The 144,179-nt window shown below is 38.6% G+C and overlaps 2 protein-coding genes across 3 annotated transcripts in view; one reads left to right on the top strand and one right to left on the bottom strand.

Annotated features, from left to right (window-relative positions):
- Ca3 (carbonic anhydrase 3) overlaps positions 1–6,142 on the bottom strand; it is an 8,255-nt gene extending 2,113 nt beyond the window's left edge. Inside the window, exons 1-5 of the mRNA XM_038347944.2 lie at positions 5,406–6,142; positions 4,521–4,718; positions 2,175–2,293; positions 1,349–1,441; positions 485–547 (exon numbers count right to left, since the gene is read on the bottom strand). Of these exons, the coding sequence (XP_038203872.1) occupies positions 485–547; positions 1,349–1,441; positions 2,175–2,293; positions 4,521–4,718; positions 5,406–5,439 (507 nt within the window). The 5' untranslated portion in view covers positions 5,440–6,142. The remainder of the gene's footprint in view (positions 1–484; positions 548–1,348; positions 1,442–2,174; positions 2,294–4,520; positions 4,719–5,405) is intronic.
- Positions 6,143–37,201: 31,059 nt separating this feature from the next.
- Positions 37,202–115,445, top strand: Ca1 (carbonic anhydrase 1). 2 transcript variants are annotated; one of them, XM_038347850.1, is made up of 8 exons: positions 37,202–37,441; positions 106,510–106,569; positions 106,999–107,196; positions 108,615–108,733; positions 111,409–111,504; positions 112,056–112,118; positions 114,012–114,167; positions 115,008–115,445. In XM_038347850.1, the coding sequence occupies exons 2-8, from the start codon at positions 106,533–106,535 to the stop codon at positions 115,122–115,124; spliced, it is 786 nt and encodes a 261-aa protein (XP_038203778.1). In that variant the 5' UTR covers positions 37,202–37,441; positions 106,510–106,532; the 3' UTR covers positions 115,125–115,445. The 2 variants fall into 2 exon arrangements, with proteins under 2 accessions (XP_038203778.1, XP_038203779.1); XM_038347851.1 differs by lacking the exon at positions 37,202–37,441 and adding an exon at positions 102,953–103,164.
- Positions 115,446–144,179: the final 28,734 nt, after the last annotated feature.

A 144,179-nucleotide genomic window follows, 5' to 3' on the forward strand; every position in this document is an offset into this window, starting at 1 on the left:
TTGAAGACTTTCACTTCAGTACATTTCATGCTCAGAATATCTACTTCTTCTAGTGTCCACACTTAAAAGCCGCTACTTGGAATAATCTCAAAAACAGCTAAATGAGTCTGTTAGTTAGAAGAGTCTACTGTTAATATTAAGCTTATATAGGAGCTACCAGAAAACTACAATACTAAGATTAAAGAATGACAGTGGGTGGCATAGGGAACCTCAATGATCCTGTGCCCATCATGGAGGGGGGAAGGAGACCCCGGAACGTCTCACTCACCTCCCTGTGGAAAGTCCTTATCTCATAGGCTGACCAACAAATGAAATAACAGATGTGAAAGTGCTGTAAGGACTCAACGCTAAAGAAATATGAGGATATTTACTTTTGTATGCAAACATATGGCATCCATCAGACAGTGGCAGGTTTTCCCAGAAATTCAAAGACAATTGATATGTACTGACTCAAGTTTACCATCCGTAAATGAATTTCTCTTACCTTGGTCTTAATTTTGTCCAGGGCATCAAGGAGAATCTGGAACTCTCCTTTCTCCCTTCCTATCTGTAAGAAAATAGACATCCAATAAGATATTTTTTTCCTTCTTCATAATTGGAAATCATCATAAAAGCTGATTTGACCCATCCACTTGCTATTGGTGTTTTATAAGTTTTCCATGGTCTCTGGTTAAGCCAGATGTAAGTTTATTCATCCTAAAAGATGGTAGAATGTATGTTTTCTAATCTAAATTTGGATTTCAGTTCTCTGAAGTTCAAAACCACAAAATTACATGTTGGTTTCAACTCTATTTCCTTGGCCCTCTCTCAAAGAGATTTCATTTTTTAAAAGAGGCAGAGCAAAAGTAGATAATGTTTCCACAACTGAATTTACTGTCTCTCCCCTCACAGTCCTCTCCATGGATTCAGAACATAGAACAAACTAGGTCATTCACTGGCTTAAAACTCAGATTGGGTTACCACGAGGTTCATGTGTTAATGTCACTAAGTCTTCTTTAAACCAAGGTTGGCTGAACAACACACACATTCTTTGCGCCATTCTAGCCTGAGATCCTGTGGGAGGGGGGCCCCCTTAAGCTGAGGGTAGGTCCAAGCAGTCACTTGGCATCAAAGAAGTTTCCAGCACTGACTTTCCTGTCTCCAGTGTGATGGCAAAGAGCAGTGTGAAAAGAATATAAACACATGTCAGACTCACACACCCTCGTCCTTGTCTTTCCCTTCATAAGCCCTGAGCCTCTATTTTCATACATGTTTCAAATATAAGGAAAAGGTGGAATGCATGGTCTCTAAACATTAGTAATGGGTTACATTCTGAATGAGAAAAAATTACCATCAATGTCTACCTTACCTTCAGAAAAATTCCAACAACAGCAATTCCATCGGGTTGCTTTAAAGCTTCTCCAAAGGTATTGTATTTTGGGTTCCAGTGAACCAGGTGAAGCTGCAACCACCAAACACAGGTTGTGAGAAAAATCCTTGGATACAGAAATAAGCAGTATTGTCCACAAGAGACTCAGATGCGTGCAACCTTCAGGTTGTTGCTGAACACTCTCATGGAAGTTGACGAAATTCTAATTATTAATAAGCAAAGCTTCAGTGAAATTTTAATAGTTCAAATAAAAAGTGTTTGAAATCATCTGCCTCCTCATTGATAGAACTCTAGTGTCTGGCAGCAAGCTTATCTTAATTTACATAGCCTATGTAATCCAGTTGTCCATATTGAGTTACTTAAAATGGCAAGATAATAGTTTATAGTTGTTAGAAGTTTTTATTCAATTTCAAAAATGTGAGATAACCCATGTACAAACATCACACTCAAAGCCTTTTTCACATTTGGAAAAAAATTAGCCTGAGATTTCTCCAGTGGTGAAGGAAATGTCCATTCAGGAAGACAGTCCTAATAATTTATTGGTTTCTACCTCGTTGGCTGTATAGAAATGGCTGTGGCACCCTAAATGTGTTATAGCTCATCTAATTTGGAAGCCAACCAGGTAATGTAGTATTTGGAGTTTCATCAAGTTTTATTTAACCAACAGTTAAGTACTCTGTCCTAGTTCATTTGGGGGCTTCACTTTGTGAGTGAGCAGCTTGAAGCAGAATGGGTTCTGCAGTTGTTTCTAAGTTTCCAGTTTTGACCATTTGAGACCTAGAGTGGACTGGGTGGTTCCCCCTACCTCAGCAGCATACTTCACTCCATCCACTGTGTGCTCAGAGCCGTGGTCATCCGAGGAGCCCCAGTGAAGATGGAACTGGCGAAGTCGGTAGGGTCCAGAGAGAGGACCACCCCTCAGCACTGTGAGTAAGATAATAAGGTGACTGATTAATCCCCCTCCCCTCTGCAGAGCCTTATCTGAAACCAGCACTCTACAGAAGACTCCATGGGTAAAACATGTCACCTCCTGGAAATATGGAACCATCTACAAGTGTTTGTAACTTAAAGTCCAAATATATCAAAGGAAGAATTTTCCTTTCTCTCTTAATTTTGTTTGTGTTTCTTGTTGTTTTAACACTTTAGGAAACAAATTAAAGTAGCAGATGTACTATAGGACCCTGAGGATAGGTTAGTAGTCCAGGGAAGAGCTAGATATTTGACGGGATTTAGATACCATTTCCGAGTCCACACACATCATTGTGTGATCTCAGGCAAGATGCTCAACTTCCCGGAACTGGTCTTTGAATCTCTAAGAAGGTGTTAATAATCCCACACTTTGCGAGCTGCTGTGAGGATTAACTGAGATCAAGCACTTAAATGGTGCTCATCTCACAGTTCCCTGTGAGGAAGGGATCACTGAGCAGGTGGGGACTCCTCCATAGTGTCCCAATTTCAGTTGTGTTTACTTTAGCGGACAAATGAGACCTCTCATACACATCTACTTTACACTATGACTGCTGGAGTTGGAGGAAACAAAATTTCAGCAGTTTCCCAGGAAGCTAGTCAGGGTGGGCTGATATATATATGAAATATGATACATGACTGATATATATGAAATATGATATATAATATATATGAAATATATGATAATTCTTGGGCATTAGTATGGGCTTACACAACATTTACCTGAATCTCTCATGCAATTTGATCTCTAGTCATGCTGTCTGGAGAATAATTTAAAAGTTCAAATATCTTCTAAAAGATACTGAAAACTGTACAGAAACCTTAAAGTCAAGATCTACCAATGTTAAGTTAGATGCAAATAGCATTGTAACAGCAGCTATTTTAAAAAGGCTTGGTTTCTTGCAGTGAGACAGGAAACCCACAGTGCAGACCTAGAGCAATAATTCTAGGCTTGAATCAGCTTGATCAAATGAAAAGCAGGTACTTTGGTTTGTTTCTAGTCCAATCACTGAGAATAACTATGATCAGGATATGAGTATAACTTATTGGACTAAACTATATTAAATCTCTAATACTCAATGTTTTGTTTTTTAAAATGGTCTTTTATGTGATTCTGTTTGTAGTTTTTAATTTTGTTGTTGTTTTTTCCTCCAAATGGAACTTCAGCTTTTAAGGCAAAGGAAAAATGGGAAAGAGCAGCCTGAAATAATTGCTCAAGAAATGGTAAGCTTCTGTCATCTCCCTTACCTGGAAGGTAGGAATGGCCACTCTACCATTCTTTCTTATGACATCACCAGGATGTTCATTCATTTTAGCTCATGAAGAACATGGTTCTAGGAAATTGCATTCTTGATAACTAAAGAATAATTCTTACTTAGACTTGTTTGCAAGGAAATAAAGCTTGCTTAATTGAAGCAAATTTTTACTCTTTAGCTCTGTATGGCCCCGAACTTATTACAAAGACCAGGTTAGCCTCATATTTGTGGCAGTCCTCTTGTCTCTGTCTCTTGGGTGTTGGATTTATAGGTAAGAGCCACGAAGCCTGTCTGAAATAAAGTCAAATTAGTCTTATTTATTTCACAGATTGGATACTAGTGTAGAGTTTTAAAAAAAGATATTATTTTTCCAGTTTCACACTAACATTGACCCAAGAAAAAGTGGTCATATACATCAGAAACATTCAACACAAAGATTCTTTGGTTGAACCCCAGTGAGGTACTGAACCCAGGTCACCTGAACTCACACAATATCCCCACCTTTCCCCATTGATTGGCCTTTTTCCAGTCACCCAGGAAAGAGAAGAACCACTTGATTTCTTTCTGTTTGAGGGAGCCTGTTCTCCATACCATCAGGAAACATAAGAACTTCAACTTTCAATAGTCAGAAGAAAGTCCACATGGACTCCCTGCCCAACCATAATCTGTCTCAGGAGTGTGTTATGAACATTTAACTTCGGTATATGGCCATCTTTCAACAACAGAGTAACTGAAATTAGTTGGAGGGTGTGATATTTTCATCATTCCATAAGTATAATTCTTTAAAACTAGAGCCAAGTTGAATATCATCTCCATTTCTGGGATGAATTTCTCCCTCTTCCCAGTAATTCTGTCACTGTGTCACAAACTGCATTTTGACAATAGATATCCAAAACACCCACATGACCCTTCCTAAGTGCTGTACTTACAGGACCTGTCGTAAGTATCATCAAACACAACTCTGCAGGTCTTTCCATTATTCAGGATGGTCTTTGCAGAGCCGGGATCATAAGATGCTGACCAGGGTTGCAGAGAGGGGTCATGCCTGATGTCTTTTGTATGCAGCTCAATGGGTGACTGGTTGTCCCCTTTGGCAATTGGATAAAGTTCATGCCAGTGCTCAGGACCTAGTAAATAAAAAGAAGAGAGTATATTTATTTAGTACAACCCAAGGCCTCTTCCCAGTGGACTAAGCCAGAAAAATATGCATAGGCCAGAGAGTAGTCTTGGCTTCATATTGAGAGGTCTTAGGTTCAGATTAAGCAACATAGCACTTTGCGTTCCAAACTTATTTAGAACCTTGCTTATCTATCTATGCTCGATGCAGTCCCTCAGTCTATGCAGTCCCTCCCCTGGCTTGGGAATCATGAAGCCTGAAAGCTTATCTTTGAAATGAATCACATATTGATCACAGTTTTGCATTACTTTGGAGCTTTCAAGGGACACTTTTCTTCTCTTGCCTATGCCTGAGAGATGACTCAAAATCAGAACATTGCTTGTTACTGGGGCCCCAAGCTCAAAGAAACGAAGTGCTCACTGCTCAGTTTCACAGAGTAAGGTTCAATAGGACCTGACTTGGGGTTGAGTGACTTCTCAGATTCATCACTGAACTTTAGACTAGTTACAGTGTGTCTCTGAGCTTCAGATTTTTCTGTGGAAAGGAAAACAGTGAATCGTGTTCAAAGGACTAGAGGCATGGGACACCTGAAAGTTCTCAGTAAATGCTATCACTTCCTAACTACCCCTACACCCACGTTTTCCAGCACTCCTGTGAAATGCCAAGGGCAACCCTGTAATGCCCTGGCCCCACTCACCATTGTGACTGGCATAGCCCCACTCCTTAGCCATGGTCACTCTCTTGGTTCCTCAAGCTGGACAGCTCTTTCCTTTTCTTGCTCCAGGTGTCCTGCAAAGTCCCCACGAGTCCCGACTTTTAAATAGGTCTCTTGCAGTGTGCATGGCCTTATTAGGTCAGCGGGGTAAGGCAGGGGACTAAACTGGTTTGGGGTGGTATTTTGAAGGCGGGGCGGGGAAAGCCAATGAATTACAAGAGCTGGACAGCTGTCCGGGAGAGAGGGTGACAGGAGGAGGCAGGAGGGGAACGGAAGCCCCCTCCTTGGCTCTCACACGAGCCATGGCTCCTTCCCTCTCTTTGCAGGTTTCCAAGCAGCAGGGCTTTCTAAGAGCTTCGTTTTCGGTCCTGCTGGTTCCCTCTTGGGTGTCTGGGCAGGCTCCGGGCACTGGCTGCAGTCCTGTTCTGCTTAGTCAGCAACTAAAAGCTGCTCTAGCAGCCTCACTCAGAAGACTTTGCTTTTCTTTCGGACTGAAGTACCACAGGCTCCGGGCTTCTGAACGCTGAAGTTCCTTTTCCTGAAAGAATCCCCCGACGGTGGCAGGGAAAGAACTCCTCTGATCCTTTGACTCAATCATGATTCCCTTGTGAAAACATGTAAAATCCTGGGAACACAAATGAGGAGGAACCCGGGACTACACGCTGCCCAGTCCCGTTATCCTTCAAGGGATGCGTTTCTGAGGCAGATGGTGCCAGGCTTCACGTTCAGCCTAGCGGGTACGTTTGTCCAGTAGGACTCGGAGCACAACACCGGATCCTGGGCGGAGCAAGAACTCTGCTCGCCAGCCTCACCCAGCTGCAGCCAGGGACTGAGTCACACCGGGAGCTGGGCTCCATTGGTCTCAGGACGCCAAGGATACCATAAAATGAATATGTTACCTAAAAAATTCACTCTCCAAAGCATGATTACAGACTAGGCCAAAACGAGGAAAGGGTCTACGGAGTTGGTTTGGGGGGAGGGGTCGTTTCTTTCCTCTCAGTTCTAATGTGTTTCGTAATACAATACCCACATAAAAGAAGAGTAAAACTGGAGTATCCCATGTGTGCTTGTCAAAGGTATAATTAGAAATATCCTGTTACGTCTCACACTAAATTAGTATGGCAGATGTTCGCAATTCTATGCATACATTATAAAATTTCTTGTTGGACAAGAATATCTTTTTAAAAGACCAGAAAGAAATTAATTGAATGAGATTTCTGTATGCATTTTCTTATACCTTCTACTTTTTAAAATGGCTTTTTCCATTTTACTTTTCCTTGGGGGGTTACAAAACCTGAGAAGGAAGTCTCTCATCATGGCAAAGACAGCTCATCGACTAGGCATGTGGAATGCCTGACCACACTCAGAACCTGGACGCCAGGGTAGTCAGTCTCCAGGGTATTTTTGTGACCAGGGATCACTTGATCCACACAATAGCACTGTGGAATCAGGAACCCTCAGTTAGTTTGGAAAATCCAAGCAAACACAGCTCTAAGCTAAGGGGCCACGCGTGTCTGGGTCTCTAGCTTATTGTGATAGTTCTGCTGAGTTTGCAGTTACCACAGGCGATTTAAAGTTACCAGTACGTGGTTATGGGTGAATAAGCCAGAATCTCACTCCAGGCCATCAACTCTGACCTGGGTGATCAGGAGATTGATAACTAAATCTCATAATTACCAATAGCTATTTATTACTGATTATTGAGTTAAGACAAACAAGAAATTCATTGTGCTACCACTGTTCGTACCAGAGATACTTTTTAACTGCTTCATTTACAATTTAATAATGCACACAGTGGGGAATATAAAAAACACTAAGTAGAAAAATGAAATATCTAACAGATTTACATACAATAATTTTGAAAGCAGTACTTGGAATTTTTACTTTCTTGTAAAAAATTAGTGAAAAGTATAATTTAGCATAATGTATAATGAATTGTGTAATTCTAAGCCGGAAGTGTGGCTTACATCTCAAAAGAAAGTCCCTATGTTTCCAACTACAGTATATAGAAAGAAATGGAATACACCTTTCACTTCTAACAATGCTGCCTGTAGATCCTGTAGAATTCTTAAGTTACTTCTTCATCACCCTGTTTGTCTGCATGCCACCAGGTTTCCTGCCATGGTGACAATGGACTAAACCTCTGAGACTGTATGTAAATCCCAAATAAATGTTTTCCTTTATAAGAGTTGTCATGGTCATACTATCTCTTTACAATTAACATAACATTTAAAATATAATGCATGTACATACTTGGAATTTAATAGATATCCAATAATTACTAGGTAAGAAAAATAGAAACATAAAGTAGATACAATTGCATTCTGGTTAACCAACTCCTAATTAAATGAAAGCTACATGGAGATAAATCCAGGCCTGGTTTTGTTTAGAACCACATACTCCATATTTTGTTTGATGTCAGATAATTATGTAGCATACAGTATGGCAAGGAAGGAGTGCAGGAAGGCAAGGGTGGAGTGGGAGCCCAAGCCTCAAGCACAGATGAATGGCCTGAGGAGCTGGCTTGGTCTCTCAAACAACAACAACAAAAAAAAGGAGCTGCTCAGTCATAGACTTTGATGAAAGACTTAAATATGCTTAAAATCTCTGGAGAGTATACAGTAGCATCTCCAAAATTCCTCATGTATGGGTGAAGCACCTATAACATCAATTGCATGTATAAAGTCAACCCTAGTGTCTAAATGCAACCTCCAGTGATCTTCCTATTGCTGACATCATAGCACAAGTCGAGTTATGCAGGTTATTGCAATATACTCAGTGTGGCTGTAATGTCTCTCTGTGGCAGGGTCTTTGCGCTTTCTTAACTCATATAGAATGCTTTTCCTCCAAAGCTCTCTGTGATCAGGTTCTTCTTCAAGACATAGCTTCAGCTTAAAAGTAACGAGCTCAGAATGGCCTTCCTAATTTTCCCATCTAGATAGATGTCCCTGTATGATATTTATGATTTATCTTCTACTTCTTATTGTAACTGTTCATATTTATAGCATGCAGTGTGATATTTTAATATGCGAATATAGCATAAAACCAACTTGGTGTACTTAAAGCTTTCATCTATTTCAATGTCTCAATTTTCACTAGCATGTAATAATTGTGCATATTTGTGAGTATAGTAATACATATTAATACATTCTTATAATATGCACTGCTAAATCATGGTAGGCACTTCCTTGTTCCCATCATTATATTGTAATTAAAGCCATAGAGCCTGTTTGCTCTAGTCAATCATAAATATGTAGTATGTTGTTGTGAACTACAGCCAACAACACATTGTGCTTTATCACAGTACAACTTATTCTGTGTAACTGTGTTGTTAGTCAATATCCCTATTTCTATATTTCTCCCCATATCTCCCACCTTCTAGTTGTAGGGCCCGGGTCTGCCCTTGTTTCTGGGGCTCATCTTGAGGACAGTTTCTGGTCAGATGACTAAGCATCATGTTTGTTCCTGTGCTCCCTCTGCCCCGCCTGGTGATTTGCTGTAGGGCATTGTTGACTCTATTGTTGGTATGGTAATTTCCCACCTGCCTAGGTGGAAGTCCTTTTGCAGCAGTTAGATAAGGTAATTTCCCACCTGCCTGGGTGGAATTCCTTGGGCAGGAGTGGGGTATATAAGATTTTCCCCAAGGCTAAAAAAACAGCATTCGGCTGATCTCCTTTCGAATGACCCAGGTCTCTTTGTGAGTTCTTTCAATCTCCAGGCCCTTGTCCGACCCGCGTAGGGTACAGTGGAGCACGAACTGTACCGAGTGGGTAACACAGAATCAGGTGTTACATCTAGTAATACTGGACATTCAGATGGAGTTGTTAGAAAAAAATTCACATATGTAGATTATGCAGAATCTATTTCCACCTGTGACAGAAAACTATTCTTTCTATAGTTAAAGAAATTTCATTTGCACATACCACATATTTGCTATCTATTCACTTGCTGGTGGACTTTTTGGTTTATTATGTTGTCAGGTATTGTGGTGACTGAGGCAAGACATATGGAAGAGATGCAGTTGGCTCTGCTATGAATATACTATTTCTTTTTGATATGGAACCAGAGATAGGATAGCTGAATGATATGTAGACCTACCTCTTATTTCTTAAGAGTCTCATATGAATTCTCTTTCTTCCAGTTCTTAATATCTAGAGTTACTGCATTTGTCCACTTCCAAGAATGAATGAATAAATGAATTTATTTCTATTTTCATAGTTCTAAAGTTCTTCTGCTAAAAATAAGGTCTAATAACCTTTCATGAAAAAAAAGTCCCTGAAAAAAATAAGACTAGAGGAAGCATCCTTCAAAATTTTAAAGTCTATATGTGAGAAACCTATACCAATGTTTTACTAAAAGGGGGGATTTCATAGTATTTCAGGTATAAGAGAAGAGAGCCCACACTTCTTACACTTACTCATTATAGTGATTTAAGTTGACAATTGAACTGTAAGACCAGAGGAGAAAAATAAAACGAATAGAAATAAAAAATAAGTCAAAGATTCTTTTTTTTTCTCATTTTTTTATTAAAGATTTCCATCTCCTCTCCTCCTCCTCCCCCTTCCCTCCCTTCCCTTCCACCCATACCCCACTCCACCCCTCTCCAAAGACAAAGAGCCATCAGGGTTCCCTTCACTATGTTAAGTCCAAGGTCCTCCCAGCTCCCCCTAAGTCCAGGAAGGTGAGCAACCAAACTGAACCTGGAAACAACCTAGATGCCCTTCAATGGAAGAATGGATGAAGAAAGTGTGGAATATATACATATTAGAATACTACTCGGCGGTAAAAAACAATGACATCTTGAATTTTGCATGCAAATGGATGGAAATAGAAAACACCATCCTGAGTGAGGTAACCTAGGCCCAAAAAGATGAACATGGGATGTACTCACTCATAATTGGTTTCTATCCATAAATAAAGTCAAAGATTCTTATTTGCAGATGTTATGCTCTATAGAGACTCCTTAATGACTCCATCCAAAAGCTATAAGAAGTGATAAACTCTTTCTGTAAAGTGGCAGTATGCAAAATATCACCCAAAAGTCAGTAGCTTTCCTACCTACCAGGAACAAACACACTAAGGAAAAACTTAAAAAATTAATGCTATTGACAGTAACTTAAAAATACCTTAGAACATATTTTATTAAGGCAGAGGAAGACCTCTCCATACTGAAAATTGTAGTGTAAAGAACACACTAGAAGATGAAAATACAGCTGATACTTATGGACCAGATATAATCACTACTGTGAAAATGGAAATAGTAATCAAAACAATATACAGGCTCAATGCAAGCCCCATCAAAATTCCAATAACGTTCTTCATAGAAACAAAAACCAAAATCCTGAAATTCAAATCACAATACACCCCACATAGCCAAAGCAATCATGAGTAAAAAAAAAACAATGCTACATCAAAAACCAGGTGTTCATAGGTGTATGAATTAATATCCGGGTCTTTGATTTGATTCCATTTTCAACTTTTCTGTTTTTATGCCAGTATCAAGCTGTTTTCATTACTGTAGCTCTATAATAGAGCTTGATGTCAGGTATTATGTTGCCTCTGGAAGTTCCTTTACTGTACAGGATTGTTTGGGCTATCCTGGGTTTATTATTTTTCTATATGAAGTTGATTATTGTTCTTTCGAGGTCTGTGAAGAATTGTGTTGGGATTTTGATGGGAATTGCATTGAATCTACAGATTGCTTTTGGTAGGATTGCCATTTTTTGCTATGTTGATCCTACCTATCCAAGTGCATGGGAAATCTTTCCATTTTCTGGTAACTTCTTCAATTTCTTTCCTCAAAGACTTAAAGTTCTTGGCTTTTTGAGAACCTATTCTCTTTGGATGGATGGATACATTGCTCAGTCTAGTTATAATAGAGAGGGCCTTGGACTTTTCACAAAGCAATGTGCCTTATCCTCTCTGAGGATTGGATGGAGGTGGGGTGGGAGAGTGTGTGGAGGGAATGGGAGAAGGGGAGGAAGTGGGAACTTGGATTGGTATTTTTTAACTATTTATTTATTTATTATGTATACAATATTCTGTCTGCGTGTATACCTGAAGGCCAGAAGAGGGCACCAGACCTAAATATAGATGGTTGTGAGCCACCATGTGGTTGCTGGGAATTGAACTCAGGACCTTTGGAAGAGCAGGTAATGTTCTTAACCGTTGAGCCATCTCTCCAGCCCCTGGATTGGTATCTTTAAAAAAATCTAATAAATTATTTTAGAAAGAAAAAAACAATGTCAAAATAAAAAATCAATGCTACAGGTATCACCATACTTAATTTCAAATTATCCTGGAGAGTAATAGTAACAAAACCTGCAGAATCCTTACACAGAAGCAGAAACATAGGTCAGTGAAACATAGTAGAACATTCATAATTCACCATACACAGCTATAGTTGCCTGATTTTTTTTTTACAAAATGCCAAAAACATACATGAAGAAAAGACAGATTGTCCAATGAGTGGTAATGAGAAACAGTATATTTACATGTAGAAGAGTATATAAGATTTCCACATCTAACCCTGAATAGAAAATAATTCCAAATGAAGTAAAGACTCTAATACAAGACCTGGAACTCTGAAACTAATAGAGAAAAAAAGGAGATTAAAAATTTCAAGTTATAGGATTTGGCAAGGACTTTCTGTACAGGGTTTTGATTGCTCAAGAAACAATGCAGAACTTTACAAGTGAGACTGAATGAAATAAGAAAACTATACAGCAAGGAGGACAATCCAATAAAGAGGCAATCTGCAGGATTGGAGAAAATCTTTAGAGGCTGTACATCTGACTGAAGACTAAAATCTGAAATATAGAAAGAACTCAAAAAGCTTAATGTCAAGAATTCAAACAATTCAACCACCAAGTGGACCAATAAAATGAACAGATAGTTATCAAAATAAGGCCAATAAGAATGAAAAATCTTTAACATCACTGGTAATAGGGAAATGTAAATTAAAACTATTCTGAGGTTTATCTCACCAAAATAATAATGACACTCAATAATAAAAACAAATAATAAATGCTAATGAGGATGTGGAGAAAAAAGAAAACCTTATGGTGTTGATGGGAATGTAAATTTCTAGTTGCTATAAAAATCAGTATGGAGATTACTGAAAAAGCTTACAAAAAATTTACTATATTACCTAGCTATTACTCATGGGTTTGTACCTGAAGTACTATATGTGAACATCACAGAGATATTTGCACATAGTATTTATTGAAACACTATTCACAATAAGATAAGTTATAAAGTCAACTTAACTGCCTCTCAACAGAAAAATTCATAGAGAAAGCATGTATATCTACAATAAAATATCTTGCATCCATTAAGAATGATATTATGTCACTTGGAGGAAAATTGAGATTACCTGAAATTATCAGATAATTATTGAAATTATCAGATCAAGTGAAGTTAGAATAAGCAAATATAGCATGTTCTCTCACACTTGTGGATTTTTTTATTTTATATGGTTATACAAAGTCCTGTATATATGTATGACAGGAATGTAGACACAAAACTACCTAGAAAAGGGAAAGGAATTGTCAGGAGGAGGATGTGGGAGAAAGGGGAGAGAAGGGAGTATAGGAAAGAAATATGGTAAAAGTACATTATATATTGTATGAAAATATTCTTATGAAACCCAGTGAACGTACACCAATTAAGAAGAAAGGAATTTACAAAGTGATATGCTGCTATTTTTCTCTTCTAAGAATGACTTACACTTTGTGTTTGAGCCTAGATATTTAAACTAAACACATATTTCAAGTCTACCAGGAAACATGGGTCAGTTGCTCAACTGCTATGAACAGGAAAATAAAACCACACATTGCAGAAATTAGTCATCTGACATTGGAGTAAATACGGTAATTTTCATCCTTTCTTCATTCCATTCTCTTCTAGGCTTCTAATAGCAAGGCATTCATATTGAAATCCCAATTCATGAATGAAAATTTGAAACCAAGATATCTGCTTTTGTGTACTCTGGCACTCTCTTTCTTTTTTTTAAATTATTTATTTATTATACATACAATATTCTGTCCGTGTGTATCCCTGAAGGCCAGAAGAGGACACCAGACCTCATTACAAATGGTTGTGAGCCACCATGTGGTTGCTGGGAATTGAACTCAAGACCTTTGGAAGAGCAGGCAATGCTCTTAACTGCTGAGCCATCTCTCCAGCCCTGGCACTGTCTTTCTTAAAATGATCCAAGAATGAGTTATGAGCTAAGCTGCCTGTTTTTGTAAACGCTGAACTGGAGAATGCTAAAATTCTGTTGAAAGGTCCCTTCTTTCCACAGCTTTCTAGTTGACCTTGAATTATTTAGATGTCCACCTGCATCATGTCTTCATTTGTATTCATTCTAAGCATATAGAATTCAAATTAATTTTTCTCCCTATAAGCTTGCATGCGACAACATAGGCCCTCTTCACGTGTGTAACAGTCTTGTAGCTTGGTCTCTTAGTAAGGCTTCTAACAGTGAGAGCAGGACCCCTCCCTGAATCTTAGTTGGCCTTTGGTAACCTGCTGCCTATGCTGGATTACCTGGTCCCATCTTGTCATCAGAGTGAATCAGGAGGGAGTTGATGGGAAGGGGAGGGGATGGGAGAAGAAGAGAGGGGGGGGGGGGAACTGGTTGGTATGTAAAATAAAAGAAAATAATGTTATTTAAATATTTTTTCTTCTTATGGTCAATCCATTAAATACACTAGACGGCATGAAGACTGAGAGTTTTAAAAGAGAACTTGTTTATGTACAGTCAGAATTCCACAGCCTACATTTGTGCCATAGGTCTTGAGAAAAGTTCAGCCTAAGGCCTCAATTTTCTCATTCATAAATGGGAGCTGAAACCCTCTTAGGATGCTAACAGCAGCAATATTCATAGCATGAAAACTACTTATTGTTTATGCTTTTTAAAAATTCATGAAGATCTTTTAGATCTTTAAAACCAATCCTCAAGGAAGCTCAGGACTGCCAGGTAAATAACTTCAAATGGTCGTCCTGATTCTTCTTCTGTAGTTGTGTCCTTGTCCCACCTGCCATGCTGCATACTGAATGATAATTCTGTATCACTGCCTCACAGGTCCTGGTTCCCTCAAACTAAATGAAATTAGAATAAATCATTAACGCTAAAATACCCCTTCTGGTTTTCATTCCCAATCCCAGCTCCGATTATTTGGTACATGCTCCACTCTTCCAAGTTAAGTTACCCTGCTCTTCATAGGACACTTCCACTCTACTGGCTCCTCTTTCTGAACTTACTCCCATTTGCTGATGCTCCTCTTACAAATGACAGCCTGCACAGCCAAACTCTGCAGAATCTGACAGCAGCAGAGAACAGAAATGTACTTGCATTCTTTTTCCTAGATGCTGTACTTCTCTTAATACAGGATAAGAGTACATTAGCTCTTTTGGCTCGTACCTTTGGATCACATTGAGTTGCCTATCAATTAAAATATCCAAGTCTTTTTCATGTGAATTCCTGTTAATTCAGTTCTCCTTGAGCCTTGTATGAATTTCAACCCATAGTTCCAATCTGATGAATCTCTGTGTATCCTTACTCTTTTCTGCGAATTTATTAACTGTCTCTTCTAGCTTTGTGTATATAGAAAATGTTGTTGAGTCTTCATTTATATTGCTGATAAGAATATTGACAAAAACCCAACCAGGGTCAAAACTCTATGAAGATACTGGAGACAGAGATCAGTATAAGCTCAGGTTTCAGGCATATAGTGATTTAACACCATAACTCTCGTTACTCACACCATGACTCTTTTTTAGACATAAGCATACTGCATTTGGAAGCAAGAAATACTGAAACAGCCTGGGCTTTATTGTCACATATAATAGCTAAAAATTTTTGCTTTGTCACTTATTGGCTTATTTAACCTCTGGGAAATTTTATTTCTCAATTAAAAATGCATTTTTTTTTAGTTAGTACACTAATATTATGGAGTCCTGTCTTACTCTGACCTCTGTATCTCCAATACCCAGTACAAAGCAGGCACTTTTAATGAAGTAGCAGCACATAATTGTTGTAACACAGTTTAACAATGTAGTTGTGCAAAAAGAATTCTGAGCACTTGTGAGAAAACTCCAAAAAAAAAAAAAAAAATAAGACACGAGTGTTATGATCTCAATTTCTTCAAAAACACAGAATTGTTCTTGGAAAGTGTTTTCATGCTCCTTCGAGGTATGAATTCGAGGTAGCAATTAGGAGTGAGCTTACTTCAACATTTGTTATTCATATGCCTTTATGGAAAAAAATGTTTTCACCACATGTGGCTTGTTCTTGTGTTGTACACTTTATTTAGGTGACTCTTCTTAACTCTCAGAGTATTAATTGTCTGATGCTCTGAATAAAGTTAGCTATTACATGAGATAGTAATCTGACTCATTTTTAGGCCTCATTCTCCCAGGTTCATGCTGACACCAAAATCATTAAACAGATACTTTTTTATCTCAACAAACAAGCAAATACAACAATGAATGGATCAAGAAATATTGTTCATGTCTATTTCTGTATCTGTTTAATCCAGTTATGAAAAACCATCAGACATGGTGTTATTGAACTATCATTTATTCTTCATGATTCCTTGTTGGGCTTATCAATGAGTACATCTATTTTTTATTGAAATTTACCTTTTATCCTATAAAATTTACCCTTTTCAGCTTTGTAATTTTCCTTTGATTATCCTCACAAAATTGTAAAAATGTTATCAATAATTTAAAATCAGAACATTTTCTGAAACTGATCATTTGCACTTTTTTCTGTATTTCATCCTAAGAAAGACATTCATATGCTTTTTCTTTCTTTGAATTTAGCTATTTTGGTCATGTTTATGACTATATTCTTTCAGTTAGTGTCAATCTTTCAAGGTTTACTGAGGACACAAAATTTATCAGCACTTCATTTAATTTTAGGGTCAAGTAATATTTCATTGTTAGGAAACACCTTGCTTTATCCATTCTTTATGTGACAAATATTTGAGTTGTTTCCTAACTTTGGTTGTTATGAATAATGGCAACATAAACATTTTCATAAAGGTTTCTATTTTTCACTATGGTGGTTGTAGTAAAATTGGTGGGCCCTATGGTTTGACCTTCTGTGTGTCTGAAGTAGTAGCACCATCCTGTACTATCTTCAATGTAAGCGGACTCACATTCCTCCACATTCTAGACACTTATTATGGTTTGACTTTTTTGACTGTGGTGATATTAGTGAGTGTGTGGCAGTGTCTCATTGAGGATCTGAGGTGCATTTACATGAAGACTAACACTGACGAAAATCTTTCTACTATTCTCCCAATTATTTATTCTGGGGAGAGGGAGGAAAGTTTCTATTCAAAGTATTTGACCATTTTTCAGTTGTGTTGTGATGTGATGTGGAATCCCCCTCTGTATGCTATGAGTATGTTTTATTATCATTGGTTAATAAAGAAGCTACTTTGACCTATGGAAGGGCAGAATATAGCAAGGCAGGAAACTTAAGCAAAGATAGGGGAGGAAGGAAGGCAGAGTCAGGGAGGCGTCATGTAGCTGCCGAAGGAGATGGATAGCAGAACCTTACCAGAGACCACACCCTTGTGGTGATTCATAGGTTAATAGAAATGTGTTAATGTAAGATGCAAAAGCTAGCTAGAAATATGCCTAAGCCATCAGCCAAACATCAACGTGATTAATATAGTTTATGTATGATTATTCGGGTCTGGGTGGCAGGGAAACGAAATGTGGTCTCTGCTTACAGTGTTGTCTTTCTTGCGGAATTGCAAGAGGGTTTTTTATGTTCTGAATACTAATACCTTACCAAGTGTAGGATTTATAAGTGCTTTTCAATGATTTGTCAATGCATTCCCAATGGCATCGCTTACAGTGCTACAATATTTACATTTTGTGAATTCTAGTTTATTAATTATTGTTGTTTCTTAAAAGGTGACATCATACTTAAATCACTGCTTGGTCCAAGGCTACCCAGACTTATATTTATATTTTCTTTCAAAAGTATAGTTTTTGCTTCTAGATTCGAGTTTTTTTCAGTCTTTTTCAATTATCATTGATTATATGATAACTGTTCATTTGTTAGGAATATAAAACTATGGTACCAGTTTTATTAGATTCTTATTTGTTTTTAAATTTAATTTCCACATGATTTTTGTATATTACTTTAGGGAATTGTCCTCATAGCCCTGATTTTCTATAAGAATTGTAGGTAGTTTAATTGAGATAAAATTCATTGCTTTGACTCTTTTAAAATATACTCCCCTGCCAATGTGTTTTAGTACATTCCAAATATGTAAAATCATTACCATTACCTATTTCCAGAGAATTCTCATAACTCCAAAAATAAACCCAAATTCATTAGGTAGTCACTTTCTGATTTCTCTCTGACCACTCCCAGCACTAATGACTTTTGTTGTCCTCTCCACACACAGAACAATTCTCAATCTTTAAAATAAGATGGATTATATAAACATGACATTTTCTGCCTAGCTTCTACTTGGTTCATCCATGGTCATTATGTATAAGTACTTTATGAATTGTTTTGGTTTTGCTGAGATAATACTCATTGTTTACTATACCATCAGTTCATGAACATTTGGCTTATTTCCATATTTTTAAACTTTTATTGATTCTTTGTGGATTTTACATCATTCATTCTGATCTCACTTAATTTCCTGTCCCTTCTCATCTACTTTCTACTATTACAACATTTCACCCAAATCAAAACCAAATTTAAAAGGAAAACCAAAAACCAAACCAAAACTGAACAAAAACAACCAAAGAATAAGAATCTTGTCATGGAAGCTGTAGTGTGGCCCTTTAGCCCATTCATCTTTATTTGCAAGTGTTCATTTTCTTGGGTCATTGTGTGGCTCTAGACTTCTGGGTTCTGCTATACCAGGAATCCACTGGGCTCTCACTGGATTCCTCTTGGATATCCTCTTATTGTCCTGTGTCTTGGAGATCCTGATGTTTTGGATCTATAGGTTCATCGCCTTCATTTGCTCCAGCAATTCATAGATTTCACCCAATGCATTCTGAAGCAAGCAAGTGGGTATTCATCATCATCATCATCATCATCATCATCATCATCATCATCATCGTTACCAATACTTCATTGAATGCTGATGTCTGTTTATATCCCTCTTCACTATTATTGTCCTGGTTACACCCAAGAGGAAGTCTGCTGAATCATTGGGAACTCTATATTGACATTTTAGGGTAAAGAACTATACAGGTTTGCTTAATTTTTGTTTTGGCTTTTTGTTGTTGTTGTCTTCTCTATGTTTTTTGTAGCTCTCCTATCCAATGAGAAATTGTATGCCATTATGGTTTTGGTTTTCATATATATTTATGATGTCACTGTTTTCTATTATCTGCTTTTCTGAATTTGATATCATGATATAAGTGGCCCTGTAAGAGTTTTAAATGAGAGATATTGGTTGCTCTTTAACTGCTTTGTACAATTTATCAGCTAAAAAGTAATCCTTTTACTTAATTGTCTATTTAACTTGTTGACATAAAATTGACCATTGCACTTCCTTATAATTCTTTCCTTTTCTTCAGTTTTCACAGTCTAAAAACTTCTCTCCTTGACAGTAAGTGGGAGCTGGATGCTTTCCTTTCACCCACTTCAAACTTTCACATCTGCTCCAAGAAGCAGTTAAAGTCTTTCAAAATATTAGATGAGTAAAAGTCATAAGTAAATTGCTTTCCACAGTTATATTTCATACAAGTTGGAACTAATATTGTCCTTGACATTTATAAAATTATTGGGTTAATCTGAATGTTAGGATTCTTACATAATTCTTATTTCTACACACTCCTACTCAATCCCTGTATCTATGTGTCTTTGCACATTTAGGGTTTTCTTTAAGCAATGATCTAGGCTTTTTTCTTTAACTAGATTTAATAAGATGTTTGCGATAAAGGTTTGAAAATTTTTCCTAAGTTCCCTTTTATTGTTCTGTCCTTTCAGAGAGAAGAGGATGTGGCCCAGATGGGAAATGCCTTCCAGAATACAATGAACCCTCAATTCTGCTTGTTTCCTTTTTGTTCCAAATGCTTGTTCTTCCCTTTAGGACTCCCTCTCAGGGACTAAACTTATACAGTGAAACAGGCTGTTTTCATTTTTGTTTTGCCAAATGGAAATTGATATGCTATAACATTAATGTTTACAGTAAGGTAGAAGCAAAACAAACAAACAAACAAAAAACCAAACAAAACAAAACAGGACAGCCAAATGGTCCAAAAAGCAATTTAAAGCATTCCTGGCAAGGATATCTTTCTAGACTATATTGAGTATTGAGATTGTATCACTCAGCTTTTGGAGTTCTCCATTTATTTCACAGTTATGTACATGAACTGATAACTCCATTTGTAAAACTGAATGAGCATGTATTATTCCCTGCTTCCTAAGGAGAATCACATTTTTGCAACCTCAAAGAGCTGACACATGTGAGCATTCAATTCATTCTAGGAAAAAAAAAATGTCATGGATGTAAAAGTGACCAAAAAAAAGCATCCTGACTTCAGGAAGCTTATAGTCTAGTGAGAGTATATAAATATAATTAAAATTTGATAAATTATAAAGCAAAATAAATGTGATTAGTACTTTGGAGAATAAAGAAAAAGTAATAAAGTAGGCAGAAGTGAGGGCACTACTTTTCAATGTGAGAATTGTTTCCCAGTAAGAGTTATTTGCACAAACAACTAGATGTATTTTCCTGATGTAGCTCACCCATGGAAATCATACCATCATAGGTTTCTACTTCAAAGTCTTCTGTGATACACAGGATCTGCTCTTCTGCTGGGTCAAATGGCCTGCTGTCTCGTACCATTCTTCCATGTCTAACACCTCTACACATTCTTGCCCCCTTTCCAGTCCTCATCAAATATCTTTCCATGTGCTTACTGTGGAAGATGTGCTTTCCTACCAAAGAACATGACATTTTGAAAAGGCATTTGGCTTCCATCATGTGTATATTATAATAGATATATATCCTCTGGAGAATTTCCCCATTTCAACAGGTCCTCCTTACTGTAGCGCAACTCATTCTGGAAGAAGGTACTGGTTTCTGTTATTATCATGATTTAATACTACCAGAGTGAATTGTTTTTTCAGTTTTTAAGAAAACTCTCACTAGCTTTAAAAAGACTGTATTTAATTGGCAGTTGTTAAATTCAATACTTTTATGTACAAATAAAAATATCATCATTGTTTTAGTTCCCTTAGAGAATGTTTTTATTATAATTAAAAAGAATATCTTCAAAATCTGAAGATTAGAGAACCACTCATGTCATTCTTTACGAACTTATATTATCAGAAGTTATCTGTGGACAAAGATTATTTTCATCACGGATAAATTTTTTTTCCATTCAAAAAATTTACACTTCCTCCCCTCCTCCCAATCCCCTCCCGTTCCCCAACTCACCCTCTTCCCTCCCTCTCCCTCCTTAAGAGAGGGCAGGGAACCCTACCCTGTGGGAAGTCCAAGCCCCCCCTTACACACACACACATCCAGTCCTAGGAAGCTTTGCATCCAAATAGACAAATACACCAGGGTCTCAGAAAGCCAGGACATGCAGTAGAAACAAGTCTCAGTGCCTTTATCAATGGCTTCTCAGTCAGCCCCCATTTTCAGCCACATTCAGAGAGTCCGGTTTGATCGCATGCTCATTCAGTTCCAGTCCAGCTAGATTTGGTGAGCTCCCATTAGAACAGGAACACTGTCAGTGGGTGGACCAACCCCTCACAGTCCAGACTTCCTTGTTCATCTTTCCCCTCCTTCTGCTCTTTAACTGGACCTTGGGGGCTCAGTCCGTTGCTCTGATGAGGGACTTGATCTCTATCTCCATCTATCCCCAGACAAAGACTCTATGGTGATATTCGAGATAATCATCAGTGTGATAGTGGGGCAAGGCCAGTTCAGGCACCCTCTTCTCTGCTGCCCAAGGACCTAGCTGGGGACATCCCCATGGACACCTGGGATCCCCTCTAGAGCCAAGTCTCTTGACAACCCTAAAATGGCTCTCTTAATGTAGATATCTTCTTCCCTGCTCCTATATCTGCCCTTCCTCCATTTCCACCCGCCACCTCCCTCAAGCACTCTCCAGTCTTTCCCTTTTCCCTTCTCTCTTCCCCTTCCCTTTCCCCCAACCCTACTCCCACCACCACCCCCATGCTCCCAACTTTTGCCTGGCAATCTTGTTTGCTTCCAATTTCCAGGAGGTTCTATATATATGTTTTTCTTTGGGTTGACCTTGTTATTTGGCTTCTCTAGGCTTGTGAACTATAGGCTTGATGTCCTTTGTTTATGGCTAGAATCCACTAATGAGTGAGTACATTCCATATTCATCTTTTTGGGTCTGGGTTTTCTATTTCCACCCATTTGCATGGATAATTTTATGAAGCTGAAAATAAGATCCCTTCAATTTTCGAAATATCCCTTAAAGTGCAGAAAGGTTGGGAGTGGCATTTTTTCCAGAGAGATGCTGAAAGAAAGACATGGACATTTGGTCAGCATCTCGAGCCTGGTTGTGATCCTCACAATAGCAAATCCTCAGAACCCTCAGCAACTGATGTAATTGAGAGTGAGAAAGTAAGCTGTCCCAAATCACAAACCTATTGACTGGAAAACTTGGCATCAACCCTGGCCTATGTGGGTCTAATGCCCAATAGTTTATATCATAATGGAACTCAAACTAAGCTCATTCTAAATATTAGTTATTATAGAAATACAAACTACGAAATCTTGCTAACCAAAGAGCACTGAGTTATATGTGATTTTTAAGTAACTGAGTCCACTTAGGTGCAAAACAAAGTCTCTTCCAGGACAAAAGACAGAAAATCTTTCTCCATATTATCTTATGAAATAATTTTAAAGTTTTTTTCTCAGCATTTTTTAGGGAACACAGCAAAGTGCCTTCAGCATATTTTGAAATCATGACAAGTACACCAAGTGCTGAGATTAACACAGCAGTGAAAATCTAAGACTGGAATGTAAGTCTCATTTGTAGTCCAAAGTTTTCCAAGAAGTGGCTCTCCTACCAAGTTACAAATAAGAAGCTGATGTGAAAGCCAGCTTCGTTATTATGAATGTCAGACCCTGATGGGTCCCCAGGATTATGATCTCTACACAGAGTATTCAGTTTTGTTCTGAGAACTGTTTCTCAACCACACACACCAGCCCTATCATAGAGCAGACATCTTGAAAAATCACACCCATGATCAAGGAAAACAGAGGCCAGATTTTGGATAACGTGTAATTCACAGAAAAAAAAAAATCACAACAGGTGAAACACTAACTTATGGCTGTTGTGAGATATCTGTCATTTGTATTAATGCCGTGGCTGTATAATGTGTCTTCGGTTCCAGAGCTATTGGAGGATATGGTGTTAAAAAGTCCTCTGAGATGTTGAGCATATGATACAACAGAGCAGCAGCAAGTGGAGGCTTGTATAGCTTACTTTGGCATCGTCTTTGTAAATGAGAAAACATCTAAACGATGTATATGTCCCATGCAGTAATGAAACCCAGGATCATATTGAATGCAGACTACCCTTACGGTACACCTGAAGTGATACCTGTCGTGCAGGTAACAGAAATCCATGGTTAAGTGCGCCTCAAGAAACGGTGTTAGAGAGAACACGGTTCTGAGACAAGGGGTAGGAGCCAAGAAAGTAAGGCTGTTGCTGTTTACCGTAGCCACTAAACTTCGTTTGTAGTTATATACCAGCTGTGGCGTTTATGTAGGAACAACTCCCAAGGATACATTGTTCCTCTCTGTAGCCTTTGCGCTTAGCGCAGACCTACCATGCTCAAATTTGGTAACCTGTGGAAGACTACAGCGAAGGATCAAGAGTCCTAACCTCAAGTTGACTACAATTGACTTAAAGATGAATTTCATCTTGGTTAAAAGATAACAATAAATAAGTAATTAAATATATAGGCCTCGCTAATATTGAGGGAGATAGTCCCATGCAAAAGTCAGAAGTCTCCCAACCTTCCTTTTTTTACTTTGTTATCATCGGCAGGCGAAAGAGAGAAAGCAAACAATGCCTGTCCAAGTTTGCTTTACTTTAACACTAAGTGGGAAGCAGCCTTGCCTGCCAGGCCCTGTCCTGTCTCTAAGGGCCTTTCTGGCTATCTATGCTTTGCTCTGCAGACAGATGAACAATTTTAGCAGCCTGTTTCGGTGCCTGCAAAGCACAAGTCATTGCAACCTTTTTAAAGGCAGTCGGAATGGTGAATATTCTTTTTGAACTCGCCCTGCCTTTCTTTCCCTTCAGCCACAATGGAATCAGAGTTCTAAATAAAGTGCTTACATGTGTTTTTAAACAGCCAAATTCACCTTTGTTTACTTTGCCTCCAGGAATATTTCTGGCTGGGAGCTCTGGAGCTTCATTTATGGGTAGCTCAGTTAAGGCAGGCCATGACACGCTTCCAAGATGACCTTTGGGCAGAATTCAAAAGAGCTGCTTCGAATTCTTTCTAGCAGCAAAGAGGGAATAAATAAATACAATTTTGAAAGTAAGTGTGGGTGAGATGTAAGAGTCATATCTCCTCTGGAATGGGAAGGGATATAAATACATAGGTAACTATGCAGATCTCCATCTCAGGTATTTGTTTACAAGGAAAGGCTTGGATGCCTCAAGTTCACATACTTTATTGCTAGCAGGGTTATTTTTCTGAAGTCAGATGCCAACGTATAGCTTTTCTGTTTCCATCTTCTGTGCCTCCCATTTATCTATCAGTGTACTGATTCATTCCCATTTATAAGACTTGGGGTCCTGTGTAATTTTGCAAACCACCTCTAATCCCTCTGATGCATACTCTTTTATTACCACATAGAAATTGGATTCATAGCTGGCATGTCTCTGCTTCTGCCCTGTCTATACCCTACCATGTACTATGTCTTTTTCCTGCTCTGTAAATCTGCCCAGGTTAAAAATTAAATAAATAAATAAATAAATAAATAAATATTTTAAAAAGAATGTGGTATGATGGTGATTGCAGGTGGATCTTCTGGAGATTTTATGTAGTGTTCCTTTCTCTCAGAATTTGCTGTCATGACAGCAATCTTAGGCTAGCTTGGTGAAGGATGGTATCCAAATGGAGGACAGATAGCCATCCCAGAATATACTTCCTTAGATACACAATCTACCAGTTCCAGGCTGCTAATTAAAGACACATCTTTGACGGTCTAAGTAGAATGATTTCACAGAGAATATTCAATCATTTTAAAAAACACTACAATAGCTTCTGCCTTGTAAACATGATAGGCTGGCAAACTGGTCTCATCTCTTCTAAGAAGACCAAGAAGACTGAAATCTTATGAAATGTCCTGAAAAGGTTGAACAAAGAGCTGCCTCAAAGTTCTAGCAATTATGATTTAAAGTCCCAGGTGCATAATTTTTGTGGTGACATAAGTTTTCAGATCATTTTGTTAAATACCAAAGACAGTTTCTGAATCATATGATCACAATATCTGTAGTGTTCAAAGATATGGCCAAAATATTTTCTAGTTGGTTGGCCTCAAATTTTTGTATTTCATAAATTCCCTGCTTTTTCTATAAGACTTCATTCTTATTAGTCTATGGAAAATCCTCTACTAATGCCTTTCTTACCTTTTTTCCCCGTTTGTCACAATCTTTTTCTTTCTTACCCCCATCTGTTGTCCCTGAGAAAACAGGGTGGTAGGATTGAACCATTTCTATTGTCTGACACCTCTTTTTTTCTTTTCTGTGTCTTCTTTGGTTCTGAATAAAGAGAGAAAAATGTTTAACAAACCAAAATCTACAGATTTCCTTTAATATTATTAACAATTCCACTTCACCTATTTCTTCTCAGCAGGTAAACAAAGAAGCAAAGAAAAAGACAACACAAAAATCATCCAGTTATACCATCCTAACTCTCTTTGTCTTCTGCCTTCTCTCTTTTTTCTCTCTTAATATTTTTATTTGTTTCTTAACTATCCATTCCCATTTGAAGTAAAGGGTGTTTTAATAGCTTTTTTCATACACACTTTTTTTTGGTTTAGTCTTCTCCCTCCTCTGCTCACTCTTTCTGCTTCCCTCAGTTGCTACCATTTAGCTCTCATGTCATATGTATTCTTCTGTTCTTTACCCCAACCCTTTCTTTGAAATCAATTTTTTGCACTTTTGTGATCCCCTTTCTAGTTTCATGCCCTATACATATGTCACCATATACATACATATACATAAACATATCTAGGATTCACATATGAGTTAAAGCAGGTTGTACTTGTATTTCTGAGTGGACATCTAGGCTTATTGCTTCATAGTTTTTGTTAAGAAGGTAGCAATGAATATGGATGTGCAAATATATCCATGGCAGGACTTAGAGGTCTTTGGGTATATTCCCAGGAATGTTACTTCTGTGGGTCAGATGATACTTCTATTTTTAATTGTTTTTGAGTAATCTTCATTCTGATTTCTATCATGGTGCCTCACATCTCTCACCAACAATGAATAATGATTCACTCATAATTCTCCACCAGTTCATCAAATCATAGAACATTCCAATCAATAAATGGGCTAAAAAACTGAAGAGTCAGGTCTCAAAATGAACAAAAAAAGTCAATAAGTACTTTTTAGAGTGCTCAGCCACCCTAGCAACCAGAAAGATGCAAATTGAAACTATGAGATTTCACCTTTCTCTGTAACTTCTCCCCCAGAAACAAGGGGTCAGCCCCACTAACTCAAGTTGCTCCCCTTTGGTTCACTCTTCTACACACTGACTCTTGCAGTCCTCCTCCTCTGCTTCTGTGTTCTCAAAGGTCAGCAGTTATCTATCAGTTGCAAAACCCAGCTAGTGCTTGCCAGCCTTGCTCTGGCTGACCTCCAGCTGCTTTCTGTATGATACTGACTTCTATCCCACTTTCTTTGTCACTCAGACCCTTTGATTTCATCTACTGACTTTCTCTCCTGGGTCACTCAGTCTTCATTAACATTTTTATTCAAAGCCTCAAGGAAGCTACTTAGACCTATCTTTGACCTTTTAGATTACACATCCTGAACCACCCCTTAGCTTGTATAACATCTGAACTCTTGATTGTCTGACTTCAACTCCATCTTCATTGCATAGGCTCACAAATTTCTATATCTAGCTCTCCAAAGCACCACAAAAGTACAGCTGGATTATTTTGTCTCTCTTCATCCTCTCCTTTCTGCTCTTTCTTCAATATTACCTTTCTGGATAAATGAATTTATGGAAATTTAAACCATATTTGTTTTGCTTCGGTAAGCTGAGCATTACTGCAACAGTCTTCCACCCTTTTCATTAAACTTAACCTATGCTTTACAATTCATCACATACACTACCAACACTGCATTCTAACAGACAACTTGAAAGTTACCTCCTATTCAGAAAGTTTCAGCATCCCTCTTGATTTCTGTGGAATACACACTATGTAGAAACCATGAGTCCCTCAGCAGAACCTCACCAGACCCTGGCTTCATTTCTCTCAAGTTAGCTCACCCTCATATTCATGACCCAGAAACTTCAATATATTTAGAGTTTTAGATGCTATGTCATTTAGGAGTCAAACAAATGAAACAAAACAAGAGTCATACTAGCTTCATGACTGAGAATATTTAGTGTAAGGAGAAGAACTCATGACTGGAATTGACTCTGTTCCTGAGAGGATAAACAACCATTCCTAGGGTATCAGTAACTGGAGGAGGCACAAAAAAGGAACAGGTCCCTTCTTTCTCTCCTGACTTCCAATCTCCCTTTAGAGACTCCTAAATATCTATCAAAAAAAACTCCATGTTTTACCAATAAGGAGTCCTGTCTCTCACTGTGAAAGGTATGGGGGGTGTTATTTCTTTTCTAGGCTCTTGAACAAGAAGCTTCTGTCAAAACCAATGGTTCTCAACCTGTGGCTCACAGCTCCTGACATCTGTCCCCCAAAATATTTACATTATGGTTCATAAAAGTGGCAAGATTACAGTTATGTAATAGCAACAAAAATAATATTGTGGCTGTGGTTCACCACAACATGAGGAGCTGCACTAAAGTGTTGTGGAATTAGGAGGGTTGAGAACCACTTAGCTAAACCATCATCATTTCCCAGGATTTTATTTATTGAGCAAGTGAGGCAAAAGGAAAAGGATAGTGCAAAATCCATTTCAAATATGACTGATAGCAGTGGATTGCAGTGGTAAGGGGCAATATTTCCAGGAGGTGGTAATGGTGGCTAGCCCCAAGGCTACCAGTGGCAGGTCTGCCACGGAAGGTGTCTAGTCGCAAGAGACAGCACCAAGACACATTCCCTCCTTGTTTTCTGTTCTTTTCTGAACTTGGGTCTTCAACTTCTTTAGGATTCTGAGAGTCACAATAACTTTTTTAAAAAAATATTTATTTATTTATTTATTTATTATGTATACAGCATTCCTTCCATGTATGGCTACAAGCCAGAAGAGAGCACCAGATCCCATTACAGATAATTGTGAGCCACCATGTGGTTGCTGGGAATTGAACTCAGGACCTTTGGAAGAGCAGGCAATGCTCTTAACCTCTGAGCCATCTCTCCAGCCCCCAACAATAACTTTTAAAGACATTCCAAGTCAATTGGCAGTGAGATCTACTGCTTCCACACAAGCTATCATGTTTACTGTAGCCAGATACTTTTTAATATCTCCTGTCTTTGTAGCTTTTCCCTTACTCATGAAATTCCTTCTTTTCATGTGCTTACTTATTCACAGTTCAGAAATACCTCTTTTGCTCCTAGGCCCATTGTAGTGATGTTTCATTTGTATTTTAATAAATAAACCTTGCCTGAAGTCCAGAGAGTAAAACAGCTGCTCTGATCAACCTTATAGATCAGGCAGTAGTGAAACACACCTTTAATCCCAGTAGCCACACTAGTTTGCCACAGAAACCTGGCTATAGTGGTACATGTCTTTAATCCCAGCTCTAGAGAGAAATATAAGATGGGAGGAGACATCTCTCAGACACAGTCTCAATTTGAGAATTCCTGGAAGCAGGATCACCATTTTGAATTGAGGTAGAGGTGAGAGCCAGTGGCTGGCTGTTTTGCTTTCCTGACCTTCAGGTTGAACCCCAATTTCTGTCTCTGGGTTTTTATTACTTGTTCTACAGCCCATGAATCCACTGTTGTTAAAAAATATATTGTCATGTTAGCAAACTTATTGCACTCTCATCATAGATTAGCATGCTTCCTCTAGTAAGATTTTTTCCCCACGTCCGGGTAGTACGTATATAGTCTCAAGTCTGGAGTGTCACTGGAGCTCTAAAAATTGGTTGAATAAGTAAACAAATGATTTTAAATTGATTTTCATTACTCATGTCTAGTTGGTGATGCCTAGGTATTTTATTTCACTGGATAAATCATTATAAGTAGTAAAATATCACTCTCCTTTGAGGCCAAAGCACCCATTAATCTCAATGTATAACTTTTAGAAATACTTCAAAATTACCTGTTGGATCATATTCATGTTCAAAAAACTTCTAGTATACAAATTTGGTTAATATATCCAAATATTACATATAAGTTACATTTACTAACTAAAATATAAAATCAAACCATCATCATGCAGAAAACAACTTCTTTGCACAATATTTTATGCAGTATAATTTATGTTACTATGATGCTCATACAGAGCATCTATCTTAATGCTCTTTCTAATAACAGACGGCAAACTCCTATATTCACAATTTAAGTACTTATATCTTACTTATTCTGGTAGTGTCCAAATAGAGAGAGAAAAGGGAGGAAGGTATGAAAATAAAGAGGGAGGGAGGAAGAGAAGGAAAGAGAAACCCAAGAGGTGTTTTATTTTTCCAAAATGTCAAGGCAAAATGAGAAAAAGCTATCCTGCTGTAACAATGCTGTGCACGATGTGCATGTCTGTGATCCCAGCACTTGGGAGTTCAAGGTCTCCTTTAGTTAAGTTTGAGTCTAATCTGGACTACACGAGAACATGTCAAGACAGACAAACAAATTTATATAATTGTGAATTCCAGAACACAATCCGAAGAGCTGACTCCTAGGCTAAACATATTACATTGTTAGTAACAGGCTTTCATGTATGCCCAACTCTGGAATCCACACTGATCTTTTTAAATCTAAAAAGTGGGACTCATTGTTTCAATGGCATCTCATTTAAGAAAAGTAAATAGGCCATGTCTTAAGTGTCTTCCAAAGCTCCATATATTAAAGGCTTGGTTCCCCATTAGGATATGGTAATGCCTTTAGAATCAGGGCCTGATTGGTAGTTTCTCTTCACTGGGCGTGCTCTTGAGAGGCAGATGGGTTCTCGCCCCCCCCCCCCCCCCCCCCCCGTTCTCTTATGTCTTGGCCACAAATTGAGAAGTTTTATTTTACCAGCAGACCCCATCACACTGAACTCCCTCAAAACACACTCCAAGAAATGAGGCCAAGATCCTGGACTTCAGCCTCTGAAACTGTAATCCCAAATAAACCTTTGTTCTTAAGAAAGTCTCTACAATTTGCTATAATGGCAAAAAGCTAGGCAAAAAAAAAAACTAGTACATTTTATCTTCAGTAGCTCATCAACAAAACACTCACTAGAAACTGAGTATTCTGGAAACGAAGGAGAAAAATACAGAAGCCCTGTTAGCTACTACCAAAATGAACACAATGAAGTTAAGTTCTAAAAGAGTTGGTTCTTTACAAATATAACATGGTGTCAAGTTGAGAGGTTTTTTTTTTTTTAATTATACATTTTCTACCTGGGATTTATCTCAATATCCCTCAAGGAACTGAGGAATTGAGGACTTCAGCCAACTGAAACATATAACTTTTCAGGAGCAGGTACAAGGGAGCAACTTCCGAGAGAGCAGGCCTGAGCCAGGGGCCTCCATCAGGTCAGGCCTGAGCCAGGGATCTTCACTGGAGCAGTTACAAGGGAACAACCACTGAGGGAGCAGGCCTGAGCTAGAAACCTCTGCCAGAGCAGGTCTAAGACAGCGATCTTAGCAGGAGCAGCCCCAAGCAAGCAATCACCATGAGAGCAGGCCCGAAGGAATAATCTCCATGATTGCAAAGCTATCCCCCACCCAACACCAATAAACCTCCAGGGACAGCCTCCAGGAATGTTGTAGGAGGCTGCAAGTTCATTTTCCTACCTGCCTTCCACTTGTTCATTTCCCTGTCACCCAGACTCCCAAAATAATCATACAGAAACTGTATTAATTAAATCACAGCTTGCCCAATTACTTAAAGGTATTGCTAACTAGCTCTTACATCTAGAATTAACCCATCTCCATTATTATATATTTTAACACGAGGTTACCGGTTTCAGTGTGCCTGTCTCTGGTGTTGGAAACATGGCTTCTATCTGATTCCGCCCCTTTCTTCCAGCATTCAATTTAGTTTTCCCTGCCTAGCTCTGTTCTGCCCTGCTCTGCTTAACCAATTATATTCACAGCATACAAAGAATAATCCCACATCATGGGAACATTGAGTGACCTCCAGGGTGACAAGAACCATGGCTTTGATTGCACCTCAAATAGCAACCATCTGTGCCTTGGATTCACTGGCACCTGGAAGACTGATTACCAGAGACACAGCCAAAACCACACCAATCAGAGGAAAAGATGGGAAGACAAAGTAATAACACACTCAACACCATAAAGAATACACGACACCAACAAAAAAGTGGTTCCACAACAGCAAGACTTGAACACCCAAATATAGATGAAGCAGAAGAAAACCTCCTAAAAATAACTTTAGGAGAATGTTTGAGGACCTTAAAGAGGAAATGAAAAGTTTCCTCAAAGAAATGGAAGAAATCACAAACAAAAAAATTAAAAGAAATTAACAGATTCCTTGAACAAAATGAAGAAAAAGCAATCAAATAGATCAAAGAAACTATTGAAGACTTGAAAACTGAAATAAGAAACAGTAAAGAAAACATAAACCAAGGGAATTATAGAAATGGAAAAGAAAAGAAAATGATCAGGAACTACAAACACAAACATAAAGAGTAGAATACAAGAGATGGAAGAGAGAATCTTAAGTGCTTAAGATACAATAGAGGAAATAGACTCATTGGTCAAGGAAAACATTAAGTCTAACTAAAGTTTAACACAAAATATCCAGGAAATATGGGACACCATGAAAAGGCAAAACCTAAAGATAATAGGGATAGAAGAAAGAGAAGACGTCCATCTCAAAGCAGAGAAAATATATTCCACAAAATCATAGAAGAAAACTTTCAAACCTAAAGAAAGATATGCATGTGAAGATATAAGAAGCTTACAAAACATCAAATAGACTGAATCAAAAAAGTCCAATTGCCACATAATAATCAAAACACTAAACATAGGGAATAAAGAAAAATATTAAGAGCTGCAAAGGAAAAAGGTCAAGTAGCATATAAAGACAGACATATCAGAATCACACGTAACTTTTCGTAGGAAACAATCAAAGCCAGAAGGTCCTGGTCAAGCATTATGCTACATTAAGAGACCACAGATGCCAGCCCAGACTACTATATCCAGCAAAATTTTCAATCACCGTAGAAGGACAAAACAAGACATTCGATGACAGATTTAACCAATACCTCGCTACAAACCCAGCCCTACACAAAGCACTAGATGGAAAATTCCAACCCAAGGAAGTTAGCTACATCCACAAAAACACAGACAATAGATGATCTCACAGCAGCAAATCCCAAAGTGTAACATGGTGGGCTTGCTTGTTGGGGTTTCTGTCCTGCCTGTTTCCCGCATTTGTTAAGTCTCAAGGAAAATCACACAGAGGTCTCCCTAAGTTACAAACTGATTGGCCCATTAGCTCAGGCTTTATATTAGCTCTTATAACTTATATTATCCTTTATAACTTATATTATCTATGTTAGCCACATGGCTAGGTACCGTTTTCAGCAGGGCAGGTCACATCCTGCTTCTTAGGTGGTTGAGACAGGACTGCAAGAGAGCTTTCTTCTACCCAGAATACTCCTGTTCTCATTGCCCCACCTTTACTTCCTGTCTGGTTTTCCCGCCTATACTTCCTGCCTCACTACTGACCAATCAGTGTTTATTTAAAACATAATTGACAAAATACAGAATTGTTCCACACCAACAAAGAAGGGAAAACACACACAATAACATAACCAACAACAAAACTAAAATAAGAGGAACTAGCAATCAATGGTCATTAAAATCTCTTAATATAAATAGACTCAACTTAGCCTATAGGAAGAAACAAGCTAACAGATTTGATAGAAAAACAGAATCCATTCTCCTGCTACATACAAGAAACACACCTCAACCTCAAAGACAATCTTCACCTCAGAGAAAAGGGTTGGGAAAATTTTTTTTCCAATCAAATGGATCAAAGAAACAAGCTAGTGTAAATATACTAATATCTAACAAAATAGACTTTAATCTACTATCAATCAAAATAGACAAAGGACAATTCATATTAGTTACAGGAAAAATCCAAAAGAGAAAAATCTCTGTATTGAACGTCTGTGCCCCAAATACAAGTGCCTCTTATGTAAAAGAAGCACTATTAAAGTTTAAATCACACATTAAACCTCACATACTAATAGTGGGAGACTTCAATACCCCACTCTCACCACTGAACACATCTGTCAGATGAAAAATTAACAGAGAAAAAGGGAATTAACAGATGTTATTATGCAAATGGACTTAACAGACATTGGGAGAACATTCCATCCAAACTTAAAAGAATATACCTTTTTCTCAGCACCACATGGAACCTTTTTGAAAATTGGCCAAATACTAGGTAACAAAGCAAACCTCAATAGACAGAAAAAAATTGAAATCACCCCATGTATTTTATCAGATCACCATGGCTTAAAACTAAAATTCAACAGCAACAGTAATTCCACAAATCCCACAAACACATGGAAATTAAACAATGCTCACCTAAATCATCAAGGAGTCAAGGAAGAAATAAAGGAAGAAATTAAAGACTTCCTAAAATTCAATGAAATAGACCACACATTATACCCAAATTTATGGGACACAATGAAAACAGTGTTAAGAGGAAAGTTCATAGCACTAAATGCTTACATAAAGAAGCTTGAAAAGTCACAGAAGAGTGAGTTAAGAGAACATTTGAAAACTCTAGAACAAAAAGAAGCAAACTCACCCAGGAAAACTAAATAGCAGGAAATAATAAAATTGAGAGTTAAAATCAACAAAATAGAAACAAAGAAAACAATACAAAGAATTAATTAGACATAAAGTTGGTTCTTTGGGAAAATCAAAATAGACAAACCTTTATCCAAACGTACCAAAAGGCAGAGAAAGAATATCTATGAATTCAATGCAATCTCCATCAAAATCCCAACAAAATTATTCACAGATCTTGAGAGAACAATAATCAACTTTATATGGAAAAAAAACAGGATAGCCCAAACAATCCTATACAATAAAGGAACTTCCAGAGGCATTATTATCCCTGACTTCAAACTCTATTACAGAGCTACAGTAATTAAAACAGCTTGGTACTGGCATAAAAACAGAGATGTCAACCAATGGAATCGAATAGAAGACTTGATATTAACCCACAAACCTATGAGCACCTGATTTTCAACAAAGGAGCTAAAAGTATACAATGGAAGAAAGAAAGCATCTTCAACAAATCATGCTGGCATAACTGGATGTTAACCTGTAGAAGAATGAAAACAGATCCATATCTATCATCATGCACAAAACTCAAGTCCAAATGAATTAAAGACCTCAATATAAATCTGACCACGATGAACCTGATAGAAGAGAAAGTGGGAAGTAGACTGCAACACATGAGCACAAGAGACCACATCCTACCTATAACCCCAGTAGCACAGACAACAAGAGCAACAGTGAATAAATGGGACCTCCTGAAAGTGAGAAGCTCTGTAAAGCAAAGGACACTGTCATTAAAGACAAAAAGGCATCCTACTGAATGGGAGAAGATCTTCACCAACCCCGCATCAGACAAAGGTCTGATCTTCAAAATATATAAAGAACTCAAGAAACTAGACTATAAAATGCTAATTAATCCAATTAAAAAATGGGGTACTCAACTGAACAGAGAATTCTCAACAGAAGAAGTTCAAATGGCCATAAGACATTTAATGTCATGTTCAATTTCCTTAGCGATCAGGGACATGCAAATCAAAACAACTTTGAGATACCATCTTACACCTGTCAGAATGGCTAAAATCAAAAACACCAATGATAGCCTATGCTGGAGAGGGTGTAGAGTAAGGGGAACAGTCATCCATTGCTGGTGGGAATGCAAACTTGTGCAACCTTTTTGGAAATCAATGTGACGGTTTCTCAGGAAATTGGGAATAAACCTACCTCAGGATCCAGCAATACCACTCTTGGGAATCTACCCAAGAGATGCCCAATCATACTACAAAAGCATTTGTTCAACTATGTTTATAGCAGCATTATTTGTAATAGCCAGAACCTGGAAACAACCTAGATGCCCCTCAATGGAAGAATGGATAAAAAAAAGTGTGGAATATATACACAGTAGAGTACTACTCAACGGAAAACAAAAAAACAAAAAACAAAACAAAAAAATGACACTTTGAATTTTGCATGCAAATGGATGGAAATAGAAAACACTATCCTGCGTGAGATAACTCAGACCCAAAATGATGAATATGGTATGTACTCACTCATTAGTGGACTCTAACCATAAACAAAGGACATTGAGCCTATCATTCACAAACCTAGAGAAGCCAAATAACAAGGTGAACCCAAAGAAAAATATATATAGAACCTCCTGAAAATTGGAAACAAATAAGATCGCTGGGCAAAAGTTGGGAGCACGGGGGTGGGGTGGGAATGGGGGAAGGAGAGAGAGAGAGAGAGAGAGAGAGAGAGAGAGAGAGAGAGAGAGAGAGAGAGAGAGAGAGAGAGAGAGAGAGAGAGAGAGGAAAGAGAAGGGAAAGCTTGGGGAGAGCTTGGGGGGGTGGGAGGGTGGAGATGTAGGAAAGGCAGATATAGGAGCAGGGAAGAAGATATCTACATTAAGGGGAGTCATTTTAGGGTTAGCAAGAGACTTGGCTCTAGAGGGGTCCACGAGGATGTCCCCAGCTAGGTCTTTGGGCAGCAGAAGAGAGGGTGCCTGAACTGGCCTTGCCCCACTATCACACTGATGATTATCTCAAATATCACTATAGAATCTTCATCCGGCGACAGATGGAGATAGAGACAGAGACCTTCATCAGAGCAAGGAACTGAGCTCCCAAGGTCCAGCTGAAGAGCAGAAAGAGGGAGAAGAAGAACAAGGAAGTCAGGACCACGAAGGGTTGGTCCACACACTGAGACAGTGTGCCTGTTCTAATGGGAGCTCACCAAATCCAACTGGACAGGGATTGAAAGAGATGAAACTGGACTCTCTGAATGTGTCTGCCAATGGAGGCGGACTGAGAAGCCATTGATAATAGCACTGGGACCTGTTTCTACTGCATGTGCTTGATCTTTGTGACCCTAGTCCATTTGAATGCACACCTTCCTAGGCCTGGATGGAGGCGGGAGGGCCTTAGACTTCCCACAGGGCAGGTTTCCCTGCCCTCTCTTAAGGAGTGAGGGGGAGGGAGGAGGGTAAGTGGGGGAGTGGGAGAGCGAGAGGGAAATGGGAGGAGGGGAGGAAGTGTAAATTTTTAAATGGAAAAATAGAAAAAAAAAGAATGAGATGTTAGGACCTCCCTTCTTAGAAAAGTCAGTCTATGTAGAGTCACTGCAACGTCATATGACCAGAATCAGGACCTCGAGGGGTGCGCCCACCCACTGACGGTGGGGCTGATCTAATGGGAACTCACCAAGGCCAGCTGGACTGGGACTCATGGAGCATGTGATCAAACCGGACTCTCTGAACAGTGGCTTACATGGAGGGCTGACTGAGAAGCCAAGGATAATGGCACTAGGTTTTGATCTTACTGCATATACTGGCTTGGTGGGAGCCTAGTCTGTTTAGATGTGCACCTTTCTAGACCTAGATGGAGTGGGGAGGACCTTGGACTTTCCACAGGGCAGGAAACCCTAACTGCTCTTTGGACTGGAGAGGGAGAGGGAGAGGAAATAGAGGGAGGGGGAGGGAAGTGGGAAGAGGGGAGGAGGGGAGGAGGTGAAAATTTGTAGTAGTATTAGTATTATTATTATTATTAGTAGTAGTAATAATAATAATAATAATAATAATCGAAAGAATTCCAGGATTAGACATAAAAACAAATTCTATAAAGATAGAAAATATAAATATTGTATTATGCCAGAATTTGAATAATAACTGCAACAGCTTTGGCCTGAGAATCTGGTATGGTTATTGTAATAATTAAGAGTTAATTGTACACTGCTAGGGACATGGCAGTCTGCCAGGGCTGGCTTGGAAATTTCGTTTTGGGCTAGTGTCTCTGTAGCCATAAAAGCTACTGGCCTCAGAACAGGCTGTCATATGCCTCTAGAGTCTTAAAAATTTGGTTATGGGGTTAATGAGTAATAATGATTATAAATGATTTATCAATGTTTATCAATGTTGATCAAACTCGAGGGGTAAAGACTGTAAAAGATAACTCTTCTGCCTTGTTTTATCAATGATGACTAAAAGATACGCAAGAGGAAATGAAACACATGTCTAAAGCCAAAAATAGTATGATGTGTTTTGGAACAACATGACTCTATCCCTGCTTACTAAATTCTGTATAAGTAAACACTCTGGCTGCTGGTCAGTTGGGCTGTAAGAGTCTCCCTGTCACTGTGCCTCACGTCTTCCTGACACTTTACGACATTTTACGTCCTCTCGGGATCTGTCAGTTGCAGGGGTTGGCTCCCAGTAGAGCCTAGTCCTCGTGTCCCTTCTCTTGCTGTGATAAAACATCCAAACAGCTACTTAAAGGAGAAAGGGCTTCTTCGGCTCACAACACCAGGCGACGGTTCATCCTTTATGGAAGTCAGGCAGGAATGGGACATCTCCAGCTGAGAGCATAACTATTCTGCAGTGTTTGATTGGAACATTCTGTAGATGTCTGTAAGTCCATATGATGTTTCTCTGTTTAGTGTTCATTGGGATGACCTCCCAATGGTGAAAGTGTGATGCCGAGAAAGTCCTCTGCTATTGTTTTCCTGGAACGATTAGTCTGTGTCTTTACATGCAGTAGTGTTTGCGCCCTTAAGCTAGGTGTGCTGATATTCCCTTAATCCCATGAAATGATCTTTTTCAACTAATTTTAGCTTAAGGTTTATTTTGTTGGTATTTGCTTGGAATGCCTTTTGTTTTGTTTTGTTTTTGTTTCTTCAGACAGAGTCTTTGTATATTATGTAGCTCAGTGTGCTGGGTAATTTTATATCAGCTTGATACAAGCTAAAGTCTTCTGAGATGAGGGACTATCAAATAAAAAAAAGTTTCCATAAGGTCTTGCTGTAAGATATTTTCTTAATTGGTGATAAATGAGGAGGACCACATCATTGTGGGTGGGGCCATCCCTGAGCTGGTGCTCCTGGGTTCTATAAGAAAACAGGTTGAGCAAATCACAGGGGAAGTAAGCCAGTAAGCAGCCCTTCCATGGCCTCTGCATCAGCTCTTACCTCCAGGTTCCTGCCCTGTTTGAGTTCCTGTCCTGACTTCCTTCTGTGATGAACAAAGCTGTGGAAGTGTAAACCAAATGAATCCTTTCCTCTCTAAGTTTCTTTTGTCATGGTCTTTCATCAGAATAGAAACCCTAAAAAAGACAGTCTCAAAAACTAAAACAAAGAGTCCCCACAAAGTATCGAAGAGTTATGAAAGTGGAAAAGATGATAGGCGAAGCAGAGATGGCAGAGCAGTTAGGAGGTGCACAGAATAATCATAATGCATATTCTACTTATATGAAATTATCAAAGAAAAAGCTCAGTAATTTTTTTAATCCACAGGCTAGTCCATTAAGATTTAACTTGAAATATAACTTGGTTACAATTTCTCCCTTCAAATCCAAATCCAGTCAGAACCCAGTGAAGGGCCAACAGAAAGTCAACACCTTTTGTCAGATCTTCAGGCTTTGGAAGAAGGACACCCATGCAGTGACTTGACTTAGAAATGTCCCCAGTAGGCTCATGTGTTTGAACATATGGTCCTCAGTGGGAAGCACTCTTTGGAGAGATGATGGAACATTTTAGATATGGAGGAAGTACACAACAGGAGGTGAACTTTGAGAGATGATAGTCCTTTCCCACTTCCCACTCTTTCTCTCTCTACTTCATATTTTTGGTTGAGGAAGGGATCTCTCAGGTTCCTTCTCTGGCTGCCTATTATTGTGTCTTTCTCTCCACTACTGACTCACCCTCTGGAACCATAGCCCAAGTAACTTTCCTCTATAAGTTTCTCTTGGTCACAGTGTTCTATCACAGCAACAGAAAAGGAACCAGTAAATCCTGCCTGAACTATTCACCTCTAAGAGTCTCATCTGGTTTTGAGTCAGGGTCTCACTTAGTAGCCCAGGCCATCATCAAACTCGAATTAATCCTGCTGTGTCCTGACATTATGCTCAAGAACTTCCACCTTGATTTTACATAACTTTTAAACAATTCTTTTACTATCAAATGTGGGAGATTGTATTCAGGTTTGGTTTTGATATTTAATATTATTGTACTGGCTATTATACAGATAATATATAAAAATGTTTAGTACAGCGTTTGTCATATGATGCTCTATCTATTAATATAGAGAATATACATAAGTTCTATATGTGACTTTAGTGTTTAAGTAATAATAAATATTATTCAGTGTTAATAAAATAATGCAGAAAAGTACATTGAAAGTAAGCATTACCCCCACTCCCCCCATAAATTACTATACACAAATACATGACAAAATGTATAACATGTGAATATACCATAAATGTCACATATGTTATACACAATATGTATTTACCTTAATAATATACTATAGAACCCTTTCTTTGTTAAAATATTTTCCATTATCTATTTTGCTTTTGAATCATTTTCTCATCTTGTAGACTTGGCTGGTCTTGAACTTACTATGTAGACCAAGGTAGTTTCAAACTTTCAGAAATCAATCTATCTACCTCTGTCCCCTAACTGCCCACATGCTTGGCCTCATTATCTGTTTTAATGACTACATAGTGTTCCATTTTGTATATAGTTAACTAATTTCTCATTCACATACTTATTTTTTAAATTTTATAAAATTAAACATACAGTTCTTTTTGCTTCTATTCTTTAAAAACTTTATTATCCTTCTTCTATTGTAGTAGGAACAATTAATCCTAAGTCTCCTCTTGAAAAGACTAAAAGCGTACAATATATTACAGTTGGTGTTTTTGATTTTAGCCATTCTGACAGGTATAAGATGGTATCTCAAAGTTGTTTTGATTTGCATTTCCCTGATCGCTAAGGAGGTTGAGCATGCCCTTAAGTGTCTTTTGGCCATTTGAACTTCTTCTGTTGAGAATTCTCTGTTCAGTTGAGTACCCCATTTTTTAATTGGATTAATTAGCATTTTATAGTCTAGTTTCTTGAGTTCTTTATATATTTTGAAGATCAGACCTTTGTCTGATGCGGGGTTGGTGAAGATCTTCTCCCATTCAGTAGAATGCCTTTTTGTCTTAATGATAGTGTCCTTTGCTTTACAGAGCTTCTCAATTTCTCTTCTATCAGGTTCAGTGTGGTTGGATTTACATTGAAGTCTTTAATCCATTTGGACTTGAGTTTTGTGCTTGGTGATAGATATGGATCTATTTTCATTCTTCTACAGGTTGACATCCAGTTATGCCAGCATGATTTGTTGAAGATGCTTTCTTTCTTCCATTGTATACTTTTAGCTCCTTTGTTGAAAATCAGGTGCTCATAGGTTTGTGGGTTAATATCCAGGTCTTTTATTTGATTCCATTGGACGACGTCTCTGTTTTTATGCCAATACCAAGCTGTTTTCATTACTGTAGCTCTGTAATAGAGTTTGAAGTTTGTAGATGGAGCAGTGGGGCTGTGTCCTGCCACCTGGCTAGCTTTACACCCAAAATAATTACATGGAAACTGTATTCATTTAAACACTGCCTGGCCCATTAGTTTCAGCCTCTTATTGGTTAATTCTCACATCTTCCTTTAACCCATATTTAGTAATCTGTGTAGCACCATGAGGTAGTCGCTTACCAGGAGAGATCTTAACCTGCATCTGTCTTGGAAAGGAGAAGCATGGTGACTGACTAACTTCCCACCATTCTGTTCTGTCTACTCCACCCACCTAAGGGCCAGTCTATCAAATGGGCCAAGGCAGTTTCTTTATTAACCAATGAAATCAACAGATAGATAGAAGACACACCTACATCATTTCCCCTTTTTCTGTTTAAACAAAAAAGAAAGGCTTTCACTTTAACATAGTAAAATTACATATAACAAAAGTTATCAAGCAAGAATTACAGTTACAGTATTTAGATATATTTTATCTTTTATCATAACTAAGGAAAGCTATAACTATCTATTTATTCTTCAACTCCATCAAAGACTCCAGAAGGATATAGTACTACCTAAGTAAACAAGAAATATGCAACTTTCAAACTCTAGAAATGACAGATACAACTCGCTGCCTGGACAGTCACCCAAAGTTCCTCTGTACTGTTGGGGCATCCATCTTCATTCTTCAGGCCCATAGTATCCAGCAGATATTTCCATGAAGCAGGAAATTCCAAAGGCAGTTCAGTCAGTATCTGTTGTGTCCTGCAGAATGTCTCGCAAACTCTTTTATGAATCAGGAACCTGGAAAGACCATCTCACCTTTAGGCAAGTTCAGCAGTCCTCTCTCTGTGGGTTCTTTGTGTCCAGTTTATGCCAACAGTCCAGGCAAGAGCAGTTTCTTGCCCAAATGGCTAATCAAATCCATCAGGAGCCTCTTCGATGCCCATCTTCCTCTCGAAGTAGATTGATGCTTCAATGCAAATTATTCATATCTATATCATATCCCCCTTTAAATGTAAAACAACATTTATAAACAATATTTGGGAATATGGGCGCAGTTTTTTCTCTCCAAATTGCTTCCTGCTGAACGGGGGTGCTGTTAATCAGATCTTTTATGGTGTAACCGGTGTGCCAGGTTCATCTCAGTCAGCAGTTGAGTGAAGTAACTTTTTGAGGGTGTTCACAGCAACCTTTCAGGAGGGCGTGGTCTATCATACCATATTGGGATAGAAGCAATCCACAGGGTGTCATCCTCTGTGAAAACAAAGAAGACCCTCTTTTCCAAAGCATCATGTTCTTAGATCCAAATTCTGAAGTCATACCCTTATGATATCCATTCTGGTCAAGCCTGGCAGCCCATGTAATGAAATGTCTCTCTGTACTTAGCTCCTTTACAGTCAAAAATTTCAAAGAAAACACAATAAAATACATAAAATACATAATTCAGACTCTCTGTGAATTTTCCATTTTTACATGGCTTATTTTTACTCTATCACTTTACTTTATTCTGTCTCTTTAAAGACTTTACCCTTTTTTAAGGCATTAACTTTATTTTCTATATTTTTCCTCTCTCTCAAGCCTATGTACATTCATCCAACATTGTGACTCATTTCAAAGTCTTTTATGTCTGAATCTGTCCTATTGTGAATCTGTGATTTTTTTTTTTACTATCCAGGAGCACTTCTTAAATGTTAAGCACTATGTAGAGGTAATACAGTAACGCCTGTGTCCTGCCCAGTCTAAACCTTAACTGCGCTGTTATTATGGTAATTACAATAGATCCTGCCTGAGATCAGCACAGTTCAGCATGGCGGAACAGAGCCAGAGGCACTCCTGCCTCAGTCATTTGGTGCCCCTGAGCCGCACACAATTCCAGGCACACAGCAGTCCACATTGGAGCCGCACTCAGCAGTTTAATTCTGAGACTGAGCGTGCAGCACAGAAACTCTTTTCATCCAAGTTACAGCCAAATCTGACAGGCAGAGCACTGTGCAGCCTGGAAACATCTTTCTGTATGGCAGCAGAAATCCGCCATGCTCTCCCGCCTGACCAAGTCTAATTCCAGGCAGGAAGAGCTGAGCCAAGGGCATGGTCTCAGCTACTTTCCTCCCAATCCAATCACAACATCCCAATCCAACACAAACATCCAGTCCTATAAAAGCCATTGAAATACTTTAAAGCCAGAGTTTGCACTGGCAGCACAGCACCAGGAAGCCACGTTTTAAAATGACTCAGCTTTTTCTCTGAAGCTATTGCCGAAACAGTAAATCTCTCTAAGGCACATCCAGGAGAGATCTTAACCTGCGTCCATCTGAGAGAGGAGAGGCATGGCGACTGCTTATGGCGACTGCCTGAAGCGTCTGCCTCACTGCCTTCTACCCAGCATTCTGTTCTGTTTACTCTGCCTACCTAATTTTCTGTCCTATTAAAGGGCTGAGGCAGTTTCTTTTTTAACCAATGAAATTAACACATAGACACTCCTCCATCAGAAGTCAAAGATGCCTCTGGAAGTTCCTTTATTGTATAGGATTGTTTTGGCGATCCTGAATTTTTTGTTTTTCCATATAAAGTTATTATTGTTCTCTCAAGGTCTGTGAAGAATTTTGTTGGGATTTTAATGGGGACTGCGTTGAATTTATAGATTGCCTTTGGTAGAATTGCCATTTTTACTATGTTGATCCTACCCATCCAAAAGCATGGGAGATCCTTCCATTTTCTGGTGTCCTCTTCAATTTTTTTCTTCAAAGCCTTAAAGTTCTTGTCAAATAGATCTTTCACTTCCTTCATTAGTGTTACCCCAAGATACTTTATGCTATTTGTGGGTATCGTGAAAGGTGAAGTTTCTCTGATTTCCCCCTCTGTTTCTCTATCCTTTGTGTATAGGAGGGCTATTGATTTTTTTTGAGTTGATCTTGTATCCTGCCACATCACTGAAGGTATTTATTAGCTGTAGGAGTTCTTTGGTATAGTTTTTGGGGTCGCTTATGCACATTATCATATTATATATGCAAATAACAAAAGTTTGACTTTTTCCTTTCTGATTCGAATCCCCTTGATCTCCTTATGTTCTCTTATTGCTATTGCTAGAACTTCAAGCACTATGTTGAAGAGATACAGTGAGAGTGGACAGCCTTGTCTTGTTCCTGGTTTTAGTGGAATGGCTTTGAGTTTTTCTCCATTTAATTTGATATTAGCTGTTGATTTGCTGTATATTGCTTTTATTATATATAGATATGATCCTTGTATCCCTAACCACTCCAAGACCTTTATCATAAAGGGGTGTTGAATTTTGTCAAATGCTTTTTCCGCATCTAATGAAATGATCATATAGTTTTCTTCTTTCAGTTTATTTATATTATGCATTACATTGATAGATTTTCATATGTTGAACCAGCCCTGCATCTCTGGGATGAATCCTACTTGTTCATAATGGATAATTTTTTGATGTATTCTTGGATTTAGTTTGCCAGTATTTTATTGAGAATTTTTGCATCGATGTTCATGAGCATGATTAGTCTGTAATTCTCTTTCTTGGTTGAATCTTTGTGTGGGTTTGGTATCAAGGTAATTGTAGCTTCATAAAAAGAGTTTAGCAATGACTCTTCTGTTTCTATTATGTGAAACACATTAAGGAGTATAGGTATCAGCTCTTCTTGGAAGTTCTTGTAAAATTCTGCACTAAAACCATCAGGTCCTGGGCTTTTTTTGGTTGGGAGGTTTTTAATGACAGCTTCTAATTCCTCATGACTTACAGGTCCATTTAAATTGTTCACCTAGTCTTGATTCAATTTTGGTATATGGTATTTATCTAAAAGCAAGTCCATTTCTTTTACATTTTCCAACTTTGTGGCATATAGGATTTTGTAGTAAGACCTAATGATTCTCTGAATTTCTTCAGTGACTATTGCTATGTCCCCCTTTTCATTTCTGATCTTATTAATTATCATGTTCTCTCTCTGTCTTTTGATAGGTTTGGATAGGGGTTTGTCAATCTTGATTTTCTCAAAGAACCAGCTCTTTGTTTCATTGATTCTTTGGATTGTTTTCTGTGTTTCTATTTTGTTGATTTCAGCTCTTAGTTTGATTATTTCCAGTCTTCTACTCCTCCTTGGTGAGTCTGCTTCATGTTCTTTCTCTGTCTTTTGATAGATTTGGATAGGGGTTTGTCAATCTTGATTTTCTCAAAGAACCAGCTCTTTGTTTCATTGATTCTTTGGATTGTTTTCTGTGTTTCTATTTTGTTGATTTCAGCTCTTAGTTTGATTATTTCCAGTCTTCTACTCCTCCTTGGTGAGTCTGCTTCTTTTTTTCTAAAGCTTTTAGCTGTGCTGTTAAGTCTCTAATGTGAGTTTTATCCATTTTTTTTTAATGTGGGCACTTAGTGCTATGAACTTTCCTTTTAGCACTGCTTTCATAGTGTCCCATAGGTTTGGGTATGTTGTGTCTTTATTTTTGTTGAATTCAAGGAAGACTTTAATTTCTTTCTTTATTTCTTCTCTGACCCAGGGGTGGTTCAGTACTTGACTGTTCAGTTTCCATGAGTTTGTAGGCTTTCTGAGGGTAGAATTGTTGTTAAATTCTTTATTCCATGGTGATCCAATAAGACACAGGTGGTTACTAAAATTTTTTTGTATTTGTGGAAGTTTGCTTTGTTACCAAGTATGTGATCAGTTTTTGAGAAGGTTCCATTAGATGCTGCGAACAGGTATATTCTTTCCTATTTGAGTCAAATGTTCTATAGATGTCTGTTAAGTCCATTTGGTTCATTACCTCCAGTAAGTCTCTTATTTCTCTTTTAGGTTTCTGTCTGATTGACCTGTCCATTGGTGAGAGAGGAGTGTTGAAGTCTCCTACTATTAGTGTGTGGGGTTTGATGTGTGCTTTGAGTTCTAGTAATGTTTCTTTTACATAAGTGGGTGCTTTTATTTTATATTCAGGATTGAGACTTCATCCTGATGAATTGTTCCCATTATGAGTATAAAGTGTCTATCTCCATCTTTTCTGATTGATTTTAGTTTGAAGTCAATTTTGTTAGATATTAGTATAGCCACACTTTTTTTTAGGTCTGTTTGATTGAAAAACCTTTTCCCAACCCTTTACTCTGAGTAAATTTCTGTCTTTGTGGTTGAGGTATGTTTCTTGTAAACAGCAGAATATTGGATCTTGTTTTCATATCCATCCTCTTAACCTGTGCCATTTTATAAGTGAATTGAGCCCATTGATATTAAGTGATACTAATGACCAGTGGTTGTTAACTCTGGTTATTTTTGTTTTGGTGGTAGATTTTGTGTGTTTTTCTTCTTTGGGTTGTGCTTGTGGAGAGTTATTAGATGTCTGAGTTATTGTTGGCATTGTTGGACTCCTTGGTTTGTGATTTTCCTTCTATTACTTTCTGTAAGGCTGGGTTTGTGGCTACATATTGTTTAAATTTGTTTTTATCCTGGAATATCTTGTTTTCTCCATTGGTGGAAAGAAAGCTTGGCTGGTTATAGTAGTCTGGGCTGGCATCCATGGTCTCTGCAGCACATCTATCCAAGACCTTCTGGCTTTCATGGTTTCCATAGACAAGTCAGGTATAATTCTTATAGGTTTACCTTTATATGTTACTTGACCTTTTTCCTTTGCAGCTCTTAATATTCTTTCTTTATTCTGTATGTTTTGTGTTTTGATTATTATATGGTGAGGGGATGTTCTTTTTTGATCCAGTCTATTCAGTGCTCTGTATGCTTCTTTTTTCGGTTTTGTTTTGTTTTTCAAGACAGGGTTTCTCTGCAGCTTTAGAGCCTGTCCTGAAGCTAGCTCTTGTAGACCAGGTTGGTCTCGAACTCACAGAGATCCACCTGCCTCTGCCTCCCAAGTGCTGGGATTAAAGGCATGCGCCACCACCGCCTGGCATCTGTACGCTTCTTGTACCTTCATAGGAATATCCTTCTTTAGGTTGGAAAGTTTTCTTCTATATTTTTGTTGAATATATTTTCTGTGCCATTGAGCTATAATTCTTCTTTTTCTACCATTATTATTCTTAGTTTTGGTCTTTTCATGGTGTCTCCAATTTCCTGAATCTTTTGCGTTAAGAATTTGTTGGATTTGCTGTTTTCTTTGATCAGTGTGTTTATTTCCTCTATAGTATCTTCAGCATCTGAGATTCTTTCTTCTGTCTCTTGTATTCTGTTGGTTATACTTGTCTCTGTAGTTTCTTTTCATTTACCCAGATTTTCCATATCCTGCCATCTCTTGGTTTGTGTTTTTTTCATTGCCTCCATTCAGTTTTCAAGTTTGAACTGTTTCTATTACCTGTTTGATTGCTTTTTCCTGGTTTTCTTGGGTATCTTTGAGGGATTTATTGATTTCTTCTAACTTATTGTTAGTCTTTTGATCCATTTCTTTAAAGATGTTTTTCACATCCTGTTTAATGGTCTCTAACACTTTCATAATGTTACATTTAAAGTCTATTTCTTCAACTTCTTCTGGATTAGGGTGTTCAAGTCTTCCTGTTGTATGTTCACTGGATTCTGGTGTTATCGTGTTGCTTTTCACATTGTTGGAGGAATTATTGCATTGATGCCTGCCCATCTCTTCCTTCAAATGCTGTTAGGAGAGTCTTGGAGACTTGGTCCAATCGTTGCTGAGGCTACCTGTGTACTTGGGTTTTTTTTTCTTGGTCTGCCTTCTCTTAGGTCCCCTCGGCACTGGAGTTGTCTCTCAGATCCTCTTCACCTTGAAGTAGGCTGTGTTGGTGGATCTGAGGACCCTGAAGATGGAAAGAAGTGCTTGGGGGGGCAAGCTGGGATGGGATAAATAGAGAAAGGCAGGGAGAAGCTCTGCTGATGTGGCCAGAAAGTTTAGGGGATTGGGTGGGTGCTTGTGCTCCATTCTGCGGGTGTCTAGCTGGCTGGTCGGGCACTCACTTACCCCTCAGAATGGAACTTCTGGTACAGGAACAGGGCCACTTGTTGGCCAGGGACCTTGCAGACAAAAGGGCGGGCTTGCTGGATGTAGGCTCAGTGGAACAAAGAAATTCCTGCAGTAGTTGTACTCACCACTTTGTCTCCAGACCCTCAGCCCTGAATCAAACCGAGTTGGGGGATCCTATGACCCTGGAGATGGAAAGGGGTGCCTGGGGGGAAGCTGGGATAGGATAAGAAGAGAAAGGCAGCAGCCGGGGAGAAGCCCCCGCTGAATGGCCAGAAAGTTTAGGGGATTGGAGGATGCCTGTGCTCCCTTAGACACACACTCACCGCTCAGGACAGATTTTCTGGTACTGGGTTGGTATCTTAAAGGCTATTGGCTGAAGGGGCAGAAGGAGCACCTTCCCCTTTTGTTTAAATAAGAGAGTTCCAAACCTAATACAAAACAACATACAGGAGGAACAGATATCAAGTATAAGATTAGAATTACAACCAGCATAAACAATATTAAGCAAGTAACATATGCTAAATGTTTTAATAAACATTCTATCCTAAGGAGTCTAAGTCTTGTATAGGAAATGGCTTGGCTAGATCATAAGTGTACAGTAACTACAACTGTCTAATCTTCAACCCCATCAAATGCCTGAGAAGGGAGATAATATTACTTGAGCAGACAGGAAGTATAATCAATAGCTTCCAAAGCGAGCAATATATGACTTTGATGGAGACAATTAGCTACCTGAGCAATCACCCAAAGTCTCATTTTGCAACATTGAAACCACCAATTTTGGCTAAGGCCTAGAGTAACTGACAGACTATTTTCAGAGGTAGGAAAATGTTTCAGAACCGTCTTCCCCTGTCTTGGTAAAATTTAACAGTCTTTTTTCTTGTGTCCTGCTTATTCATTTCGGATGCCATATACTTTGTCAGTGGTTGAGGTATGGGCAGTTCCTTGCCCGAAGGCCAATTGTGCCAAGAAAAAAACATCAAATAATGCTGAATCTATACAGGACACTATAAGTGGAATTTAAATTAGGACAGTTATAATAAATAATAGGTGCCTCAAAACACCTTTTAATTACATTATGATCTAGCAATTCCATTTTAAAATATATATGTAAAATATATATATATATATATAAATACATATATGTAAATATATATGTAAAAGAATTGAAATTGATCTGTTCCCTTATCTTCATTTTAGACTACTCAAAATAGCAAAGTTACAGGACCAAATACAATATTGATGAATTAATGAATTTTAAAATTTAGTATGGGACACTATACAATGGGATAGTATGTGACTCTTTAAGAAGGAAATGCTGTCATTCACATCAATGTGAATGGAGGTGCATGATATAATGCTAAGTGAAACAACACAACTACAGAAATATAAATAATATATGACCTTATTATAAATTCTAGAAACATTAATTGCATAGAAACAGAACATCAAAATGGAGCTATCAGTTTTCTGAGACAGGGTGCCATGGAGCTAGGACAGATGTCACTTAAAGAGCACACAGACTCTAGCAGACTGGAGAAATAAATTTTTGTGATCCAATTGGGAAGCATTGGCACTAATAGGTAGCTATAATATATGGTACTTTAAATTTTCTCTTAAGAATATATGTTTAGTTTTCTTAATGCAAAAAAATTACACAAGCTGGCTATATGATAGCTATGTTATCTAGATTAATTATACAATGTACACATTGATCAAATATCATTTTATACTTCCTAACTATATACAGTTATTTTTAAAATAAAGAAGTTAAACATAACATACAAACAATTATGTGGATTCAGTTGCCTGTAGTCCCAGCATTTAGTAGGTTAAAACCGAAGTACCACCAGAAGTACAAAGACAATCAGTATAACATAGTGGATTTTAAGCTAGCTTTGACTGTATAAGACCTTATTTCAAACAAAAAAGGAATTGAAAGAAGCTGGTGAGAAAGCGCAGCAGGTAAAGGTTCTTTGTGTGTAAGTCAGGTGGCCTGCATTTCATCCCCAAGACACAGGTAAAAGGGAAGAAAAAAATGCATTCCACAAAGATGGTCTATGACTTCCATATGCACAGTGTGGCATGCAAGCACCCCCACCACACACACACACACACACACACACACAAGTACACAACACAAAAATAATAAAAATTTTAGGTATTTTTAAAAACAAAAGAGTTATGAAAGTTTTAAATGTGAGTGAATACAGTACAGTGTTATTTGCATACATTAGAGTTATGGTTAAAATTACAATTCATACAGTTAAATTAAAAGTACACGATATCTTGTTATATTGGAGTTCAGAATATTTTTGTAGAAAATGAGTAAAGAATTGTGTGAAAACAACTAAACAACAATCAAAATTGAAATTAATAGTTCTTTAATTTTTCATGAACTCTGACATCAAAACAGTAATTATTTGTGGAAAAATACCATTTCTAAGAAAATGTTTTAGACAAAATAAAAACTTTATAACAAAAATTATATCTATAAACATGCCAACTATTTAAAGCTAGAAACTGAAGTGTAGCTGTAGTTGACTGAGAAACTTTCAGATCCCAGCCTGGTGTTAATTATGTCAATTCTTTGCCTTACTTAAACCTCAGAAGCAACTCTGGGCAGTTACTTTTTATAACCTCTACTTTACAGATAAGGAAACTAAATCTGAGATCTTTGTCAATGGGCCACAGACAGACACAGCTGACTCGTGTGGAGTCTGTCACTCCATCAGATGATTGGCCTTCAAGTAATAATTGCCAACACATTATCAATGAACAGTTGATGACTTAGGTAATAAATGTAGTTATATACACAAATGGGGCCCTTTCCTACATTGTTTACTTGAGATTATTTTTATTTGTCATTCCTCTGCTGATATATCTGATTCACTTTCACCTGTTTCTCTTTTGTCACCAGCGAATACGATCTTATATAAGAACACACTCCATCCCCAAAGGCAAAGTTTTCAGAGAATGCCAGTGATGGTGACATGATACCGGATATTTAGTAGTACCACATTAGACTTCAGTTGCAGGTGGAATCACTCATCTGTGGCATCATTGCTAATAAGGAAATTTAGACCACAGCATCATTGATTCTGACTAAGAGTTCCAAATGGTTGGTTAAAATCTAAGATCAGAGCTTCATCTGGATGCTGTAGCAGGAGGACTGATGCCAAGAGCATGATTGATTGTACATTGACAGACACGGCAGCCTTCTCAATTATGGTTTAGGGTAATCAACATCTACATCTCCTTTTATTCTAGATATAGGGAGAATATTTTTATCTTTAAATGCTTGTTTTTACTTATTCTGGGATCAGCTTAGCTTTGATGATACCCAAATTTCAGGCTAATTTAAGGATACCACATCAAAGAGTATCTAGCCTAGAACTTATTCATAATACATGCCTACAACATTATGATCTTAATGAAGGATAAATTACCTCCAAAGATTTTAATAATTTCTGAATTGAACTAATATGTGAACACAGAGTTTACACACAGGTAGTCTCTGCATTTGATCTTCTATGAGTCTGCATGGCTTCTGGTCAGTAGTTAAAAGCTGTACAGAGAATGAATACACCATTTCAATGTGGGGCTCAGTCACCTTCCCCATCTGTCGCCAGCTGGAGGTTCCCTCACGGTCCTGACTTTCTTTCTCATGTTCTCTCTCCTTCTGCTCCTCATCAGGACCTTGGGAGCTCAGTCCGGTGCTCCAATGTGGGGCTCTGTCATTTTCTTCATCTATCGTCAGGTGGAGGTTCTATGGTGATATGCAAGAAATTTATCAGTATGGCTATAGGAACTGGCCTTTTCAGGCTCCCTCTCCTCAGCTGCCCAAGGAACTAACTGGGGGCGTCTCCCTGGAAACCTGGGAACCCCTCTAGGGTCAAGTCTCTTGACAACCCTCAGGTAGCTCCTTAAATTAAGATATATGCTTCCCTGCTCCCATATCCACCCTTCCTATATCCCAAGCACCCCATTCCTCCGAGCTCCCCCCGTTCTCCCCTTCACACTTTTCTCTCCCCATCTTCCCTTGGCCCAGTCTTGCCCAACCCTCAAGTTCCCAATTTTGCCTGGCGATCGTGTCTACTTCCAATATCCAGGAGGATTACTATATCTTTTTTTGGGGAGTTCACCTTCTTATTATCTTCTCAAGGATCCCAAATTTATAGGCTCGATGTCCTTTAATTATGGCTAGAAACCGATTATGAGTGAGTACATCCCATGTTCATCTTTTTGGGTCTGGGTTACCTCACTCAGAATAGTGTTTTCTATTTCCATCCATTTGCCTGCAAAATTCAAGATGTCATTGTTTTTTACCGCTGAGTAGTATTCTAGCATGTATATATTCCACAGTTTCTTCATCCATTCTTCCACCACATTGGAGCACTGGACTGAGCTCCCAAGGTCCTGATGAGGAGCAGAAGGAGCGAGAACATGAGGGAGAAAGTCAGGAACGAGAGGGGTGCGTTCACTCATGGAGACGGTGGGACAGAACTAATGGGAGATCACCAACTCCAGTTGGAATGGGACTGATGGATCATGCAACCAAACCCGTCTCTCTGAATGTGGCCAACAGCGGGGGCTGACTGAGAAGCAAAGGTCAATGGCTCTGGGCTCTGATTCTTCTGCATGGACGGGCTCTGTGGGAGCCTTCTCAGCTTGGTCGATCACCTTCCTGGACCTGGGGGGAGTTGGGAGGACCTTGGTCTTAGCATAGAGTGGGGAACCCTGAGGGCTCCTTGGCCTTGAGAGGGAGGGAGGGGAGGTATGGGTGGAGGGGAGGGGAGGGAAGGGGGAGAAGGAGGGGAGGGAAGGGGAAGGAGGAGGGGAGGGAGGGGGGAGGAGGAGGGAAGGAGATGGAAATTTTTAAATATATATATATATATATATATATAAATAAACCATGAGAAAAAAAATACACCATTTCACTGAATTTTTAAAAGAGAAAACTTGGAAATACTAAGATTGCATTCCAGTTAATGAATTAAAAACTTTATCCCTAGTTCTTGTAAGTCCCTGGAAATGTTTGGAGAAACTTCTTTAAATAGTATCCTAAATTTATGTTTTATCATATAAGTTTATATAAAAATGAATTTTAGTGGCCATATTTTTTTCTCTGAAGATATCAATGTGTAAATAACTAAGAATGAAGAAAATCATAGGAGTAAGTCAGAATCTTCTTCACATTTGATGATTGAAGGAAAATCTAATTCATTTTTAAAAATAAAAACCCAGAGTTGGATATTAGGGGGTGAAAGCTGAAAGATCAGAGAAGCAGAGCAGCCACCCACTAGAGAGTTTTTACCTCTGCGAAATCTCAGACCAAATTGGGGACATTGGGGATTAAGGGGCAGTCTGTCTCTACAAATTCTCAGACTGAAGGGGAGTGAGATCCTATCTCCACCTGTCTCATATTCCTGTCTCAACATCCCTAGTGCTGAGATTAAAGGCATGAGCCTCCCACATGCTGGGAATAAAGGTGTGAGCCACACCTCCTGGCGGTTTCTCTTTTAGGCTGGTTTAATTTTATATAGCCAACGGTGGCCTTGAACTTCTGATCTTCCTACTCCATTTTCCTAAATGCTGGGATTAAAGGTCTGTGCCCCCTCTGTAATTATGGCCTCTATGTTTAACTCTGTCTTCTGGTCTCCAGGCAAGTTTTATTTGTCAGAATAAAAGCAAAATATCATACATCAAATGATAAAATGATGTAATCAAGCTTCTCACACAGGAGACTTTGATCTTCATATAATTTACAACAGTTTGGAACCATATGTTCACTCCTGGTGTCTGGAATTGGACCTTTCTGCTCCTGTACAGTCTATTCAGTGCTCAACCTATGCTTACTCACTACTACTGATGAGAACACATGGTCCTGGTACTTAGACATTGCTCAGGTCAAGCACTCTCAATCCTGATCATGTCTTTTCCAGTGACCTTCAGCCAGCTGGGCCCTGGAATTTGCACGAATGGGCCTTTAAAACATTCCCTGTGCATGTTTAAAGCTGATACTCAATACTCAGCTATTTCAGAAACTTATTAGAGCCACTGCTCTGTCTTTAAAGTGTTCTGTGGACAGGTGTCACAGCTGAACCAGCCAAAGAGTATCAGAGCCCATCAAAGCATTGTGTGCAAGCTCAAAGTACTCCGGTGATGTCATTTGGGGAACACAATCTCCAAGCCTGTAAGTCTAGCTCTCTCTCTATCTTAAGAGACAGTAGCACTCAGGGAAGGAGAAAAGAAAGGGAAAGAGCAGGGTCTTAGTGAAGTCTACAATTGAAGACTATATCCAACCCACTCTCATTCTGTGATCTCAGGCAAAACACAAATGCCCTGCAATTCAGTTTGCACTTTTAAGTACTGGCTTCAGAGCAGGTACCTGGTAAGTAACTGAATGAATAAGCACATGGGTAACAGGTAACAGCATCTCTCTTTTTTTTTTGAAGATTTAATTTTTATTTATTTATTTGTTTTGTATATATTTTTTAAAAGAACTATCTTTTCTCATTTTACATGCCAAATCCACTTCCCACTCCCTCCCCTTCTCCAGCTCCCTCCACCTTCCTTCTTTCCAACTTCATTCCACACTCCATTCACTCCTCAGAAAGCATAAGGCTTCCCATGCAGGAGTCAACAAATTCAATCACACTATATCGAGGATAAGCAAGGTATCTCTTCATAGTGAATGTGTTCTAAAAAGCTAGAATAAGCAGTAGCAATAAATTCTGTTCTCACTGCCAGTGGTCCCAGAGTCTGCCCTAGCCATACAACTGTCACCCGCATTCAGATGACCTAGTTTGGTCCTATGCTGGTACCCTTGCTATCAGGCCAGAGTTGGAAGACTTTCATTAGGTCAGGTAAGCTATTTCAGTAAGTATACCCATCAAGTTCTTGACCTCTTCGCTCATATTATCACTCCTCCCTCTTTACGACTGACTTTGGGACCTCAGCCTAAGGCTCTGCTGTGGTCCCTGGCATTTGCTTCTATCAGTTGCTGGATGAACACTCTTTGGTGGCATTTAAAATAGTCATCAATCTGACTACAGGGCAAAGTCAGTTCAAGTACCCTCTCCACTATTAAGCAATAGGGTCTTAGCTGGGGTCATCCTTGTGAATTCCTGGGAATTTCTCTAGTGTTAGGTTTCTTGCTAGTCCCATAAAGACTCCCTCAATCAAGATATCTCTTTCCTTGTTCTTTATCTCTCCCCTACCCCTGGTCATCCCATTCTCTCTAGTTCTCCTCCCTCCCCCTTTCTCCTCTTCTCCTTACCTTTCACATTCCCTTCTCCTCCCATGCCAAATGATCCCAATTTTCTCAGGGGATCTTGTCTATTTCCCATTCCCAGGGGGATCTTTATATGTTTCTAATAGGTTCTCCTTGTTACTTAACTTCTCTGGGGCCATGTACTATAGGCTCTTTATGCTTTGCTTTACACCTAATATTCACCTATGAGTGGTTACACACCATGCTCATCTTTCTGGGTCTGGGTTACCTCACTCAGGTTGATTTTTTCTAGTTCCATCCATTTGCATGCAAATTTCGAGATATCATTGGTTTTTACCACTGAGTAGTATTCCATTGTGTAAATGTACCACATTTTCTTTATCCAATCTTCAGTTCAGGGGCATCTAGGTGGTTTCCAGGTTCAGGCTATTATGAATGATGCTGCTATGCACATAGTTGAACAAATGTCCTTATAGTATGATTGAGTATCCTTTGGTGGGTATTATTTGATGGGTCCCGAGGTAGGTTGATTCCAAATTTTCTGAAAACCACCATACTGATTTACAGAGTGGGTGTATAAGTTTGCATTCCCAAAAGCAATAGATGAGTGTTCCCTTTACTCCACATCCTTTCCAGCATAAGCTATCATTGGTGTTTTTTTATCTTAGCCATTCCAACAGCTGTAAGATGGTATCTCAGAGTTGTTTTTACTTACATTTCCCTGATGCCTAAGGATGTTGAACATTACCTTAAGGGTCTTTCAGCCATTTGAAACTCTTCTGCTGAGAATTCTCTATTTATATCTGTACCCCAATTTTTAACTGTATTATTTGATATTTTGATGTCTAATTTCTTGGGTTCTTTATATATTTTGGAGATCAGTCTTCATCTCTGCATCTCTAGGATGAAGCCGACTTGATCATGGTGGATGATTTTTATAATGTGTTCTTGGATTCAGTTTGTCAGTATTTTATTGAGTATTTTTGTATCTATGTTCATGAGTGAGATTTGTCTGCAATTCTCTTTCTTCACTGAGTCTTTGTGTGGTTTTGGTATCAGAGTAGCTGTAGCTTCATAAAAAGAGTTTGGCTGTGTTCCTTCAGTTTCTGTTATGTGAAACACTTTGAGGAGTATAGGTATTAGCTATTCTTTGAACTTCTGATTGAATTCTGTACTGAAACCATCTGACCCTGAACTTTTTTTTTTTTGGTTGGGAGACTTTTGATGACAGTTTCTACTGCCTTGCAGGTTATAGGTTTATTTAAATTATACACCTGGTCTTGATTTAATTTTAGTATGTGGTATCTATCCAGAAAATTGTCCATTTCTTATAAATTTTCCAACTTTGTAGAGTATAAGTTTCTAAAGTATAACCTAATGATTCTCTGGATTTCCTCAGTGTCTGTTGTTATGTCCCCTTTTCATTTCTTATTTTGTTAATGGATATTCTCTCTCTGCCTTTTGATTAGTTTGGATAAGGGTTTGTCTATCTTGTTGATTTTTCTCAAAGAACCAGCTCTTAGCTCTTTGTCTTATTGATTTTTTGTATTATTTTCTTTGTTTCTGTTTTGTTGCTCTCAACCCTCAATTTGTTTGTTTCCTGTAATCTACTCCTCCTGGGTGAGTCTGCTTCTTTTTATTCTAGTTTTCAGGTTTGCTGTTAAGTCACTAGTGTGAGTTTTCTCCACTTTATTTATGTAGGCACTTAGTGTTATGAACTTTCTCTTAGCACTGCTTTCATAGGATTGAGTACATTGTGCCTTCATTTTCACTGACTTCTATGAAACCATTGACTTCTTTCTTCATTTCATACTTGACCCAGTGGTGGTTTAATAGAGCACTGTTTAATTTCCATGTGTTTGTGAGTTTTCTGAAATTAGTGTTGCTGTTGAATTTTAATTTTAAACCATAGTGATCTGATAAGATACAAGACGTTATTCCATTTTTTTTGGTGTGTGTATGTGTGTGTGTGTGTTTGAGGTTTGCTTTGTTACTGAATATGTGTTCAATTTTAGAGAAGGTTCCATGAGGTGCTGAGAAGAACATATATTCTTTTGTGTTTGGATGAAATGTTCTGTAGATGTCTGTAGAGTCATGATATCTGTTAATTCTCTTATTTCTCTGTTATGTTTCTGATTGGTTGTCCTGTCCATTTGAGAGTGTGGACTGTTGAAGTCTCCTATGACTAGTGTGTGGGTTTTGATGTGTGATTTAAGATTTTACAATGTTTCTTTTATATATGTGGGTGCTCTTTTATTTGGTATATAGAGGTTCAGGATTGAGACTTCATCTTGATGGACTGTTCCTGTTATAAAGTGTCCTTCTCTGTCTCTTTTTATTGATTTTAGTTTGAAGTCTCTTTTTGTTAAAAATTAGGATAGCTATACCTGCTTGTTTCTTAGGCCCATTAGATTGGAAAATATTTCCCCAACCTTTTTCTCTGAGGTAATGTCTGTCTTTGAGGTTGAGGTGTGTTTCTTGTATGCAGCAGAAAGCTGGATCCAAATTTCATATCCATTCTCTTATCCTGTGTCTTTTTATACATGTTAGTGTATGTGCTTCCCTTCTTTACGTTTTATTAATGTGAGGTTATCTGTTTCCAGTGTTCTGTAGCTGCAGTTAGCTCTCTTGGGTTGGGATTTTTCTTCTAGTACTTTCTGTATGGCTGGATTTGTGAACAGGTTCTGTTTAAATCTGGTTTTGCCATGGAATATCTTTTTTTCCGTTGATGGGGATAGAAAGCTTTGCTTGGTATAGTAGTTGGGCTTGTAGCCATGGTCTTTTACTGTCTGCAGCAATCTGCCCAGGACCTTCTGTGTAGTATGAGAACACTTGTTTGTTCCCCAGTCATCAAGCAGCTCAGACCCAAAATAGCGACACAGAAACTGTATTAATTAAATCACTGCTTGGCCTACTAGCTCTAGCTTCTTAATAGCTACCTCTTATATATTAATTTATTCCATATTCATTAATCTGTGCATTACCACGAGGTCATGGCTTACCAGTAAAATTCGGGCATCTGTCTCCAGTGGAGCTACATGGCTTCTCTCTGACTGTGCCTTCTTCTCCCAGCATTTGGTATAGTTTTCCCCACCTAGTTCTACTCTGCCCTGTCAACAGAGCAAGGCAGTGTCTTTATTCATTAACCAATAAAGGCAACATATATACAAAAGGACCATTTTCCCTTTTCTTTTTGAATAAAAAGGAAGGTTTTAACTGTAATATAGCAAAATTACATATAACAGTTATCAAGAAAGAGTTAGTTACAATATTTATATCTATTTTATCTTTTATCATAAATAAACTATAACTATAGCTATCTATTCTTCAAATCCATCAAAGACTCCAGAATGATATAATATTACCTAAGTAAACAGGAAATACATTGTAGCAACTTCCAAAATTCTAGAATTGACAGACATTTCACTGCCTGCACAGTCACCCAAAGTTCTTCTGTATCATTGGGACAATCATCTTTGGCCTATAGGCCCATAGTATCCAGCAGACTTTCCCATGAAGTAGGAAATTTCAAAGACTGTTTTGCCTATATTGGCAGTTTGTCAGTCACTTTCTTCTGTCTGGCATACTCTTACATGAAGCAGGAACCCCAAAGGACCATCTCACCTTTAGGCAAGTACAACCGTCATTTCTCTGTGGATCCTGCATGTCCAGTCACAGAGCATACCATCAAGCAGTCCAGGAAAGAGCAGTTTCTTGCCCAAATAACTAACAAACTCCATGAGGAGCTTTTTGGTGCCCATTTTTTCTCTTGAAACTATTGGTGCTGCCAGGAACAGATGTGTCTCATTGTCATGAAAAGTCCTAAGTTTTTAAAACATCTCAAATGCCATATTCTGAAGGTCTCTTAAAGATTTGAAGAACACCTATTTAACTGAAATTATATATATATATATAATATATATATATATAAAACCTAACAAACATGACTACAAGCTTGACTATTATAGATGACTTTCTATCAACCTATATTTCTTAATTATACATTACATTTTAAAATGAGCTGCACAAAAACAATACCTTAATCAAGAGCAGAAATATACATATAACAAAATTGACCTTAAATTTGTATCGATAAACCAGGATCAATACCTATGCAAATCTCTATAGGATATCCCACTTTCAATGCAAACAAATATTTATAAACAATATTTGAGAATATGGGCATAGTTCTCTCTAAACTGCTTCCTGCTGTTTGTTGGGCAAAGTAATCTTTTGAGGGATGTTCAAAGCAACCTTTCAGGGGTTCTTGGTCCATCAAGCTACATCAGTCTGGAAGGATTCCACAGGTTCTCATTCTCTGTGAAAACAAAAACAGAACCTCTTTTCCAAAGCAAAATATCCTTAGATCTATATTTTGAATTTAAGATACCTTTAAACTATATATGTTGGCTTAGCTTAGCAGTCTCCAAAATTAAATATCTCTCTGCAATCAAAAAATTCAAAGAAAACACAATAGTGTACATAATCCAGACTCCTATATATATTTCATCTTTATGTGGCTTATCATTTTACTCCTTTTAATAAATGATTGTTTGTACTCTCTCTTTAAAGACTTTACATTTTTCTTAAAACATCTACTTCTTTTTATAACTGTCTATAATCTTTTTCTTCTCTCTCCCAAGCCTACATACATTTATCCAGCACTGTAAACAATTTAGAAGTCTGCCTAAGTCTTCTTTTATTGTGTATCTGTAATTATTTTATGTCCAAGAGTACTTCTTAAAATGTTAAGTGCTTACGAACCTAAGTGGCGGCATTGCTAGGTGCCTTCTTGCTCTGCCTAGTTCAGCATGGTGGAGCTGTTGTTGCCTCTGAGAGCCATGTATATTGCCCCATTTTCAGGCACACAGTAGGTCTATGTTGCCATTAAGCAAGTTGTAGCAGTCTGCTCACAAATCCCATTTAAATGCTCTGTCTCCTGAAAGAGCCAGAGATTGTGCTGGCAGCACAGCCCAGGCCCAGGAAACTAGCATTCCCAAACTGTGCCTATTTTTCTGCTACCACTGAATCAGAAAAACCCCTCTTAAAGGAGCCAAAGAAAGCTGCTAGCAAGCAAACCCCATCCTGGATAAAAAAAAAATGGTAGCTAAACTTTGTATTTTAATGTGTAGAATTTCTTTCCAAGCCCTTTGGATACAGTTGATAAGGTTGTATCCTTTGTGGATACAGTTGATAAGGTTGGGGCAACAATTTGTAGTTGGTGGCTGCTTGTTTGTTTCCCAACTTCCTGGCAGCTCAAACCTGAAATTACCATACAGAAATTATATCAATTAAATCACTGCTTGGCCTATTAGCTCTAGATTCTTATTAGCTAGCTTTTACATATTAATTTAACCCATCTCCATTAATCACCATGATTTACTGTGGCTTACCAGGTAAAGTTCTGGCATCTGTCTCCAGTGGAGCTACATGGCTTCTCTCTGACTCCACCTTCTTCTCCCAGCATTCAGTTTAGTTTTCTTCAACTAGTTCTACTCTGCCCTATCAACAGGCCAAGGCAGTTTCTTTATTCATTAACCAATAAAAACAACACATATACAGAACGACCATCCACACCATCTGGCTTTCATGGGTTTCATTGAGATATCAGGTGTAATTCTGCCTTTATATGTTACTTGACCTTCTTTTGCAGCTCTTAATATTCTTTTTTTATTCTGTATGATTTGCATTTTGATTATTATATGGCAAGGGGACCTTTTTTTTGATCCAATCTATTTGGTGTTTAAGTGTCTTGTATCTTTATAGGGATATCTTTCTTTAGGTTGTAAAGTTTTTCTTCTGCAATTTTGTTGAATATATTACCTGTGCCTATGAGTTGGAGTTCATTTCCTACTTCTATCCATATTATTTTTAGGTTTGGTCTTTTCATGTTGTCCAAAATTTCCTGGATATTTTGTGTTTGTTGGATTTAGACACACAGGCTGGGTGAACCTTGATTCTGTTATTGGTTTGGATGTTTTTATTGTTATATGATTTAGAGGCTCAAAATTTCCAAGTAAGCCCTTGTTTCAATGTGATAAGCAAATTCCAAGGCCTCTTCATTTAGCTCTTGTAAGCCCTTAAGCCAGAATGTCTTCAAGACTTGTCTATCACTACTAAGTAACATCTGAGATGAAGAGCCTAAGTGACTGATGGAATGAAGTCACATATAAGCTTATACAAGAGATCCAGCTTCATCCAGAGATATATTTTAACAAGCAAACTTCCTAACACCTACTGACCACACACACGCAAATCATAGTATGTGATTTAAAATTTTGAGTCTCCTCACTCACTCACAAAAGACCTTGCATTGTTGAGAGCATTTAGATACACCTACTCTTGACTGAGACTAAAACTGTATCAGTCAGACTCTGGCATTTGATCCACTTACAGTTGTAACTACACTGAGTACCCACAAGTCTACAGCTGAAAGGTCAAATCAAATTTCTAGATCCAAGTAGTGCATTTAGATTCTACAAATGGTTATATCTTTATATAATGTCTGACGTAATGACATAAGCTGCAATATTATATCATACGTGGTTGCTATGTGGGAATGCATACCTAGTACCACAATATCCTGGCCAAAGACTTACCTTTAGAGATGAATTTGTTATATCTCCAACTACCAGGAGAGTGAACTTCACCATGCTTTGGAAAGCCTCACCATCACAGGAAGCCCTAAACTGTCAGTGACCCATTAGATTACTGAGTCCTGTTTTATTTAAAGGTGGGACTCACCAAGCAGGGTATCTTTCAAGACATTTCAATTTATTTGCCAAGCAAATTAACTCTGTCTTATGATTCTTTATACATCTAAGTTCTTTTCTTTGTTATCACAATTTGATTATATGCCACGGTAAGGTTAAGCCTCCATGGGACCACATCTAGTGTTCCCATAAAACTTCTAAGGTGCAGATTCCTGCTGCTATCACCTCTTTCTTCTACCTAATGAATATGTAAACCAAGGCCGAAAAATATGTGCTCCCCTGGTGCCACAGTGCAATTCTACCTGTCTTTAATTGTTCGAGTCATTCAGTCTCCTTTATCCTTCCCTGACTTCCTCAGTGTTATGTCTCCTATACCCCTACCACTCTCTATTAAAAGCACCTTGGCCTCTTGCATTCTAAAAAAACACACAGACAGTAAAATCCAAACTTATTGTCATCGACCTCGGATATTTAAACAGATATCCAAACTACACACACATCTGTCTGAAGTTATCTATTATAAAGCTGTTAGATATGTTAATCATCTTATCTCACACACCACACAGACACCAAGCTGGTAAAACTACCCTAGAGACACAATATATGGAGTAATTAAAACTTCTTTCATACCACCACCTCCCTGAATCTGGGGTTCCCCCTCATGACAAGTGGCCCTCATGTTTCCTACAACAGACTCTCTCAAGACTCACAGAAATTTTGTGCTCCTCCATTTCCATCCTTCGTGCCCAATTTTTATAAAATGAGATACAACCATCCAACCTAAAGGTGGTAGCACACTATACTGTGGCTCCACAACAGAGTTTCACATTCCTCTACTTTTTTCCTTCCAGTACCTTCAAACCTGAAGCACTCTCGTATCTCCTGCCTTCTCCCCACACCTCGACAGATGTCACCAATGTCCCATACCTGTTACAATGTTCCTCAAAGCTGCCTGGAGACATGCCAGAGTGGCCACAGCAACCATTGCTCTAACCCAGCATTGAAAGCCATCAGTGCTAACCTACATGTTCCCCCAAACTCCACTATTTCAATTTTCTAAATTAAGACACATACTAGGCCTGCTTTGTGAAGGTCAGAAAACTCAGGAAATATAGAGCTGACAATAAATTTGTCATCAAATCTGTATTAGCTAGTTCAGCTGGTATATGTAACATTCATTTTTCATGTTTTTGGATTAACACCTCCAACCAAGGCTTCACTCTAACAAAACTTGAACAAAACTAGCATTATTAGTCATACTCTATAATTCTAAGCAAAAATCTGTAATTTAGACAAAATGCTGGTGAAGTCTCTCTTGATTTGCTTGCCTGCCCAATATCAAGCAAATACTAAAACCACCTGCCTGTTAAGCTTCAGTCACTTCGTGTTTTTACTTAGTTTTGTTATACTATCATAATAGTACACTCTCTGTACTCATCTACTCAATCCTTATAAAAGTGACTCTCTTTCCTCCTTCTAGAAACTGTTCCCAAATTCTCTAGGAGTCTCTTCCATTCAAACCATTCAACTATCTTCCAAGTAATTGAGTTTGAAACTGAAAACAAGATATTCACAACTCAACAATAACATGAGGCTATGTGTGTTTTTCTTTTTCTTTTTCCTGTACTGTCTTAAAGTGGTTTTTGAGACCCTGTCAGTGGCTGGCCAGTTTCCTTTCTTGAACCGTTGATTAAGTCCACACCCCAACTACTTCCCTTATCAGGGTCTCTTGTTCTGAGGCCCATTATGAATCTACCCTAATCATCCTAAGGTCAGGCAACAGACAATTTGGGGCAGTCCCTGAGCCCTACAGCCCACTAGAATTATTCAAATCAGCCAACTTGGGCCCATAGCTAACCCCACCCTGCCTACTGTATATAAATTGTTTCCTATCCCCCCACATAGCTGTACCCATCCTCAGGAAGGATCTACTGTGTGACCTGGCCAACAGCTTTCTCTATAGCTGTAAGTAACATGGGGAACTATCTTTCACCTAGACACATATTCTTATGAACTTAACCATTAAAAAGATCTTATAAACAGAGTTTATAAGTTTCCAAAGCTTTAATTTAACAAGTAAGTCTTAATAAATATTTAAATTTGGGGTAGGGATATGATTGATTAGTTATACCAATTCTTTGATTATTTCAACATTCATTTCCCTAATCTATGTTGTAAATAGACTTGATTGTTTCTTTGAATACTATATCCTATACAAATTACAAACTTAGTCTATCATAATCTTTTGAGCATCCCAAATGTTTTGCAAGTTTAGTATTTCACAACCTTGAAATTGGCAAAGGAATGTTAATAGTTAAGGCAATGTTGGTAAAAATAGACCAATTTCAGCATGACACAGCACTTACATGATCCTAACATTCAGGAAGCTGAGGCAGAAGTTCAAGTTCAAAGATAGACTAAAATCCATAGTGAGGCCTTGTGTCAACAAGTCAAAAGAAAACAAGATCAATATGTTCGTTATCCTGGATTCTCAAGACAAAAAAAAAATAGTATTGCTTCTTAAAACCTAAAACTATATAGTTTGTGCATCTAATTTTCTTTTCAAATTGCTTTTATTTTCATATTATGTATACAAGGAGTGGAGCCATGGCACATATGTGAAGGTCAAAGGATAACTTAAAGGTATTCTGTGATGAGGGTCCTCCTGTATTATCAAAATCAGGTCCTCAGGGCTTGGAGGCAAGTTCCTTAACCTGTTGAACCAACTCACTGGCTGTCATTCATCTAATTTTCTAACATGTTAGGTTCTTTTTTATATGCCAGGCTTTCAAAAACCTTAACAGCTTACTTCAATAATTATAAACATTAAATTCTTGAGTTTAACACTAACACAAATTCTATGAATTTAACATATTTTAGGCATCTATTTCTTCTTCTAGGATTGTAAAGTCGCTTACTCAAATGAAGGGAAGGGACTTATGACCCTAAAGTTGAGGTTACTGTACTGAGAATCATGACTCAGGGTAAAGTGTCAATAAAACATCTTAGAGAGGATCAGAGACCTAGCTGAGACCATGAATGTGCAGGGTGACTGGCCTGAGACAAAGATTGGCATGTGGTAACAACTTTACACATCTTGTAGACATTTACCCAATTTTTAAGTCACACCCTGACCCAGTCAATGCAAATCTATTTACATTCTAATATACTTAAATATGACTAATTTATTTTTTTTATTATTGGACTCTGTAAGCTTTTTATATCTTTCAAACTGGTATAGCAATCATATTTTATTGACCATTTCCTACATAATGAGCACTATCCTATGGGTGTTTTATTTTACAGTATTATGTAAATGTACATCAAGTTCACCAAGTTCACTGTTCTGCAGCTAACTGCCTGCTACCATCCTGTTTTGAAATTTGGTTTTGCATGTGCCTGCACAATAGCTCTGCAAAGACTCCACAAGTCCTCTCAGCCAATCTTAGAACCTGCATCTTGCCTGAGCATTCTTCCTACTCCTTCAGAGAGAACATGGGTGCTCATTTAGAGCATGTAAGATTTCCATGAAAATATTTTGACCTCTTTTAATATCTTAGATTTATTTATTTTATATATGTGAAGATTTTGCCTATATGTATGTATGTTTGCATATATGCCTGATCCTTATAGAGGACCTTAGATCACCTGGAACTGAATTATGGACAGTTATAAGCCAACTTGTGGGTGCTAGGAATCAAACCTGGGTCCTTTGCAAAAACAAGTGTTATTAACCACTAAGCCATCTTTCTAACACCCTATTTTATTTTCAGGTTCATTCCTGCCAATGTCTAGTTTAATTTTTTATTTGCTCAGAACATTTGTTGCAAATATTCTCTTCAGAAGAGAAAAGTAAGGAAAGAAGGAAAAAAAAAGAAGAAAGAAGGGAGGACAAGAAAAGGAGGAAGGAATGGAGGGAGGTAAAAATAAATTTTTTGCGTCAGCACTGGTCAGTGTAGGCAGGTGGGCCAGGCACAGAAGTACCTGTGCTGGGAGGCGAGGAAACTGTGTTAACTTTCTGAAAGTGCTAATAAAAGCATAAAACAAGACTATGTCTTTCGATGAAGGCCAGAGTGAGCGAGATGAGTGCTTTACTCTCCAGCCTCCTCGGCACAGCTGCCTGTGTTCCTTTCTGTCTAATTACTGTTTTTCCTTACCTTCCCTCAATTCGTCATGACTATTTATTTATTTTTTTTTCTCATGGTTTATTTTTTTTTATATTTAAAAATTTCCATCTCCTTCCCTCCTCCTCCCCCCTCCCTCCCCTCCTTCTCCCCTTTCTCTCCCCTCCTTCTCCCCCTTCCCTCCCCTCCCCTCCACCCATACCTCCCCTCCCTCCCTCTCAAGGCCAAGGAGCCATCAGGGTTCCCCACTCTATGCTAAGACCAAGGTCCTCCCAACTCCCCCCAGGTCCAGGAAGGTGATCGACCAAGCTGAGAAGGCTCCCACAGAGCCCGTCCATGAAGAACAATCAGAGCCCAGAGCCATTGTCCTTTGCTTCTCAGTCAGCCCCCGCTGTTGGCCACACTCAGAGAGACGGGTTTGGTCGCATGATCCATCAGTCCCATTCCAACTGGAGTTGGTGATCTCCCATTAGTTCTGTCCCACCGTCTCCATGAGTGAACGCACCCCTCTCGTTCCTGACTTTCTCCCTCATGTTCTCGCTCCTTCTGCTCCTCATCGGGACCTTGGGAGCTCAGTCCAGTGCTCCAATGTGGGGCTCAGTCACCTTCCCCATCTGTCGCCAGCTGGAGGTTCCCTCACGGTCCTGACTTTCTTTCTCATGTTCTCTCTCCTTCTGCTCCTCATCAGGACCTTGGGAGCTCAGTCCGGTGCTCCAAGGTGGGGCTCTGTCATTTTCTTCATCTATCGTCAGGTGGAGGTTCTATGGTGATATGCAAGAAATTCATCAGTATGGCTATAGGAACTGGCCTTTTCAGGCTCCCTCTCCTCAGCTGCCCAAGGAACTAACTGGGGGCGTCTCCCTGGAAACCTGGGAACCCCTCTAGGGTCAAGTCTCTTGACAACCCTCAGGTAGCTCCTTAAATTCAGATATATGCTTCCCTGCTCTCATATCCACCCTTCCTATATCCCAAGCACCCCATTCCTCCGAGCTCCCCCCGCTCTCCCCTTCACACTTTTCTCTCCCCATCTTCCCTTGGCCCAGTCTTGCCCAACCCTCAAGTTCCCAATTTTGCCTGGCGATCGTGTCTACTTCCAATATCCAGGAGGATTACTATATCTTTTTTGGGAGTTCACCTTCTTATTATCTTCTCAAGGATCCCAAACTTATAGGCTCGATGTCCTTTAATCATGGCTAGAAACCGAATATGAGTGAGTACATCCCATGTTCATCTTTATGGGTCTGGGTTACCTCACTCAGAATAGTGTTTTCTATTTCCATCCATTTGCCTGCAAAATTCAAGATGTCATTGTTTTTTACCGCTGAGTAGTATTCTAGCATGTATATATTCCACAGTTTCTTCATCCATTCTTCCACTGAAGGGCATCTAGGCTGTCTCCAGGATCTGGCTATTACAAATAATGCTGCTATGAACATAGATGAGCATATGCTTTTGTTGTATGATTGGGCATCTCTTGGGTAGATTCCCAATAGTGGAATTGCTGGGTCCTGGGGTAGGTTGATCCCGAATTTCCTGAGAAACCGCCACACTGCTTTCCAAAGTGGTTGCACAAGTTTGCATTCCCACCAGCAATGGATGAGTGTGCCCCTTACCCCACAACCTCTCCAGCAAAGGTTATTATTGGTGTTTTGGATTTTAGCCAATCTGACAGGTGTAAGATGATATCTCAAAGTTGTTTTGATTTGCATTTCCCTGATAGCTAGGGAGGTTGAGCATGACCTTAAGTGTCTTTTGGCCATTCGAACTTCTTCTGTTGAGAATTCTCTGTTCAGTTCATCGCCCCATTTTTTAATTGGGTTAATTGGCATTTTACCGTCTAGTCTCTTGAGTTCCTTATATATTTTAGAGATCAGACCTTTGTCAGTTGCAGGGTTGGTGAAGATCTTTTCCCAGTCAGTAGGCTGCCTTTGTGTCTTAGTGACAATGTCCTTTGCTTTACAGAAGCTGCTCAACTTCAGGAGGTCCCATTTATTCAATGTTGCCCTTAAAGTCTGTGCAGCTGGGGTTATGCATAGGAAACGGTTCCCTGTGCCCATTTGTTGTAGAGTACTTCCCACTTTCTCCTCTATCAATCTCAATGTGTTCAAATTAATATTGAGGTCTTTAATCCATTTGGACTTGAGTTTTGTGCATGGTGATAGATATGGATCTACTTTCATTCTTCTACAGGTTGACATCCAGTTATGCCAGCACCATTTGTTGAAGATGCCCTCTTTTTTCCATTGTGTACTTTTGGCTCCTTTATCAAAAATCAGGTGTTCATAGGTTTGTGGTTTAAGATCCGGGTCTTCTATACGATTCCATTGGTCAACTTCTCTGTTCTTATGCCAATACCAAGCCGTTTTCAATACTGTAGCTCTGTAATAGAGTTTGAAGTCAGGGATGGTAATGCCTCCAGAAGTACCTTTATTGTATAAGATTTTTTTGGCTATCCTGGGTTTCTTGTTTTTCCATATAAAGTTGATTATTGTCCTCTCAATCTCTGTGAAGAATTTTAATGGGACCTTGATTGGGATTGCATTGAATCTATAGATTGCTTTTGGTAGAATTGCCATTTTTACTATGTTGATCCTCCCAATCCACGAGCAGGGGAGATCCTTCCATTTTCTGGTATCCTCTTCAATTTCTTTCTTCAAAGACTTAAAGTTCTTGTCAAATAAATCCTTCACTTCCTTGGTTAGCGATACTCCCAGATATCTTATGCTATTTGTGGCTATTGTGAAAGGTGATACTTCTCTGATTTCCCTCTCTGCTTCCTTATCCTTTGTGTATAGGAGGGCGACTGATTTTTTGGAGTTGATCTTGTATCCTGCCACGTTACTGAAGGAGTTTATCAGCTGTAGGAGTTCTTTGGTGGAGTTTTTGGGGTCGCTTATGTATACTATCATATCATCTGCAAATAATGAAAGTTTAACTTCTTCCTTTCCAAATTGAATCCCCTTGATTCCCTTATGTTGTCTTATTGCTATTGCTAGAACTTCAAGCACTATATTGAAGAGATAAGGAGAGAGTGGACAGCCTTGTCGTGTTCCTGAATTTAGTGGGATAGCCTTGAGTTTCTCTCCGTTTAATTTGATGTTAGCTGTCGGCTTGCTGTAAATAGCTTTTATTATATTTAGGAATGACCCTTGTATCCCTAATCTCTCCAAGACCTTTATCATAAAAGGGTGCTGAATTTTGTCAAATGCTTTTTCAGCATCTAATGAGATGACCATATGGTTTTTTTCCTTCAGTTTGTTTATATGATGGATTACATTAATAGATTTTCGTATGTTGAACCAGCCCTGCATCTCTGGGATGAAGCCTACTTGATCGTAATGGATAATTTTTCTAATGTGTTCTTGGATTCGGTTTGCCAGTATTTTATTGAGAATTTTTGCGTCCATGTTCATGAGTGAGATTGGCCTGTAATTCTCTTTCTTGGTTGAGTCTTTGTGTGGTTTAGGTATCAGGGTAACTGTAGCTTCATAGAAGGAATTTGGCAGTGACTCTTGTGTTTCTATATTATGAAATACCTTAAGGAGTATAGGTATTAGGTCTTCTTGGAAGTTCTGGTAGAATTCCGCATTGAAACCATCTGGTCCTGGGCTCTTTTTGGTAGGGAGGTTTCTGATAACAGTTTCTAATTCTTCGCGACTAACAGGACGATTTAGAGCATTTACCTGGTCCTGGTTTAACTTTGGTATATGGTATTTATCTAAAAAACTGTCCATTTCTTTTACATTTTCCAATTTTGTGGCATACAGGCTTTTGTAGTAAGATCTAATGATTTTCTGAATTTCCTCTGTGTCTGTGGTTATGTCCCCCTTTTCATTTCTGATCTTGTTAATTTGCGTGTTCTCCCTCTGCCGTTTGATTAGTTTGGCTAAGGGTTTGTCAATCTTGTTGATTTTCTCCAAGAACCAGCTTCTTGTTTCATTGATTCTTTGGATTGTTTTCTGTGTTTCTATTTTGTTGATTTCTGCCCTCAGTTTGATTATTTCCAGTCTTCTACTTCTCCTAGGTGAGTCTGCTTCTTTTTTTTCCAGAGCTTTCAGGTGTGCTGTTAAGTCACCAATGAGTGCTTTCTCCGTTTTCTTTAAGTGGGCACTTAGTGCTATGAACTTTCCTCTTAGCACTGCTTTCATTGTGTCCCATAGGTTTGAGTATGTTGTGTCTTTGTTTTCATTAAATTCAAGAAAGACTTTAATTTCTTTCTTTATTTCTTCCTTGACCCAGGTGTGGGTCAGTAGTTGACTGTTCAGTTTCCATGAGTTTGTGGGCCTTCTGGGGGTAGCATTGTTGTTGAATTCTAATTTTAATCCATGGTGATCCGATAAGACACAGGTGGTTACTAATATTTTTTTGTAACTGTGGAAGTTTGCTTTGTTACCAAGTATATGGTCAATTTTCGAAAAGGTTCCATGAGCCGCAGAGAAGAAGGTATATTCTTTCCTATTTGGGTGGAATGTTCTATAGATGTCTGTTAAGTCCATTTGGTTCATTACCTCCATTAAGTCTTTCAATTCTCTGTTAGGTTTCTGTCTGATTGACCTGTCCATTGGTGAGAGAGGAGTGTTGAAGTCTCCAACTATTAGTGTGTGTGGTTTGATGGCTGCCTTGAGTTCTAGAAGTGTTTCTTTTACATAAGTGGGAGCTTTTATATTAGGGGCATAGATATTCAGGATTGAGACTTCATTCTGAAGGATTTTTCCTGTTATGAGTATAAAGTGTCCCTTTCCATCTCTTCTGATTGATTTTAGTTTGAAGTCAACTTTGTTGGAAATTAGTATGGCCACACCCGCTTGTTTCTTAGGGCCATTTGCTTGATAAACCTTTTCCCAACCCTTTACTCTGAGTAGGTGCCTGTCTTTGTGGTTGAGGTGTGTTTCTTGTAAACAGCAAAATGTTGGATTCTGTTTTCGTATCCAGTCTCTTAGCCTGTGCCTTTTTATAGGTGAATTGAGTCCATTGATATTAAGTGATATTAATGACCAGTGGTTGTTAACTTCAGTCATTTTTAGTAGTAGAGTTTGTGTGTTTCCCTTCTTCTAGTTGTGCTGGTGAAGGGTCGCTAGATGCCTGAGTTATTGTCGGCGTTGTTGGACTCCTTGGTTTGTGATTTTCCTTCTATTACTTTCTGCAAGGCTGGATTTGTGGCTGCGTATTGTTTAAATCTGTTTTTGTCCTGGAATATCTTGTTTTCTCCATCAATGGTGAATGCAAGCTTTGCTGGGTATAATAGTCTAGGCTTGCATCCATGTTCCCTAAGTGTCTGTAGCACATCTATCCAAGCTCTTCTGGCTTTCATGGTTTCCATTGAGAAATCAGGTGTAATTCTGATAGGTTTCCCTTTATATGTTACTTGACCTTTTTCCTTTGCAGCTCTTAATATCTGTTCTTTATTCTGTATGTTTTGTGTTTTGATTATTATATGGCGTGGGGATGCTTTCTTTTGATCCAGTCTATTTGGTGTTCTGTAGGCTTCTTGTACCTTCATAGGAACATCCTTCTTTAGGTTGGGGAAGTTTTCTTCTATAATTTTGTTGAATATGTTTTCTGGGCCTTTGAGTTGTAATTCTTCTCCTTCTTCTACCCCAATTATTCTTAGGTTTGGTCTTTTCATGGTGTCCCAGATTTCCTGAATGTTTTGTGTTAAGAATTTGTTAGATTTGTTTAGTTCTTTAATCTGTGAGTTTATTTCCTCTATAGTATCTTCAGAGTCCGAGATTCTTTCTTCCATCTCTTGTATTCGGTTGGAAATACTTGTCTCTGAAGTTTCTGTTCGTTTACTCAGAGTTTCCATTTCCAGTCTTCCCTCAGATTGTGTTTTCTTCAATACCTCCATTTCATTTATCAGGTCTTGTACTGTTTCCCTTACCTGTTTGATTGCTTTTTCTTGTTTTTCTTGTTTTTCTTGGGTATCTTTGAGAGATTTATTTATTTCGTCTACCTTTTTGTTTGTCATCTCCATTTCTTTATGGCAGTTTTTTACCTCCTGTTTAAGGTCCTCTATTATTTTTATAAAGTACTGTTTAATGTCGGTTTCTTCTATATCTTCTGGGGTAGGGTGTTCAATTCTTGTTGTTTCGGGATGTCTGGCTTGTGGTGATGTCATGTTGCCTTTCATGTTGTTGGAGGAGCTCCTGCATTGGCGCCTGCCCATCTCTTCCTTCAAAAGGAGCGCGGAGGTGTTTGGTGTCCCCAAAGAATGATGGATCCTCCTGCAGACTGTCAGGTCCCCTTGCAGGCCAAGCAGCTCTCAGACAAAGGCCTACCTTGCTCCGGGCAGTCAAATGAAGGAGGAGACCTCCCACCGGCCTGGGTGCACTCAATTCCAGGTCCCCAGAGCCCAAACAGGCTGAGCTGTGGGATTTTGTGGCCCCAAAGACGGGAGGATGAGGCAGGGGGAGGGGGGGAGGATTCTGGGTGCAAGCTGGGAAGGGACAGGAAGAGAGAGGCAGTATCCGGGGAGAATAACCCCTGCAGGAAGAGCAGGAAGTGTGCTGGTGGCAGGGGGAGTTGTGGAAAGTCGGTGGTCCCTCTCCGGGCAGCTGCCGCGGTTCGGGCACTCACTCCTCACTCACCCCAAAGAATGATGGATCCTCCTGCAGACTGTGAGGTCCCCTTGCAGGCCAAGCAGCTCTCAGACAAAGGCCTACCTTGCCCCAGGCAGTCAAATGAAGGAGGGGACCTCCCACCGGCCTGGGTGCACTCAATTCCGGGTCCCCAGAGCCCAAACAGGCTGAGCTGTGGGATTTTGTGGCCCCAAAGACGGGAGGATGAGGAAGGGGGAGGGGGGGAGGATTCTGGGTGCAAGCTGGGAAGGGACAGGGAGAGAGAGGCGGTATCCGGGGAGAATAACCCCTGCAGGAAGAGCAGGAAGTGTGCTGGTGGCAGGGGGAGTTGTGGAGAGTCGGTGGTCCCTCTCCGGGCAGCTGCCGCGGTTCGGGCACTCACTCCTCACTCACCCCAAAGAACGATGGATCCTCCTGCAGACTTTCAGGTCCCCTTGCAGGCCAAGCAGCTCTCAGACAAAGGCCTACCTTGCTCCGGGCAGTCAAATGAAGGAGGGGACCTCCCACCGGCCTGGGTGCACTCAATTCTGGGTCCCCAGAGCCCAAACAGGCTGAGCTGTGGGATTTTGTGGCCCCAAAGACGGGAGGATGAGGCAGGGGGAGGGGGGGAGGATTCTGGGTGCAAGCTGGGAAGGGACAGGAAGAGAGAGGCAGTATCCGGGGAGAATAACCCCCCAAAGAATGATGGATCCTTCTGCAGACTGTGAGGTCCCCTTGCAGGCCAAGCAGCTCTCAGACAAAGGCCTACCTTGCTCCGGGCAGTCAAATGAAGGAGGGGACCTCCCACCGGCCTGGGTGCACTCAATTCTGGGTCCCCAGAGCCCAAACAGGCTGAGCTGTGGGATTTTGTGGCCCCAAAGACGGGAGGATGAGGAAGGGGGAGGCTCGTCATGACTATTTAATGTAGAACAATGGCATGCCAAAAGCAAACAGACTTCGGCAGGATGCTGTTATTCTGAATACAATGTTTAAGCATGAAGACTATTTAATTGGTCTACAATCATAGTCCTAGAGGGACCTACACATGCATTTATATTAGTATATGCTTCTATCAAATTTATAAAATATACCCAGAGACAGTCAAGTTTATTATCATTCCAGATTTTCTACCAACTGCTGTATTTCCTGTGTCAGATGGACTTCTACAGACATTGCCAAGATCCAATAGAGAAAGCTGAGTTAACAATAATGTTTATCTAGCTTTAATTTATATGGTTCACAGATCCTAATTTTTATTTTTGATTTTGATACTTATGTGATAAGGTGCCTTGTGAAACATATCCAGCTCATTTTTGTGTCATGAAGGACAACCACATTACTGTGTGACAATCACCACCATTCTTCTTCACTCTGCCAACAGAAACTTTCTACCCACAAAACCGCTTTCCCCAGACTCTGGTGATGACTCTGCTTCCTGATTCTGTGGGTGTGATTATTCTAACTCTTCATGTGAGCAGTGTCAGTGTTTGTCCTTTGGGGTCTGGCTTATATTACTTAGCATATGCTAAAGTAATTTTACTCTTTTAAATGCCTTCTTTAGAGATCCAACGCCCTTCACTTACCCACTTATCTGACAACAGTCATGCAGTTGTTCCACTGTGCTGTGGGTGTGGGGGCACTCATATCTCAAGTCTCCACTCTCCCTCATTTTAGATACATTTCCAAAAGTAGAACGGCAACTACAAGGTGATAATATTGTATTAAAATTTCATAAGGAATTGCCTTTCAATTTGCATTATGGCTATGCCATTTTATCCCTGCTAGAATGAACAGGATTTTTTAGGTTTCCACATCATAGACAACATTTTCTATTTTCAGAATGCATGTGTATGTTTGCTTGCTTGTTTGCTTAATAACTATAATTGCAGGCATATATACTTTATAGATAACCACCCAAAATAATCCTGTGCATTCATTGGATTCACATGGGCACTGAAGTTCTACTATGGGAAAAAAAGTCAATCACAATCAACTCTACATCCTGTGTTCTTTTTTGGTCTTGTAAAACAAGGAAAATGGCAGGTGTGTCTTTAGGCTTCTCTTGAAGGTCTTTGGAAAGAATGCTTGCAAAGCTGTTGGTCCACCCTTAGAAAGATGTACTGTAGGCAGAGGCTGCTTCTTCGTTTCCGGCAGCTCAGACATGAATTAATCACACAGAAACTGTATTAATTAAAAGACCAATTGGCCAACCAATCACTTAGGCATATTGCTAGCTAACTATTATATCTTAAATTAAACCATTTATATTATTTTATATTTTACTGGTAAGGTTCCAGGGTATCTTTCTCCTTCAGCAATTACGTGGTGTCTCCCTGACTATGTCTCCTTCCTCCCAGAATTCATTTTAGTTTTCCTGTCTAGCCCTATTTTGCGCTGCCACAGATCCAAAGCCACTTTTTTTTTATTAACCAATGGTAATAAGACATACAGCATACAGAGTGGAATCACTCATCAACCTGCCTTTCACTTTTACTTGTTTTCACATCTCTCTCTTGCATAATTTTCTGTTCAATAGCTCATGTTCTAACACACAGTCAGTATTTTTTTTTTAATGCTGTGGTACACAAAATAATCTATGAAACCCAGGGCAAACTGTTTTGACCATAGTGATCCCTGAGGCACTTCTCATTAAGAGGAACCAAAGGTCAATATAAGAGCCTTACTGCTCCATAACCCACTGAATGCAATCAAATCATTATCAATGTTAAAACCTTTATTGTTCTCATTCCTTAAAACAGCTTCACTGTGCTCAGAAAATGGTTTTATTTTTCTCATAAAGTTATAAATTGCAGTTTCTCTGTGGGTGTGGGTCTAGACAAATATTTGCAGTGGGCAAAATCTACCTGAGCAGTGCCACAGAATCTGGTGACTTAGGATGCTAGTACATGTGACATGGAAGCCTTCAATGTCTAAAACCTGCTTTCATTCTAGATGGATCTAGATCCAGGCATGCAAAGATGATAGAATTATGACCTCAAATGAAAAGTTCCCAAAGTACCTCAATTAATAAGAAAAACATAAATTTAACAACCGTAGATCTACATGAACACAGCAAAGGTTTTTTATTTATATTTCATTTATACTTTAATCTGTCTTTGTGTTTTTATATAATAATAAAAGTTTGAAATTATGTATTTTCCATGTAGGTCAGGTTAAAATCATTTAAGAAAAACAATAAAAACAAATATTAGCTGAGAAAAGTAAGAAAGCAAATGAGTGACAATGTATTCCTATATATAGTAGTGCAAGCTATCATTCATTTATAAATTTTTTGCATGTATTTATTTTCTGTGTGTTTGTGTGGGATGTACAACTGCTATGGAGAATAAGTAGAGGTCAGAGGACAACTTGCAAAAGTTTGTTTTCTCCAACTACCATGTGGGCCCGAGGAATCAAACTCAGGTTGTCAAGGCTTGGTGGCAGCTACTTTTACCCACTAAGCCATCTCACCAGCCCAATTGTCATCAATGTTGACAGTAATTGTCATTTCCTGGAAACTGAGGTTACTTTCTAGTTAGTATGAATAAAAATCTCCCCTACTTTCCTAGGTCAAGACAGTAGGATAAACTGGACAGATGTAACTGAGTTCTTTGCTTCTATCAGTGAGGTAGAATATTTTACTTCCTGTCTGAAGCAGCTGCCAAAGGTGATTGAAGGGGCTCCAGATCCTTTCATTTACAAAGTTAAAATAGAACACTGCCTTGAAATTGTATTTTTAAGAATGTGAAAGTTTTAGTCCTACTAAAGATATTTCTGAGTCTAGAGGCTTGGTGTGACTTCCCCTGACTTACTGTCCCCTGATGATCATGGTCACTTCCATTCTTATCCCCAGATAGCTAATACAGTCTGAGCAAAGCTAATAGCCATGATTTCCATTACCAAGCTAAGATGGTCTTGGATTTTTCAAAGGCAAGAATATATATGTAGAACATATATATATTCTACTTGTCTTTTACATCGTGCATTCTGATCCATTCATTTTAACATCCTTTTGTATCCACCCTCGGCACCTGCACCCCCCAAAACAAAACAAAATTTAAGTGAAAAAAGAAAAGAAAAAAATTAAATCTCATAATGGAAGCTGCAGTATGACACAGTGAGCCATGCATACTTTATCCACACATATTTACCTGCAAAGAGTCATTGGTTTGGTTCGAGGCCTCTGGTTTCTATTGCATTGTCGATGCGGGGCCTTCACTGGAGTATTTCTTGGATATCCTGTTGTTGCCCTGTGTTGTAGATAACCTTCAGCTTTGGGTCTGCAGATCAGATCCCTTCACGTGCTCCAGCACGTCATAAAAAGGGTGCATGTTGGGGCAGACCAAGACATAATCCTGGTTCTGGGTCTGGGTGCTGTAGAGTTGGTCCACCAACCAGCACTGTCTTCCCCACCAGGTTGAGTTCTACAGCATTGCCCCATCTAATTCTTACATTACTCTTACAGCAATGAGCAGGAAGTGGGGCAGATTCTTTTTCCACACCCTCATCGTCGGCTCTCCCACACCTATACCTTTAGGGCCAGTTCTGTTGGATAGTCCAGGTGAGGTACCGGTGCCACTCTTTGAAGTGCTGTCCCTGGTGAGGGATAGGGACAGCCCTTCTGCTCTTATGACCCCAGGACCAGATCCTCCACCTGTTTCTAGTGTTGATGGGTGGGAGGTTGGGGAGAGGTCACTTCTCCTCTGTCCATGCTACCACGTGTCTGATGAGTTATGGGCGCAACTCTCCTTTGCTCATAACATCATGGCTGGGTCACGCTTACCTCAGACCACTGGGCAGGTCTGCTGTGCTGCCTAGGTGAAGGGTAGGGCCTGTTTCCTGAGTGCTACAGCCGGTCGGGGGGATAACCTCTCTCATCTGTTGCAGGTGGTAAGGGCGAGGGGTAAGGGGGATTATTTCTCATCTTCCCACACTGCCATGACACACATTTAGATAAGAAATATATTATAAGAAAAACAAAACCTGATTGACTTATGAATTATAGATTGTATAGATAAGATAGCTTGTTTTATAAAACAACATAGCCAATTCAGGCAGCTAGTTCATCATCCATCCCCCACACTGTCACTTCCAGTCCTGATTACAAAAGAGTGGTACCCTGTTATTTCTCTGTAAGAACTGGTCTGCTAGACTCCTACCCCTGATCTAGCCACAAAGCCTCAGAACCTAACTTCGCAATACTATACTTGGGTATTTGTTGAACTTTTATCCTGCTCTCTACTTACAGAGCTAGAACCAAAGGGTTTCTTAACCATAATTAAATGTTACTTCTAGTCTGTAGAAAATAGGTTAGCATGGGTACAGCTCTTGGGGCAACAAAGCAAGGATGTATTTTACTGTGTAGGGTCACATTCACCTCCTTCTTAGGGATTTCTTGGGATCTTTCAAAGGAGAACATTGCTCACATCCTCACAAGCACAACCCTCACCTCATCTTAAGCTAATGTGCTGTGATGTGAGAGACACTGGGGAACTGCTGCAATTCTCTCTCTCTCTCTCTCTCCCCCTGAATTGTAACTGATTGAGACAGTCCACTGAGGGAAATGTATTCCCCTATGTGATGGTTTTTGAGCTTAAAATTTTCATATAAAGCACAGATTAAATTGGAAGAAACTTTCTTTTTAAGCTATGTTCCCTTTCACAACCTGCTGTAAATTTGTATCAAGATAGCTAAGTATTCAAATTCAGGGAGGTTTAGTTTGGGGACAAGAGTCAGATACATCCAAGGCAAGCTAGATACTCTCCAGAGTAGAATAGTCAAGGGATAGCATTAGAAAACAGTGAGTTTGGAACAAGCAAGATGAAATCTGATACAAGCAAGGAGCGATGAGAGCAAAGCCTCATTTTCTTAGATCTGACACCCAACTGCCATTCTGACCTCTGGTTTCGCTAAAGCAATTGCTTTTACAAAGTAAACATACAATTTAAAAGTATATCTGCAATAGCCATGCAATTATGTTGTACAATATAATGAGATGGAAAGAGCTTAAAGACTAGGGTTTGAGGCCATGGGGATGGGGTTGGGGGAGGCTACTTTGCTTGAAAATATTCTTAGGTCTCCTGAAATGGCATCAAGCAGCAGCAACAAACCCAAACTGAAAGAAAAGCTTTGCTGAGTCTTCCTGTAGACACGTTAAGACCTAAAAGATCTTTTCTCTGAAGCTCACTCCAGGGGGATGGTAGTGGTCCACATAGAAGGGCAGATTTGGTTTCTGAGAGAGAGGCCCTGTGGGCAGATGATAGTGACAAATCTGGAGCCTCATGTCTTGAACACTTATCTTTGGATCATATTTACAATACAAGACTGTCTGGAAATTTCAGCCATGTTTGAGAAAAGGAATAAAAAAAATTAAAGCAATGGTTATGTAAGTACAATCCTTAGGCCAACATCACCAACTTCCCTTGGATACTAAGAATGAGTGTACCATCCCAGCTTTCACCCAGACCTACTTACACTGTTGGTGAAGTAGGGCAGTAACCTTTCACAACATTCCAGATGGTTCTGATGCATACTGCTGTCTCAGAGCCAGTGGTAGAAAGGCATGTGGTAAAGAGTATCATTCTCCAAAGATTATCCTGAGATTTTCTTTTCCAATCACTTAGTTTTAATTTCTTGTGCCATGGAGTTCAGTAATACTGATCCCTTAGTTTCTCCAAACCTCAGATTTTTCTCCAAACAAGTACTTCTTTATCTCCCAAGAGTATCATCATCATGCAAAAACAATAAAATAAAATGTGTTTTTCATTTGTTTATCTGGTTAGGAGGTTTTTTTGCTTCTGTGAGATAGCAAAGTAGTATTTAAAAATTGCATAGCATCTGAACTGTCAGTAGGTTAAAAAAAACTATAGAAACCTATTTTTCTCTTATGTTTTTAAATATAGGACTTTTGAAAAAATAAATGAATATTTTAAGTCTATGTTCACTGTCATCACCAAATAACTCAAATATGGATGAAGTAAAGTTTGGTAGCTTCTCCTTCCTTCCAATCATGGGCCTTTCAGGGTCACAGCCCCTGACTGTGTCTACTGTGAATTCTTATATCACTGAGGGCATAAGCTTGTATGTGCAGAAAACTTCATATCCAGAATCAGGATCATTGTATGCTACTGTTCAGAAACTAACCCTTTACAGATAAAATAGCAGAAGCGCAGTTACCTTATATCATCCATCCCCTATTAGATTTTTGAACGCCTGCTCTTCAGTTAGCATTCTGACATATTTATCTCCATTTACTCCTTTTATGTTCTTAGTGGGTTTGTAAAAAATGAAGTATAAGGTCCTACTCTATGTCAATTCATAATTTATAAATAGTCTATAAAGTAACTGTTTTGCGCTTTATAGTTCTACATGAAAAAATATCAATTTCCTGGTTTCTCCTTTTCTGTGTCTCCCAGGGTTTCATTTTGCATTTTCTGACCCACTGTTCCTTCAGGTCATCTTTTCTCCCATTATTACCACTGAAAATTTTTACCAAAGAGTCAACAGGCCTCCATGAGTCTGTGGGAAAGAGAATAATAGCCTGATGTTACTGATAAGGAAGGGTATAGTGGGCTCTGTCAGTTCTCAGTATGTGGTCAAACAGCAGTTCAACTCAGGGTCACAGTTCCTCTCAAGGGCTGCTGGTGTTCTCACTAGAAACTGAAAGATGAATTTTCCCAGATGGAAGGAAAGTCTTGGTTTAAGTGTTTGGACCCACTCAGTAAGTTGGGGCTCAGAGTTGCAATCAAAACTAATAGATTAGCTCTCCACCCATCAAGGAGCTCCTGTCTTCTGCCTGAGTCTCAAACAATGAGGTGCACACCTGTTTGGTATTGAGACTGTATCTCAGAGGCTCACAGATTTTGTTATTCTACTGTCTGAAACTTTTGGGTATAATACTGACCAGGAGAAGTCAGTGGGTGTACAATCAAGCTACCATCCTTCCCAATATCTTAGTCATTCTCAACTGTATGGTTTATTTATGTTTTAGTTCTTTGCCCTCTGTTTAGAAACAAATTAATAATATGATACTGAAAACAAAGAGATGATAGATTTAAAATAATACTTAAAATATATCAACTTTCTACAAATTTATCTATAATAAAATACAAGCAAAATACACAAAGTGATCTCCCAGTTCTCTGAAGGACTGGAAGAAAAAGTCTTGTGCATGAAGACCATATTTGGTTTCCCCAGCCTGCAATGTGAGAAATTCTTTTTTCCCATAATAAAGCTAGTGAGTCTGAGTGCAGTCAGGTTCTCTTTCTTAAGTCTCAGAGGTTTATCAGGTCAGGCAAAGTTTCAGCATCATGTAATCTCACCTTTCATCATCTCTTATGTAAGCCCAACCTAGCTCATTCTAGATTTATGTGCCTATAATTTGTTCATAGCGCTCTGAAGTGTAGCACCTGCAAATTTACCCCCATGAAGACCTACCCTTTTTTCATAAAAGATGCAATATTGTCTTTCTATTCAATGTTGTGATTTGATCTGAAATTTCCTAGTCTATTTATAGATCAACAATGACCCATCTCATCATCTTTCTCTATATCCTTTCAGCATTATCTCCAGAGGAGAGTGGAGTCCTCTTCTGATGCCCTGCCTAGATGACTACCCACCTCCCCAGCTCATTAGATAGCTCTTAGCTTGTCACATCCATCTCTTGTCTGACTGGGGAAAGCAAGGGCTGCCTTCAGAGACATGAACAGTTGTTGCTGCCAATACCATGATTGGAGAGCAAGTATTAGTCCCAACCACAGCACATCTCTCCACATGCCTCTTTGCTGGCTCTTGAGAGTGGCTAATGTTTGGGCTAATTTGATACCCTCAGTTCTGTGACAGTTTGTCATCTATTAAAAACTGAAACTTATTTATTCTCCAGAGAGGAGGTTTCATCTTTCTGGTTCTAAGATTAGACTGAGTCTTAGACTGTGAGATGGTATGTCTTTCCTGAAAATGATGTACTAAGATGCTGGTTTCCAGAGTTTTTTCTTGGCCTGCTTATCCAAGTACCATCTTATTTACCGGAATAATCCACTGTTCTAGATCTCTTATTCTTGAGTGGGCTTAAACGGTTTGTTCATATTTTCACTAATCTCCTATGAAATAAATGAAAATAAATGAAGAATAATGCAAAACATGTAAGAGTGATAAGATTCAGCTTCCAACCTCAAAAACCTTGCTGTGTGTAGGAGAGAAGTTCATGCATGAATGTAATTATGGTTTCAATGAGAAAAGTGTCAAAAAGATACAAAACAAATTCAGTGGCAATGTGGCAATGTCTTTCAATTTGAGACAGTATAACCTTCATGAATACCTTCACTAAGCAAGTACTGTATGGGTCCCTATCAGCTCTTCCTCTCTTATAACTGTTTAAGTTACCTGTGGCCAATTGCAGTCCCAAATTATTAAATAGAAATTTGCAAAAATGAATAATTGATAAGTTTTAAGTCACACACTCTTTTCAGTGTTGTGAAAAACAAATACTCTTGTTCCTTCCCCCTTTATTCTTCCTGGAATGGGACTCACCCTGTGGTCTGTGTGTATCCATGTTGTTCTCATAATCCACTTAGTAGGCTTCTTGGTATCAAATTGGCTACTTGGAATTGCAAGACTTGTCCTCAAGTGTCTCTAGCATAGTGAACTAAGCTTACAGAGCAGCACATCACATAGATACTGTATCATATATATCACCTCAAGGAGGAAAATTAATGAGGAAAGTACAGTATCTGCATAATTTTATGAAAACTTGAAATTTTAGTTTGCTATTAGATTTTTACTAACTTCATGCCTAGTGTAACTTCATGCTTAGTGTAAGCTGTAAATATATCATAAATGCACATACTATAGGAGGAAACAGTATTTACAGATTTTTGTGCCATTCACATGTTTTCAGACATGTGTTTTTAGAGGATCTTGGAAGTACCTCACAAATAATAGGGTACTACTGTACCTGCTATGTAAGAGGTTCTTGGATTTTCCTATGTGAATATGTGTTTAGGATGGAATTTTGCACAAGAGTAAAATGTGTAGCAAAGCCTGAAGGTGGCAGGAAGCATGCAGACTAAATTTAGAGATGACAGAAAGTCCCGTTTTACTAAAAGTTGAAGCATAGAAAGGAACTCCCAAAGTATTCTAGAAGAATGGATTTAAGGTGCTTGTAAGAGTTGCCGTTCTCCATTTTTGCAAGGAAACCACTAATGTGGTAATTAGAATTGAGATTCAGGATGACTATTCTCAGTAGGACTTGAACCTTTTAAGAAAGAACAAAGGCTCAGCAGGCAGCATGGCCAGTTAGGATGTGAATTTATATCAGCAGGTAAGTGGCAATGTCAACAATGAAAAATGAAGGGAGCAAAAAGAGTTCCAGAGGGTCTGTGAAGATAAAATTGACAGTCTTCACGTTTGGGAGCCAAAAAATGAGGAAGAAGACAAGGAAACACCAAGACAGTGAGTTGGGACCTAGATCTTTATCATGGTGATTCCATTCATAGAGAAGACAAAGACGGAAGGAAAGAATCACATATCCTTTTGGAGATAGAAGGACTGAGTACAGACAAGTTGCTTCCATCATGCTGACCTTTACACAGAAAGGCAGAGGAGATCTTAAAGACATTTTTACAGATGCCCTTTGGATGTGATTCTGCATGTTTTATAATGATTGACTGGTGGTGCTCTTGGCATCACTCTTAAGCCATGTGAACAGATATTTACTCTGCTCCTCTGCAGTTCATGATGCCCCAGGACTTAGAAGGACAGACAAAGGTTTATGTTGAAATTAACCTTGAAAACTAGAGGGTTTTCTCATTAGTAGTGAATCTCTGCCCTGAATGAAACAAGTGTTTAGGGGAGGGGGCGTTTCCTTTGTTGTATCCTCAAATTGTAGTGATAGATTTGTGACAGAATAGTGACCCTGGTGACTAAGCAAAGCTCTGCAGTCATAATAGCCCTTATAAAATAAAACTCGTAACAAAATAAAACCGACTCACCTCTGTGCTATTGTGTTACAGAGGGATTAAGGTGGATAGTCCACATGAATGGTTTTATTGGCAATGACTTTGACAGAACAGACATTTTCACTTCTTAGTCATTTCTTAGGCTTCAGTTGCTGACATTAGCACTGATATTTTCCTCAAATAGTATGACATATTTTAGCTGCCTAAAATATCTTATAGAGTAATGAATAGACATATTACACCAACTATAATCACTTGAAAAAGATCAGAATCCTATTCATGGTGGTAATAAAATTGTTTGTTCATCATTTTATCCCAATTCTCACTTACCTCTCACAATTTGCTCACATTCCATTTAACCATTCAGGTAGACAAGTGGTTGGTTGCCAGGGTTGAACCCAGGGCCTTTCATATTCTACGGACATACTATTGTTGAATCAAGCCCTCAGTCTTATCTCCATGTTTTAGAGTAAAATATCTATGTCTTTTTCATACAAAATTCAGCCAATTCCTTTAAGTATCATACCCTAAATATACCATCCAAACATTTTAAACTGTTGTCCCCTCTTTAGCTTATTTTCAAAAGGATACCCTATCTATTCCCACCTCCAATCTCTATCATAGCTTTATAAATCCTTCAAAAAGTACCCTTTTCTCCTTAGTGGCTCCAAAGATGTCCTCAGGGGAATTCCCAGAACCTTATAATATGATAACTTTCAGGGGGGATGTAACTTTATAATGTAGTTAAATTTAAGGTTCCCAGCGTAAGAAGATTCTTTATAAGAAGGTAAAGAGGAGAGAGAGAGAGAGAGAGAGAGAGAGAGAGAGAGAGAGAGAGAGAGAGAGAGAGAGAGAGAGAGAGAGAGAGAGAGAAGATTCTATGCCGCTGGATTTGAATCTGGAGTAGTAAAATACAGACAACTTCTAAAAGCCAAAAAAAGCATTCCTGTCTAGGGCCTTTGAAATAATACAGCCCTACCATCATATGGAGCTGGGCCTGTTAAGATGCATTTCAGACCTGTGATTTCCAGAAATGTCAAGAGAAGGATTTTGTGTTCTTTTAACACCGCTGAAATTTTAGTAATATGTTACTCCCTTATTTCTGTATGATTTGCCAAGACCTTCTGGCCACACAGCCGTAGATTTCCTGCACAGGGAGAGGAATCTGTGGGACCCACACAAACACCAAGGTGATGATAGCCGAAGAAGCAGCACATTCAGCGTGGGTTACAGAAGAAAGGAAGAAGTAGAATCTGAATGGACGTTCACACAAAAAGCCCCACGGAGTTTCACTGATCCTTCAACATGTTTTATATGTTGTCTCTTACCTATTTTTTCCTTATTTTCTTTTGTTATGAGCTCATTGCTTGATGATCACAAGTTATTCTCAATGCCCAGACTTGCCTTCTTTAATTCAGAGAGGTCATCATCATTGCATGCCACCAACCATGAGCGATAACCAGTTTCTGTCATGATCTGTCCTCCATGGACAAAACTCACAAGTTCAGACCTTCCTCCCCTTGAACCAAAATCACAGTGGTTATGAAAATCTACTTCACCTTGCACTTCCCTTGTATATAAGCCTTCTGTGGAAAGTTTTATCTTCCTTTGAGACAGACAAATGTCTCTTCTGAAGATTTCACGATCTTTTGCATGACACATATTTTTCCTGAACATCTACCCAGAGTTGGATGAAACTGAAGAAGGGACATGGCAGAGGTACAAGGTAATGGAAAGGACATGGATTTAAGCCACTAAACTTGCTGGCTCTTAGATATGTAGGTTTTGTGAAACAAAATATTCAAAAAGAAATGAGATTATTTTTTTAAAAAAGAAGAATAGTATGAATGCCATTTACAAAAGTAAAATCAAGAAGAAATGTAGGGGGATGGGAACCAAACCTTGCATTTTACACTTAGTTGTAACAACTTTGCTATCTTCTACTTTTATTGCTTTGAAGTGCAATGCTGAGTGATCAGAACAATTTTGATTACTTTGTAGATTAATAAATAAAGATCAGTACTGTCTTTATTTCATATTCACATATGCTTATTTATCACCTTATGAACAAGGTCTATCTGAGCTTAATTTTCTATTAAATAGGAAAAGTTAGTGAATATGTCAAATAAGTAGAGCAAATGGAAGTAAAGAATGAAAATCTCATGATTTATCTTTCAATAAGGATTTAGAGAAATAGAGAAGACTGACAAGTATTTATTAGGACTCAAATGATGCTTCTTGTACCTTTGTACTTTCTGTTTGTTTACTTAATTTCTTTCCACCAAATGATATGAGGAAACACAATCTGCATGAACTATCAGCATTCGTTCTCCATGTTCCTCCAAGGAATTTGGTCTCCCTAGTAGTGTATCATGTACAATACCAACAAAAAGGCTGTAACCAGAAAGAGCTCAGTTTTCAAAGTATATGTGTGCCCAGACTATCCCAAGGAGTTCAGATGATGAACAGACTATGTGCCTCTGAAAAGACCTTGCTATCCATCAGGCTGTCACACTAGTGTATGACATTCTATTGCAACTGCTTCTATCAGATACTTAAACACATAAAGAAAATAAGATGACTAAATAAAGTCAGTCTCTTTCTTCAGCTTCCTTCTTCTATTCTAGCTCCCTGACAACCCCTCTTTGATGTTTAGGCTTGGCATCTTCTTTTTCTCAATCTTCTCCACCATGTAAAATAAGAAAGGTCCTGCTATGACCATTTGCATTTCATGGAATCTTATGTTTCGTATGAGTTAACTGACCTAGACTGTTTTATTTTTAAATGTTCCTTGAATTCCCTAGGCCTTGCCTACCCAGTGAAGTCACTGATTGATAGCATCAACCTGTAAACCAGATTATTCTCACACCCTGCGACACAGATCTTCACTCAGCTGGCTCTGAAAATTATTCAGAATGTTCATGTACTCAGAGAGAACTCTGGGCATGTTCTCTCCACTGATGTTCTTGTTAGGCCTTTGAAATCTTTCTCTTTCATTTGGACTTTCTTTCAGTTGTGAACTATAATTGCCATTGGGGGTGTCATTCCCAGCTAGGGTAAAGTCTGTGAGAATCTTTTTTTTTTTTTTTTTTTTTTTTTTTTTTTTTTTTTTTTTTTTTAGTTTCGGGGTCTTGTTTATTTTTCTCATTTTTTTATTAAAATTTCCATCTCCTCCTCCTCCCCTTTCACTCCCCTCCCTTCCACCCATACCCCCACTCCCTCCCCCTCCAGGCCAAAGAGCCATCAGGGTTCCCTTCACTATGTTAAGTCCAAGGTCCTCCCAAATCCCCCTAAGTCCAGGAAGGTGAGCAACCAAACTGACAAGGCTCACAGAGAGCCCGTCCATGCTGTACAGTCCAAGTCCATCGCCATTGTCCTTGGTTTCTCAGTCCTCCTCCACCATCAGCCACATTCAGAGAGTCCGGTTTGGTCCCTTGTTCAATCAGTCCCATTCCAACTGGTCTTGGTGGTCTCCCGTTAGTTCTGTCCCACCATCTCAATGGGTGAACGCACCCCTCACGGTCCTGACTTCCTTGCTCATGATCTCCCTCCTTTTGCTCCTCATCAGGACCTTGGGAGCTCAGTCCGATGCTCCTATGTGGGACTCTGTCATTTTCTCCATCCAATGCCAGGTGAAGGTTCTATGGTGATATGCAAGATATTCATGAGTATGGAAATAGGATCTGGACATTTCTGGCTCCCTCTCCTCAGGTGCCCAAGGAACTAGCTGGGGGCATCTTCCTGGACACCTGGGAACCCCTCTAGAGTCAAGTCTCTGCCAACCCTAGAATGGCTCCCTTAGTTAAGATATATAATTCGTTGTTCCCATATCCACCCTTCCTATATCCCAACCATCCTATTCCCCCAAGCTCTTCCCATCCTCCACTTCACACATTTCTCGCCCCATCCTCCCATACCCCCATCCCACCCCACCCCCAAGTTCCCATTTTTCGTCCAGCAAACTTGTCTACTTCCAATATCCAGGGGGATAACTATATGTTTTTCTTTAGATTCACTTTCTTATTTAGCTTCTCTAAAATCACGAATTATAGGCTCGATGTCCTTTATTTATGGCTAGAAACCAATTATGAGTGAGTACATCCCATGTTCATCTTTTTGGGCCTGGGTTACCTCACTCAGGATGGTGTTTTCTATTTCCATCCATTTGCATGCAAAATTCAAGATGTCATTGTTTTTTACCACTGAGTAGTACTCTAATATGTATATATTCCACACTTTCTTCATCCATTCTTCCACTGAAGGGCATCTAGGTTGTTTCCAGGTTCTGGCTATTACAAATAATGCTGCTATAAACATAGTTGAACAAATGCTTTTGTAATATGATTGGGCATCACTTGAGTAAATTCCCAAGAGTGGGATTGCTGGATCCTGGGGTAGGTTGATCCAGAATTTCCTGAGAAGCCTCCACACTGCATTCCAAAGCAGTTGCACAAGTTTGCATTCCCACCAGCAATGGATGAGTGTACCCCTAACTCCACGACCTCTCCAGCAAAGGCTATCATTGGTGTTTTTGTTTTTAGCCAATCTGACAGGTGTAAGATGGTATCTCAACGTTGTATTGATTTGCATTTCCCTGATTGCTAAGGAGGATGAGCATGCCCTTAAGTGTCTTTTGGCCATTCGAACTTCTTCTGTTGAGAATTCTCTGTTCAGTTCAGTGCCCCATTTTTTAATTGGGTTAATTAGCATTTTAAAGTCTAGTCTCTTGAGTTCCTTATATATTTTGGAGATCAGACCTTTGTCTGTTGCGGGGTTGGTGAAGATCTTTTCCCAGTCAGTAGGCTGCCTTTTTGTCTTAGTCACAGTGTCCTTTGCTTTACAGGAGCTGCTCAGCTTCAGGAGGTCCCATTTATTCAATGTTGCCCTTAATGTCTGTGCTGCTTGGGCTATACGTAGGAAGCGGTCTCCTGGTGCCCAAATGTTGTAGAGTACTTCCCACTTTCTCCTCTAACAGGTTTAGTGTGTTCAGATTGATATTGAGGTCTTTAATCCATTTGGACTTAAGTTTTGTGCATGGTGATAGACACGGATCTACTTTCATTCTTATTCAGGTTGACATCCAGTTATGCCAGCACCATTTCTTGAAGATGCTTTCTTTCTTCCGTTGTGTGTTTTTAGCTCCTTTATCAAAAATCAGGTGTTCATAGGTTTGTGGGTTAAGATCTGGGTCTTCTATTCGATTCCATTGGTCGACTTCTCTATTTTTATGCCAATACCAAGCTGTTTTCAATACTGTAGCTCTGTAATAGAGTTTGAAGTCAGGGATGGTAATGCCTCCAGAAGTTCCTTTATTGTATAAGATTGTTTTGGCTATCCTGGGTTTCTTGTTCTTCCATATAAAGTTGATTATTGTCCTCTCAAGATCTGTGAAGAATTTTGTTGGGACCTTGATGGGGATTGCATTGAATCTATAGATTGCTTTTGGTAGAATGGCCATTTTTACTATGTTGATCCTCCCAATCCAAGAGCAAGGGAGATCCTTCCATTTTCTGGTATCTTCTTCAATTTCTTTCTTCAAAGACTTAAAATTCTTGTCAAATAGGTCTTTCACTTCCTTGGTTAGAGTTTCCCCAAGATATTTTATGCTATTTGTGGCTATTGTGAAAGGTGATACTTCTCTGATTTTCCTCTCTGCTTCCTTATCCTTTGTGTATAGGAGGGCAACTGATCTTTTGGAGTTGATCTTGTATCCTGCCACATTACTGAAGGCGTTTATCAGCTGTAAGAGTTCTTTGGTGGAGTTTTTGGGGTCGATTATGTACACTATCATATCATCTGCAAATAACGAAAGTTTAACTTCTTCCTTTCCAATTAGAATCCCCTTGATCCTCTTATGTTGTCTTATTGCTATTGCTAGGACTTCAAGCACCATATAGAAGAGATAAGGAGAGAGTGGACAGCCTTGTCGTGTTCCTGAATTTAGCGGGTTGGCCTTGAGTTTCTCTCCGTTTAATTTGATGTTAGTTGTCGGCTTGTTGTAAATAGCCTTTATTATATTTAGGAATGACCCTTGTATCCCTATTCTCTCCAAGACCTTTATCATAAAGGGGTGTTGAATTTTGTCAAATGCTTTTTCAGCATGTAATGAGATGATCATAAGTTTTTTCCTTCAGTTTATTTATATGATGGATTACATTGAGAGATTTTCATATGTTGAAACAGCCCTGCATCTCTGGGATGAAGCCTACTTGATCATAGTGGATAATTTTTCTAATGTGTTCTTGGATTCAGTTTGCCAGTATTTTATTGAGAATTTTTGCGTCGATGTTCATAAGTGAGATTGGCCTGTAATTCTCTTTCTTGGTTGGGTCTTTGTGTGGTTTAGGTATCAGGGTAACTGTAGCTTCATAGAAGGAATTTGGCAATGACTCTTCTGTTTCTATATTATGAAATACATTAAGGAGTACAGGTATTAGGTCTTCTTGAAAGTTCTGGTAGAATTCTGCATTGAAACCATCTGGTCCTGGGCTTTTCTTGATAGGGAGGTTTTTGATAACAGTTTCTAATTCTTCGCGACAAACAGGATTATTTAGAATGTTCACCTGGTCCTGGTTTAACTTTGGTATATGGTACTTATCTAAAAAAATGTCCGTTTCTTTTACATTTTACAATTTTGTGGCATTCAGGCTTTTGTAGTAAGATCTAATGATTCTCTGAATTTCCTCTGTGTCTGTGGTTATGTCCCCCTTTTCATTTCTGATCGTATTACTTTGCATGTTCTCTCTCTGCCGTTTGATTATTTTGGCTAGGGGTTTGTCAATCTTGCTGATTTTCTCCAAGACCCAGCTTTTTGTTTCAGTGATTCTTTGGATTGTTTTCTATGTTTCCATTTTGTTGATTTCTGCCCTCAGTTCAATTATATCTAGTCTTCTACTCCTCCTAGGTGAATCTGCTTCTTTTTTTCTAGAGCTTTCAGGTGTGCTGTTAAGTCTCCAATGTGTGCTTTCTCCGTTTTTTTTTAAGTGTGCACTTAGTGCTATGAACTTTCCTCTAAGCACTGCCTTCATTTTGTCCCATAGGTTTGAGTATGATGTGTCTTTGTTTTCATTAAATTCAAGAAAGTCTTTAATTTCTTTCTTTATTTCTTCCTTGACCCAGGTGTGGTTCAGTAGTTGACTGTTCAGTTTCCATGAGTTTGTAGGCTTTCTGGGGGTAGCATTGTTGTTAAATTCTAATTTTAATCCATGGTGATCTGACAGGACACAGGTGGTTACTAATATTTTTTGTAACTGTGGAAGTGTGCTTTGTTACCGAGTATGTGGTCAATTTTCAAAAAGGTTCCATGAGCCGCAGAGAAGAAGGTATATTCTTTTTCATTTGGGTGGAATGTTCTATAGATGTCTGTTAAGTCCATTTGGATCATTACCTACATTAAGTCTTCAATTCTCTGTTAGGTTTCTGTCTGATTGACCTGTCCATTGGTGAGAGAGGAGTGTTGAAGTCTCCCACTATAAGTGTGTTTGGTTTGATTGCTGCCTTGAGTTCTAGCAATGTTTCTTTTACATAAGTGGGTGCGTTTATATTAGGGGCATAGATATTTCGGATTGAGACTTCATTCTGAAGGATTTTTCCTGTAATGAGTATAAAGTGTCCCTTTCCATCTCTTCTGATTGATTTTAGTTTGAAGTCAACTTTGTTAGAAATTAGTATGGCCACACCGGCTTGTTTCTTAGGTCCATTTGCTTGATAAACCTTTTCCCAACCCTTTACTCTGAGTAGATGTCTGTCTTTGTGGTTGAGGTATGTTTCTTGTAAACAGCAGAATGTTGGATCCTGTTTTCGTATCCAATCTCTTAGCCTGTGCCTTTTTATAGGTGAATTGAGTCCATTGATATTAAGTGATATTAATGACCAGTGGTTGTTAACTCCGGTTTTCATTTTTTATTTGGTAGTAGAGATTGTGTGTTTCCTTTCTTTGAGATGTGCTGTTGAAGGGTCGCTAGATGTCTGAGTTATTTTGGGCAAAGCTGGACTCCTTTGTTTGTGAATTTCCTTCTATTACTTTCTGTAAGGCTGGATTTGTGGGTACGTATTGTTTAAATTTGTTTTTATCTTGGAATATTTTGTTTTCTCCATTTATAGTGAATGAAAGCTTAGCTGGGTATAGTAATCTGGGCTTGCATCCATGGTCTTTTAGTTTCTGCAAAGCATCTATCCAGGACCTTCTGGCTTTCATGGTCTCCATAGAGAAGTCAGGTGTAATTCTGATAGGTTTACCTTTACATGTTACTTGACCTTTTTCCTTTGCAGCTCTTAATATTCTTTCTTTATTCTGTATGTTTTGTGTTTTGATTATTATATGGCGCAGGGATGCTTTCTTTTGATCCAGTCTATTTGGTGTTCTGTAAGCTTCTTGTACCTTCATAGGAATATCCTTCTTTAGGTTGTGCAAATTTTCTTCTATAATTTTGTTGAATATATTTTCTGGGCCTTTGAGTTGCAATTCTCCTCCTTCTTCTACCCCAATTATTCTTAGGTTTGGTGTTTTTATTGTGTCCACATTTCCTGAATTTTTTGTGATGAGAATATGTTGAATTTGCTGTTTTCTTTGACCAGTGTGTTATTTTCTCTATGGTATCTTCAGAGTCCGAGATTCTTTCTTCTATCTCTTGTATTCTGTTGGTTATGCTTATTTCTGTAGTCTCTCTTCGTTTACATAGATTTTCCATATCCAGCTGGCCCTCGGTTTGTGTTTCCTTCTTTGCCTCCATTTCAGTTTTCAAGTCTTGCACTGTTTCCATTATCTGTTTGATTGTTTTTTTCTTGGTTTCGTAGGATATCATTTACGGATTTACTCAATTCTTCAAACTTTTTGTTATTCTTCTCATCCATTTCTTTAAGGGAGTTTATCACCTCCTGTTTAAGGGACTCTATTACTTTCATAAAGTCATTTTTTTCTACTTCTTCTTGATTAGTGTGTTCAAGTCCTCCCATTGTAAGATCGCTGGGTTCTGGTGCTTTCATGTTGTTTGTCAAATTGTTGGAGGAATTCTTGCATTGGTGCCTGCCCATTTCTTCCTCTGAATAATCCCCTTTGGGTCTTTTTTTAGAAGTTCAATTCATCCCAATGAATTCAATTCACTCACCACAATGAATCATGGATCTTCTGGTAGACAGTCAGATCTCCTTGCTGGCCAAGCAGCTAGCTGACAAAGGGCCTACCTTGCTTCAGGCAGGCTATTGAAACGGGACCTCCCACCGGCCTGGGTGCACTCAATTCCAGGTCCTGGTGCCCAAACAGGCTGAGCTATGGGATTTTGTGGCCCCAAAGACGGGAGGATGAAGCGGGGGGGGGGGGGGGGTTCTGGGAGCAAGCTGGGAAGGGACAGCATTCTTTCCATTTTTTGCATATAGAGGCAGTCATTGCAGTCTTTACTTGGTGGTTAATTGCTCAAGTACATTGTTTGTTGTGGTTCCTTCACAATAAGGACCTATAAGCTGTCTGTTTATTGCTAAGATTATTTAAACTTAATGCAATTAGTATTATAGACTATGCATTTCTCCAATTTAACTTTCTTTGCTTATTTAATACATTTTGTGTATTTTCTATGTTGATACAGATGATTCTGTTTATAATCAACAAGACAACTATGCCACAATACCATTCTTCATTTTGCTATTACTGGGTGATACTTAAAACACATAAAGAGCTATAAACTACAATAAAAATACATTAAATTTTTTTCTTTAAAGTAAATCAAGAAACAGTAAGTATAAACAGTAGCCTATGGAGGCCTCATTTTTCAAATGTACATTTGGTTATGATTATCACAGAAGGTAACATTTCTTGGGGTAGGATATAGCATAGGCGAAGTGGCTAAGTTGCGTCCCAATAATAGACATTTCTTTCCTCTCATTTGATTTTTTTGACTCTAATATCATATTTCATGTCATGTATGTCCCATATCATGAACATTCTCACATATTTTCAAATCAGTCTCTTACATTTGTCATATCCTGTTCCCCAATTAAGCAGTCTAAATTAGTTTGTCACCATTTTCTTTTTAAGTCCTTGAATATATGTTAGTGGCTCATCTTGAGGTCACTTTTCTGACCTGTAAAGGGCCATGTATAATTGTACTGTATTACTTATTCAGTGATTATATCTGATGCCCTAGGTGACAATCGGTATCTTTCCATGGTGAGATGAATGTGCCTCCTATTCTCAAATTGTGTGGGGTCTGCTGTTCTACCTCTCCTTATGTTCTCCTGAGCATAACGTCCAGTTTTCTAAATGAAGGTTTGATGACTGGAGATGTATGCCGGTGGTAGAGCACTTATCTAACATGTACAGACATGGGTTAAGTCACCAGAAGCCATTAAAATTTAAAATGGAGGCTTAGGCTCCCGAAAGAATGTTTCTAGAAAAGGCATTGGAGATTCTCTAAAGTCATTAAAGTCCTGATCCTGGAGCTTGGTGCTGGGATCTTCTCCCTCCATTAGTCCAATGGCAACAGGTGACTAAAATACTCTCCTAACTGGCTTCTTTGATCCTGAACACTTTCCCTTTAAATCTGTTAGTCATGTAATATGAAATGACTTTGCATGGGCAAGGTTCTGATTGATTTCTCTGAACCCTGAACTCTCTACTTCCCCCTCTTCTCTGTCTTTGAATTCTTCTGCAAGTACTACATCACCTGAAACCTCATCACCTTAAGCGGCAAAAAATGTTTTTATCATTGTTCTGTAAGGTGAGGGGATCACTCCCCTGGTTTTAACTGGATTTACTTATGTAGCTAAACTTAAGTAGAAGATCTTGGAGGAAGGGAAGATTCTAAGCTTTACTTACATGTCTGGGATGCTTGATCTCCTAGCAGTATTTCATATTGAGAAGAGATGGAACCAGGGCAGTTTTCCCCGCATGATTCCTTTGTTCTAAGCAAGTACTTACCAAGCCTGCACTGCATGGTTTGCTGCTGTACCATTAGCCAACCCCAGAGTCAACATTAGAAGAAGTTGGTATAGTAAAGCCCAGGAGACAGGATTCAGGAGGAGCCACCACAAACCACAACACCTCATCATGCTTAATGTTCCATGTTCTTTTCTCCCTACATGGTCTCATTTCTTTATTTTTAAAGCCATATAAGTGGATAAAATACATAAAAGTTTAGTCTTCTTTTCCAAAAGGAAAAGCACATAATAAAGAAGTTGCAAAAAGAAATCTAGATTATTTTAACAATCATAAGATGGTCTGAAGAAATTGAAGTAATAGATAGGGAATATCTGGAAAAAATCGAGAGACAATGAGGCCAATAAGATTTTTGGGGGAATTTCATTGGACCTAAAATCTGAAAGATGAAATGAGCTAGCCATGGGGTGTTATAAATGAGGAGGGTCCCAGGCAGGAGAAACCTCTCCTCTGCCAGGTCACTGCCACCAGCCCCACCTCCTCCCAGCTCCACCTCCTCCCACGTTCGTTTCTGTGAGTTTCCTCTTTGTTCTGCCCCTATAGTTGTCGGCCGTCTTTAGCCTTGATATCCCTTTCAGAGAAGTTGTCACAGTGTGCAGCAAGCTGCTCTTGCTTTCTTGTATAAGTGCACAATAAAGTGTGATGCCCATGAAGACTGTGTCTATACACTTCTTAAACATCTCCAGAAAACTGATTGGTCAGCACTCAAAAGAATTCTCAACAGGTTCTTGATACTCCATCACAAATCCATCACAAATCCCTCCAAGTAACAAAACTGAGGTCCAATTAGGTTACAATATTTGTTTCTATTTGCACAATTAAGGTGTTAGTAATCTTTCTGTAGGCCAACACATCCTGTGGATTAACTCAAAAAGAGCTTTTATTCATACAAGTATAGTATGGCAAAGTTCAATGTGGTCTTAAAATTCCTAATTGTGGTGAAAGACACAGTTGAACTTAGTCCCTTTTTATGGAATCAAATCTTATCTCTTTAGTCCTGAAATGTAACATCAGGTATTCTTGCCCACCCTCAGAAGTGGTTGTCACTATAGTGGGTTCCCATGTTGTCATGGGAATTGTGTCAAATGCTGGAAGCACAATGTATTACAAGAAGCTACTGCATGCCGACACTCTTGATCCTTCATACCAGAAAAGGAAATTTATCACAATTGCCATTGATAAAAATGCCTAGATTCAGACCATATGTTTAGTTTTAAGCTACAATGAAAAATAAGGTGTGTTTTATTATTGCTTAAATTGAAAACATGTACTTTTGAATTTTGTTTTAAAATTGAATGTGTGTGTGTGTATACACTTGTGTGCATGCATGTTCACTATGATGCAAGGGTGAAGGCCAGAGGACAACTTTCTCTCCTTCTACCATGTGGGGCCTTGTGGGTTACACTAGGATCATCAGGCTTAGCAGCAAGTGTCATTACCCTTGACCCAACTTACCAGTCCAGATTATGTAATTTTTGTTAGTTTTAAAGATTTATTTTCTTTTTAGTTATGTGTATGTGTGTTTGGGGCTGGGTAGGTATGAGGACATGAATGTATCTGCCTTTAGGTGCTAGAAGAGACCATCAGATTCCCTAGAACAGGAGCTTCAGGTAGTTATAAGCCACAGGACATGGGGTGGTGAAGTGAATTTGGGTTGGCTGATAGAACAACCAGAGCTCTTAAGCAGCTCATCCAGCTTCACACATATTTTTAAAGTACAGAAATTTAAACCTCTATAAAGAAATAGGCACACAAAATGTGTTTGGTCATCTGCAAACTGGCCTTTAAAGTTTTTTTTTCTTCTGATGACTTATCTGGTACTTCAGTCAGAGGGAAGATTTTCTGGAGTGGGTGTCAGTGTCCATGACTACAGATCTGAGGGTCAGGATGCTATGATTCACCACATGCCTTCTACTCAGAATGCTCATTTTCTCTCTTCATGCTAGTCATGTAAGCAGTTTTAAAGTGTTCCTGTCTCCTGCTTTCCTCATCACCGAATATGTGATTGGAACCCAAATCTCTCTGGTTTCTCCAATAAGTTTCTCTATTGCCCCTGCATATGGCAACTTGAATTTATTCTCAATGACTTAAAACTGCCTCTTTCTTCTTCTACTGCAATTAGCTCTTTTTTAATCTGTGCATGTCGAAGGAAGCAGGTGTTTTTAAAAAATGGAAGATAGTCTCAACATTTCCATTTTAGCACCTTTTCTGGAAATTAGAATGGATTTTTTCACTAAAAAGTGAAATTTGGGTGTGACTACAGAAGATGAGTTTCTATCCAGTCTTGTCACTGGAAAAAGCTACTTAATCACTTCCCCTTAAACATGGTTTTCCTGGAACACAAAAAGATCCCTCTGTCTCTCTTAGCTCCCTGTTAAGATGATTAGTATAATCTGAGCAAGTAGATGAGCGAGCACAAAGTAAAGCTGCCCCTGGAAGCATTTGTCTCTCAGATCTAGTCCCCTTCTCTGAACTATGCCTTTTAAGAGCCAAAGATCAGAGATCCCTGAGGTTTTGTTTTTTTGTTTGTTTGCTTGCTTGCTTGCTTGCTTGCTTTTACCCACTGGAGAACTCAATATGCCAGGGGTCCTGGCCTCAGAGATGGGTTGACCTGGCAAGCAGTACACAGGCAGGGCTTGAGCCATATAGCAGTAAGAGCTGTGATGTAAGTCAATGAAAGGCAAGGTCGGAGTCATGGCTGAAGGACCAGGGCTAAGGTCCAGAAATCACTGGTGGTGCAAAAAAAAAATGAGACCAAGTGTAAGTGGGTGGGTTCAGTGTTCAGGTCAACTCGAAGCCAGTTTCAAGAAAAGATATAACTATCCCTGAAATATGACCTACACTGGTTTAAGCATTTTTCCTGCTTACAATATGTGGTACAGCAAATATGATTCTCCCCCTCTCTATTTTCACTAATATCTGTCCCAGGTTTTTACCCTAGGAAGACATGGGCCATTGAGTTCCAAACAAGCTTTCTCCATCCAGTCCTAGGTGTTGTACTGAGTGATCTGGGGACATCTCTGCAGACAGGCGTCCTGGGTATCATCAATGACAATATGTCACTGAATTATAAAATCAACCCCTAAAAGCTGCAGTGCTCGAGGCAGTGCCCACAGCCATGCTGCCATCTGTAGCACTGCAAACTTTACTTGTCTGCTCACTGCAGTCCATGTCCTCTGTAGGAAGAAGCTGCAGTTTAGTCTTATAACGTTTGATAGCAGTGCTGATAAATGCTCCAAGTTACATCAGCTTAGCAGAAGCATCAGGAATATCACAACTCTGTCTCCAGGTTATCCACAGAAGTGGTGAAGAGAAGTAGATTTTCAAGCTTATTTTGGAAGAGGGAAGCAGGAAAGAGTATAAAAGCTGACTATAAATCAGTTACTTTGGGCTTCACACCTGCCCTGTCAGTCTCAGCTACATCCAAATGGAAAAATGAGTGATCTAGGATTACACCAGCGCCATGCCAGCAGCCACGGTACTGAAAGGTCACATCTATTGTTTGGCATTTAGCCTCAGGACTGTAGTTTGAAAGGATGTCATAGTCATCTCATGCAGAAGGCATGTCCATCATGCCAGAATGTTGCTGTCAGTATTTGATCTAATAAAAGACATACTATCACCTTTTCCTTCAAATTCAGTCTATCTAGCTACTGCTAAATAATGATCACTTTTTTTCCTTGTTACTTTAGCCTTACATTTTAAGACCTGGATAATTCATTGAAATTGTGTTGTTTGCCTCCTGCTATAAAATTATGATGATACTTTTAAAAAAATTCTATTAACTAAAATAAATGATTCAGCCAGCCTGTGCTAGGGGTGATTTCATCTAACAAGTCAGTGCTGCCTTGGAGGGAACAACTGGCCGCTGCTGACAATACCATGTGCATCGGCAACTGGAAACTGCGTGAGAACTACAGAGAAAATTCTTAAAATAAAAAAATAAGGTAGAAAAGAGCAGTTACAGCTGGTGCCATCTGTGAGGAACCACGCAGTCAAATCTTATCCTGTTCTGCAGAGGAATTTATGAGAATTCTCAGAGCTCTGCACAGGAACAACAAAAGACCTCATTGTAAGAATGTCCATGTGAGCACTGGCTCTGCAGCTCCCCTGGGGATTACCATCTGGAGGCACAGAGAACATAGCCAGGAATCTATCTTGCAGATCAAATCACTCCACTATATAAAACCAACCCTTTGTGTCCCAAGAGATCCGCAGTTATAGGGTTCGCCTTAACTGGAACATGGCTTGTTAGCAACTTGGGCTCTTAGGATTCTTTTGGGTTCTATGGGTGCCCATTTTTAAAATGTTGACATGAACCTGAGAGGTGTTTTTCCTGGAGTTCTTTCTCACCAAACTGGTTCTGGCTGCCTCCTGGGTGATGATGGAAAATGAAAGCACTGGCCAGCATCCGTCTGTGCTTTTGTAAACTTGGGAAGTTGCACAAAGGTTCTGTGGAACTTTGCCAGAGGCAAAGTTGGGAGCAGTCTTAAAGATATTACTGCAGTTTCAAAGTACTGCACATTAAGGAACTCTGGGACAGGCCAAATACTGTTCCCAGGGGATGCAGCAGGGATCTTGTCCTTTGATACACTTCCCAGAACCCTGGAGTTCAGAAAGTCAGTGCCTGTAAGTCACATTTGAGAACTCTTGCTTACATGGCATAATCAGAACACTTGACTCTGGAAAAGAAGAGAAGGAAACAGTGTATATACTCTGCACTGAGGAGTCACACACATAAGAAAGCTCCAAGAGCTATGGCATTCCTTAAACCAGTATTTAAATACCTTTTGAAGCAAAATATTTATGCTATATATGTTCCTTTGCCTGGAACAACTTGCAAAAAATAATAGAAAGAAAAACGGGAAGTTCAAAACAAGAGATAACCATTATCAACAAAATTAATTCCTTTAAATAAACTTTTACCTAATGAAAATAGGCTAATAAAAAGTATGTTCATTTAAACTTGTTACTTTGTCCTTCGCTAAGAGAACAGAAATCTTTCCTGATGTCTTTTGTAGTGATTCAAATATAAATGCAATGGTGTTTTGCCTACCTGATGAAGAAACAGAAGGGAAAGTATCCTTCACCTCTAGACCTGGAAGAGATAGAGACAATGTTTGTGGAAATGTAGAGAAATGTCCTTGCAAGCTGCACTGGGATTGGGTGGTGTAAGCCATGCATTGCTTGGTTTCTACACAAAATCATAGGATGTGTGAGCATTTAGGGAACCTCGGTAGAAAAATAAGCAATAGTTCAGCTCTCTGGATATGTGTACACTGGTTATGGATGTGTGCAGAATTACAGTCTATACTCCTTTGGGGAAGAGAGTGACTCACAATCACAGACAATACCATGAAGGACACCAAGTTCCACGCAGGAGTCAAGAGAATGTGTCAACTCTGTTACCTATACCCCAGGGAAGTGCAGTGACCATTGTAAGGTTGCTCCTTGTTTAAATGAACTCTTTGGTGATAATGAAATGAGCATAATGGGGAAAAGGGCTATTGTTAGGTAATTTTTTTTCAGTTAACTCATAATACTGAAGAATTCTTGACATAGTTTGAAGATGAGATTCTATGTCTAATGTGTATCACCCACTTTGGACAAGTAGGACAAGTCCCCCAACTATAAAGGGCTCTTCCTTCATTTTGAAATGAAAATACAGATACTTGTTCTTTCACCACACAGAATACTGTAACTTGCAAATAAGGTCATACAAGTAAAGCTATAGTGACTCAAAGTGTCTTTTCATGGGACTGCATAAAAGAAAATATTTCTTCTTTGAAAAGCACCTGTAATAATTCCATTCATGTTCTTTTTAAAGGGAAGAATGTGTTTTTCTGGATTAGAGCTCAAGAATAAATTCTATCACAACAGGGAAGTGGAGGAAGCAGTAACTTTAAGCAGCTTGTCACTTTGCATTCACTTTTACAATATTTTAAGTATTATAATATAATTATATTACTCCTCCTTCCCTTTTCTCATCCAATCCCTTTTATGTATCCTCCCCTTACTCTCTTTCAAATGCATGGCCCCTTCTTCTTTAGTTTTTGTTATTTGTATGTGTGTGTGCACATGTGCATACATGTGTATTCCAAAATGTATAAACATAACCTGATTGGTCTGAATCATGTTGTTTTATGTATATTTGCAAGGCTGATCATTTGGTATTGGATTACTGGTTGGTGGGTTTTCTCTGAGGAAGACTGTCTAGCGCTCAACATTCCTCAGCCACCTGTAGTTTTGTCTAGGGTTGAGGCCTCCTCAGCTATCCCCCTTCCACAATTAGCATGTCTATTGGTACTGTCTTGGTCAGGTTTTGCTTAGGTAGCTTCTGTAGCGATGGGCTGCGGGCAGGCCTGTTTTTCATCCTGCCTGGCTCCCGCATAGTTAGCTTTACACCCGAAATAATTACACGGAAACTGTATTCTTTTAAATACTGCCTGGCCCATTATTTTCAGCCTCTTACTCACATCTTGACTAACCCATATCTAATAATCTGTGTAGCACCACAAAGTGGTTTCTTACGGGGAAAGATTCTGCATGTCTGAACGGCTAGCTCCATCGCATCTCTCTCCCCGAGCAGAGGCATGGCAGTCTGTCTAACTTAGGAGAAGCGTAGCATCTGACTGAGCCATCTACCTCACTTCCTTCTTCCTGTTCTGTCTACTCCACCCACCTAAGGGCTGGCCAATCACATGGGCCAGGCAGTTTCTTTATTAGCCAATGGGAGTCCTCCATCAGGTAGCCACTTTAGTGAGACTTCATAGGTGTAACTTCTCTGATATCTCTAGGAGATTGTTTCACCCAAAACTTCCTGTTACAGTCTTTCTGCCTCCTCTTTCAAAATGATCCATGAGCCTTAGGTGCAGGAGTTGTGTTGTAGATATAACAGCCTGGCTTTGTAAATCTTCACAACATTGTGGTCTTCTATATTGACCTCCATCTGTTTCAAAATGAAGTTTTCTTGATGGCTGGTATAGTCATACATATGACTCTGGGTATAAGGATAAATATTTAAAATCTAGTTAGGGATTATGCTGATTTATTAAAGTGGAGATTGTAGATTCTCTTCCAAGATCTATGACTTCAATAACCCTAGGTAGTTTGCCAAGTTTCCAGTATCAGGCCCAATTTCCTTTTTTGAGCTGTCCTTACATCCACTTAGAGAGCTGATGGTTAGCACCAAAGTATGTGTGCCACTACTGCACTCTTAGAGTTTCTGTGCCATGTTGACTGTTGCTGTGGTTCATAGGTATAGACTGAATAGAACTGTTGGTTGCTTCAGTCCTTTAGAAGCTTGCATGGAGCTTTATGGTACCATGAAAGCTCAGTGAGGAGCTTTCAGGTCAGATCCAGCCCAGAATCCTTTGTGCAAAGCACTTGGTGTCTTCAGCTATAGGAACTTAGCCTTTCATCTCTGGAGGCAAACAAGGGCAGCATTCATTGCCTAGAATGTTTTTGGAGTATCTTGGACAACTATGACCAACAACTCAAAAGAGGGCTTTTAAGGCCTGGTGTTGGGGGTTTTGTTAGATAGTCTATAGCTTTTACAATATGGGAAAACTTCACTTAAACAACATATGTAAAAGTACACAAAGAGTGGTATGTATTCCATGTTAATAATATATTCTTAATATATTCGTAATATAATATATTGTGCATACTTAATAATATATGCTTATGTATTGTTAATAATATATGTACAGTTAGGAATTTGGTCAGAAACTTGTTTCACTTAAATATAACTCTTGGAATTTAGATGGGGCGATTATTCACATAGCTCCCAGTTATAGCTAATGGGGCTACCAATGCTTAGGAAACACACTTGATATTTGTTGATCACCCAGTCTAGATACTATCATATCATAGAAGTAATGGAAGAATAAGACTCACACATGAGCACCTTTTAATCACTACCAGGTCAATCCGAGACATGTCTTCTGTAAATAATGCATTAAGAAACATGGGATTTAAGAAAAGACATATTTAACTGCAAGTGTATTTTAGAAATCTACTATGATAGACTAAAAGAATTTAGGAGTTAATAAAGGCAATAGGGGTCAGCAGAACTTTTTCTTTTAATTTCAAAATGATTTTAGATGGAAACCTCAAAAAGGTACATGAAAGATTTTATCACAAGATCACTGATAAAAATGTCCTTCACCTTCCTTGATATTTACACTTGAAAACTTATCTCATTTTAGGTTAACTTGTGGTATTTAGTTTAAGCTGTGGTAAGCAGATCTGTTATGCAATTATTTGGATTTGAGGCCGCATGCAATCATTTCGACTCTGTTGCTTTATGTAATTGTCTATTTACATGGGAGTTAAAAATCAAACTCTGTTCTTCAGCCCTCATTTGGGTTTAAATTCATTTTATGGCTTAGGAAGTATTGTACATACCTTGCTTTCATGTGAAAAATATTTCTTGTTTAGGTCATTTGGTTGGGGGGGGGGAGCACATTCCTTAACCAGCTATAGAGGGTAAGATACAAATAATATTCCTCAGCTTTAAAGATAAATATGAGGGTGTTCCAATCAGCAAAGAAGGAAGTATGGACTATTATCTTAATAAATGTTTATACATTCCTATTCTCAGAAGGATTTTCCAGTTGGGTTATTTTAGTAAACAAGACAGTAACTAAATATGTTTACAATTTAAAGTTTTTCAAACATGCCAAATTATAAGACACTATGAATTCCCTGAAACTGTGAATTAAAGTTATTATTTGTGTAGAGATGAGTTGGTTACTGATTTTTGAAAGTTCATTGCCAGATTTAAAAATTTCCTTCAAAGTTAATATGCTCTAAGACATATGAGTGTGGCAGGGGAGTTAAAAAATGTTCCTAATCATAGCAATGGTAGCCTTAATAATCTTCGATTTTTTTTCAATTTAGCACAATAAAAACTCATATAAAAACAGAACAGTTAAATTTTGACACATGACGTGTCAAAGTATTTGACACTTCTAAGAACCAAAGTTTTCACACTCCCATAAATGATTGACAGAGGCAGTTGGTCACTTCACCATCCCATTAATAGAAGTGTGAGGGAAAGATTCTTTCTGCTCAGTCCAAATGTGGTCATGAGTTAACCTTCTATAAAGCCAATTCACATGCTCACACATCCGTTCTCCAAACACCATAGAGTTTAGATCAGACAAACCTGCTGAGCAGCTTGCCCATAGTGTTCTTCATAAAAACAAAATAAAAGAAGCTTAGAGAGACCTTTCAGCTATTCTGTCTACCAATATTTAGCACCTTTTTTCCCCCAGAAGTTAAAAGGAGAGAACACGGTGGTGGAAAGCTACCTGGCCCAGGTTTTATCCTTCCGGGGGTACTCTTTCAGGGACTGTTGCAAATACTAGGTAAGTAAAAGAAGGACAGACTGAAAGGGAATGGAAAAAGGATTTACAGTTTTGGAGTTTTTCAAATGTTTGGAGCATTTGCTCATATATGAGGTGAATATCATTGATCTGAAACCAATCCTGCTCCAAAATCTGAAATTATAGTGAATCTGCTAATTTCATGATGAGACCAAAAATAATTTTGAATGTAACCAAGGTTATAAACTAAATAATATAGAATGGTATAGCAGAGAGGCTGGGAATGGAGAGACACAGTGGATGGTTTGGAAGTCATTTGTGAGAGGGTAATAATGAGCCTTAGCAAGCTCTGACTCCAGGAGGCAGGTCCACAGAAGCAAAGCACTGAGATGGACACTAGAAGAACAAAGTTATCCACATGTTTTCAATGTAAGTGAAGAGAAAGATCAAAATGGTGGAAGTGGTATGTATAAAATTCAGATAAACCATTTAAATTGGTTTATCATAATTTTATCTTAATGCAGAAATGTCCTGGCTAGTATTACCATGTTCTATGACTAAATTATTCACTGAAAATAAGGCTGACTTTGTCAACACCAAAAATATCATTTTTGCGAGGACATGAAATTTAGGGAGCATTGGGAGATTAATGTCAAACTTAATAGCCCTTGATTTTAGAAATGTATGTGCCATTTCAGGCAAAACCATGTCTGTTAGTTTGGATATTGAACACCCCCCAAAAGTCCATGTATCAAAGTTTGGTCCTCAGAGAGGCACCAAATCCATAAGACAAATGGTAGGACAAATCCATAAGAGGTTTGGCCTCAGGAAATAGTTACCACACATTGGGGGCACAACACAGAGGAGGATTGCTGAAGACCACTGGATCTCTGCCTCTTGTCTTTCTAGCTCTTACCATGTACTCTACCCATGACACACCTTATCAGATCAAATGAGCTGCAACAGTCTATCTTGGACTGAAACCTCCAGAACAATTAGCTCAAATAAACTTTGTTTATTTTGTAACTTAATTCTTGTAATTCTTTTGTCGTAGTAGCATGTAGTGGACCAGTCAGTAATAATCATTCAAGTTAGAAAAGGTCCTTCGTTCTAGAGACATGTTGAAATTCATAAGTGGAAATGATTGTATTAATATTGGTGATTTATGATTAAGTTTCAGGAGTATGTGGCTTCTTTCAAAACAGTCTATCAGTAAAAGCAAAAAGATTTTTTCCATTTATACCTTTGATGGTTTCAAGAAATAAGCTGTTTAGAAGAGCAAAGCCTATATAGATTGAGCATCTTCTTAGGAGTGAAAGCAATGCAAATGTTATAATCATCAGGAAGTATAGTGAAAGAGGCCTATGAGTCAAAGTCCAATGGATAACAACATTAAACACTGTTCCTTTAGCTTAGACATAAAAATGAGAGAGTCAGTTTATGAAAAGAAAATATTGAATAAAAGTAAGTGAGAGCAATGTTAGGGTTAGACCCTCATTAAATTTTACAACTCTCCCTCTAGTTCTTTCTTTGTAGGAATACTTGAATATGCCCTGAGTACGTCATAAAATAAAGGGTCATGAAGGTAGAAGTCAAGGAAGTTGTCCCTAAAACTTTAAATGTATTACCATACCATATAAGTCATTCCTATAGTGAATCATCATATAATAAAGCAAGAATGTTGTTCCAAATACATTGATTAATATAGTAATTCAATGTAAGATTTAAGGAGATGACTAAAACATAGTAATTACAGTTAGACAGGAATTGTAGAGCAAGCTAACTATGGTTAATTGTGATGGACTGTATTCTTTTAAATGAAGAGAGTGGACATTGGGTACTATTGTCACGAAATTAACTCTAAGTAATGTGATCATTAACTGAATTTAATGTTTTATAATGCACATGTGATCTTCAAAATGATATTGTGTGTGAAAAATCCATGGAACACCATCAGATTAAAAAATTTTATTTAAATAAAATTAAGTTATTTTTCAAGTTGTGCTTCCTAATGCTTACTAAGATCCTAGAGTAGGAACTTTAGCATTTTCATTCTCTGGATATTTACCAGCTGCTGGCCAATTTCCTCCTGAGGAAGGATACAGTCATCAATATTAAAGAGCAACAGCATGAATGGTGCACCTAGCTAAGCATGCCTGTTGCCCATCTTCCTTCGTGGCTCATGGCAGTGCAGGAAGTTCTTCAGCAAAGGGAAGAAAGGTACTCATTATGTCAGAAGTGTATGGTTCTGTTTTTACTTCCAAACAACAATATTTGCAGAATTTGAAAGAAGGGCTTATCCATATTCTGACACATCCCTGCTTTCTGTGCCTCTCTGGAAATTTTCTGCTGCTTCTCTTCACTAAACAGTGTGTGAGTGAGTGAGCAAGGTGAGTTCTCACGTTGGTTTATACTCAGACTGATCTTATGAGCACTGTGGACCCAGAAGCAGAATTATCATTAACCCACACTTCACCCAGGGCAACATATGTAGTGGTGGAATGAGGGAGACAATGGAACTATAAAGGCAGAGGTTCAGACATCTTGCTAGTTGTGATGAATTCCTTCAACATCCCTCAGCTACAAAATGGTAATTCTTACTTTATAGAATTTATATGTGCTATAATAAAATAAAACAGTATGAAAGAGATAATAAATTGCAGAGAACTATAAAGAGGGCATATTTTATTCTAGGTGGAAAGCTAGTATATGATATTCTGCTTTGATATTAGTAAAATCATCTCCACTTATGAATTTCAACATGTCTCCAGAACAAAGGACCTTTCCTAAACTGAATGGTTGTTATTGTCCTAAAAGTTCATGTAGGAAGAATGTCTCACATTGACACGTTCTTTGGAATTCATCTAGAAAGTTTATTTGTGTTTCTATAAAATATATCATTATGAATTATATTATGTTACATATAATTAATTATGGGTTCTATTACCTGATTCTAAATTAACATCATGATGCTCATTCATTTCATAATCATGCACATTCACTTCCTTATTAAAATACTGTTGCTAACACTGTTTAGTTAACCAGTTATGGCATCACTAGAAATCCAAAGGGCACAAAGTACTTTTCATTCTAGAAAATTTGATTAATATCAGTCAATATTCAACCACAAGCATAGGAGAACAAGACTAGTTTAATAACATCGATGATTTTGATATTTAATTTTTATATTACAATAAAACAATTAGAGCTGACCTAATCCCAAGAGACATTTTTTACAATACCATTTATTTTGATATGATACTTCCTGATAAGCAGAGATTATGAAACAGTGGACTCTCATAGGCAGACAAGTCTCTATAAAAGCCCATGGTGTCACATGCAGCCACAGTAGCAGTTTGTTATTCTACATATCATTTCTTATTTCAGGAACCAGAACTAAGCAGGAGATCATGGCCAGTGCAGACTGGGGATACGATGCCAAAAATGGTAAGAGCACTTCTTTTGCATTTGTCAAAATAACACTTTATTCCCACTTCTACTGTTAAATTTAATAATCATTTAACTTAACTGTATAGTCACAGATTAATGACTTGATGCACTTTTCAATAATTACAGTATCCTTGTATGTAATTTTAGTAGTTGGCCTTCAGGCATAAAGATCTACAAAAATATATATGGTATGTGCATACTATTTTTATACTATAACTGTATAGATAGCATAACTAGGCCTGTATTGATGATATTGCCAAATAAACTGTCTATTAGTATAGTAATGAAAGGTACATTTTCAAATACTGAATGCCATTTAAGACACCTGACTAAATCATAATCTAACAAGCAAATAGTTGATTTCCTGATACTTGGAATGAAGCATTCTGTAAAATTGTAGTTACATGGACATGTTTGTTCTCATAGGTCCTGACCAATGGAGCAAGCTGTATCCCATTGCCAATGGAAACAACCAGTCTCCAGTTGATATCAAAACCAATGAAGTTAAACATGACACTTCTCTGAAACCTATCAGTGTCTCCTATAATCCTGCAACTGCCAAAGAAATTGTTAACGTGGGACATTCCTTCCAAGTAGTTTTTGATGACAGTGGTAACCAATCTGGTGAGCCTAAAGACAATTTTGATACTTGTCTCCTTAGAGTCTACTAAATACTATGTATTTTCTGTTGAAAACAGATTCTTCTCTCATATAATACATGCCAACCACAGATTTGCCTCCCCCCACTCTTCCTAGATTCTCCCCACATCCCTTCTCCTGCAGAGATACTTTTCCACTTCCCTTCAGAAAAAGAGCAGGTCTAAGAGGCAACAAAACAAAATAGGATACAAAAAAAAAAATACCAAGGCACTCATATTGAGGCTGAATAAGGCAACCCAATAGGAGAAACAGTCTCAAGATCAGGCAAGAGTCAGAGTAGCTTCAGAAACAGCACAGCATCCTGTGTATTTTGTACATGTATTCCTTATCTTACAATTGCAATGACTGGGAGGCATTATGACCTCCTGGAAGATGGCTTTCAGAGCTCCCAGCTCTTCTTGCAATCCTTCTATTTCTTAATGAGCCATCTTTCCTATTCTGGCCATTCCAGGATCTTCATCATTATTTCTGTAAAGAGGCAACTTTTTTCCAAAAGAATCTAGTATGAAAATCACAATAAACATGAAGCCATAAAGGAAATATTCTAAACAGGATAAGAGTGGATGAACTTAATAAGGAGTCAAGTGGTGCATGAGTTCCTATGATATCTGAGAATCTGGCATGTTGCTTGCCACATGGCCAACTTTTCATCAGTATTTAATGAATAAGCTCCTAACGGATTGTTCTATAAGAGTTCCAGGGATGTGAAATGCCATTCTTGCCCTACTTTCCCACCAAATTCTAATTTTAAATGTTAGCTACCTTAGGGGTTTGCCACTTATTAATAATAGATTAGTTCTAGAAGGTCTTTTGCTTAGGTAATCACATGATTAGATAGATTCACCAGGCTGGACTGTCATTCAGAGAAAACGTTTAAAAAGTGATCTTGCCCCACAAGCAGTATCTCTTGGTCCCTGGCCATAGGGTCTCAAAAATTAGTCAAACTACATTGTTATATCTTCAATAATTGTTTTTAAAAACAAGTGACAGTGAATTTTTAGTTAATAGAAATTGTACTTACTAGCCACACAGTAAGGTCGAATGAAGAAATAAACTTGTAAATTAATGGAGAGCAAAGAAAACTCTGTGATCATATAATTTATTCACTTTGGAATATATCATCTTGGCAACATAAATAGGTAAACTTGTTGTTCCTTTGCTGGAATTTGTAAATATTTCATGAGCTATATTGTTGCTGCCATAATCAGGAAGGCACTATATATGAGTGTCATCCACAGGGATGTGGAGTGGAAACACAATGAAAATAAAATGTTGACACCCACTGGTGTTTGTTTCTATTTCACACAACATAAAGTAGCATTGATTTATATTAAATATGAACTAGAGATTACCTGGCTGAGAGTACCTCTCTTTCCTTCTAGTTCTGAAAGGAGGCCCTCTCTCTGATACCTATCGGCTTATCCAGTTCCATTTTCACTGGGGCAACTCCAACGACCATGGATCTGAGCACACCGTGGATGGAGTCAAATATTCTGGAGAGGTAATGTGATATATTAATGAGAGATAGCTCATGAGCATGCCTCCAAAACGTCTCTGAATGAAGTAGAGAACCTACTATCAGAATACATCAAAAATGAGGTTGCTGGTCTTTGTAGGACAGATGCATAAATCAATTCAAATCAAACACTGGCACATTATATATCACAATAGAGGGATATTTTAAATATTTATCTAAAGAAATGCCCAAACTTATAGGTAAGAGATCATGAAAAACATCTTGATATCTTGTGGGGAGGGTGGAAGAGGAGAGGGGAGAAGCAGGGAGGAGAGCAGAGAAAAATGTAGAGCTCAATAAAAATAAATCAAAAAGAAAGCTAAAAAATTGATAGATTATCAAAATCAAAGTCTCTGACTGAACTGAACATTCCACAATGTTCCTTTTACTTAACTTCTCAAATTTGGACACAACATTATCATGTGCATGTCCAGACAGGAACAGTGAAAGTAACACAGTGAAAAAGCACTGGACTTTAATCATAGAGTTAATGGTTGAAAAGAGGAGCCCACACATGGACAAGAATCTATGAGTCCCTGTTTAGAGGTCACTATCTGCCACCACTTGACCCTCCCTCCTATGGAAATTTGTGATCAAGTTCTAGATGTTATATTTATATTTCCTTTTAAAACCTGAATACACATCATAAAACACAACTGTTTTACTTTTAGGAAGAAAAAAAGGATAAAAAAATTGTCACTATTTATATGAATATATAGTGTGTGTACATAGGTATGATTCCATTTTAGTTTTAATTTGCTAAAATGAACTCTATAACGCATATGATTTTGAAACTTGCTTTTCCCCACTTGCCAATGTATTATTATTTTACAAGATAGAAGGGGTATAATTTTATCTCTTTTAAAAATAACTGCTCAGTATTTCAATTGTATAAATATCAGAATTTATTTAACTAGCCTTCTTGAGAGACAATTACAATATCTGCTTGTTATTATATTCCACTGAGTTTTGTTGTTGTTGGTGGTGGTGTTTTTATCAGATAATCCTTCAATGAATACATTATGCCTGTATCTGAGGTACCTATTGAAGTAACTATGTAAGAGAAATTTCTCACAGAAGAGGTTTTAAAATATATGCAGTTTATTGTGATAGAATTAGGTGCTAGGGGGTTGAATACAGCTATAACTTGTTTTATTTTATAATTTTTAAATAATAACTTTCAGTGTTTCAGAAGGCTATAAAAACTCATTCCTAGTTTCCCTTCTGCAAGAAGGTGGACTAAAGTGGAATAGAAGTCTAAAATATTAGGCTTTAGGAAGGATACTTGTAAATATTCATGGCAGCTAAAAATCAGGGATTATATTCACTCAAATAAATTGAGAAAAATAATCTAAGCCAATGATGAGAAACATTTAGTCACAAAGTTCAACGTGTTATTTAATATTCAGCTCGAAAACTTGTGTGGAGGACACACCAGGTGATATAGGTAATATGTGACATGTGTGAGCTCCTCCCTTGACCTTCATGGAATCAAACTGAGCCATATTGGCTATGTGACTCTTTCTTCTCTTCTATAGTTAGGTACTATAACATTAATCTCCTTATATACTCAAGCCAGCTTCCACATCATAAGTGATCAGTAACATTATCTGAAGTTCTGTAGAGGAAATTACATATGAGCCAATGGTAAGAATTAAGTAAACAGTACTAAATGGCAGTGTGAGTGCATACAAAGAATTGTCAGTGAGTGGGAAGTATAAATGATAATGAGATGACACTTCAACTAGGACTGGGGAGTGATTGCTCTCAAAATTAGTGTTCTAATTACTCTATCAACTATTTATTGAGTCTTTATAGTATACTAGATTTTTGTTCTTTAAAGTAACAGAAAAATCACATTTTGTAGGAAAATAAAAAGCTTTTGTAAAATGTGAGCTAAGTTAAGAAGGAAAGAGAGGGGGTAGAGAGAAAGAAGAGATCAGATAAATGCATGAAAACAATAGATTTGAGTTATGGTGGCCACTTTATATTGGGTAATCTACTCATTGAGGTGTGGTATTTGAGTTCAGTCCTAACTGTAGAAAAGAAAGTTCCAGGATGTCAGCAGTTAATACCCCCCCCCAAAAAAACCCCACAAGCTATGACCAAGTGAAGAAGTATACTCTGCTAGGCATAGAAGCTGATAAATGTGTAAAACATGAGATTTTTTATAACTATGGTAGTTTTTGATAGAGCGGATAGGAGAATATTATTACCTTTCCTAAGAGGAGAAAATGACAGGTGGAATTTGAGGAATCAAGCTTTTCCTTAGCCATATGACTCCTCAGACATCTGTTAGATCTCATATGGAGATATGAAAACAATATCAGAAACACATCCAGGCACACGTGGATGTATGAACCTAAAATTTCACGAAGAGTTTGGACTGCAGAATTTGACTGAGGGGATCTTGGGAAAAGCACTGATATGCCCAAACTTCCAAGCAGTCAAGGATCTTCTTACAAAGTTCTCTCATGGAAGAGAAAATTATTTCACCTTTTATCCTAAAGCTAGTTGCCCACAAGATGAGGGTTCACATGGAGTTTGTCTACCACTACCATGAAATATCTCAAATATAACAAATTAATATGTAATTCATTTTCTGTCTTTTCCTTTGCAACAATATTAGTAGTGAATTATTTGCATGTCGCCCCTTCTAGCTTCACATAGTTCACTGGAATTCAGCAAAGTACTCCAGTGCTGCTGAAGCCATCTCAAAGGCTGATGGGCTAGCAATCATTGGTGTCTTGGTCAAGGTGAGTCATAGGAGTTAATTAGCTGTCACTTGATTTTTAAAATGGTATATGTTGTGAAACCTACTATCATTTAAATTTATATTTTCATGGAAGAGATGCTCTGAAGAAAGCTATCGTTAAATTGGATGAGACTGAATGACTAAGTGACTTTGGATTATAATATTTTGAGGTGACTTTTATCAAACACTTATTCAGAAAATGACAGAAATGCATCAAGTATAACTAAAATAACATAAAATTGAAGGTGCAATCTTGTGTCATTGTTTTAATAAACATCTAGAGTATGTCTTACATACTTTGACCATCTTGTTCACAAATAAATTTAAGCAATATTTTCTCTTGACTACTTTGTCTGTGATTATGCCTGATGAGAAATTGGCAAAATACAAGATCACATAAAAGTACATACCTCAGAAAATTTCCTCTCAGAGCACAAAGAAATCCCCCCCTCTCCAATTATTGGTGTTACTTGAAAAATTAAATTTTGACTAAAGAATATTTTATAAGTATCAGTCTACAACTCATACTTTCTTTATCTTTTAATTTTCTAGGTTGGTCCAACCAACCCAAACCTGCAGAAAGTACTCGATGCCCTGAACTCAATTAAAACTAAGGTAAATAGTGAGCTAATTTAATTCTGAAAACAAGAACACATGGAAGTACATAAATCATCCAGTTGCCTGTTTGAAATGGGAAACAGGAAGACAGGTGTAGAAACCAAGCAGACACAAGGTGCCATGGAAACTTTTCTTGTCCTGGAGAAATTGATGTAGGAGTTGGTTTTGTTTGTTTTCCTGGTGCTTGTTCTTAGTAGAACACTTTTTGATCTGATAAAACCAATCAAAAAAGTGACTTTTTGATCAGACACTCCTTGTTCTGCTAAAAACCAATCACACTCTAGTGAGAGCTTTCTGTTTCATGAAAAGGAACATCTTGATCTTTAGTAACATGAAAACATGGGCCTGAAGAGCCCTATTTAAGAACTATGATTCTGAACTAAACTTAAAACCCTTAATGGATTTTCTGAAATATCTATTCTTAGCACCACTGTCTTAACACTGTTTGACCTTATTCTGAAGGTCAAAGTACTTATCATTATTTTCACAGTGAGTAGAACAATTGTATTTTATGAAAAATAAGTTTGTTTTATGATGAGTTTAGAAAAGAACTTTGAATAAGCATATAATAAAGTGAGATGGAATGTTCTTTAAATTCTACTCAAGGATATCAAAATATATGAAAATAAAATAGAAGGAAATAGTGAGGATAAAAGCAGAAAATAGTAAAAAAAGAAATAAAATTACAGATGAATACAAAACATTTTTCATCAATAAATGAAGAATTTACTATATAGAATAAGCAGCAACAAAAAAAGAATCATTTGAGCAGTTTTGGTAAAAAGAAAGCTGGCACAAACACCAAATGTTATTAGAGGGACTGGCAAGATGGCTCAGCAGGTAACACAGCCTTTCCTAGTAGTATGGCCGAAATAACTCTGAAATTACAGCAAATCATTTACAACAGCATTATTGATGAAGCCATATTTTTGACCAAGTAGAGTTCACTCTAGATGTGGATAGCTGAGTGTTAGAACTAATCTTTGATTAGATCATTATATTATCAGATTAAATATAAAAATTCATATCATCAGTTTCTCCAGCTGACACTGTTCTAGTGCAGTCAAGAAAAAGAATAGTACAGTGTCTACCACCATCACAGTTGACATCATAATTAAAATTTTAACTATTAAACAAATAAAGAACAAAACATAAAGCTAAATATTGGGAAAACAAAGACAAAATTATTGTGTATCGATGATATATCTACCAGGAAAATTTAAAGGAGTCAAATAAATAATTAAATTGACTAAAAAAAAGTCTGGTAAAACTGGTTGTATAAAAATTATCTTACAGCCGGGCGGTGGTGGCTCACGCCTTTAATCCCAGCACTCGGGAGGCAGAGGCAGGCGGATCTCTGTGAGTTCGAGGCCAGCCTGGTCTACAAGAGCTAGTTCCAGGACAGGCTCTAAAAAAGCTGCAGAGAAACCCTGTCTTGAAAAACCAAAAAAAAAAAATTATCTTACAAATATCAGTTAATTTTCTTTATACAAGTAATAACTGATCAGGAATACTTACGGGAATAAATAAGAATAAAATGTAACTGACGATCTTGTCCTGAATGCCTTTCCCCCTAGAACAGGACAGAGCGTTATCCAAAGAAATTAAGATATTTCCTAATGAATATTAAGTGTCTTTTGATAAATATAAATTACAGAAAAATTTTAGATTATTTTCATCATCCACCAAATGAAAAGGAAGATTTAATGTCCAAAACTTTCATATACTATTTTTATGTTATTTGTATTGTTCATATTCACAAACATACCAGACATTAAACAAGTATAGTAGAAAAGTCACAATTAAATGCACCTAAAATCTCTAGGTAATATATAAAGGGGCATAGATTGATACATTTTATAGCATAATATATACTGCTTCTGTTCTCAGGGAAAACGAGCCCCATTCACAAATTTTGACCCATCCTGTCTCCTTCCTTCATCCCGGGATTACTGGACTTACTTTGGCTCTCTGACTCACCCTCCTCTTCATGAAAGTGTGACCTGGTTCATCCTCAAGGAGAACATCACTGCCAGCCCTGAGCAGGTATCAGTTAAAATGAATTTATTTCTGGTGGAGGATCCCTGAGTTTTCTAAACAAACAGATAGATAGATAGATAGATAGATAGATAGATAGATAGATAGATAGATAGATAGATAGATAGATAGATAGATAGATAGATAAAGTCCTTCCAATAACTGTTTTTGTATGTAGAGAATAGACTCATGAGGTTCCAAGTTCCTGCTGTTCTTCATAAAGAAAAGTCAAAACTTGTTAGGTGGCTTCTCTGAATGTCAGGAACAGACAGTGAATTCTCCTTGGAACTTCCACAATGGCTCTCAGGTGGCCCAACTTAACAGTTGGTCAAATCGTCTCAGTTTCTCTAGCTAAAGTTTTAAAATATTGAACAAAGCACCTTCTGGCTATTGTTTCTAAAGATGTTGCTGCTGTTTGATGGAAGAGCTACTTTCCCGAGCTGTTTTGTGTTTCTCACAGCCTTGGGCCCTGCCATTTACTGATGCTTGTGGAGCAGAGGCATTGTACACCAAGCACTACAGTAGGCCCTTTGCATGGATTAACCCACTTAATCTGAACAACTCCCAAAAGGAAACGCTATGAGAAATTAAGGGGTGTTGAACTGACAAATCAATTGCACAAGCTCCCCAAGTAACAGAGCGAAAGTTGACATTCTGACAGAGCCAACTGTGCCTTAGTTAATACCTGGTGCAGAGGCGGGGACATTACTGCAGCCTCCTTCCTGCTCACCAAAAGAACCACCACTCTCTTTAACTGCTTTCTAAGCAACAATGCACTAAGTTCTCTGGAATCAAAGTGCTTTCTTGGACTTTAACAGCTTTTCATCCTTTAAATGTCTCACCCCACAGCTGGCACAGCTCCGCAGTGTTCTGTCAAATGCAGAGGGAGAGGCAGATGTTCCTATTCTGAGCAACCACCGTCCAACCCAGCCCCTGAAGGGCAGAACAGTGACAGCCTCATTTTGAGGCCCGGCAGGGAGGAATCCTCCATCAGGAACCGGCCCCTCTGCAGACATCATCCAGTACAGTGATCAGTTTTAAGAAACAAAGTTATTTCTGTGCTAGTAAGACAGCATACCTGCAAATTTAATCCATAAAGCTAAAAGCCATTCATTTTAATTCCTGATGTTAATGCAGATAATCCATAAACTTGCCGATTGTAATCTCTAAACAAGCACTGTGACTAATCTCTCTCTGTGGAATGTTTCATAAGAAAATCACAATTAAGGGATTTCCCTTTCTCCTCTCTCCATTTTAATTGAATCAATAAAATGGCTTTCTCTCTTCTCCTTGTCTATTGTGCATTTTATTAAAACCATTAGGTTTCTCCTCCATTTACAGTCTTAAATTTTAAAGGGCTTACTTGAGTCTTTCATCTCAAATGTAAGCTAAGGGAATCCAGGAATGAAGCACTGACTAATCCCTTTGACTTAAGATAGCATCTAGATTTAGTGCTTTTATGCTAGTGCAAGCACTGCTTTCATTCGTGTGCCCTATGATTACAATGTAAAAGTGACTAAGGGCAGGGATTTTCTGCCATCATTATAATTGATGGGTTTGTAAGCATACTCTGTGTTTTTTTTTTCTTTTTTCTCTGATAATTTTTTATTACTTTATAAATAATAGGAATCACTGAAAGGAGCTGGGTAGTTTGGTCGGTCAGTAAAGTGCTTGTTACACATGTACAAAGGACCTGAGTTCAATACCAAGAACCCATATAAAAAGTGTAGTTGTGGTGGCACTATTGTTAGGCCAATACTGAGGAGGTAGATACAGGCATATCTCAGGGGTTTTCTGGCCAGTTGCAGACATTGAGTCGTATTGATTGTATGTGTATGATGTGTGTGTGTGTGTGCACATGTGTGTTCAGGCATATGTGGAGGTGAGAGGCCAATGACAGATATGTTTCCCAGTTTGCCTCTATTTTTTTTGAGACAAGGTCTTTTCCTGAACCTTGTTCAATAATTCAATAATTTGGCTAGCTAGCTGACCAGTGAGCTCCAGGCTCCTCCTGTCTCTGTCTCTCCAGTGCTAGTGTTACAGACAAAAGCTGCATATCCAGTACCCGTGTTAGTTCTGGGGATCTGAATTCAAGTCTTCATTTTGTGTGGTAAGCACTTCACAAGCACCATCTTTCCAAACCCAGTACTTACCCTTGGATTCTCAAGCCATCCTGAGGACCAAAGGGAAAGAAATATTAACTTAATTTAAGACATTCATGTTGAAATAATGCTCAGGATCTTCATTTTAAACATTTTCTGGAAATGAAAAATTTCTAAATAAGTTTTATAGGAAGGACCTAGAAAGTACTTGATTCTATGACCTGTGTTTTGTTGTTTGTTTAAGGTTAAAATGGATTCCAGGATTTATTTGTGTGTATGTGAGTCTCATAATTGGAAGGATAAACATGGGACAGGAGACATATGAAGGTGGTCAGTCTGTTTCCCTTAAGCTGAGTACTTCCAGGAAGTCAGCTTCCTTCCTGTTCCTTCATAGGGCTTCCATGCTTCCTTAAAGTGATTGATAAAGCAGCCGTTCTCAGACATAGAAGAGCCTTTGGACCATTTGAAGATTTCACTCACTTCCCTTCTATTCTGTGCCCTCTCTGCTTACTGACTTTGGGTAGAATATTGAACATCCTGCGAGGATTTTCTGTTATTTTAAAAATGTTGGAAAGCCGGAGTTTATGACAAATTCCCTGGAACTCTAAGAAAGGTCTAAAAAATGTATATATTGTTTTTTATTCAGCTTCAGTTTCCTCTGTGTATCCAAGCTTGTGCTTCCACCAGGATGTGAGCTGCAGACCATCCTGCCTTTTGGGATACAGTCAGCTGCTCAACAAGGGTTTCTTCTCCACAATGGAAGGCTGTAGCTAGTGGTTCTCAGCCCTCCTAATGCTTCAATACTTTAATACAGTTCCTCATATTGTGCTGATGATCCCAACCATAAAATTATTTTTGTTGCAACTTCATTATTGTAATTTTGATACTCTTATGAATCATAATATAAGTATCTGTGTTTTCCAGTGCTCATAGGTGACCACTGTGAAAGTATCCTCAACCCCCACAAGGGTCATGACCCACAGATGGAGAATGACTAATTTTGATGCTCTACTGATGTCTCTTTTTCTGAGATGAGCATTGTACTAGGAGAATAGATATAACAGACTGAGGTGAAGAAAATCTTTCTTTCAATATAAAATAAAATACTTTCAGGGCTGAGAGGATGACTCAGTACATACAGCACTTTCTTTGTTAGTATGAGGACCAGAATCTGGATTCCCCAGAAGCCACATAAAAACCATAGATGATGTGGTGACCATCAATTATCCCTAGAATAAGCTAGCTGGCTAACAAACTTAATAAGAGAGACCATGTCCCAGTGAATATAGTAGAAAACAATCATGAAGACAACTAACATCAGCTGCCAGCCTTGTGTAGGAGGTCCATCTGTTTATGTGTTGCTTTCATTGGTTGAATAAAGAAACTGCCCTGACCTTTTGATAGGGCAGAGCTTCCATAGGCAGAGAAGACAGAACAGAATGCTGGTAAGAAGGGCAGTATGACAGACGCCATGGTTCTCCTGCCAGAGACGGACGCTGGTTAGACTTATGCCTGTAAGCCACAGTCAAGTGGTGATACACATTAATGGAGATGGGTTAACCTAGTATGTGAGAGTTAGCCAATAAGAGGCTAGAAATAATGGGCCAGGCAATGTTTAAATGAATACGATTTCTGTGTACTTATTTTGGGCGTAAGCTAGCTAGGTGGGACGAAACAAAAGGACCTGCTCTCCCTACAACATATTGGTACCCAAAGTGATGGACTAAATCCACTTAAAAACCTGAGAGGGAAGAAGAAGAAGAAGAAGAAGAAGAAGAAGAAGAAGAAGAAGAAGAAGAAGAAGAAGAAGAAGAAGAAGAAGAAGAAGAAGAAGAAGAAGAAGAAGAAGAAGAAGAAGTAGTAAGAGAGAGAGAGAGAGAGATTAACACAGTTTTTTGTTGTTTGTTGGTGGCATGCTGCAGAGAGAATTTCCTAACTCAAAAGTCAAAAAAAATCACACAGTTTTAAAATGCTGGCTTTCTGGCCTATGCTGCTAGTGTGACCTCTGTCTCTTGTGGGAGACAGAGCATTTAGATGGGGTTTGTGAGTAAAGTGGTATGGTGTGCCTACAAGGGGGGCATTGCATGCCACAGCTCAGAGGCACAAGTGATTCAGAGGCACAAGCAGCTCTGCCATGCTAGTGGTACAGTGCACATGGCTCAGAGGCACAAGGGGCTCCAGCATGTTGGACTGGGTAGGACAAACAGGCAGTACCTCTATTAGACCTTGGATTGTCACAGATTAGATTCTTAAGAGCTTAGCATTTTAAAAGCACAAAATAAAACTGTTACTGGACAGTAAAGAATTACAGATTCACAATAGGACAGATTCAGACATAAACAACCTCTAAATGGGTCACAGTGTTGGATGGGTGTACTTAGGCTTGGGAGAAAGAAGAAAAAGAGTATAGAGCTTCATAAAACAAAGTTAATGCTTTAAAAAAGGTAAAGTCTTTAAAGAGACAGAGTACAGATAGTCATAGATTTTTTTAAAAAAAGAAAAATAAGCCACATACAAATGGAAAATTCACAGAGTCTGGATTATGTGAATTATTGTGTTTTATAAATTTTTTGACTGTGAAGGCACTAAGTACAGAGAGACTTTTCATTGTATGTGCTGTTAAACTAAACCAACATGTATATTATGAAGGTATTTTGACTTCAGAATTTGGTTCTAAGGATATGATGCTTTAAAAAATGAGGTTTTTCATTTGTTTTCACAGAGGATGATACCATGTGGATTTCATCTAGACAAATATGGTTTGATAGACCACATCCTCCTGAAAGGTTGCCATAAACACCCTCAAAAATTACTTTACTCAACTGCTGACTGAGATGAACCTAGCATACAGAATATACCATGAAAGACCTGATTAGTAGTGCCCCCATACAGCACAAAACAGTTTGGAGAGAAAAAAACTATGCCCATATTCCCAAATATTGTTTATAAATGTTCTTTTACATTTAAAGGGGGATATGATATAGATATGAATAATTTGCGTTTATATGGATTTTGTTTTATTGGTATAAATTTAAGATCAATCTTGTTATATGTATATTTCTGCTCTTAATTAAAGTATTGTGATTATATAGTTTATTTTAAAATGTAATATATAATTAAGAAATATATGTTAATAGATAATCATCTGTAATAATCAAGTTTATAGTCATGTTAGATTTTCTAGATGTGCATAGATATATTACATATAAGCATTCTTTATATCTTTCAAAGACTACAGAATATGGCATTTAAATGTTTTAATAACTTAGGACTTTCATGACAATGAGACATGTCTGCTCCAGGCAGCACCAAGCTACTTCCTGAGGAAGATGGGCATCAAAGAGTCTCCTTATGGAGTTTGATAGCCATTTGGGCAAGAAACTGCTCTTGCCTGGACTGTTGTATAAACTGGACACAAAGAACCAATTGCTGAGTTTCAGGTTCAATGAGAGCCCTGTCTCAAAAAACAAGATGGAGAATAATTGAGGAAGCACTCAATATGAGACTTTGGTGTACATGTGTGCGCACACACACATACACACACACACACTAATATTCTCTCAATAAATAGTAATTGCAATTTATTCAACAAGTCATCATAGGACATTTAGACATTCTCATTACAAATACTTTTCTATTGACTTTATTGAGCGATACATTTTTCTCTGCTCCCCTTTCTGCCTCTCCCCTCCCCTTCAACATTCTCCCATGGTAACCATGCTCCAAATGTACTCAGGAAATTTTGTCTTTTACTACTTCCCATGTAGATTAGATCCATGTATGTCTCTCTTGCGGTCTGCATTGTAGTCTAGGCTCTCTGGGATTATGATTTGTAGGCTGGTTTTCTTTGCTTTATGTTAAAAAAACAACTTATGAGTCAGTACATAAGATATTTGTCTTTCTGGGTCTGGGATACCTCACTAAATATGTTTTCTAGCTCCATCCGTTTGTCTGCAAATTTCAAGATGTCATTATTATTTTTCCTATGGTATAGTATTCCATTGTGTAAATGTATCACATTTTCCTTATCCATTCTTTGGTCAAGGGGATTTAGATTGTTTTCAGGTTCTAGCTATGAAACAATGCTGTTGTTACCAAGTATATGGTCAATTTTCGAAAAGGTTCCATGAGCTGCAGAGAAGGTGTATTCTTTCCTATTTGGGTGGAATGTTCTATAGATTTCTGTTACGTCCATTTGGTTCATTACCTCCATTAAGTCTCTTAATTCTCTGTTAGGTTTCTCTCTCATTGACCTGTCCTTTGGTGAGAGAAAAGTGTTGAAGTCTCCCACTATTAATGTGTGTGGTTTGATGGCTGCCTTGAGTTCTAGTAATGTTTCTTTTACTTAAGTGGGTGCTTTTGTATTAAGGGCATAGATATTTCGGATTGAGACTTCATTCTGATGGATTTTTCCTGTAATGAGTATAAAGTGTCCCTTTCCATCTCTTCTGATTGATTTTAGTTTGAAGTCAACTTTGTTAGAAATTAGTATGCCCACACCGGCTTGTTTCTTAGGTCCGTTTGCTTGATAAACCTTTCCCAACCCTTTACTCTGAGTAGATGTCTGTCTTTGTGGTTGAGGTATGTTTCTTGTAAACAGCAGAATGTTGGATCTTGTTTTCGTATCCAATCTCTTAGCCTGTGCCTTTTTATAGGTGAATTGAGTCCAGTGATATTAATGACCAGTGGTTGTTAACTCCGGTTGTCATTTTTTATTTGGTAGTATAGATTGTGTGTTTCCTTTCTTTGAGATGTGCTGTTGAAAGGTCGCTAGATGTCTGAGTTATTTTGGGCAATGCTGGACTCCTTTGTTTGTGAATTTCCTTCTATTACTTTCTGTAAGGCTGGATTTGTGGCTACGTATTGTTTAAATTTGTTTTTATCCTGGAATATTTTGTTTTCTCCATTTACTGAATGAAAGCTTGGCTGGGTATAGTAATCTGGGCTTGCATCCATGTTCTCTTAGTTTATGCAAAACATCTATCCAGGACCTTCTCGCTTTCATTTTTTCCATAGAGAAGTCAGGTGTACGTCTGATTGGTTTACCTTTATAAGTTACTTCACGTTTTTCCTTTGAAGCTCTTAATATTCTTTCTTTATTCTGTATGTTTTGTGTTTTGATTATAATATTTCGAGGGAATGATTTTTTTGATCCAGTCTATTTGGTGTCCTTTAAGCTTCTTGAAACTTAATAGGAATATCTCTCTTTACGTGTGGGAAGTTTTCTTCTGTAATTTTATTAAATATATTTTCTGGACCATTGAGCTGTAATTCTTCTCCTTCTTCTATGCCTATTATTCTTAGGTTTGGTCTTTTTATTGTGTCCCAGATTTCCTGAATGTTTTGTGACGAGAATTTGTTGGATTTGCTGTTTTCTTTGATCAGTGTGTTTATTTTCTCTATGGTATCTTCAGAATCTGAGATTCTTTCTTCTATCTCCTGTATTCTGTTGGTTATGCTTGTTTCTGTAGTCTCTGTTCGTTTACATAGATTTTTCCATATCCAGCTGGCCCTCCGGTTGTGTTTTCTTCCTTGCCTCCATTTCAGTTTTCAAGTCTTGCACTGTTTCCATTATCTGTTTGATTTTTTTTTCATGGTTTCCTAGGATATCATTTACAGATTTACTCAATTCTTCAAACTTTTTGTTATTCTTCTCGTCCATTTCCTTAAGGGAGTTTTTTACCTCCTGTTTAAGGGACTCTATTACTTTCATAAGGTCAATTTTTTCTACTTCTTCTTGATTAGTGTGTTCAAATCCTCCTGTTATAAGTTCGCTGTGTTCTGGTGCTTTCATGTTGTTTGTCAAATTGTTGGAGGAATTCTTGCATTGTTGCCTGCCCATTTCTTCCTCTGAATAATCTCCTTTGGGTCTTTTTTTAGAAGTTCAATTCACCCCAATGAATTCAATTCACTCACCACAATGAACGATGGATCTTCTGGTAGACATTCAGGTCTCCTTGCTGGCCAAGCAGCTCGCTGACAAAGGGCCTACCTTGCTGCAGGCAGACTATTGAAACAGGGGACCTCCCACTGGCCTGGGTACACTCAATTCCCTGTCCCAGCACCCAAACAGGCTGAGCTGTTGGATTTTGTGGCCCCAAAGATGAGAGGATGAAGTGGGGGGAGCTAGCCTGTGTCTATTTATAGGTGAATTGTGTCCATTAATATTAAGGCATATTAATGACCAGTGATTGCTATCTCTTGGTCATTTAGTTTTTGTTGGTGATGATGTTAATTTGTTTTCTTCTCTTATTTGGAATTCACTGCTATGACTTCATCAATTTTCTGTGCTTTTGTGGATATAACCATCTTCCTTGGGTTGGAGCTTTCCTTTAGTACTTTGTTTAGGGCTGAGTTTGTGGCTAGGTATTCGTTAAATCTGGTTTTTTCATAGAATAGTTTGTTTTGTCCTTCTATTGTGATTGAAAGTTTTGCTGGGTATAGTAGTATGGGCTGACATCTGTGGTCTCTTAATGTCTGCATAATATTTCACCAGGCTTTCATTGTCTCCATTGAGATGTCAGGTGTAATTCTGATATGTCTGCCTTTATATGTTACTTGGCCATTTTCTTTTCAGATCTTAATATTCTTTCTTTATTTTGTATATTTAGTCTTTTGATTATTATGTAGCAAGAAGACTTTTTTAATTTTTGATCCAGTCTATTTGGTGTTCTTTAATCTTCTTGTATCTTTATAGGGATATATTAGGTTGAGAAAGTGTTCTTCTATGATTTTGCTAAATATACTTTTTGTGCTTTTGAGTTGAACTTCTCCTTCTATAACTATTATTCGTATGTTTGGCTTTTTCATGGTGCCACATATTTCCTTGAGTTTCTATTAAGATTTTGTTAGATTTAATATTTTCTTTGACTTATGAGTCTATTTCCTCTATTGTATCTTCAATGCTTGAGATTCTCTCTTCCATCTCTTGTATTTTGCTGTTTATGTTTGCAATTGTGGTTCCTGATCATTTTCTAATAATTTCTGTTTCTATGATTTCCTCAGCTATGTTTCTTTATTGTCTCTATTTCATTTTTCAAGTCTTGAATAGTTTCTTTCATTTATTTAATTGCTTTTTTCTTGGTTTTCTTTAAATGATTTGTTGGTGCTTCCAATTTTTTGTTTGTCTTTTCCTCCATTTCTTAGAGGCATTTTTCATCTCCTCTTTAAAGGCCTCAAGCATTCTTGCTGTGGGAGATCTTACTGCTCCTTCAGCCAATAGCCTTTAAGATACCAGCCCACTTGGGTGTGGTCTCCTTTGCTTTAAAAAGCAGCAGTAGCCTCTCTTGCTTTCGGCTCCTGCTTCTGGCTGCTACACTCTATTCCTGGTTGTGCCGAGAGCTGTTGTCTAGGACAGTGATCTATAATTTCCCCCTTAAATAAATAACCTTTTTATTAGTCATAATTCCAAACTGTTGTGGGATTGTTTTGTGACTTACTCCTTCATCTGGCACTCAAAGTTTTGTTTTAGAACCTCCGGCTCAGCTGACCACCACCAGCTCAGAGTATGTCTAACTTGGCATGAGCCCTCCCTCATCCGGCCTGCTTTGGGATTGTTGATTATTACTTGTACTAGATAGAGGGTTGGGTTAAAACTATGTTTGTTAAGAAGGGGGGATAGTAATAGTGGGTAAAAAAGTAAATACTTGTGAGCTATTATTTATGAATAATTTACATTGATATAATTTTTGTATATTAACACAATTTCAAATTATATCTGTTACTTTTACTTAAATTTGTACACCTATGCAATGCTATTTTGTCAAATTGTATATATGCATGTTTCTACCTCAGTTTAGGGTATTTTGTATATTGATACAACTTTTAGGATATATTTTCATATTGCATTATTACTCCTACCTCTGATCAAAATACTTATAGATTGTTTACATTTTGATGTCCCTGTCCTCATTTGTTTCACATTTATTTACAGATTATTTAATATTTTGACATAAAGTTTTAGTTTTTAAGTTATACAGGTACTAATTATTATAGGTCAATAGTTGTTTATATTTGCTGTACATACAATCAAATCGATTAGGTTCTTTATATAGAGAGAGATTGTATTCTGTCTAGATAGGGAATCTTCACCCACTTCAAGGATCTGTAGAACATGGCATTTAAATAAGTTAGGGTTTTGTTGACATGAGACATGATTGCTACTGACAGCACCAATCTATTCCCAAGAGAATGTTGAGCACTGAAGACACTCCACTTGAAGCTTGTTTTCTTCTGGCAAAACTGGCCTTTGGGCAAGGAACAGACAATGCCTCAGCCACTGACAAGTTACATAGTATCCATAAATGTATAAGCAGGACTGTCAAATTTTGCCAAGATAGGGTAAGATGGTTTCAAAAAATTTCCTGCTTCTGAAAATGGTCTGTCAGTTACGCTAGGCCTTTGTCAAACTTGGTTGCTTCAAATGAGACTTTGCAAAATGAGACTTTGTGTGATTGCTCAAGTAGTTAATTGTCTCTGTAATATATTGCTCGCTTTCGAAGCTACTTGATTATACTTCCCACTTGCTCAAGTAATATCTCGGGCCTTTGAAGGAGTTGGAGATTAGATAGATAGTCATAGTTACTATACTCTTATAATCTAGCCAAGCCATTTCTTATACAAGACAGACTCCTTAGGATAGAATGTTTATTAAAATATTTAGCACATGTTCCTTGCTTAATATAGTTTATGCTTGTTATAATTCTGATCTTATACTTTATATATGTACCTAGTGTATATTGTTTTGTATTGGATTTGGAATTCTCTTATTTAAACAAATGTGGGAGGTGCTGTGGGAGCTCCTTTCACTCCTTTAGCCCATGTGGCATTGGTCTCTTTTGATTTAAAAAAGCAGTGGTAGCCATGTGCGTGCTCTCTTGCTTCCATTTCCTGATTCTGGCTGTTCTACTCTGTTCCTGGTCAAACCGAGGGCTGTTGTCTAGGACAGTGATCTATAAGTTTTTCTCCTTAAATAAATAACCCTTTTATTAATCATAATTCGAAACTGGTGTGGGATTTTTTTGTGACTTACACCTTCATATCCTAAAGTTCTTTTTTAGATCAATTTCTTCTGCTTCATTTATATTTGTTTGTTCAAGTCTTGCTGTTGTATGGTCACTAGATTTTACTGATGTCATGTTGCTCTTTGTGGTGTTGCATGTGTTCTTACCTGTCTACCCATCTTTTCCTCTGATTGATGTAGTTGGGGTTGTCTATAATTCTGGTGATCAATCTTCCAGGTGCCAGTGTACCCAAAGCTCAGATGCTTGCTTCTCATGGTATAGTCAGTGCCACAGTTCCAGTCACCCCATTGGTCACTCAGTGTTCCTGGAGGTTGCTCAGCACTCCTGAGGTTTTATTCCCTTCCATGGAGAGTTTACTCTCGCAGGCCTGTTCTGGCCTAGTGTGCTGGCTCAGACCTGTTTCTGTAAATGTCCCTAGTCTAGTTCTGCTCCTGCAGAGGTCCCTGGCTTGTGATTAGTTCAGCAAAAGTCTCTGGCTCTGATCTACTCCCTCAGATGTCCCAGATTTGGGTCTTGTTGGGGAGGCTGACCAATCCCTTGTCTGAGGGGTGTGACCCCTCTGGGGCACAAAATACCTTTAAAAGATCCGTGTTTGGGTAAGCTCCCCCCTCTTCATTCTCTGCTCTTCGATGGGACCCTGGCTCTGTAAGTTTGCCCCACTTCCTTCCTTTATTAAAGCTGATTATTTTGGACATGCTAGTTTGGTTATTTCCCATTTCCGGCCAACCACCATGCTTCATTTTGGTGCCCAACATGGGGCTCGAACCCACAACCCTGAGATTAAGAGTCTCATGCTCTACCGACTGAGCTAGCCCTGGATATTTAAGTACTGATGGATGGAAACCAGTTACAACCCACTAAGGATCAGAAATAACATTAACTAAGCTCCGTGAGTATGAAAAACAATTTTTAATATGTCTCAATGTACATTTCTTTATAAACATTTAGAGCTGGTTTTTGGAGTTGGACTCTGGCTCAGTCCCTCTTCAATTCCAAGCCTGTTGATAAGAGATATCTCAGAGTTTCTGTCTCATGTCAGGAGTCATGTTATGGGACAGAATAATAATAATAATAATGATAATGATGATGATGATGATGATGATGATGATACTAATATATTTGTTAAACTTTCTTTGCCTTCCCTCATATCTGTGTCTGCCTTTAATACGCCTTTCATTGAATATATATACATGTCTGTATATGTCTCTGTAGATAATGTTACCTTTTCCGTAACAAACAACAAATTTTTCTTCAGTAATCTTTGAAGTTTCCAGGATGAAGATGGGGCCCCACAACATCAACTCCAACTGGTTATTATATGACATCATGTTTTTAATAGTGCTAAAATTAGATCTGTTTTTTGGTATCAACTGCACAGGACACTTTTGAATGGTGCACATTTTTGACAACATCTGGCTGGATCTCCTAAAACATTCAGAGGCTAGATACATTCTTCTTAGATCAAATGTTACCCTGGGTATTTTACCATCATTTGCTTTCATAGAACCCCCTGAGAAGAATGTCGCCCCCATGTCAGCTGGAAGCAATCTTAGATGACAACACCCCCTCTCCCAACAGAGTTTGCCCTCAGGTTTAGAGACACTAATTGGTGGTTGGTATAGGGTTGAGGGGCTGGGGGAGGTATTATATGGACTCAGGGGTGTATATATTGAAAAAAAGGAGGGATTAACTGGTCTGATGGGATGACTGATTTTGTGAGTTATTGTTTTTAGAAAACTGTATTGGTGCTGATTATTGTATATTGATATATTGAACATTGTATGAGAGTATGCTTCTATCTCTGTTTGAAACAATTGTTATATTGAGGTATATACCATATTGCAATGTATATTTCTACCTCTGATATTATTTATGTAATGACATTGTCTACCATATTGCAATGTATATTTCTACCTCGGATATTATTTATGTAATGACCTTGTTTACATTTGGAAATCATTGTCTTCATTTATTGCACAGTTGTTTATTCTCTTAGTCTTCAAGTTAGATAGGTATTGAGAATTATATGTTTGTCATATTTATATTTAGAATAATCAGGTTTTTTAGATACAAAGAGACTATATTTAGTATAGATAGTATAATCTTCAACCTCTTCAAAGAGCTGTAGAACATGGCCTTTAATATAACCTAGAGTTTTGTACTTATGAGACACAGTCACTCCTGGCAACACTGCTCTACTCCCAAGAGAACGTTGAGCACCAAAGGCACTCCACTGGGAGTTTGTCTTCTTCTTGGCAGAACTGGCCTTTGGGCAAAGAAAAGCCCATACCTTGACTACTGACAAAGATACAGAATATCCATAAGTGGATAAAACAGGATTGTCTTATCTTGCCAAGACAGGGTAGGATAGTTCTACTAAAGGTTCCTTGCCTTTGAAAAATGGTATGTCAGTTGTGTTAGGCCTTAGCCAAAGTTGGTTGCCTCAACATTGCTAAAGAAACTTTGTGTGATTGCCCAGGTAGTCAGTTGTCTCTGTCATCTGTTGCACATTTTGGAAGTTTCTCGTTTGTACTTCCTGGTTGCTTAAGTAATATTACTTCCCTTCTCAGATCTTTGATGGGGTTGAAGATTAGATAATTGTAGCTACCCTCTACATTATTTAGACTCCTTGAAGTGGAATGCTTAGTAAAACTTCTGTTATATGTTCCTTGCTTAGTATTGTTTGCTTCTTGTAATTTTATATTATCTGTTCCCATTGTATATAGTTGTATTTGATTTTGAATCTGTCTTATTTACACAAAAGGGGGAGATGCTGGGGATTCTGACCAATCCCTTGTCTGAGGGGCATGACCCCTCCGGGGGCACAAAATACCATTAAAAGATCCATGTTTGGAGTGGGAGGTTCCCTGCTCCAATACCCTGCCTGCAAGCTAGGCCCTTTGTCACCAAGCTGCTTAGCCAGCAAGAAAACCTGACCGTCTACCAGAAGATCCATCATTCATTGGGGTGAGTGAGTGCCTGAACCATGGCAGCTGCCCAGAGAGGGACCACCGACATTCTCCCCCACCCTTCCCCCCCCACACACTTCCTGCTCTTCCTGCAGGGGTTATTCTCCCTGATACTGCCTCTCTCTTCCTGTCTCTTCCCAGCTTGCACCCAGAACCACCACCCCCTCCCCGCTTCATCCTCCAGTCTATGGGGCCACAAAATCCCACAGCCCAGCCTGTTTGGGTGACTGGACCAGGAATTGAGTGCACCCAGGCCGGTGGGAGGTCCCCTGTTTCAATAGCCTGCCTGCAGCAAGGTAGGCCCTTTGTCAGCGAGCCGATTGGCCAGCAAGGAGACCTGACTGTCTACCAGAAGATCCATCATTCATTGGGGTGAGTGAATTGAATTCACTGGGTGAATTGAACTTCTAAAAGAAGACCCAAAGGGGAATATTCAGAGGAAGAAATGGACAGGCGCCAATGCAAAAATTCCTACAATTTGAAAAACAACCTGAAAGCACCAGAACACAGCGAACTTATAACAGGAGGACTTGAACACATTAATCAAGAAGAAGTAGAAAAAATTGACCTTATGAAAGTAATAGAGTCCCTTAAACAGGAGGTAAAAAACTCCCTTAAGGAAATGGACGAGAAGAATAACAAAAAGTCTGAAGAATTGAGTAAATCGGTAAATGATATCCTAGGAAACCATGAAAAAACAATCAAACAGATAATGGAAACAGTGCAAGACTTGAAAACTGAAATGGAGGCAAGGAAGAAAACACAACCGGAGGGCCAGCTGGATATGGAAAAATCTATGTAAACGAACAGAGACTACAGAAACAAGCATAACCAACAGAATACAGGAGATAGAAGAAAGAATCTCAGATTCTGACGATACATAGAGAAAATAAACACACTGATCAAAGAAATCAGCAAATCCAACATATTCTCGTCACAAAACATTCAGGAAATCTGGGACACAATAAAAAGACCAAACCTAAGAATAATAGGCATAGAAGAAGGAGAAGAATTACAGCTCAATGGTCCAGAAAATATATTTAATAAAATTACAGAAGAAAACTTCCCACACGTAAAGAGAGATATTCCTATTAAGGTTCAAGAAGCTTACAGAACACCAAATAGACTGGGTCAAAAAAAAATCATCCCCTCGCCATATATAATCAAAACACAAAACATACGGAATAAAGAAAGAATATTAAGAGCTGCAAAGGAAAAAGGTCAAGTAACATATAAAGGTAAACCTATCAGACTAACACCTGACTTCTCTATGGAAACCATGAAAGCCAGAAGGTCCTGGATAGATGTTTTGCATAAACTAAGAGAACATGGATGCAAGCCCAGATTACTATACCCAGCCAAGCTTTCATTCACTATAAATGGAGAAAAGAAAATATTCCAGGATAAAAACAAATTTAAACAATACGTAGCCACAAATCCAGCCTTACAGAAAGTAATAGAAGGAAATTCACAAACAAAGGAGTCCAGCATTGCCCAAAATAACTCAGACATCTAGCGACCCTTCAACAGCACATCTCAAAGAAAGGAAACATACAATCTATACTACCAAATAAAAAATGACAACCGGAGTTAACATCCACTGGTCATTAATATCACTTAATATCACTGGACTCAATTCACCTATAAAAAGGCACAGGCTAAGAGATTGGATACGAAAACAGGATCCAACATTCTGCTGTTTACAAGAAACATACCTCAACCACAAAGACAGACATCTACTCAGAGTAAAGGGTTGGGAAAGGTTTATCAAGCAAATGGACCTGACAAACAAGTAGGTGTGGCCATTCTAATTTCTAACAAAGTTGACTTCAAACTAAAATCAATCAGAAGAGATGGAAAGGGACACTTTATACTCATTACAGGAAAAATCCATCAGAATGAAGTCTCAATCCAAAATATCTATGCCCTTAATACAAAAGCACCCACTTATGTAAAAGAAACATAGGAAATCAAGGCAGTAATCAAACCAAACACACTGATAGTCGGAGACTTCAACACTTTTCTCTCCCCAATGGACAGGTCAATAAGACAGAAACCTAACAGAGAATTAAGAGACTTAATAGAGGTAATGATCCAAATGGACTTAGCAGACATCTATAGAACATTCCACCCAAATAGGAAAGAATATACTTTCTTCTCTGCGGCTCATGGAACCTTTTCGAAAATCGATCACATACTTGCTAACAAAGCAAACTTCCACAGTTACAAAAACATATTAATAACCACCTGCATCTTATCAGATCACCATGAATTAAAATTAGAATTCAACAACAATGCTACCCCCAGAAAGCCTACAAACTCATGGAAACTGAACAGTCAACTACTGAACCACACCTGGGTCAAGGAAGAAATAAAGAAAGAAATTAAAGTCTTCCTTGAATATAATGAAAATAAAGACACAACATACTCAAACTTATGGGACACTATGAAAGCAGTGCTAAGAGGAAAATTCATAGCACTATTTGCCCACTTAAAAAAATGGAGAAAGCCGGGCGGTGGTGGCGCACGCCTTTAATCCCAGCACTCGGGAGGCAGAGGGAAGCGGATCTCTGTGAGTTCGAGACCAGCCTGGTCTATAAGAGCTAGTTCCAGGACAGGCTCCAAAGCTACAGAGAAACCCTGTCTCAAAAAAAACCAAAAAAAAAAAAAAATGGAGAAAGCACACACTGGAGACTTAACAGCACACCTGAAAGCTCTAGAAAAGAAAGAAGCAGACTCACCTAGGAGGAGTAGAAGACTGGAAATTATCAAACTAAAGGCAGAAATCAACAAAATAGAAACACAGAAAACAATCCAAAGAATCAATGAAACAAAAAGCTGGTTCTTGGAGAAAATCAACAAGATTGACAAACTGTAGTGAGGTGCTGCGGGCAGGCCTGCTTTTCATCCTGCCCAGCTCCAACATGGCCAGCTTTACACCCGAAATAACAACACACAAATTGTATTCTTTTAAATACTGCCTGGCCCATTACTTCCAGCCTCTTACTCACATCTTGACTAACCCATATCTAATAATCTGTATAGCACCACAAAGTGGTGCCTTACCAGGTAGATTCTAGCGTACGTCCATCTTGGGCTGGAGCTTCATCGCGTCTGGCTTCTCTCTCTGAGGAGAGGCACGGCGGTCTGCCTAACTTAGGAGAGGTGTGGCATCTGACTGATCCTTCTACCTCACTTCCTCTTCCTGTTCTGTCTACTCCACCCACCTAAGGGGCGGTCTATCAAATGAGCCAGGCAGTTTCTTTATTAGCCAATGAAATCAACTCAAACAGAAGACTCTCCCACATCATTTCCCCTTTTTCTGTTTAAACAATAAAAGAAAGGCTTTAACTTTAACATAGTAAAATTACATATAACAAAATAGTTATCAAGTAAGAATTAGTTACAATATTATATCCATTTTATCTTTTATCATAACAAAGGAAAACTTTAACTATCTATCCATTCTTCAACTCCATCAAAGACTCCAGAAGGATATAATATTACCTAAGTAAATAAGAAGTAAGCAACTTACAAAACTCTAGAAATGACAGAGACATCTCACTGCCTGGACAGTCACCCAAAGTTCCTCTGTACCGTTGGGGCATCCATCTTCGGCCTTCAGGCCCATAGTTTCCAGCAGACATTTCCATAAAGCAAGAAATTTCAAAGACAGTTCAGTCACTTTCTGCTGTGTCCTGCAGAATGTCTTGCAGACTCTTTCATGAATCAGGAATCCCGAAAGATCATCTCACTTTTAGGCAAGTTCAGTAGTCCTCTCTCTGTGGGTTCTTTGTGTCCAGTTTCTGCAACAGTCCAGGCAAGAGCAGTTTCTTGCCCAAATGGCTATCAAACTCAATAAGGAGCCTCTTCGATGCCCATCTTCCTCTTGAAGTAGATTGGTGCTGCCAGGAGCAGACATGTCTCATTGTCATGAAAAACCCTAAGTTATTAAGACATTTAAAATGCAATATTCTGTAGTCTTTGGAAGATATGAAGTATGCCTATCTAACTGAAATATATCTCTATATATCTAGAAAATCTAACTAACATGACTACAAGCTTAACTATTATCAATGATTATTCATTAGCAACCTATATTTCCTAATTATACATTACATTTTTAAATGAACTACACAATCACAATACCTTAATCGTTATTAGAAATACATATACATATAACAAAATAGACCTTAAATTTCTATCAATAAGGCAAAATTTATACCAATGTAAATTATTCATATCTATATCATCTCCCCCTTTAAATGTAAAAGAACATTTATAAACAATATTTGGGAATATGGACGTAGTTATTTTTCTCCAAACTGCTTCCTGCTGAATGGGGACGCTGTTAATCAAATCTTTCATGGTGTAACCTGTGTGCCAGGTTCATCTCAGTCATCAGTTGGGTGAAGTAATTTTCTGAAGGTGTTCACAGCAACCTTTCAGGAGGGCGTGGTCTATCATACCATATTGGGATGATAGCAATCCAATGGTTCTCATTTTCTGTAAAAATAAAAGAAAAACCTCTTTTCCAAAGTATCATATCCTTAGATCCAAATTCTGAAGTCAAGGTATTTTCAAGATATCTTTCTTGGATTAGTTCAGCAGCATTTTTAAACAAATATCTTTTAGCAGCTGTTGCTCCTTCCTCAGCATTCAAACAATTCAAAGAGAGCATAATAGCATACAGTATCAAGATTTTCTGTGTATTTTCCATCTTTGTGCAGCTTTATTTTAACCTCTATTTCACTTATTTTTACTTTTAATTTTTGAGACAGGTTCTCTTTATATCTTTGTCCTGGAATAACTCTTTAGACCAGGCTGTCCTTGAACTCACAGAGATTCACTGCCTTTGCTTCCCAAGTGCTGGGATTAAAGGTGTGTGCTACCACACCGTGAACTCAAGGAGATCTGTCTGTCTCTGCCTCCCAGGCATTCGGATTAAAGGCGTGTGTTACCACACCTTGAAGTCACAGAGGTCAATCCACTTCTGCCCCTTGAAATCACAGAGGTCAATCTACCTTTGCCTCTCAAGTTTTGGGATTAAAGGTGTGTACTACCACACCCAACTGCTTCCTTTTTTTTTAAAGAACTTTAACTTTTAGCCTGCATATATTTCCAACACATTGTAAACCATTTTGACGTTTTCTTTGACTTTGAATCTTTCTTTTACTGTATATCTCTCTTTTTCTGACTATATGAGTCTTTAATTTACCAAACAATATCAGTAGGACTAAAGCCGTGACTTTGGCGGCTGGATCCAGCCCATTCCTTAGCTTTCCAGCCTAATGGCAGAGGTACTTGCTAGAGCCATTCTTATTACCACAACTCTGTGGAGTTTCAAGGTCCCTGCCAGCAAGCAAGCTGCAACATTCTTCTCAAAGACCACATTCAAATGCTCTGTACGTAGTCGGACCGCCTGCCTGAAAGAGTCAGAGTTTGCCCTGGCAGTACAGACCAGAACGCCAGCATTTTAAAACAGCACAACTTTTTTCCTGCTATGGCTGAAAACAAGCAAGCATGCAGTCAGCTTTGATCAACGTCATTTAAGTGTTTTGTAGCAGAACCTCTTAAAAGAGCTGCAATGTTTTGCAGCTGAAGCTGAGTCAGGAAGCCTCTCTTAGATGAGAGCGTTTGCTTGCCAGACCCGAAAAATAGAGCTTTACTCTATTCTTTCCCAAGCTTTCTCAAGCTTTCTGTGGATTCAGTTATCCACGTTGGGCACCATTCTGTAGTGGGGAGCTGTGGGCTGGCTTCCCGCTGCCAGGCTCCCAGCCACCAGCTAGCTTATGCCCCAAAATAACAACACACAGATTGTATTCTTTTAAACACTGCCTGGTCCATTATTTTCAGCCTCTTACTCACATCTTGATTAACCCATATCTAATAATCTGTGTAGCACCATGAAGTGGTGCCTTACCGTTTAGTTTCTAGCATACGTCCATCTTGGGCTGGAGCTTCATCACTGTCTCTCTCCTTGAGGAGAGGCACGGCAGTCTGACTAACTTAGGAGAGGCGTGGCATCTGACTGATCCTTCTACCTCACTTCCTCTTCCTGTTCTGTCTACTCCACCCACCTAAGGGGCGGTCTATCAAATGAGCCAGGCAGTTTCTTTATTAGCCAATGAAATCAACTCAAACAGAAGACTCTCCCACATCAACAAACCCCTAGCCAAACTAATGAAACGGCAGAAAGAGAACAAGCAAGTTAATAAGATCAGAAATGAAAAGGGGGACATAACCACAGACACAGAGGAATTTCAGAGAATCATTAGATCTTACAACAAAAGCCTGTATGCCACAAAATTGGAAAATGTAAAAGAAATGGACACTTATTTAGATAAGTACCATATACCAAAGTTAAACCAGGACCAGGTGAACAATCTAAATAGTCCTGTTAGTCGCGAAGAATTAGAAACTGTTATCAGAAACCTCCCTACCAAAAAAAGCCCAGGACCAGATGGTTTCAATGCAGAATTCTACCAGAACTTCCAAGAAGACCTAATACCTATACTCCTTAAGGTATTTCATAATATAGAAACAGAACAGTCATTGCCAAATTCCTTTTATGAAGCTACAATTACCCTGATACCAACAACACAAAGACTCAACCAAGAAAGAGAATTACAGGCCAATCTCACTCATGAACATTGATTCAAAAATTCTCAATAAAATACTGGCAAACTAAATCCAAGAACACATTACAAAAATTATCCACTATGATGAAGGAGGCTTCATCCCAGAGATGCAGGGCTGGTTCAACATATGAAAATCTCTCAATGTAATCCATCATATAAATAAACTGAAGGATAAAAACCATATGATCATCTCATTAGATGCTGAAAAAGTATTTGACAAAATTCAACACCCCTTTATTATAAAGATCTTGAAAAGATTAGGGATACAGGGTTCATTCCTAAATATAATAATACAGCAAGCCGACAGCTAACATCAAATTAAATGGAGAGAAACTCAAGGCCATCCCACTAAATTCAGGAACACGACAAGGCTGTCCACTCTCCCCTTATCTCTCAATATAGTGCTTGAAGTTCTAGCAATAGCAATAAGACATCACAAGGGGATCAAGGGGATTCGATTTGGAAAGGAAGAAGTTAAACTTTCATTTTTTGCAGATGATATGATAGTGTACATAAACGACCCCAAAAACTCCACCAAGGAACTCCTTCAGCTGATAAACTCCTTTAGTATCGTGGCAGGATACAAGATCAACTCCAAAAAATCAGTTGCCCTCCTATATACAAAGGATATGGAAGCAGAGAAAGAAATCAGAGAAGCGTCACCTTTCACGATAGCCACAAATAGCATAAAATATCTTGGGGTAACTCTAACCAAGGAAGTGAAAGACCTATTTGACAAGAACTTTAAATCTTTGCAGAAAGAAATTGAAGAGGATACCAGAAAATGGAAGGATCTCCCTTGCTCTTGGATTGGGAGGAGCAATATAGTAAAAATGGCAATACTACCAAAGGCAATCTATAGATTTAATGCAATCCCCTTAAAGATCCCATCAAAATTCTTCACAGATCTTGAGATTACAATAATCAACTTTATATGGAAGAACAAGAAACCCAGGATAGCCAAAACAATCTTATACAATAAAGTAGGAATTTCTGGAGGCATTACCATCCCTGACTTCAAACTCTATTACAGAGCTACAGTATTGAAAACAGCTTGGTATTGGCATAAAAATAGAGAAGTCGACCAATGGAATCGAATAGAAGACCTGGATATTAACCCACAAACCTATGAACACTTGATTTTTGATAAAGGAGCTAAAAGTACACAATGGAAGAAAGAAAGCATCTTCAACAAATGGTGCTGGCATAACTGGATGTCAAGCTGTAGAAGAATGAAAGTAGATCCGTGTCTATCACCATGCACAAAACTCAAGTAAGTAAAAATGGATTAAAGACCTCAATATCAATCTGAACACACTTAACCTGTTAGAAGAGAAAGTGGGAAGTACTCTACAACATTTGGGCACAGGAGACCACTTCCTATGTATAGCCCCAGCAGCACAGACATTAAGGGCAACATTGAATAAATGGGACCTCCTGAAACTGAGCAGCTTCTGTAAAGCAAAGGACACTGTCACTAAGACAAAAAGGCAGCCTAATGACTGGGAAAAGATCTTCACCAACCCCGCAACAGACAAAGGTCTGATCTCCAAAATATATAAGGAACTCAAGAGACTAGACTTTAAAATGCTAATTAACCCAATTAAAAAATGGGGCACTGAACTGAACAGAGAATTCTCAACAGAAGTTCAAATGGCCAAAAGACACTTAAGGGTATGCTCAACCTCCTTAGCAATCAGGGAAATACAAATCAAAACAACATTGAGATACCATCTTACACCTGTCAGATTGGCTAAAATCAAAAACACCAATGATAGCCTTTGCTGGAGAGGATGTGGAGTAAGGGGTACACTCATCCATTGCTGGTGAGAATGCAAACTTGTTCAACCGCTTTGGAATGCAGTGTGGAGGTTTCTCAGGAAATTTGGGATCAACCTACCCCAGGACCCAGCAATCCCACTCTTGGGAATTTATCCAAGAGATGCCCAATCATATTACAAAAGCATTTGTTCAACTATGTTTATAGCAGCATTATTTGTAATAGCCAGAACCTGGAAACAACCTAGATGCCCTTCAGTGGAAGAATGGATGAAGAAAGTGTGGAATATATACATATTAGAGTACTACTCGGCGGTAAAAAAACAATGACATCTTGAATTTTGCATGCAAATGGATGGAAATAGAAAACACCATCCTGAGTGAGGTAACCCAGGCCCAAAAAGAAGAACCTGGGATGTACTCACTCATAATTGGTTTCTAGCCATAAATAAAGGACATCGAGCCTATAATTCGTAAAAAAATCCTAGAGAAGCTATATAAGAAGGTGAACCCAAAGAAAAACATCTAGTTATCCTCCCGGATATTGGAAGTAGACAAGATTGCCGGACAAAAAATGGGAACTTGGGGGTGGGGTGGGATGGGGGGATGGGGGGATGGGGAGAGAAAAGTGTGAAGTGGAGGATGGGAAGAGCTTGGGGGAATAGGATGGTTGGGATATAGCAAGGGTGGATATGGGAACAAGGAATTATATATCTTAATTAAGGGAGCCATTCTAGGGTTGGCAGAGACTTGACTCTAGAGGGGTTCCCAGGTGTCCAGGAAGACGCCCCCAGCTAGTTCCTTGGGCAGCTGAGGAGAGGGTGCCAGAAATGTCCAGATCCTTTTGCCATACTCATGAATATCTTGCATATCACCATAGAACCTTCACCTGGCATTGGATGGAGAAAATGACAGAGCCCCACATTGGAGCACCGGATTGAGCTCCCAAGGTCCCGATGAAGAGCAAAAGGAGGGAGATCATGAGCAAGGAAGTCAGGACCGTGAGGAGTGCGTTTACCCATTGAGACGGTGGGACAGATCTAACGGGAGACCACCAAGTCCAGTTGGAATGGGACTGATGGAACAGGGGACCAAATCGGACTCTCTGAATGTGGCTGACGGTGGAGGAGGACTGAGAAACCAAGGACAACGGCGATGAGCATGAACTCTACAGCATGGACGGGCTCACTGTGAGCCTTGTCAGTTTGGTTGCTCACCTTCCTGGACTTAGGCGGAGCTGGGAGGGCCTTGGTCTTAACAAAGTGAAGGGAACCCTGATGGCTCTCTGGCTTGGAGATGGGCGGAGTGGGGGTATGGGTGGAAGGGAGGGGAGGGGAGGGGGAAGAGGAGAGGAGGAGATGGAAATTTTTAATAAAAAAATAATAAAGAAAAGATCCTCTCTCTTGTTTCCGTGCTCTTCGCTGGAACCCTGGATCTGTAAGTTTACCCCATTTCCTTCCTTTATTAAAGCTGATTATTTCGGACAAGGCTAGTTTGGTTATTTCTCATTGCCAGCCGACCACCACACTTCAGGGTCTGTCTGGACCCACAGAGGTTCTGGCTCAGGCCTATTTCCTCAGAGGTCCCAGACTTACAACTGGACTTATAGAGGTCTCTGGTTCCTGCCTATTCCCTCAGAGGTTCCAGACTAAAGCCCAGTCCCCCAGAGGTTCTGGCTCAGGTCTATCTCCTTGGAGGTTCCAGACTGAAGCCCAGACCCACGGAGGTCTCTGATTCCTGCCTACAACCTAGTAGGTCCCAGACTTACACCTGGACCCACTGAGGTCAGTGGCTCTGGCCCACTCCTTCAGTGGTTGCTCTCGTGTACCTGCTCCTGTGGAGTTTGCTGTCTCAGGTATGTTCCAGACTAGGTTACTGGCTCAGTTCTGCTTCTGTGGAGTTCACTGCCTCAGGCTTGATCTGGCATCTTTTCATTTCTTTCTAAACCCATCTGTTTTTCACACGTTGTGATTTCCCAGCTCAACCCCTCACAGCTCCTTGGAGCAACACTCATGGCACAGCACATAAAAACACTGGCACCAGCTCCTCTGCAAGGCCAAGCCTGCCCCAAAACTTTTTTAATGGGAAACTTCACAGCGATCATCTTGTAAAAAATAAAAATAAAAAATAAAAAAAGCACTGAAAAAAACATGATTGCTTGACTTTGTTTTCTTGGTATAAAGAATGGTGTGAGAATATACACACTTGAGAGCTAGAGAGAAGACAGGTGAGTTGATAAAGTACATGTTTTGCAAGGATGAGAACTTGAGTTAAATGCCCCAGAATTTATTATCTAAAAAAAAAAATAAATAAAATCCAGCTAGGCTCCTGCTTACAATCACAGGGCTTAGGGTTTGATGACCAACTAGACTAGCATACTAGCAAATCCTAGATGGATGAGCCACTTTGTTACAAAAGGTAATATAGATGGCTCCTGTAAAGTAACTCAAGCTTGTCCTCTCATTTCACCTGCACACAAACACACACACACACACACACACACACACACACACACAGGGGAGGCAGAGAGATTGAGCATATTTTTAAGTTATTGCCATATGCTTTTTTTTGAAAGCCAAGCCTAGGGATGATGAGGAGTACTCTTATAAAATGTAAACATCTTTTCTGCTGTAATGTAACACTCTTTTTGCTCAAGAACAATAAACTAAACATGAGATTATAACATTTTGGTGTAGAGCATCTGCTTAGGAAAGAATAACACTGATAGAATAGCTTTCTTCAGCTTTTCCAAATCTCACAAGCAAGCATATCCATGGATCCATGCACTGAGTACTTCCATCTGAACAATTGCACAGGTGAGGTTGATGGGAGGTGGGTTTTAGGAATTAGCACTCTAAGTTCATTTCTTCTCTGGTAGCATGGATAGACTCCAAATATATATTCTCTACAATATCCTGCAGCCAGAGGTCATGGTCATGATGGCTTGGAACTTTTGGAACAACTTATTTTCATATAGAACTCATTTTCTCTACTTCTTTCTATGAATGTTCCCATGTTGTCTTCCTGCAATGACCTTTGTCACTCTGTATAACCCTATAAATTTTTGCACACATTCCTTCCTTGTTCTCTGCTATAAACCATAGTTTTCCTCTATCTACAGTCTCCCCTCTCAAGTTGCTTCTAGATAACATGACTCTTTCCAAAAGAAGTCAAGAGTTGGAACACCAGTGATCAGGGAATAGTATTAAGACTCTAAAAGTAATTTAATATGCACATAACTGGGGGAAATTGAATGATACCAAGAACCCAGATTCAGTGTAAGAGAAAGACAAAGTGAGTGTTTTCCACTTACTGCAGTCAAAGTTTTCAAAAGTTATAAACCCAAAATTCACTTATGTGAAACATAGCAAGAAATGATTAAAGTATCAGCAAACTCCTAAGGTGACACTAAGATATGAAAGAATCTCAGAGCTCTCATGCACTGCTGTTCATGAGAAGGTGTAAAATTGTTCAGCCAACAAGAGATCATGATTCTTTAGACCCTTAAAAGGCTGAACAGGGACCTACTATATGACATAAAAATTCTTCTAGATGTGTGCTAGGGAATTGAAAGCAGCATTACCTAGAATAACTTATAGGTATAAACAACCCAAATTTCTGTCAACAGAGAAATAGACACACAAAATGTTACATGCACACCTGATAGAATATTACTCAGCCACAGAAGGAATAGAGTTCTCATATGTGTTACAACACAAACTACCATGCCAGAAAAGGAAACCAAACACAAAAGGAAAAATATTTTTCTTTAACTACAGTTGTATCATCAAACACAGAGGCAGGCAGTAGAATACAACTTGTGAAGGGTTACTTCCCTTCAAGTGAGCTACACCTTTGAATGAGAACTACCCTGATCCTATAAGTCAGACTCAAGTCAATTAGAGGTTTATAATGCATTCCTCTACAAATTTTCTATTGCTTCCATATCCACTTGCATCAAACCTGGTACCTTAAAACAATCCACACTCATTGTATTACAGCTTTGTAGGTCAGAAGGCACACAGGGCTCTCCCTGTGCTAAAATCAGCCATCAGCAGTATAATTTTCTTTGCTGGCTCTAGGTTTGCATTTGTCTCTCTGGCTTCTCCAGATCCAGAAGCCACTGACATTCCTTGGCTCATGGTTGTTGACTTTTTTCCCATCTTCAAGGCACATGATACAGCATCTTGCCTGGCCTTCTTCTGGCTTCACCTCCCTTTCTCTAACCATAGCCAGGAACATCTCTCAGCTTTTAGGATTCCTGCAGTTGTATTGACTAACCTATCTGTATATTCTGAGGTATTCTAGTATCTCAAATGATGCATTTTTATTTATATCCATAAAAGCAATTAAGAAAGGAAAAGTTAATTTTGGCTCATAGTTTGAAGATCAGCTCCCCAGTTCATGATATGGTGCTACCCACATTTAGAGTAAGTAGGTCTTCTGCCTCAGTTAACCTAATCTAGAAATTTCTTCACAGAAATCCCCAGAGGTTTATTTCCATGGTGATTCTATCAAATTCTATCAAATTGTTCATCAAGTATAACCATTGTATCTTCTGTGAAGCCCACCAAAGCCTGATGAGTAAGGTGTTCCAGGATTCTGGGGATTAGAATAGAGGCATATTTCAGGACAATTTATTCTTCACAGAAGAATGCCAGACAGTTTTTAAAGGTTCCATTAAAATGAGGCTATAGCCTATGCTGTGCACATTCTGAGGCCTTCTCTGGGCATTTGTTCCAAAAAGATTCCTTCTGGTCTCAAATGTAACACCTGGTTTGCATAACCATTGGACAGTTTGTGGTCTGTAGTTATCAAGGCCAACCTGACCTTTTCTGTCATTTCACAGGTCAATTTTTATAGACTCCTACATCTCAGATTAATAGACCAAGTTTTTAGCATTTTTATGCCATGTCTTTGGGAAATGGTGTCCAGAAGTATTATCAGATGATTTAGAATTGTACTAAAGGAAGAAAGGGATGGCACTGGGATAAGTGAAGGTAAATCATAGAAGGACAGGACATTGCCCTGTGCTATTGCATGCACTGGGTAAGCTCTTGCCGAGCTTTCTCACCACCTTCTTCTGATTCTCCTTTTCATGCTGTATCTTCTAGCTATGCACCTTGTAAATGCAGCCAATAACCATTCCCATGCCTCAAAGGGGAAGACACAACACACCATCTACAACAAGGATGACTTGTTTCTGTAGAATCTTTAAGGTCAGCATCCTTGCCACGCACACCAGGGAACCACAGGCCCCTGTACAGTCTTTCATCATCTTGAAAAGGATCAGGCTGAAGATGTGGAAAAATCTTCAAGTAAGAAAATTCTAAGATACCTTACAGGTTCCATGCCATCCTAGAGTATTAACTGTTACTCAATGCAGGAAATGTATCCAGCTGTCATACAAGTGTTGAGTTTATTAGTCATACTTCACTTTGTGTGTTTCTGGATGACTAGTGTCCTCCAAGTTATAGGCACACACTGAGCCACTGCCCTCTGGACTTCTCTATGGCCTTCTGGCAAGAGTTTCTCCTTATGGAGTGGAATAATCACTGCCTCTGCACAGATCCCTTTGTGGTGACATGTAACCTTTTTAAAATGCTGACCTCTGGCCTTTACAAAATTCCAGCTGACTAGTTCAGGTCATTAATAGCGTAGACTCCTTGTGTAACATGGAGAAACCTGAGGAAATTAGAGCAAACATTGTCCCTGAGACCAAGAGATAGACAAATATTGAAATTGAAGCTCACCACATGACATTCTTCTGCTTCTCCTGTTGAACTCTGCTGGGTCATCTCACTTTATGAGAAGATAGCCCAGGTGCCTGCAGAGACATCATTTCTTTGCTGCTGCTCTGAAATTCTAGAGAGCAGGGCTAACAGTAATGAAATACACTACTCCAAACATATGGGTACATATGTGCATACATGTTTATGTGTGTACATGTGTATGTATTTGTGTGTGAAAGTGCATGTGTGCAAGCATAAATGCATACATATGTGTGAATGTGTATATGTGCATGTATGTACACATGTATGCTCATATACACATGTCCATCTGATGATGCCTGTGCATGTATGTTTGCATGTTTGCATGTATATATGAGTTTGTATGTGTGCATGTCTGTTTGGCCACAAAGCTGTCCATATTTGTATCTGTGTATGTGTTCATGTGTGTTCCAGTGTGTTTTATGTATGTGTGTGTTTATTTGTGAGAGCATATGTGGTATAGGAGATCCTTCTGTCTATGTGTTGCTTTTATTGGTTAATGAATAAAGAAGTGCTTTGAGCTTATGGCAGGGAAGAACAGAACAAGTCGGGGAAAGCTAGGCTATATGCTGGTAGAAAGGAGATGGAGTCAGAGAGATGCCATGGAGCCGCGGCCAGAGTCAGACATGCTGAAACTTTGCCAGTAAGTCACTGTCACGTGGCAATACACAGATTAATGGAGATGGGTTAAATTAATATGTAAGAGTTAGGCAATAAGAAGCTAGAGCTAATGGGCCAAGCAGTGATTTAAATAATACAGTTTCTGTGTGATTATTTCAGGTCTATGCTAGTCGGGAGTCTGGGAACCAACAAGCAGTGTTCTCCTGCAACACATATGCATGTGTATGTGTGCTCCTCTCTGTGTCAGTGCAGTGCACTGTGGGACAGCTGCCCATGGCACAATAGCGAGAAGCTGAATATCCCATATCCAGCAAGAGTACCCAGGTTTTGTGTCCCTGATGATAATGCAAAGATTTGCTGTTTAAACACATCTTGGTATAGTACAAAGAATAAATTAGATTTACTTTCTTTATTTTTACTTCTCAAACTTTTAAAATGCAACTACATTCTGGAATTGCATGCAAAAGACTGAATTTAAGAAAAAATATGATTTTCACCAACCGTTTTTCTCCCTCAAAGAAGTTTTCAAACCCTGAGCAGTCAGAAACATTATTCAAGTGGTTTATTTTTTTTTTATCCCAGTGCCCATCACAGCACCAGGCACATAGCCAGTGTAGTGGGAGCTGCGGGCAGGCCTGCTTTTCGTCCTGCCTGGCTCGCACATGGCTAGCTTAAAACCTGAAATAACAACACACAAACTGTATTCATTTAAATACTGCTTGGTCCATTAGTTTCAGCCTCTTATTAGTTAATTCTCACATCTTGCTTTAACCCATATTTAGTAATATATGTAGAACCACGAGGTGGTGTCTTACCGGGAAAGATTCAGCATGTCTGACCTGGTGGCTGGCTTCATGTCGACTGTTCCAGAGAGGAGAGGCATGGAGATTGCCCGAGGCATCTGCCTCACTCCCAGCTTCCTGTTCTGTCTAAATCCTGCCCTATCAAAAAGTCAAGGCAGTTTCTTTATTAACCAATGAGAGATCTCCATCATAGCCAGGACTAAGGAAGGGACAGATAAATAAATAGATAACAAATATTGTAAAACAGCCATTGTTTCCTTTTCATTAACCAATAATCTATTTTTACTAATGCATTCATCCTTAAATATTCAT

The sequence above is a fragment of the Arvicola amphibius genome, chromosome 11 (assembly GCF_903992535.2).
Source record: "Arvicola amphibius chromosome 11, mArvAmp1.2, whole genome shotgun sequence".
Classification (NCBI taxonomy): domain Eukaryota; kingdom Metazoa; phylum Chordata; class Mammalia; order Rodentia; family Cricetidae; genus Arvicola; species Arvicola amphibius.

Coding starts and splice junctions, on each gene's coding strand:
- Ca1 (XM_038347850.1), top strand. CDS start 106,533: ATGGCCAGTGCAGACTGGGGATACGATGCCAAAAATG. Junction 111,505..112,055: donor TCATTGGTGTCTTGGTCAAG/GTGAGTCATAGG, acceptor TTAATTTTCTAG/GTTGGTCCAACCAACCCAAA. Junction 114,168..115,007: donor TCACTGCCAGCCCTGAGCAG/GTATCAGTTAAA, acceptor CTCACCCCACAG/CTGGCACAGCTCCGCAGTGT.